General features: G+C 35.9%; 5 protein-coding genes and 2 long non-coding RNA genes across 8 annotated transcripts; 2 read left to right on the top strand and 5 right to left on the bottom strand.

Moving 5' to 3' along the window:
* Positions 1-16,526: 16,526 nt before the first annotated feature.
* LOC127872303 (rho GTPase-activating protein gacK-like) lies at positions 16,527-17,645 on the bottom strand. The gene is made up of 2 exons (XM_052415631.1): positions 17,627-17,645; positions 16,527-16,942 (listed from the first exon to the last, which is right to left on the bottom strand). The coding sequence occupies exons 1-2, from the start codon at positions 17,643-17,645 to the stop codon at positions 16,527-16,529; spliced, it is 435 nt and encodes a 144-aa protein (XP_052271591.1).
* Positions 17,646-18,934: 1,289 nt separating this feature from the next.
* Positions 18,935-25,108, bottom strand: LOC127874590 (uncharacterized). Its single transcript, XR_008047005.1, has 3 exons — positions 24,898-25,108; positions 21,144-21,255; positions 18,935-19,223 (listed from the first exon to the last, which is right to left on the bottom strand). It is a non-coding gene; the product is annotated as an uncharacterized LOC127874590 (long non-coding RNA).
* A 164-nt stretch (positions 25,109-25,272) lies between these two features.
* Positions 25,273-31,666, top strand: LOC127874582 (39S ribosomal protein L11, mitochondrial-like). 2 transcript variants are annotated; one of them, XM_052418977.1, is made up of 4 exons: positions 25,273-25,465; positions 28,104-28,199; positions 29,188-29,278; positions 31,346-31,666. In XM_052418977.1, exons 1-4 carry the CDS (start codon positions 25,328-25,330, stop codon positions 31,606-31,608), a joined length of 588 nt encoding a protein of 195 aa, XP_052274937.1. In that variant the 5' UTR covers positions 25,273-25,327; the 3' UTR covers positions 31,609-31,666. The 2 variants fall into 2 exon arrangements, with proteins under 2 accessions (XP_052274937.1, XP_052274938.1); XM_052418978.1 differs by lacking the exon at positions 25,273-25,465 and adding an exon at positions 26,503-26,603.
* Positions 31,667-63,278: 31,612 nt separating this feature from the next.
* Positions 63,279-68,232, top strand: LOC127872300 (uncharacterized). The gene is made up of 3 exons (XM_052415629.1): positions 63,279-63,512; positions 65,890-67,678; positions 68,193-68,232. The coding sequence occupies exons 1-3, from the start codon at positions 63,284-63,286 to the stop codon at positions 68,230-68,232; spliced, it is 2,058 nt and encodes a 685-aa protein (XP_052271589.1). The 5' UTR covers positions 63,279-63,283.
* Positions 68,233-77,249: 9,017 nt separating this feature from the next.
* Positions 77,250-78,923, bottom strand: LOC127874585 (uncharacterized). Its single transcript, XR_008047000.1, has 3 exons — positions 78,862-78,923; positions 77,595-77,762; positions 77,250-77,386 (listed from the first exon to the last, which is right to left on the bottom strand). It is a non-coding gene; the product is annotated as an uncharacterized LOC127874585 (long non-coding RNA).
* Positions 78,924-81,715: 2,792 nt separating this feature from the next.
* Positions 81,716-87,062, bottom strand: LOC127874584 (uncharacterized). The gene is made up of 4 exons (XM_052418980.1): positions 86,870-87,062; positions 86,331-86,375; positions 85,558-85,727; positions 81,716-81,970 (listed from the first exon to the last, which is right to left on the bottom strand). The coding sequence occupies exons 1-4, from the start codon at positions 87,045-87,047 to the stop codon at positions 81,965-81,967; spliced, it is 399 nt and encodes a 132-aa protein (XP_052274940.1). The 5' UTR covers positions 87,048-87,062; the 3' UTR covers positions 81,716-81,964.
* Positions 87,063-91,632: 4,570 nt separating this feature from the next.
* LOC127872299 (uncharacterized) lies at positions 91,633-98,057 on the bottom strand. Its single transcript, XM_052415628.1, has 3 exons — positions 98,030-98,057; positions 95,751-96,094; positions 91,633-95,058 (listed from the first exon to the last, which is right to left on the bottom strand). The coding sequence occupies exons 1-3, from the start codon at positions 98,055-98,057 to the stop codon at positions 91,633-91,635; spliced, it is 3,798 nt and encodes a 1,265-aa protein (XP_052271588.1).
* Between the last annotated feature and the right edge of the window lie 18,821 nt (positions 98,058-116,878).

Genomic DNA, 116,878 nt, shown 5'->3' with positions numbered 1-116,878 from the left:
TTGTGACGGACGCACGACATCAAAGGTTGTAACCGTAACTATTTATCCTCTTCTAGTTTCTATATTTATCTTTTAGTTACCGATAATATGGAAAACTATGCATGCCTCTAAACAAATTTTTTAAATATATAAGATGCAATTATGGGTTCGATATTTATTATTATTATACTGCAGTGGTTTTGATATACTGGTGAGTAGAGCTGTAACGATTCACCCATCATTCGATTCGATTCGATTCGATACCAAATGGTTCGATTCGTTTATTTTCGATTCGATTAAAATTACACTATTTGCTGCTTATTTTTCAAACTGTTTCATGTTTGGTTTGTCCAAGGCATGAATCCGGGGCATGAATTCATATGTTTGGTATTAGTTATTAACTTATTATGCTGTATATTTAAAGTGTTTAATTTTTGAAATACAATTAAAAACGCAACATTGTTTATAAGTAACAAAATTATTGAACAAAACTTCCTAGTAACATAAAATGCAAAATGTTTCACATGTGTTTAAAAGAAAAAAATACATGAAAGTATATTAACAACTTCCAGTTGACTTCTAAACAGAATGCACACATTAAGTAAACAAACCATATATATTGAAAAAATGGGATCAAAACATCACATGGGTATAATTTAGTAACAGTACCTTTCTGTTAACAAAATGTAGGAGATACAAATCACATCTGAAATATCAACCGAGTTTTTTCTCTTTAAATGTTGCCTCAAATTTGTAGTGCTTCCAGATTCAGGGTAACTTACGTCAACAAAACACGTTTTGCAAGTTGCCTTTGCATCAGAACCTTCGCGAAATCTGAAATGTTCCCATACTTTTGATTTTAATTTTGACAGTTCGTCTTTCAGCGTGGTTGAAGAAGCAATTTTACCGCTGATGTACTGCTCAGCATGTTATTCATTCATTCATGGATGCCAAAGTGGCTATTGACCAATCACAAGACGTATTACAATGTCAAGAAAGTTTAGACGACGGATTTGGAAAGTAAGGTTGAAAATGCGGATCAATCGGGTTTGGCATTTATCGAATCGAAATGGCCGTATGGTATCGAATCGAGATCGGCGGCGTTGAACCGGTTTTTCGATGCATCGAACCGAAACGTTACAGATCTACTGGTGAGGTCATTTATTACTATAAAAGCACCTATATCAAAGGACATCGGTTGACTTGTAATTCCAATTTCCTAAGTGGTTTACTATATTTAATTTAACGAACGGTCTAGTTATACATGTGGCTGCATATGTACATACACAGTGAATAATTAAGAGTTTCAAAGAGAGTTTTTTATTTTACTGTTTTATATAAGAGTAAAAGCGTTACTTAGGTTTTAATGATATTCCAGAGCAAAAATCTACGCTTTATACTGTGAGTGGCTGGGATTTGAAAACATTTAATTTCTTTGAAATCACTGATTCTTTCAAGAATAAAAGCATTAACCATGTCAGGTTAGGAATGAGAAAAGTTAAAAACGTAACAAAATCAAGCTACCGCAAACTTGAATCTAAATTACATCACCATATGCTGTATACTTAAAGGTATTTTGGATTAGTGCAGTTTTTCAAGTTTATTAGTAAAAAAAAATAGTTTCTGTTTTTAGTACCCTTCAGTCTCTAACTTCCGCTATTTCCTCCAAGCAAGGACAATCTGGGGTCATGTTGCCATTTGCCGCCAAACAGGTTGGAAACACTGTTCAAAATACTATGCAGAAGTATAACTTGAATACAGGCAAGTTGGTCGATAATTTTATACTATAGTATTTACCATGTACCGTTTTTCTGTTAAAGTTGTAAAAACGTTTTACAAAAGTCCTAATCAGACATGTACACATGTGAAACAAGGAAACAGTATAAATTCCGTCATACATTTCCGTCATGTATGACACCAACATTATCAAGAAAAAACTATTTCTAGCGACGATTGTTGTTGATTTGCTTTTCAAAATTTACATAATGCAACATATTGTTGTAAGATTATTTTTAAGGTGGGGGGGGGATTTGTGAGTTTGGCCATTTACTACAATAAAATGTTACCACGCGTGACTACAATACATACGATCGCGGATAAAATTGTAAAGATTAACTTCTCGTTGAATATGGTTCAAAATGTATTAGTATAAAACACTTATTTCTTATATTTACCTTTTATTAGGAAACGTGCTTTAAATAACATAAAAGTGTTTATTAAACATGAATAAAATATACAACTCTTACATTGTTGGGCACAATGTTTTGCTGTATAAGGTAGTTGTAATTATGTGTGCCAGTCAATTAAAGGTATTAGCGCATAGAGTAACGAGAGCCTCATTCTTTGTTATTAAGGTCATGTACTCGTAACTTGAGAGTTATACAAAATCTACATGCATAAAAGACCATTGCTACAAAAAATTTATATGACATTGATATAATCCGTGAAAGTATTTGTGTATTTTTCTTATTGATCTTCAGACAATATTTTGTAACAGTACCTAATGTTTTGTGCGCTTTCTTGTTTAAAAAAATGTGACCAATTTTAAAAGATTTGAGATACATATATATCCCTGAGTAAGATACAAGCAAGTTTTATCTTTAAAAATATTATATTGTAAAGTTAAAACGGAGGATCGTTCGACCCTTTTTAGCTCACCTGAGCACAATGTGCTCAAGGTGAGTTTTTGTGATCGCTTTTTGTCCGTCGTCCGTCGTGCGGCGTCAACATTTGCCTTGTTAACACTCTAGAGGCCGCATTTATTGTCCAATCTTCATGAAATTTTGTCATAAGATTGGTCTCTATTATATCTTGCATAAGTTTGAAAATGGTTACGTTTGCTTGACAAATATGGCTGCCAAGGGGCGGAGCATTTTTCCTTATATGGCAATATATGGCTATAGTAAATCATTGTTAACACTCTTAAGGCCACATTTATTGTCCGATCTTCATGAATCTTGGTCAGAAGATTTATCCCAATAATATCTTGGACGAGTTCGAAAATGATGCCAGTTGGTGGAACAACATGGCCCCAGGGGGCGGGGCAATTTTCCTTGTATGGCTTTAGTAAAACCTTGTTAACACTCTAGAGGCCACATTTATTTTCCGATCATCACGAAAATTCATCAGAAGATTTGTCCCAATGATATGAAGAAAAAGTTCGAAAATGGTTTCGGTTGCTTTAAAAACATGGCCACCAGGGGGCGGTGCATTTTTCCTTATATGGCTATATATGGCTTTAGTAAAACATTGTTAACACTCTAGAGGCCACATTTATTGTCCGATCTTCATGAAACTTAATCAGAAGATTTGTCCCGATAATATTTTGGATGAGTTCGAAAATGGTTCCGGTTGGTTGAAAAACATGGCCGCCAAGGGGGCGGGGCATTTTTCCTTAAACCGGTATAGTAAAATCTTGTTAACACTCTAGAAGCCACATTTATTGTTCAATCTTCATGAAATTTTGTCAAAGGATTTGTCTTAATGATATCTTGGATGAGTTAGAAAATGGTTACGTTTGCTTAAAAAACATGGCTGCCACGGGGAATTGCATTTTTCCTTATATGGCTATATGATTATGGCTATAGTAAAATCTTGTGAACACTCTAGATACCACATTTATTGTCCGATCTTCATGAAACTTGGCCATAAGATTTGTCCAAATGATATCTTGGAGAAGTTCGAAAATGGTCCCGGTTGCTTTAAAAATATGGCCACCAGGGGCGGGGCATTTTTTTTATAATGCTATATAATTTATGGCTTAAGTAAAACTCTAGGGGCCACATGAAACTTGGTGACAAGAATCGTCCCAATTATATATTGAATGAGTTGAAAAATTGTTTCAGTTGGTTAAAACACATGGCCACCAGGGGGTGGTGCATTTTTCCTTATATGGCTGTTGTAAAAACTTGTTAACACACTTTAAGTCAAATTTTGTGTCCAATCTTCATTAAACTTGGTCAGAATATTTGTTTTAATGATTTTTGGATGGGTACGAAAATGTATCCAGTCTGATGAAAAACGTTGCCGCCATGGTGTTCACAATACATGCGAGTTGGTTAGAACATTTGTTCTAATGACATCTTGGGCTGCGCAGAACAGGTCAGTTCCTTTGAGTATCAGGTGAGCGACTTTGGGCCTTTAATGCACTCGTCTTTTTCATGTCCCAGTGGATATATACAAACATGTGATGGTCACTTTAAAAAAGAAAGTAGATCAATTATATACATACCTAGCATGTAATGTCTTTAAGAGAATCTAAAGAGGACAATGACTAATCATGATTATATATATCATTTCATGTAGGTATGCGTCAGGACTACCAGTTACAGGAATGTACAGGTTCAGAGTTCAAGCAAACTTTTCCCGATGTCGATTACGCTCTGCTAGGCTACACCATAATGAAAGGATTCCCACATGCCACCGGTCACGATCCTGGTTTCACATTCCCTATATTTCACCACGATTATCCTTCTGGAGGAATGACCGCTGATTGCCGATACAGTGTACCATGTGGCCTTGTTATTGTACCGGATGTCTCGTGTGTAACCTCGTTTTCATCAACGACAGTTCAAACAAAATACGAGTTTTCAAAGTCGTTGTCAGTTTCCGCTAGTGTAGATTCAGGTGGGTGGGGAGTGAGTTTTCCTGAAAGTGCAGGATATAAGAAATCGTCATCGGAAATGTCTACTGGAGAATTTGTCTTCATCATATCGTCAGCCAAATGTAACTACTATTTCAGTAAGCTGATAACTGAAGAGGCACCGGATTTTGACCCTGTCTTTGTTAAAAAGGTCCATACGCTGAATGCAACAGGCCAGAATCCTGAACTATACCATGAATTTTTCGAAACATATGGGACCCACTTTCCAACAGAGGTAACATTTGGTGCGAGATTCATCTACGAGCATAAAATGTCTTCAACTAAGTACGAGAGTGAGACGAAGAGTGGTGTTAATGTGGCTGTCCAAGCAAGCTATTCAGGAATGTTTAGTGCAGGCGGTGGTTTTAATATGGATTCCGACCAAAGGCAGTCCGCATCTGACTTCTCCAAATCAGTTGAAACCAAGACAATAACCGTTGGCGCACCCCCTCTATCAGATGGCGATGCTATGACATGGGCGTCACATGTTAAAACGAGTCCTGTTCCGACCACGCATAAATTACCATCTATTGAGCTTCTGTTTACAGAGAGATATAGGGGGAAAATGAATGTGGACCATGACAGAATTCGTAAAAATATCGACACTTACAAACAAGAATATTGTTCATACCTTCGAGAAAATGGCAAGTTGATTCATGTGATAGTTTGGATGCTGGAATTTAGTTGAAGAAAACCTCATTGGATGGCTACAATAAGACAACACAGGTTGGCTTGAGTTCTGAATGTGTAGAGAAATGCCTGGAAGATGTAGAATGCGTTGCTGCAACGATATGCACCGGATGCAACAGTACTGTTATTTCTTACAATACTTGTTACATGTTTAGTGAGAACGGGAACAACGGCAGCACGATCAGAGCTAGCTCACCAAATTGCAAAGTAACATATTTCCACAGAGGTTAAACTCTAAAATTAAATACATCGATACTAGAATAAATGGTGTCGCGCGCGGCTTTGAAAATGATCATGACAGAAAGGCGAACCTGACAACATGTCGTAAACTTTGCATCCGAGATGCCCACTGTGTGGCCTATACGCACTGTGACTGTCCGGATAAAGTAGCACAGTGTACTAAGTACAGTAAGGAGTCAATTTCAGGCCTGGAAAAAGAAAATGGGACCACAACCTTTTTCATTTCGAGCCGTCATAACATCACCAACACCGACTAGAAAGTCATCGCTTAACTAGCCTGTTGACATAACTTGACCAAATCCGGTATATCTGGAAATAGAAATATCCAGATATTATGAACTAACGCCAAGTAGGCGCACACTTATATATATATATTATTTTTATATGTGACATGTTGCATTCTGATGCTTTATGATTTTTATTCGATTTGTTGTTTTTCGCATATTCGTTTTGTATCTCTGAATTACAATGCTGGATGCATAGCTAGATTTTATTATTGTTAAGTGATTTATAATTAGTATACGAGTAGTTTTGTATTAACTGTTATATAAAGATATATTGCATATATATTAAACGGTTCTTTTCATCAAGATAACATGTACAATGTAATATAGATTTTTTGTCATGCGCTCTGTGATTTATTGACGTCACATGTGCACTCAGCAGTTTGTAGTTTGTTAACCATGTTCTCACGCAGTGTATATTTTCAGTTTCCATGTTGAAATGTAGTTATAAACAGTTACATAAATCCAATTGTACTCGGTGTGAGCACTTGTGTTTTCACTTTGTTATAGGTTATGTGTACCTATTGTTATTACTCCTGCGTTAACTTGCGTTAATAAACGGGTCTGCTATTATATATTCTTGGATGCAGTTTGTGATTCCAAAGCAGCCACTTTTCCAGTTTATTTATTATAATTATACATGAGGATTTTTCTCAAAATAAGTTGCACACTAAGCATGAATTTGAAGCCTCGTACTTTTGCTTTCCGATCAGGTAGGCTCCGGATCAGAGGGCCAGATAAGATGCGTATTTGCGTAAAATACGCATGAAACCAATTGAAATACGCATGACTTAAAATTTTGTTGCGTAAAATAACTCCTGGCTAAATTCGGATTACGCATCGTGTGCAGTTTTAATGCGTATTAGCCGTTTATACATGCATATAAATTCATGTAAACATGACTGGTTCCCGTCATTGTGTCCACACAAGTTAAAACTTTGTGACATGACCATCTATGTATAGAATGTGGTTCCCGACATTATTCACTCCTCAATCAGAACGGTATTATTTCATGTTGACCCACGATAAAGGCCGATGTTGACACAACGGGCTCCCGCTGCATTGTTGAGAATCGATATACGCTTATGGTCAAAACATTTGACATCACATTCGATAAACCCCGAATCGCCCAAGTTCAAGCATTTAATTTTTGCTATCAGTTTATCTCTTGTGTGGCACTATGTACAAACCTTTTTCCTTCAAGCACTTTTTAAATGGCAGCCGAAATACACATATAATAAACAAGTTTTGTGGGCCAAGCTTAGAAGATTTTGATCGTGGCTGTGCAGTGTGTGCTAAACAGTGGCTTGCCAAATCAAGAAGGAAAAATAGATTAATGGCTGCTTATAAGCCATGGGCAAAACACAACAACAGAACAACTGTTAAATAAAACAAAAGTGGTTGCTTTATTGTGTACAAGACTGCTTGTTATAGCGAGTTAACACTACATGTACATTTTATTATTAATTCTGATCCTTTGGACATAAATACTCCTTTAAATTATTGGATTTTGATTTTTACTCATCTATAAAAATTTCATGAGTGAAATACCCCTCGGCTGAAAAAATTATCTGGAGCTCTGCTCCGGATATTGTAGATACATGTATATGCTTTGATACAATAACCTACCAATAACCTACCACCAACGTATATAAGTACATATTTGGCCTTCAAGTTAGAAAGATAATAATAAAGTGTTTTTGACCATCGGTCTTTTTCTCTGGTTTAAAAAAGACGTGTTTGAGACTTTGTGCTGTTCTTGATACATTATTCAATACATGCTGAAAATATGTTTGCTGATTTTATCAAGAGTAACCCTATCAGAAAAAAAAATCACTATAAAACTGGACTTGATGCATTGAATTACGACACAAGAGATGCTCATATAATCAAACAGCCCCTTTAATTTCAATAAAGTCGGTAATATGCGAAATGGCATTTTCATCATTTATGATATCAATATATCATAATATTACCATTTTGTATAATGCAGAATGTTTCCATTGGAATATATTGAATCTAAAGATGGTTTTGTTTCAAAGTTATTTAAAACTTGCAACCCTACCCTAATCAATGTATATGCTCTAACTAAGTAATTAAAGTGATAAGTACCGGTCATATTCGTTATTTCAAACAACATTGCATTATTTAAGGTCGCCGTGGCGTAGTGGATATGGTGTCCGTCTAGCGATCAGGAGGTTACGGGTTCGATCCCCACTGTGGGAGCGTTCTTTAGATCTCCCCAATAGACACCAAGGAGAGCGTTTCATATAAGCCTTAGGCTTGTTATGCACTCGAGCTTAAATAAATAGGTTTAAAAAAATAAAATTAATAACATTGCATCATGTTTATCGTATACATAATCAATGTGCGAACATCTATGCTGATGATATCTGTGGATGGTTATAAAGTTAAAAATGTATGAAAATTAGTACAGAAAAAATAAAGGTAGTCAAAGACTCGTTAAATCTGCGGTATTATTGGTCAAATTCGAAAATTTATAACCTGAATGGTAAGTTAAGATATCAAATAACGGCTACACATAAAATTAAGTTGCATTTTGTTCACATAGCTGTGCTATCAAACGCCGAAAATTGATCAAGTGTGCAATTAATTTTGAGAAAACTGGTATGTATAATAATAAGTTAACGCAGGAGTACTGCTTTCTGCTAAATAGCTGCTCAACGCTACTTGTTTTGACATCGGTATTTTACACTATCAAAAGATACTGGTAACGCCCGTTTCAGCTTATGTCTATTTCAGAGAATTTTCCGATCTAACATTCCGCAGGGGGTTCAAGTTGCTAACTATTTGATTATCTTAAATGTCTTCACACTTTTGGTTTGCTTTGATGCATTTTGTAAGACTGTAAAATTGTATGACAAAACATTGGCGCAAAATTTTGTTTGCTTGAAATAACTTGAAAGAAAAATCCTATGCGCCTAAAACGCTTTAATCCCTTGAAAATGGCGTGATCGCCGAAATATAATTTTATATTGTGTATAATAAGTAGAATATTAAATATAGTTCATGCATTTTTTTAATAGAAAACGTATTATAACCGTTTTTATCACATGCCATAGTCCACATATCCTGTTTCCCATGTAATATAACCATTACGAATATTTTTATCTTACACATGTGTAATATACTTTTAAGCGTTTGCATTGGCTTATTTTCGTTCGAATGACCAATCGCATTTTGTTATTTTGTTGAAATGACGTTGCAACGTCAAATGACGTCACGAAATGTAAACAACATTCGGGATTTATCATAATGTTTGCGTGAATATTTATTTAATTTGCTCATTTAAAAGCAAGTGATGAAAAAGATCTGACACTCGTTGTCATTTCATAACATAATTTATTAACTCGTTCAGGAAATTCGTTAGTAAGCTCGCCAAAGGTTAGCTTACTAACAAAATTCCTAAACTCATTTAATAAAATATGGTATGATATGACAACTCGTGCCAGATCCTATATATATTGATGCGCGGGAAACAAACATGCTTTAACAAAGTGACGTCATACGTTCGACGGCTGCTCGATTGATGTGCGTTTTAAGTAATTTGTCTGTACAGTACATGTATTGTACATGTACATGTATATCAGTATTTAAGTGACTACCAGTCAGGCACGTGTTTCACATTATAACGTCAGATAATTATTATATAGATACCCGACCTCTAAATACATGACATTAAGTAATAGATACGAGTAAACGTTCCAGTGAATGTTCTCTATCAGTTTTGTATTATGGCATACACCAAACTAAAAGTAGCTGTAACTGTACTCTTTTATATAAATCTATTTTATATAGAGTGTGTTTTCTATAGAGTACAGTTTTAAGCGCCATCCACAATACACTACTTGTTATGGCAGTCACCCATAATTCAATTGAGCCGCGTCACGAGAAAAGCGACCTGAAGGCGATTGCGGCCAGTAAGGATCCAGATCAAACTGCGCTTTTCAATATTCGATATTCAGTCATTAAATCAAAGATGATAAATCAAAGATGATAAGCGAACAGTTTGAATCCTGATCAGACTGCGCTTGAAAAGCGCAAGTTGATCTTGATCCAAACTGGTCGCAATCGCCTTAAAGTCCCCTTTTTCGTGACGCGGCTCAATTATGCTAGAAGGAAAACCTAGGGTCTTCCTCTGACAAGACAAGTTGGACAAATGTCGTCATATGACCGATAGATGTGTCGGTGTGGTTTAAACCACCAGACAACAAGACTATTGCCAAGCAATAATAAAGCAAAAAGTCCCTTACCGGAAGGGGTCTTTGTCACATTTAATGAAACCAAAATTGAAAGACTTTCTTGTCCGAGAAACAAAATAAAATACATGTAATGTGCATAATCTCCATATTACCGTCTATTCATATTTTAAAGGGACTGTCAACCAAGACGACGAAGAAAAGAAAAGTTATAAAATACCGTATTTATTACAATTATTAGTTTATATTGATTAAAATATCACGACTGGTATATAACATTACTTGTAAAAAGTTCATGTTTTCAGTACATTCGGTAATAAAATAGGGGACATAACGATATACACTATATATAAAATAACGCAAAATATTGCCATACGCGACCTGATTTTCATGTTCCTGATAAGTGAACAAAGCATTGAATTTTTCACACAAGTCTCAAAACTGATCGCGCAATTTATGTATGCCCGTAGTATTACATTGCCGTATGATGTTATGGTAACAAGTCATTTCTGCTTTATTAACTGGTGGTATATAGTGGAGAAAACATCCAGGAAAGGCACTTGAGGCATTTCCACTATCAATCAGGTCCATAAGCTGAGATAGGGAATTGTCAGCACTTGGGAGGAATGTAATTGTTGTAAGCAATGGCTCTATATCTGTTATATTGTTACATACCGGGCATACATAGTCATATGCATTTACGGCGGACAACACACTCAATAATTTATTATGGTGCAAATATAAACATATTTATGTTGTAAATGTATATAAAAACGCTTTAAACTACATTCTCATTATTGTTTATCTACTGTAAATATAAAACCATAAATTCATCCGTACTATCCAAATATTGACACACTAAGATTGAATTGAAAATAGCAATTCAACCACCTTAAAAGAATATGAAATTCCTACAGACAGGGCATTCACAACGGTAACTTTGGAAGATTCCAGAATTGTAACAACATTATTTACACGGCTGGCAAAATTTGTATCTATTTGTCAGAAGCACTAACGTAGAGTATGGACAAAAATCACGTCGTCTAAACAATGATAGCAGTAAGGAACAGTTAAAAGCTCCAATCGTAGGGCTGTGAATACTAGCATAATGTGTGGACTGCACTCGCAGACTTATGAATACAAGCATTATGTTTGGACTGCAATCGCAGAACTATGAATACAAGCATTATGTGTGGACTGCAATCGCAGACCTATGAATACAAGCATTATGCGTGGACTGCAATCGCAGAACTATGAATACTAGCATTATGTGTGGACTGCAATCGCAGACCTATGAATACAAGCATTATGTGTGGACTGCAATCGCAGACCTATGAATACAAGCATTATGTGTGGACTGCAATCGCAGAACTATGAATACTAGCATTATGTGTGGACTGCAATCGCAGACCTATGAATACAAGCATTATGTGTGGACTGCAATCGCAGAACTATGAATACGAGGCATTAATGTATGGAGCTTAGTACTACGAATACTTTGATTATTGTGCGGAGCCTGCGGACTGTTTTGGTTGATTATTAAATGAAATCATTTTACGCTAATATGTTGAAACTTGAGATACTGCTGACGATGGGCATATATAACAAGAGATTGCCAAGCAATATGGTCCCCTACCGGTGAAACTCCACTATTGTCAGTCAATTTTTTTTATATATTTGTTGCCATAGCAACCAGAATTTTTGACGTAGGAACAAAATGAAATGACGTGCATAATCTCCATAATGCCATCTATCCATGTTTCAAGTTTCATGAAAAAATATGAAGAACTTTTGAATTTATCGCAGGATCACGAAAAGTGTGAAGGACTGACAGACAGACTGACAGACAGACTGACAGACAGACAGAGTGAAAACCATAAGTCCCCTCCGGTTTCACCGGTTGAGAACAATAAGCATATATTTAACGACGTACTTTGACGTTTGATGAAATTTACTTTATTACGGTGTAAGGCAACCCATTTAAATACCGATCTCGATGTATCATTTTCGTTATTTCACCTTACCCTTTGAATCTATTGTAAAATATGCAATAATGTATGCAAAACGTTATTGATTATAGACCTTGTTTTACAAGTCTTTGATCCTTAATATCTTTTAAAGAGAGGTCATGTTGAATTAGCGCCAACAATACATTTAAACCATTTTAAATGTATTATTAAAGGCTGTGTCTAATTATTGGGATACCAAACCGGTTCATATTACAGGGCCAAGTTTAGTGCATGCTTACCATTAAAATATTTTTAGGGAAAATTAAATTATATTATTTTATGAAAGTCACCATGACTTACATTATCCATTTATTCGACGGACCGTACATAAATTAATCTCATTTTGTAACTTCATATATTCAATCGTTAAAGTAAAGTTCCCATTGACATTCTTTGTTGGACTTTAAACTTCATAGAAATGGAAAATTATTCTACCACGGTCTACAAAAAAATAAATGTTCATATTTAAAAATAACGATGTATCTACTGAAGATTTTTTGGAAAAAAAAGACATGTGGCCGGTCGTGCCACACAATGGTAATCTTATGCTACCTCTTTACAGACAAAAAGATTTTAATGCAGTCATAAATACACTGTTTATATAGGCTATGGGCGTGTTTTAATATATATATAGGATCTGGCACGAGTTGTCATATCCTACCATATTTTATTAAACGAGTTCAGGAATTGTGTTAGTAACTTAGTAAGCGAGCCTATTGGACGAGTTTAATAAAATATGGTATGATATGACAACGAGTGTCACATCTTTTTTATTCACATGCTTTTAAATGGGCAAATTAAATAAATATTCACGCAAACATAATGATAAATCCCGAATGTTGTTAACATTTCGTGACGTCATTTGACGTTGCAACGTCATTTCAGCAAAATAACAAAATGCGATTGGTCAATTTTAACAAAAACTTAGTCAATGAAAACGCTTAAAAATGTTGTATTTCACATGTGTAATATAAAACATATGTAATGGTTTTATAACATGGGAAACGGGGTATAGCATGTGATAAAATATTATATCATAATAAACGCTGCATCCTGAATAAAGGGATATCAATCTAGCTCGCATTCCGATGTTGAATTGAAATTTCGGATGCGTTGATCTGTACATATCATACGTTTTTAAAAGGTATTGTTAATTTTGCAACCGAACAAAGACTGTGAACAACTGGTGTTGCATTAAGATTATTATTGGGAAATAAAGCGCTAATCGACATTGATTGATTGAAAACACATTTATAATCGAATAAAGCCTCTTGCGATGTCTGCATGTATACGCTTGCGTGATACTAAACATGTTTACCCCCTTAAAGAATATTTGTTGGCCAATGCATTGTAAAGGCGGGCATATGAATTGATTTTGAAATGATAAATACATAAATTGATAATGATAAATTTATATTTACATCAGTCGTCATTATTTGGATAGCAAAATATTAATGGCATACATTTATCAGCGGTAATAACTGAGCTGGTTGCAAGATTTATTGTGTTCGCTCCTGATCATTGCCTTGTCCGTAATATGATTTTGGCAAAAGTTAATTAACCATTCATTTTATATAATTTGGAAAATAACCAGCTGGATATTGTTGAACATTCAACAGTTAATTTAGTATTGGTATCTATTCATCCCGCAAATCGACAAGGCATTAACTTCATAATTACACAATACCAATACATTTAACATGTTAACTAATCTTAATTCGTTATGAAATAACACTATTGTTTATGTAGATCTCATGTGCATGCGTTGTGGTAAGATCAGTTGTATCACTTAAGAAGTTTCATGATACATAGGAGTAGATCTCATGTGCATGCGTTGTGGTAAGATCAGTTGTATCACTTAAGAAGTTTCATGATACATAGGAGAAGATCTCATGTGCATGCGTTGTGGTAAGATCAGTTGTATCACTTAAGAAGTTGCGTGATACATAGGAGTAGATCCCATGTGCATGCGTTGTGGTTAGATCAGTTGTATCACTTAAGAAGTTTCATGATACATAGGAGTAGATCTAATGTGCATGCGTTGTGGTAAGATCAGTTGTATCACTTAAGAATTTTCATGATACATAGGAGTAGATCTCATGTGCATGCGTTGTGATAAGATCAGTTGTTTCACTTAAGAAGTTAATGATACATAGGAGTAGATCTCATGTGCATGCGTTGTGGTAAGATCAGTTGTATCACTTAAGAAGTTCATGATACATAGGAGTGGATCTCATGTGCATGCGTTGTGGAAAGATCAGTTGTATCACTTAAGAAGTTTCATGATACATAGGAGTAGATCTAATGTGCATGTGTTGTGGTAAGATCAGTTGTTTCACTTAAGAAGTATCATGATACATAGGAGTAGATCTCATGTGTATGCGTTGTGGTAAGATCAGTTGTATCACTTAAGAAGTTTCATTATACATAGGAGTAGATCTCATGTGCATGCATTGTGGTAAGATCAGTTGTATCATTTAAGAAGTTTCATGATACATAGAAGTAGATCTCATGTGCATGCGTTGTGGTAAGATCAGTTGTATCACTTAAGAAGTTTCATGATACATAGGAGTAGATCTCATGTGCATGCGTTGTGGTAAGATCAGTTGTATCACTTAAGACGTTTCATGATACATAAGAGTAGATCTAATGTGCATGCGTTGTGGTAAGATCAGTTGTATCACTGAAGAAGTTTCATGATACATCGGAGTAGATCTAATATGCATGCGTTGTGGTAAGATCAGTTGTATCACTTAAGAAGTTTCATGATACATAGGAGTAGATCTCATGTGCATGCGTTGTGGTAAGATCAGTTGTATCACTGAAGAAGTTTCATGATACATAGGAGTAGATCTCATGTGCATGCGTTGTGGTAAGATCAGTTGTATCACTGAAGAAGTTTCATGATACATCGGAGTAGATCTAATATGCATGCGTTGTGGTAAGATCAGTTGTATCACTTAAGAAGTTTCATGATACATAGGAGTAGATCGCATGTGCATGCGTTGTGGTAAGATCAGTTGTATCACTTAAGAAGTTGCGTGATACATAGGAGTAGATCCCATGTGCATGCGTTGTGGTTAGATCAGTTGTATCACTTAAGAAGTTTCATGATACATAGGAGTAGATCTAATGTGCATGCGTTGTGGTAAGATCAGTTGTATCACTTAAGAATTTTCATGATACATAGGAGTAGATCTCATGTGCATGCGTTGTGATAAGATCAGTTGTTTCACTTAAGAAGTTTCATGATACATAGGAGTAGATCTCATGTGTATGCGTTGTGGTAAGATCAGTTGTATCACTTAAGAAGTTTCATTATACATAGGAGTAGATCTCATGTGCATGCATTGTGGTAAGATCAGTTGTATCATTTAAGAAGTTTCATGATACATAGAAGTAGATCTCATGTGCATGCGTTGTGGTAAGATCAGCTGTATCACTTAAGAAGTTTCATGATACATAGGAGTAGATCTCATGTGCATGCGTTGTGGTAAGATCAGTTGTATCACTTAAGACGTTTCATGATACATAAGAGTAGATCTCATGTGCATGCGTTGTGGTAAGATCAGTTGTATCACTGAAGAAGTTTCATGATACATCGGAGTAGATCTAATATGCATGCGTTGTGGTAAGATCAGTTGTATCACTTAAGAAGTTTCATGATACATAGGAGTAGATCTCATGTGCATGCGTTGTGGTAAGATCAGTTGTATCACTGAAGAAGTTTCATGATACATAGGAGTAGATCGCATGTGCATGCGTTGTGGTAAGATCAGTTGTATCACTGAAGAAGTTTCATGATACATAGGAGTAGATCGCATGTGCATGCGTTGTGGTAAGATCAGTTGTATCACTAAAGAAGTTTCATGATACATAGGACAATTTGAGCGAAAAGCAAAATAGATAAATTTCAATGTGCGATAATTTAGTAATATTTATTAATTTTCAAAAGAGACACTTTTTATACTGATAGGTAAAATATATGATAAATACCGTTTGTCTTATTGTTTTTTTAACACTTTATACCTTTTTATTATGGCTTTTACAATTGTGGGCAATCTTTCGGTGTAATAGTACAAAGAACAACGCACATACTTATAAATAGTATTTTACTATTCAATGTTCGCGATTTGGGTTATTTTTTAATTCAATATCAATACAAAACATACAGTTCTTTCATGACTAGAGTAAATATTAGTTCACAAAATTGCAGCCTAGACATTGACATAACCTTTAAAATCGTATTTAGGGCGAATATATTTTTCCATTTTATAACGCACGTTTTAAGAAGCAGTGAATGAACGAGGTGTAACTTCTAAGTTCTTTCTAATCATAATATGCATCTTCTTTGGATTTTTTACAGTAGGTGGTGGTGATGGTTGTGATGGTGGTGGTTAAAGTTTTTACGGTGGCGTAATGGTGGTGGTGAATGTGGCGTTGGTGATGGTGTTGATGGTGGTTATGTTAGTGATAATGGTGGTGATGGTGAAGGTGATGGTTGTGGTGTGATAGTGGTGATGGATATGATGGTGTTTGTGATGACGGTGGTGAAGATGAGGGCGGTAATGGTGATGGTGGTGGTAATTGTGAAGGTGGTGATGGTGGGGAAGATGGTGATAATGGTGGTTATGGTTGTGGTGGTGATGATGATGGTGTTGGTTATGGTGATGGTAACGGTGGTGGTGATGGTAGTGATGGTTAAAGTGATTGTAGTCGTGATAATAATGGTAATGGTGGTGATGGTGGTGTAGGGAGCGATGGTGGTTGTGATGGTTGTGGTGGTGATGGAAGAGGTGAGGAGTGATAGTGGTGGGGATGGCGGTAATGGTGGTGTTGGTGGTGGTGCTTGTGATGGTGATGGTGGAAATGGTAATGCTGGTGGAGGTTATTTGTCATGTTGTTGCTGATTGTTGGGGTGGCTCTGGTGGTGGTGATGGTGTTGTTGGTGGTGGTGATGGTGATGGACGTTTCAAGGGTGATGGTGGTTGTGGTTGTGATGGTGGTGATGGTGATTGAAATGCCGGTGATGATGGTGGTGGTGTGGGCGATGACGACGATGATGAAAATGATGATTGTTATGGTGGTAATTGTGATGGTGGTGTTTACGGTGATGGTGATGGAAATGGTTGTGATAGTGGTGTTGATGCTGATGGTGGTGGGGATGGTGATGAAAGTGATGGCGGTGTTGGTGATGCAACTGACTCATTTGTAATCTTATTTTAAACGAGTTATACGTGTCGTATTTGAAATTAATGTGACTTAGTTTCGTGTATGTTACAATCTTCTCTTTAGGAACCATGACAAACAAAAGTATAAAACAATCCAAAAACGAAAATCCACTTAGTTCAGATACTAATATCGATGCTAAAAAGAATGTACATGATCTCAAAAGAAAGAATTAAAAAAAAACTTCTGATAAAATTAGGTAATGAAGGCGAAAGTCATATTTCCGTATACAGTAACCATATGCCTCAAAACCCACGAATTATACTGATGTAATTTATTTACTTTAAAGAATGGGAAGAAAACTGCGGGGCTTATACGCAGTCATTCGTCTACATCTATGATTGAAGGCCATGTTATTATAACTCAATGTGTAACCAAATATAACATAATTGAATGGTGTAAGAACTTAAATAGTATATGAAATATCATTATTTGGTTGGGCGATAGGTTTTAATGTGTATGTATGTCAATTTCGACCACTATTCAACCGTTTCTCCATATGTCAGTCAGAAAAGCAAACTGAAATTACGCGTAAAGATACGATAACTCTACTTGATATACATATTTTAGTGATGAAATCATACATAGATTCTTAGCAGGCGAAAACGGTAACTATTGCAGATTGGTTGCAAACACTTGACTCTTGTTTAAAACACAAGTCCGAAGTGTTGCTAAATTATCAATTCTTTTCCTCGCCTGCCGCTGTAAAAATCAATCACTTAAACATGTTAAAGAAGCCATCATTAAAGTTTCAGACCGATTGTCGATTAAAACTAAGTCAATTAAGTTGGCTATGCGATCTTACTTTGAAATTCATCTCTGAAACTTGTAGCTGAAGAACGGTTCTGATATCGTCAGGAGATGGAAGTGCGACCAAGTGTCATTGGAAGTTAAAGTCGTCAAGAAACGCAGTAACTGTTACAGACACAAGACTGAAAGACAAAGGTCTGAAAAGGTTTCATCGGTTTCATTGATTGCGGTATTAGCTTATTTAAACACACATGATTTTATTTACAGTCGAAACCCGATGGCTCGAACTTGCTTGGCTCGAAAAACCGTTAGCTCTTAGTCTCCTCAAAGCACCATTTTTGAGGGTTAATATTAATATAAACTTCTGTCAATTGGCTCAAAACCGCGAGGGTCGACTTTTCGGGTTGCTAGAATGATTTTTCAGTCCCGGTCACAATTGTGCACACCTTCTTTTGTTTGTTCTGTTTGATTCGCAAAAAGCTGTTAATCGATTACAGGCGCTTGATTAGTGCCATGCTATAATTTCACGGCTATTGCATTCTTGTGATCGACTCACTTGTTAATTGATTTGAGTAAAATATATTATCAATCGTTAATAAAATTGAGTAAAATATGACACTTTGTATAAAAACTAGCCTCCGTGGGATTACGCAGAAATTAAAAGAAAAGTGCGGAGACCCACAACATCTTCATTGGCAACTTGATGCAATTAGAAACTCATATCTTGACAACATTTCATCAACACCTCACAAACTGAGATCATTTTGTTCTTAAAAAAAAATAACGAACAAAGAAATATTGTTGAGCATGATATATTTCTTAGATTTTGTATCATGCCATCCGGAGATAGAAAAGCAACATATGTAACAAATTGTGATGTAAAAGCGGAACTCTTCAGGGTATGGCAGCGCAACTGAGTGTGATGGAAATCGGAAGTCGTCAGGAGTTGGAAGAGCGATCGTGTGTGATAGAAACCCGAAGTCGTCAGGAGTTGGAAGTGCGATAGTGTGTGATGGAAACCCGAAGTCGTCAGGAGTAGGAAGTGCGATCGTGTGTGATGGAAACCCGAAGTCGTCAGGAGTTGGAAGTTCGATCGTATATGATGAAAACCCGAAGTCGTCAGGAGTTGGAAGTGCGATAGTGTGTTATGGAAACCGGAAGTCGTCAGGAGATAGAAGTGCTACAGAAGGTGATAAAAAGGTGAAGTCGGTGAGAAACTTCACAACAAAAGCGAACGACAATTTTGAAAACGAAAGTCTGTTGATAAAATGCCATCGGTTTCATTGATTTTTAAAAAAATAAAATATTGCCCGTGTATTTATTTCATATATAAATGATTTTGCCAATAAATTTTCTGAAAAGCTAAATCTGTTAATCTTTGGTAAACGTTCAACATGACAACTGGTTATCACTTAAGTGTCTAATAGTAATATTTTAGAGTCCCTCATTGTGACCAAAGTTATTAAGTATAGCTTTATCGATGTCTCTTAGACGTACCGTCGTTCCAACAGAGATTTAATCTTATCTACTGACAGTAGTTTTCTCTAAGACACAACATGACACGGGACACTAGTTATACCTGAATTAGAAATCATTAAATTTCATGACTTTGTTTTAACGAAGATTTGACAAACCAAAAGATTCATGATGTACTACCGCCGCAATGCGGAAAACAGTGGTCCGCTCAAATTAATACAAGATGTAATATAAAGATGACAGAGGGAAAATAAAATATATCTTTGATTCGAAAGTTATATATAATTATGTGAAGTCGTTATAATGTTCGAAACGATGTGTACCTGCTATATGATTGATAAACGGCTCAATTTAAACATAAAAAATAAGAAAAATAAAATGAGTAAAAGAAGGGTCAATAAAAACTAGCTTCTTCGTCACAAACCCCTCTTTGAAAATTCGGGAACAAATTGAGAGTTTGAACAAGACCCTATCAACGAGACAAAGATTTATGGCAGCATTGCAGACGAATAATGGAGTCCGGTATTCTGGAAACACGAACAAACGAATTGATTTAAATTGGTAAGAACAAATACGATTTATATGTTATAATCAAATCAAAAGTTAAATATAGTAACACCTTAAATGATAGCTTTGAATGCATGCTAAGGTCAGGCAAGGTGAGTGTTTGTCGCCATTTTTATTTTCCATGTATCTAAACGACATAGAACAGGAATTTCACATGAATGGGTTAAATGGAATAGATATTAACTGTTTTAAAATGTTTCTACTGCTTTACGCGGATGATATAATTATTTTTGCTAATAATGCAGATGAACTCCAAAGGGGTCTAGATTTATTACATGAGTATTGCAACACATGGAAGCTAGTAGTAAATACAGATAAGTCTAAAATAATGATATTTCGCAAAGGCGGTCGCAATTCAAACATTTCTTTTCGTTATAACAACAAAACTATAGATATCGTCAACCGTTTTAATTATCTCGGTGTTGTTTTTAAGTCTGGCGGGTCATTTTACGACGCCACAAACACACTAGCTGGACAAGCACTTAAAGCAGTTTTTAAACTGAAAAAGTATTTATACAAATTTACGGAAATTCTAGTAGGTAACAAGCTTGAGCTTTTCGATAAACTTATAACCCCAATATTGAATTACGGTAGCGAGGTATGCGGCTTTTTTAAGGCTTTACCAATAGAAAGGGTTCATATGCAATTTTGCAAACAATTATTGGGTGTAAAAAAATGCACACAAAATGATTTTGTATATGGTGAGGTTGGACGTATTAATTATCAATCCAGAAGATATTTAAATATTATTAAATACTGGGTAAAACTTTTAAGAACTCCAGACAACAAATTTATTAAGAAAATATATTTAACTCTTTTAAATGATAGCATCGTCTATCCTTCAAAGAAAAATTGGTGTACACTATTAAAGGATTTGTTAAGTAATTTGGGATTTTATGACGCTTGGTTCCAAGATGTTGGTAATGTGAACATTTTTATATCTGCCTTAAGACAACGGCTGAGCGACACATTTATCCAAAACTGGAATAATAGGCTTGAAAACTCCAACAGAGCTAACTTATATAAACACATTGCAATATTTCGTATTCAACCGTACCTAAATTATTGTCAAATAAGTAAATTCCGAATAAGTTTTTTCTAAATTACGGCTGGCATCACATAGGCTGCACATTGAAAGCGGCAGATGGGCACGACCCACTCCTATTCCACTGGAACAAAGAAAATGTACCGTATGTAATAAAATTGAAGATGAGTTTCATTTTGTACTTAAGTGCATTTTATACTCAGAACTAAGAAAACAATACATTCCATCATATTTTCGTCACAGACCAAATATGCATAAATTTGTAGCACTTATTACTTCAGAAAATAAATTGGTAATTAAAAAATTGTGCATTTACATTTTTAACGCTTTTCAATTTCGTACAAACAACACATATGTAATGTCAAACTAGTTCATTATAAGATTACAAATATTGTGTTTTATTTTATGAAAGTGTCAATTAAGCAACCAATATTCATGTGTACTTTCCCCTATGTTTTTAATATTTATAATTATGTAAAATTCATATAACTTTTTGCTACGATTTATCATTTTCAAAATATTATCGGTTATGATCCATTTGTGTTAAGTGCGATATCACACTCATACGCAATGTATATCAAACTCTCACAATAAACTGTTTATACAATTTTATTTTTCTTTGACGCTCATAATTGTTTGATTTCAAGGCAGCTGCCCTTTGTATTAGAAAGGAATATTTAATGTTCTTTTCGATCATTATTATAATTTTGTTATCATTATTTAAACATTTTCAAGCCTTATGGCTATCTATTTTTCGATCTCGAATAGGTAGCCAAGACAAGGCGTAAGAAAAAATGTATAGTTTCAGTTATGCCAATATGAAAGTTATATTCATTATTGTTTAGGTTTCATAACTACTTATTGTTTCCCTTTTTCGAATAAGTAGTCGAGTCTATGCTAGTATTTAAAAGTAACTTTTTGTACACTCTTTAATATAGCTTTTGTAACAATAGATAGGTATAATACATAAAATGATATATCATGCTTGTATTACTCTAATGTGTAATTAGAAAGAATCATAGTTATTTGTATTTTGTTTTCACAAATAACATTGCATTATTATCATTTTTATAATTATAACACGTTTGCTTTTTGCAGTTTGAGGTATGTTGTAATCAACAATTTTGAGTTGCATGTTATGTAAATTTACATGATATACCATGCACCATTTTAGTAGAAAATATGTGTTATTATTATTAATTTTTTATTATTATTATTATTATTATTATCATTACTATTATTATTGTTATTATTATTGTTATTATTATCATTACTATTATTATTAGTATTAGTATTGGTATTATTAATATTATTATTACTATTATTATTATTATTATTATTATTATTAATGTTTTTAGTATTATTAGTATTAGTATAACTCGTAGTAGTATTTATGTTTGAACTGTCATACATTTATTTCCTTATATATTGCACATTTGTAAACACTGTACGCATAATCATTGTCCACTTGGGCTGTTACTGGCCTTCTGGATCCGATACGAAATAAACAAACATATAATCAAGGGTCAGTAATAACATAATAATAATAATAATAATAATAATAATAATAATAATAATAATAATAATCATCATAATAAATATAATAATAATAAATATAATAAATATGATAATAATAATAATAATAATAATAATAATAATAATAATAATAATAATAATAATAATAATAATAATAATAATAATAATAATAATAATAATACTTATTACTTAATACTTATACCATAACCAATCGCAAATATTTGTAATGCACGCTGCTCGACCATCGTGAAAGACGCCATTTAAAAGGTTCAAATTTGCTGAAATCCTCTTAAAATATAGATTGATAGATGACATTATATGTATTATAATTATTTATTATTATTATTATATGTAGTAGTAGTATAATTATTATAAGTATTATTATTATTATTAGTAGTAGTAGTAGTATTATAGGGCAATAAAACTAACATATATAATAACAATAATAAATTGTATAATTATAATGATAACACCAGAACAATTGGCTAAAGTTAGAACATGCCTTCGAGTAAGAAATGTCGATTTATTTAGATAGTACATTATTTACCATGAATATTTGAATAATATGTTGGACCCAGAAAAATATGAAAATTCAAAAAGTTTCTGGAAATACATTAAAAGTAGGAAACAGGATGCAGCTGGGATAAGCACACTGAAACATTAAGGCACCATAGGTGATACATCCCAGAAAAAAGCTGAAATGTAAATAAACAGTTAACCTCGGTTTTTACAAAAGAAAATCTTGACTATATTCCAAACAAATGACCATCTCCTCACAGACCCATGGAGCGAATACAAATTACCCTCCAATGAGTCATAAACAGTGTTTAACGTTTAAATGAGAAAAAAGCAACTGGACCGGACACAATTCCCATTATAATTCTGAAACGAAACTGTGAAATTGTGGTTGAAATCTTGATGTGCGTTTTTCAACGTTTTCTTGACACGGGAGTCGTACCATCTGACTGGAAAACTGCTAATGTCGTTCCTATTTTTAAAAATGGGGATCGATCGTTCTAAACCTGCAAATTATAGGCCTGCGTCCTTGACCTCAGTCCTATCAAAAATGCTTGAACACATTGTCGTCTCCAGCATCAAGAAACATTTAGACTCTAATAACATCCTGTGTGAAAATCAACATGGATTAAGACAGAAGCGTTCTTGTGAGTCACAGTTGCTCTTAACCACAGATGATATCGCTTAACACATGAATGTCAGTGAACAGATAGATATGGCCATTTTGTATCTTTCGAAGGCCGTCGATAAGGTCTCTCGCCAACGTTTGTCATCAAAGTTGGAATTTTATGGAATACGCAATGACACCAGGCGATGAATTAACTGTTTCTTAGCAGATCGGACCCAGAAAGTTGTTGTACAGGACGCAACATCAGAAACATTCAGTGTAACATCAGGAGTACCCCAAGGAACCGTCCTCGCTCCCTGCTTGTTTTTACTGTACATTTATGGTATTGCTGATGACATTTCCTCTGTAGTACGTCTATTCGCAGATGACTGTGTAATTTATCGTGTAATTAAATCTCCAGCCGATCACCAGAAACTTCAGCAAGATCTTGATAACTAGTAGAATGGAGTAAGTCATGGCAGATGGAATTCAATGTGAAAAATGTGCAATAATGAATATCTCCAACACATCCAACAAAGAACGTTATGATTATAGAATGAGTGGTGAAACTTTAGAAACTGTAGACCATCATGCATATAAAAGCGTTGAATTGAACAACAACTTGAAATTTGACACACATCGAAAAACATATAACTGGAAATACTTCACAAACTTTGGGATTTATTAAACGAAACCTTAACAAATGCCCCAAACTAGTTAAAGAAAGAGCTCATCAATCATTAGTTAGACCAAAGTTGGAATATTCTTCACCCATCTGGAATCCTACTCGGAAACAAACAACTCAACTGAAACAAATCGAACAAGTACAACGCAATGCTTCCAGATTCGTAGCGAACAAGCCTTTCAACCCATACCAGCCGAATAGTGTAACATCAATCATCAATGAACTCAAATGCTTTGACTTGGTGCTATTCTACAGTGTTGTTTATGGTCTTGTTGTCGTACCAGCTTCATATGTACCAGACCGTTCCATAGTCAGATCAACCAGACAATGCAATTCTCAAAACTTTATCCCTTCACAAACCATACGTAACGCATATCAACGCTCGTTTTTCCCAAGGAAAGTATCTATCTGGAACTCCTTACCACCGCAGTAGTGACAGCCCCGAGCCTGGACGCATTCAAGTCTGCCGTCCGGCCGCTGCCAGTGTTCCGTGCCTAGAGTTGTAGGCCAGTTGTACAGTGTATTATACGTTGGCGAACGCTATTTTATTCGTATTTTAAGAAGCACTCAGCACTCGACATTTGCACACTTCTTAGTCCTCTCCGGTAGATGTCCTCGAGGTGTTGAAGAGTATATCCATTCTCCTAGCAGAGTTGTCGTTCGTGCCTCAACATACGTGAATGTACAATCGTGATACATCGGCTATCTCGGATTCCTCCGTATGAAATAAATCGTCTGCTGATCCAGAGTGGTGAATGTAATGAACCGCAGTGTAAGAGAGTGGAGTTTAAGTTAGTATAATGTAACCATTATAAGGTATCCTTGCAAGAGCGACCACTCTTGGCTACCACAATGTCACAGGGAACGAAAAAGATGACAAAAGCGTTAAAGCAGGTTAAAAAGAAAATACCACCGCCACCATTTCTTAGAACACACATAAAAGCAGGCGAGGCAGTTGCAGCACCACCCCTAGGACCGAGTCTTGGAGCGGTATTGCTATTTGATATATGTTTATTGATGCATGTTCCGCATTCGTACCAATGTCTATTCGTACTAAGGATAATCTTCTGCATGTTTATCACCTTAAATGAGTGTGTTATTGTGTGGCAGATGTTGAATTTAAATCATTTGATATTTTCAATCTATGCTTAAAAATTGAGTAGTTTGGGAAAGATACTGAGTGTAATAGCTGTTTGCCCCAGCTTATCCAAAGCTTATGTTGTATGTAGCTGAAATAATTCGTGTTCAGAATAAATCTGAACGCTGAAACTCCAGTCTGTAAAAACCATAACGAATAAAATAAATACAATACTATTGTGGGAATTACAGTATTTACAAGTGTGTATATCTAAAATCTACCCGTTGTTTGACAAATATGAACTAAGATCACAAAAATTACCTGAATTTCATTCGAAATCATAGACATTGAACGATCATTTTCTCAAAGGCAACCATTTTGGCGTTGTTGTTGTTGTTCCTATTTCTTACCAAAGCTATTTCGTAACTTTTACTTTTGGGGTATTTCGTTACCGTCGATTCAAATATTTTGAGTTATAATAGTTATAATTATTCTTTTGCTTCTTCTTCTTCTTATGATTATTATTTCCAATTTCATTTCTTACTGTTTTGTGCATATTGCACACTTTTTTGTTCGAACTCAGTTACAAACATAGTTGAATTTAACCTCCACCAAGTGAGATAACATGAACCTTTACTATACAAGGATTTATATTGGATGAAACAAACTCGAAATATAGTTTATTAACAGGTAAATTTCGATATATTTAGCTCAATATATACTATTTAGGCAACGTTCTTTCATAATAGTCACAAATATGTGTGTATTTAAATTTAGGAGTGATGCGACGGAAATTTGTGTCGGAACTCTCGCTATTAAAAAGATAGAGTGGACTATTGATGCCAAGAGTCTGCCAAAGCAAAAATCATCAAAAGACTAAGGCGGCAATTTATATTGACTAATGTTGTATGATGTTTGTTTCTCGTATGACAATACATAAATATTGATTTGAGCCTGCACTCTCCTCTTTTTTAGTTCGTCCCTCCTATCCCTATCATGGCCTATGGCTGGTCAACACAGACATGATAAAATCTGATGAATTTAATCAAGGTTTGCAATATTATGGTGGACGATCCAGTTATCCAACACCTAAGAAATTACGTTAAATTTCCTTAAAATTGAAACACTTAAAAGGACAAAAACATTTTGTTTTAACTAATGACTAACAGTTCAATCATTGAATGATTTATCTGTCAAGTTTTCCAGCAAACTACCTTCAAAAATTTATAACAATTATTCCCTGGTTATTGTCACCTCTAGCAGACAAAACAAAATGGCGGCAAATGTAAACATGACCTATTACTCGACACTTCATAAATACTACTCCAGTATATACAAAGTCACATGACTATCACGTGACCCGGACTCGGCGAAAAAATCTGGGTCTGCTGCAATCAAAATTGCAAACGGAAATATGCTTTTTGGTGTGTAAATGCACGTTTTGATAAATGCATTCAAAAAGTAATAGCAAAAACACATAAAACGGTGTAAATAACAATTAATGCATCCTTTTAACCTGTTTTTGGCGCATTTGTTTCAAGCTAAGTAGGCAAGTAGGTCATGGACTTCATGTGCGACCATTGTTTATCAATGTGACGTCATGCACACTTTTGCGCATGTTCATACAGAACCCAAACAAAACGTCCGATAATAGGTGCTGTTCGATAACAGGTACTTACATGATTATGACAACTGACAGGGCATTGTTTTCAAACCTTATTTACGAATGTTGGTCTAGTAATTACAATATTAGATAAGGTTAGGTTTGGTATGCCTATTTTTAGCAACACCCTTAACCTGTTGTAACCTTTCCCTGTTTGGGAAATTTCTGTTTCAAATCCGCTGAAGGTATTTACTAAGGAATATTTTAGATCACCAGCTCTCTGTAATAAGACTGCAAACTAGAATTCCGTAGTATGTTCAATCATCCACGTGTACATTGTTATAAAATACACAGCGTAAAATTGCTGAGTTCAACGCCTTCAGACGAATACTGATTTCCAAAAAAAAGTTGGGAGTCCCAGTTTTTATGCCTGTGACTTTACAAATTTTAGGCTTGTTATGCAAAAGGAATACAAAAGAGGCATCAAGAGTATTTTAGACTGGTCACTTTTTTTTTTAAATGGACCGCACATGCTGAACATGGATAGTGAGTGCAAAATATAACCCTATAACGTCACTGCCAAAATTACATACAGCTGAAGGGCAATGTGCTGTAGTGCTTTGTTGTATTTCAATCATGATGCTAATAATAGTTTTTTACAGAAAAAATATTATCAACTATTACTTAACTATTAAATTATACATATTTCAAAATATGAATATGTTCTTGTTAAGCACTAGCTTTGAGGTGTTATAAAAATTTATAAATTTGTGAGCATGTGTTTAAAGTTATGGATTATACACTAATTCATAATACACTTTGGAAGTGCCTGGTCATATTTTTGTCATAGTTTTGTTAGTGGTCTCTTCAATGATAATATTTTCTGTATAATAAATAGTTCAACTGTTTAACTCATTCATTTTAAAGATAAACTTTCTGCTTTTCAGAGAAATATACAGATTGGCCCTTTCTGCAAACAGTTCAATGAACACACAAAGGACTACAAACCTGGAATTCCCTTGCCTACGGTTATAACCTTAAATGTAAGATATTTATCATGGTCTGTATATATTGAGACTCGTTATAATCTTAAGTGTGGACAATTCTAGCCTAAAAGTAACTGAACAGAACATTAATTTTGGTATGTTAAATGGCTTTTTTTTTTTAATTGGGTACAGACCCTAGCTGTCATTTTGGGGGAAAATAAGGGTGTGAAGACTGGGAAGAAATTAGGTGTTAAATGTTAAAATTGGTAAAGGCAGTGTATTAAGAAAGAATAAATTTATTTGGCTTAATGCATGTATATATTCTTTAATTATGTTTTAAGTTTTGAAAGTATTCATTTATCAAAAAAGGTTATAATATTTTGTTGTTTTGACGAATTGCAGCAATCTGTCAGCATGCTAAATAAGTATATTTAAAATAGTTGCCATCATTTTTACCATCATGCTCATTACCTACTACATACTTAACCTTTCTATCCTTTCAAAAGATTTCTGTACATGTCCACAAAAAAACTCTTAAACACATCTTTAGTGGTTGTATCATATTGACAAAAAAATTAACATTAAGTTCCACTCCAAACTATGCATAAAATATATATTGAGTACATACTGTATTCTTCTTTCACTTCATGCACTTTTTGTCTCCTACCGGAGGGGACTTATGATTTGCGCTCTTTCCATCTGTCTGTCTGTCAGTCTGTCTGTCACACTTTTCTGGATCCTGCGATAACTTAAAAAGTTCTTCATATTATTTCATGAAAATTAAAACAGTGATAGATGGCAATATGGAGATTATGCACATCATTTCATTTTGTTCCTACGTCAATAATTATGGTTGCTATGGCAACAAATAAAAAAAAATTGACAATGGTGGAGTTTCACTGGTAGGGGACCATATTGCTTGGCAATCTCTTGTTCAATATGTAATGGAATGATTCAGTAACAAAACAGTGTATTTGTTTACTAACATATTTTCATTTATTTACCTGTATGATTGTGATGTGCTGTTTTGTAAACTGAATTTCAGCCTGACCGAAGTGTCACAATACAGACAAACAAGCCTCCAGTCTCCTACTATCTCCGGCAGGCAGCAGGCTGTCGCAAAGGAGCAATAGAATGTAACAGTCTAAGATTATTATTGAAATCATTTAAATGAGCACAGTAGAATTATTATTGCAATCATTGAAATTAGCACAGTAGAATTATTATTGCAATCATTGAAATTAGCACAGTAGAATTATTATTGCAATCATTGAAAGTAGCCAAGAAAGCAAGTGCCTTAGAGCAAGGAATGTGACAAGGATGCTTTTTATGCCCCCAGATCACAACATCGGGGGTATATTGTTTTGGCCTGTCTGTCTGTCATTGTATGTGTGTGTCCCAAAACGTTAAACTTAAAGTTTGATAACTTTTGCATTATTGAAGATAGCAACTTAATATTTGGCATGCATGTTTATCTCACGGAGCTGCACATTTTGAGTGGTGAAAAGTCAAGGTCATCCATCAAGGTCGAAGGTCAAATATCATTGTATTTTTCTTTCCTAAAACTTTAACCTTCGTTAAAGTTTGGTCATAACTTTTTTAATATTGAAGATAGCAACTTGATATTTGGCATGCATGTGTATCTCATGGAGCTGCACGTTTTGAGTGGTGAAAGGTCAAGGTCATCCTTCACGGTCAAAGGTCAAATTTATGGCATCAAAGCGGCGCAATAGGGGGCATTGTGTTTCTGACAAACACATCTCTTGTTTCAATATGAAAGTCAGAGCAAGCCCAGAGTAAAAACTTACCAGTGCTTGGTTAACGGGAAAGCATTCATGTCTTACAAAAAGTCCTTTTCACAGGCTGGGAGTTTTTCCAATTTTTGTTGCATATCACAGAAATAAAATAGTATAAAAAACATATCTGAACAAAATAAAACTAGGATCATCAGGGCTCGAAATTAACACTTGCAAAATGCGAGTAAAAAATACCGATTGCGAGTTAACTTTTAAGCCACTAGTATTTTTTTGCAAGTAAAGAAATAGTGAAAAAAAACACAAGTAATATTGCTAAATGCGCTCCACGTCATGAACAATGAACCGTAGGTCAATTTATAGAATGTCCAAATACCCGTATGCGGAAGCACACACCTTGTATGTAGACTGATATACTTATATTACAGATACGCGGATGGTATTGGTACAAAGAAAGTGAAACAGTCTACTATTCACAAGCGTTCATTTAACTTAAACAGACTAGTTGCGAAAAAATAACTAGTTTCTTTTTGCCCACAGACGGAAATAACAATATGAAAGATTAAGCAAAGTTAACCGTTGAGTTAGGAAAAAAAACAAGAATTAAATCCTTCTATAAAAACAGTAAAATTGGGGAAAATAACTTAATATAAAACTAAAATTTGAAAGAATGTTTTTGATTTTGCAATTTGTTATTAAAGCTGCTCGCAATGTTTTGCAAGTAGTAAAAAAAGTTAAATTCAAGCCGTGGATCATAGAAAAGTGTTTAAAATATTGTAGTCACATTTGAAATTGATCTTATTATTTTGAAGTGGCAATTTAAGAAATTGGGTCACATAGTCAAATGATATGAAACACTATAACAGTATCTTATCTGATTTTTCAAATTGTCTTTTTCCTACACAATTTTGAGCTTAGGACATCACCTTGTCATTCATAAGCTTGCTTCCAAGTATAACTTTTAGATGGTAGTTTTATTAGTTCAAACCTATTTACTTTAGCTTGATTAGATCCACAGGCTTTGCCTTATAGAGACATTCGTGTCTCCAGTCCTGAGAAAGGCACAAACTTGGTGTTCTTGGAAAGATCTTGAACATAAATGACTTATGGATCGAACCTGTAATCAGTGGTTGCAAGGGAGACTCTACATCTACTTCACCATGCAGGCCTCAGATGTGGATGGAATGCTTCTTAACTCTGTACCCCTCTTATATGCACTTAAGGCATTGGCAGTCCATTCCAAAATCAAATGCAGTTGCAGACCTTTTTTTACTAGATTCAAATAAACAGACTTCATTTCCAAGCCTAAGATACTGATAGGCAGCAAAAAACAGACTGCGACACATTTGCAGGCTGTTCTTGTTTCAATGCTGGTCGCATATAGCTAAGCCATTTTCACTTTGCTTCTGTGCAGGAAAGGGTAAATGTTGTGATTGTTTTTCATTTCAGCCCATGAAGTGGCTGGTATAGTAACATTAAAGCATGTGTACGAGATAGCCAAGATTAAATCAGCGGATTCGTGTAACAGAGGGAAGACTTTAGAAGAAGTGTGTCAGTCTGTAATAGGAACAGCCCATTCAATTGGAATCAAAGTAGAACGCAGTCTGGACCCAAAGGAATATCAGGAATTCCTGAGAAATCGTGAAGTTAAATTGGCTGAACATGAGCAAAAGCTGGAAGAAATAAGACAATCCAAGATGCTAAGATTGTGATGTATGATTTCCTGGTTATTAATTTGCATGTCACATGGAATAAAAAAATTGTATTGGATATTTGTAATTTTATCAGTTGAAACTAGATTGATGAAGAGGGCCATGACCTTTGGCAGGTTTATAAAAGGAAGATGATGAATTGCAGATATCTTTACATTTATCATATCAAACTCTTGCATTTCTAGGTTTAATATTGGTTGAGCTTAAGCCATGTTTGTGTGTTTATGTGGTAATATAATCTTGTCTTTTAATAATAAAGCACCAAGAGTGCCAACTTGTCTCAAAACATTCCGTTTTCAGGTCTGAAAAAAATCATCTGTAGGGATTTATTTAAAATGGCGCATTAAATAATGTAGAAAACTGGGAACATGGCAATGCAATGAAATCACATCTTCAACATTTCTATTTTTATGTCCCCCACTATAATAGTGGGGGACATATTGTTTTTGCCCTGTCTGTCTGTTGGTCCGTTGGTCTGTTGGTCTGTTTGCGCAAACTTTAACATTTTGCAATAACTTTTGCTATATTGAAGATAGCAACTTCATATTTGGCATGCATGTGTATCTCATGAAGCTGCACATTTTGAGTGGTGAAAGGTCAAGGTCATCATTCAAGGTCAGAGGTCAAATATATGTGGCCAAAATCGCTCATTTTATGAATACTTTTGCAATATTGAAGATAGCAACTTGATATTTGGCATGCATGTGTATCTCATGGAGCTGCACATTTTGAGTGGTGAAAGGTCAAGGTCATCCTTCAAGGTCAGAGGTCAAATATATGTGGCCCAAATCGCTTATTTTATAAATACTTTTTAATATTGAAGATAGCGACTTGATATTTGGCATGCATGTGCATCTCATGGAGCTGCACATTTTGAGTGGTGAAAGGTCAAGGTCAACCTTCAGGGTCAGAGGTCAAATATATGTGGCCCAAATCGCTTATTTTATGAATACATTTGCAATATTGAAGATAGCAACTTGATATTTGCATGCATGTGTATCTCATGGAGCTGCACATTTTGAGTGGTGAAAGGTCAAGGTCATCCTTCACAAGGTCAAGGTCATCCTTCAAGGTCAAATATCATATAGGGGGACATTGTGTTTCACAAACACATCTTGTTATGGTATTTAATTAAAGTTATTGCGCAATCTCGAGTCAGGCATGCTGGTAAGCGAACTACAAACAAAATGTCAGTTCAATATTTCCATCTAAACTCAAGCAATTTACCAGAAACTGTTTACGCATTTTAGTAACAGTTACCTTAACCTTACCCGTACTTTCAAATATAAATCTGTATATTAGGCCTGTAGGATACCTACACACAATGTCCTAATATAACCTTGTTCCAAACTATCTTGAGTTGGGACCGTGAAGATCTCACCTGAACACAAAGTGATCACCATACGCCAGGCTTCCACTGTCTTATTTTTATGCCCCCGAAGGAGGGCATATAGTGATCACACTGTCCGTTTGTCTGTCTGTCCGTCACACTTTGCGTTTAGGTTTTGAAAAGTGCTCATAACTTCTATGTCGCTTCAGATGTAACCTTCATATTTGGTATGCATGTGTATTTGGACAAGGCCTTTCCATACGCTCACAAATTTTGACACCCTTGACCTTGAACTTAGGGTCCGCGTTTAGGTTGCAGAGTCTTTGTTTATGTTTCAAAAAAGCGTTTTCCGGGGGCATATGTCTTCCGATGGAGACATCTCTTGTTCATCCAATCTTCATGAAACGTAGTCAGAATGTTTATCGGACAATATCTTGGTAGACCTATTTGGGTTATATGCCTTTAAAAACTAGGCCTTTAGGGGGTGGCACGATTTACCCAAATACACCCCCATTAATACACGATTTACCCAAATACTACTCATAATTTTGACTTATTATGGCATGTTTGTCCATATTTTTGGACTTTTTTTAATCAATTGAAGCAATATTTAAAAAAAAACGTGGTATCTTAAGAATTAAAAACCTAACCCTTATGATTTCTAATCAGCACAAAATCATTATTTTTAATTCACTTGATTTAAAATAGTCCAAAAATATGGACAAACATGCCATAATGAGTCAAAATTATGAGTATTTGGGTAAATCATGCTGCCCGCCTTTTAGGTTTAACTCTTAGAAAAAAATTGTTACTTTTGGAGTGGCCATATGAATGTGTCAACCTTGATGTATCTTGCTCCGAATGTTTATTTGGACATTATCAAGTCTGAGTTCTAATCTTGTATCGCGTGGGACAAAAACCAGGGCAAACCAAAAGGAATCATTGTTACTACTCTAAAGGCGATTACATATAAGATTGACTTAGTTACTCCCCTTTGACTGCAATGTTTTTTTCATGCTTGCAATGTTTTTATGATATTACAGTTTACTGGTTTGTTATGTGTGGTATTATTATTTGAGGCTCCAGTTTTATTTGTATGACCCATATCAAAGGCGGCGGCATAAAAGTCGCAATTATGTCCATGCGAAAATTCCTGTCTCAACGGTAAGTTCTTCGCCGTGTATTGATGAATGTTTAAATAACTTTGCACAAATGTCCACTATAATAATTGTTGCAACCGCCTCCCTACCTGATAGGTTAAGGTCACAGTTTAGTTTAAGGTCAAATGTGGTCATGAAACAGCTTTAAAATTCCTGCCTCAGCAAGAACGTTGCCATAGTGTGAGGGATTTTAAAATAACTTAGAACAATACAAACCATCATAGGGCAGAATGTCGCGTGCAACAACTGTCTTATTTTCTCTGAGGTCAAGGTTACACGTTGATGTCAAGTCTCAATTTGCCTAATAACAGCTTGAAAATTCCTACATCCGCCGTAACAAGTAGAGGTCCATAAACAGCTCATTTTATTACATACGCGGAGTAAGCTACATGGGGAGGGTGACTTCCATGGTATAAGGATACGTTTCTTGTTCATTTAGGTGTATCCTTTTGTTTATCAATAACTTATTAATACTAAGTTCGCACCTTTTTTCAGGTCAAGTTTTCCACAGTTGGTATCCGCGAGCTCATGTGAGCACTTAATGGCCATCATTACCCTCTTTTTCTATTTTATGAATAGTGGCATTGGCCTTGAAACGACAAGCCCCAACTTTAATCACATACAAGGACTAATAAAAGTTGCCTACACCCAACTTCTGAATGCAATACCTACACCCAAACCAAATTGTCGAGCAGAATATTTCTATTTTTAGTAAAAATGACCATGACTTTACACGCCAAAATGCAATCTCACGCAATGTCTCTTCAATTCAAGCGTCCTTTATCTAATGTTACAGCAAGATTATTTAATGCGAAGTTATTACCGGAAACCTCCTTATAGAGAGAATGGCAATTTTAATATGGCACATTTGAATGATTCAATGGGGTTTAATTCAAAAGTGCTTCATGAGGTGTGGCTGGTTATCAATAGTACGTCTACAAACATACTACAAAAGTTTCATGACGATCAGATTTAAACTGAGTTTGCTTGCCGAAAAAAAAAAAAAATACAATTCAAAGGCCAGAAGTCCTTCAAGTGATCAGGTTGGTTATCAAACATGACCGAGATATGCCCACAATCGTTGTTACCAAGTTTCATGATGATGTCCGATTTTAACTGTTTGAGTTAATCAGCGGACATCGTTCACATTGACGCCGCCCGCCATGGGTATTCCATTAACTCTTTCAGTGCTGGAACCGAATTTTGATGGCCTTTGCAGACAGTTTGGATACAGATGAGACGCCACAGAACGTGGCGTCTCATCAGGATCCAAACTGTTTGCTATTCTGATAGTTTTCTTTGAAAAAAAATCGAAGAAAATGCTTATTTTAGAAATTCAGCAGACGACATTTTAGCAGACGACAAATTTTCCAGCATGCAAAGGGTTAAAACACCCCGATTTTAAACCTACGCATAAACTTTTTATTAATCTGTTCTGAAGAAAGAGGGCACATTTACGGTATTTTGAAAAAAAGACAACTGTTTCATTTTTTGCTTCGAATGTACGCAGGCTTCACACCTGGTAGAGCGCACGACTTTCAGTCCGAGGTTAGTGAGTTCAGTCCGCAGCCTGACTGGAACACAGTGCTTTACGGCAAATTTATATCGAAAAGAAACAAAAAACAGCAACAAAGGATTTATAGTATGCAGTTACTTTATTTGCACTGGATTAACATTTTCTAAAAAATATTAAACTGTTTCGGTGGTTTACTAAATTTAACTAAGCAAAGTTCAGTTTACGCATTTCAATATGGAGCGAATTGTTAGTTCCATTGTTTACAATTAACTTTTAATAGTAACACGATTTGTATACATTACATTACTTTGGTTATAAGTTGTGTACATACATTTTATATAATTTTAATTTTGTTGTTAAAGGAGCTTGTTAACAGATTTTCGTTTTTTATATAAAAAATGTCATTCAATTTATTCACAAAAAGCACATTAGATTTTGAATAGTATTAAATAATTAAAATCACAAGTAAAACGTCCTGGGGTTCGAACTCTGGACCTCTGACAGCAAAAGATCCCGCACTACCTTTGGCTTTTGAATTTGAATTGGTTATTTAAATGAGTCGCGTTGTGAGAAAACTGGGTTTAATGCATGTGCGTAAAGTGTCGTCCCAGATTAGCCTTTGCAGTCCGCACAAGCTAATCAGGGACGACACTTTCCGTTTAAATTTGATTTTTGCTTAGAAGAGACTTCAATTAAACGAAAAATGTCATACACGCGGAAAGTGTCGTCCCTGATTAGCCTGTGCGGACTTCGCAGGCTAATCTGGGACGACACTTTACGCACATGCTTTAAGCACAGTTTTCTCAGAACGCGACTCAAATGCTTAAATATCACTTAAAATAACGCGTATGTGCTTTTTCTAATATATGACTTTTAATTTGTCATTTTTCCAAAATGCGAACGAGTCTCTTTTACTAAACACACAAATTGAATAATCATGTCCACACATGTATAGCATAATACACAAAAAGAAACATCCTCACACTTCATAGATAATAATATTCTTCTATCAATTAACAATGTGTCGGTGCTTGAAGCTAGTAACCATCATAAGACATTACAACATGGGTTATTCCAATTATGCAAGATGGTGACTCACAGCAGGAAAGAAAATATTTTTAATAAACAATAACCATCATCATAATTGTTTATGAGATTACAAAAATAACTGTTGTTGTAAAATAAAAATGTTGTTGGTCGATATAAAATATTACACACATCAGGCCACTTAAATACAACATAATTTAACACTTGATATCGAAATACGATAAACTCGATCCGTCTATTAGAAATGTTTTATTTCAATCTTCTTTTTTTGGCATTCAAAATTAATCTTTAGAACACCATAAAGGGCATAGCATACAGATAAATGTATTGGTCAAGTGCTATGAATGACTGCAACTACATTGGGTGTTGCACTCTATATACAAGTCTTCCGTATGATCTCTTGTCATACTCTGTTTTCTAAATTAAGAATGATAGCAGTTAATGTAGGCGATCATCTCTCGCTCACGCAATGGTGGTAATGCAAGTTCAAAACCACAAACTAAGATTCGATAGTTCACAGTTTAAATTTCTTAAAACCGTAGGTCGCAGATCAGGAACGCACTCAGAGATCCAACAAAGACGAGAATAACATTGTTATAGCCCAGAAACGCATTTGACTTCGGTGGTACGGCAGTGGAGATCTCGACCGTTCGCTTTCTGAACCACATAGGATTCTGCATTGAGAACATCTCACCGGCGTACAAAACGCTGTAGTTCCATGCAAAACTGGCTTCGTTAAGCTGCCCTAGCTCTAATGTCGTATGTACAGACGTGCGGTTGGTTTCCATACACTTCGAGGCAAGTCGCCCGAGTGCACTGTGCTGAATGTCAGTGTTGGCACGCACAAGTTCCTCTAATGCCTGACGTTTTACAGACCATGAGACATCGTGGCAGTTGACCTCCATATCCGACCAGATACGACAGCTCAAAGTGACGTTGGCTTCGCCGACTTTATGCTCTGGTCGCACGGGCTCGCATGTGATGTTCGGCATCACGATGTTCAAACGCAAGATGGCGTTCAAAGTCGGGTACACTTCTCCGAGAGACGCCGCGCTACAAACCAAACTATGTGCTGTCTCCGATACGCCAACAGAGAAACGACCTTCCACGTAGGAGGTATACATCGGAGTTGCCATGCCGATTGCTTCATAGAGATTCCGTGTTGAATTCTCGATAATTGTTATGTGCCGACTTGTCGTATTGAGCGACATCACAGCGGCCGGGTAGCTCCCGTGGGCATAGCATGAGAAGTTGTGAGTGCCGGGTGCGATTTTATAATCGGGCGCGGTTGCGTTATTGTATGTTTGACGTTTTGAATTAATCAAATTAAACGTAACCTTTGTTAACGGGAACACCACCTGCAACTCTAGGGCTTTGCTAGCGTTGTCATTCGTTGGTTCGCCAATCGAACACATGTACATGCCTCTATCGGAAAAGGTAAGATTTTTTATGGTCAAATCAGATACCCATGTGTCCGAACTTTTTGATGCGTTTATTCCGTATTTAGAACTCGGCGCGGAGCTAACCAACGACGACCCTTCTGTTAGTCGTGTTAGTCGTGTTATGGTATCATTGGAAAAATGGGTCCACGAAATATTTCCCGACACGGTCCCCTTTGCAGAACAGTTCAGCGTGATGTCCGTGAATGAACGCGACGTCGTGTCTTTGCTGATTTCAAAAGAAACCTGACTTTGAACGTTTGCGATAAAGCTTCCTAAAAGTACCAATGTTAGCAATCGGTGATCCATGATGATCAAGTTTGTGAAGCAATGCGCCTTTCACGAATAAAGTTGTTTTAATATCCTGTCGTAAATGCGCCTAACTCGACTGAAACTCTGACGAACAATACTGTAAAATGTTGAATTGTTATATGCGAAGTATTTTTACCGGATTTTGTATGGAACGCTATCTCCTCCTTAGCATGAGAAAATATCATTATCCATATGTGTTATCCGTTTCATGACGTTTATTGTTCATTTTGTGATGCTCCTTTTCCATCATATGATGCTCATTTTCCATTTAATGATGCTTATCGTCCATTTTATGATGCTTTATGTAAAGTATATAATGGTAGTGAGACATTATACAATGATTATCAGAAAAATCTGACTGACAATCACTAAATTCAATAGTAGTAACTTGTATGGTACAACAGAAAATTCTCCATAATAACTATCATATTCCATTTTCATTTATTTTTCTTACAAAAGTTGCGAGAAATATCACATCCAAAGCCGTATTATGCCGGTTTGTTATTGCGCGCGAATGAAGACGGGTCCAACCTACGTCACTATCAGTTTGAATAGAAATGGCGAGTAGAAAGGAATGTGTGAAAATTCGCGACTCTGTCATATTCGTTCGCGCTATTAACACCATCATTGAATCGAGGCGAGGTGCACTAAATTCGATAAATAAAGGGTTTTTAAGTGTTTTAAAAAAGCATGGCATTTCACCTTTAATTTACCGCGATGTTCAATGCCCATACTTTGGGTCTAGTATGACTAAAATAATTCTTATCTGTCATTTTATGATGCTTTCTTATCATTTGCAAGTTTGATATTACATGTGTATGATGCTTATTTATTGTTTGCTAGTTTGAAAATTATTTGATGCTTAATGATTATTTGCCTTTTTTTATTATATATGCTTATTTATCATTTGCTAATTTGGCATTATATATGCTTATTTATCATTTGCTAGTTTGACATTATGTGAGAAATACCATGTTATTTAAATTAAGCAGCTTATGATGTAATCCTAGCAGCTATCATTTAATGAAAAATGAGCATCACATTACGATCCTTATTAAAAACACACGCGTCTCAAATGTGCTAAAGTGGTCAACTAACAAATATATAGCGCCTCGTATAGATGAAAACTGACATCCCATTGTGAAAAATTGGCATCATGTACTGATCTACAAATAGGCAGTAACGCGCATTAAGTCAAACTTACATCGTATAATCATAATATATTGGATAATGAACATCCTATAATAAACAAATATGACTATGCTTTTTTAAATAGGCAGGGTATTATGTCAACGTAACATCATATTATGGACAATCGGCATTATGTTTAGACAGCAGCGTATAATTTAAATATAATCTCGTATAATAGAAAATCCCCTCATCATAAAAAATAAGTAGCATATAAAAGTTTTTCTCATGTTTAGCCGTAATAGCGTTCCATAGGAATCATTATTTTGCAAGTAAAATAGAGACCCCGGCGTATCCGCATTGTGACAATATTCGAAATCCGCGTCTGAAGTGTTTTGTTTATCGAGCTGAGGTCCTGTTTACGTGGTGCGTTGTCGAGACGTCGTGGTCAACTTCTCGGAAACACTACACAAATGATTCAAAGTACCGACGAAAGTGCACTTAAATTATAAAAAAGATACACCCACTTGCTTCTTGTATAAGATGTTATTTATTGATCAGATACACATATTGACGGAGATCATTCCCTGAACAAAGCCTTATTGCGCCCTTCCATAGCTATCGGTGTGATAAATACGCTAACATGTGTATAGGTCAAGTTGACGGACCTTCCATAGATAAAGTTCTGAACCTAGAACAGAAGTTGTTGAACCTGTGTTTGAAAAATTGAGATATGTTTGAGCTTTGCTCGTTTTTATACCCCCCCCCCCCTCCATCCACCTCTACGCCGCAATGTTGGCCGAAGGATATTAGTAGTTACCCTGTATGTTGATGTGTGTGTGTGTGTTTGTCAAGTCAACCTCATTATTTCGTTGTATTTTATGGGATTTCAAAATACATAAATTACCAAGACCATCACATCAAGAAAACAAGACTAAGTGTTGCGTGCTACAGCCTTGGCGTCAGCTTAACCCTTTGCATGCTGGGAAATTTGTCGTCTGCTAAAATGTCATCAGCTGAATTTCTAAAATTAGCATTTTCTTCGATTTTCTTCAAAGAAGACTATCAGAATAGCAAACAGTTTGGATCCTGATGAGACACCACGTTCTGTGGCGTCTCATCTGGATCCAAACTGTTTGCAAAGGCCTTTAAAATTCGGTTCCAACACTGAAAAGTTCACAGTTGGCACGTACAATTTGTGCATATTCCTCATATTTGTATGCTTGTAGTTCTGAACGTGGATGCTCTTGTAAGACACATACCCTTATTATGTATGATGGGATTTTAACTAATAAAATTACATAAATGCTCATGTCCTATATGTATTATTCATGATGGGAATTCGAAATAAATCGGCACAAACAGCATCATATTTAGACGTCGTCTCGCGCGAAACACTGCGTAAGGTCAAAGTAAGCACTTGATAGTTATTAGAGGATATTTGTTGGATTCGGTGGATATCGATTTTAATTCAAGAGCCACGAGTGAAACAAGAAACCGTCGGAGACGGGTGATGCTCCCCAAAGGTGTTTTTGTCACAATATTGCACTATATATTCAGATAAAAGGAAGCGTTTTGAGGCGCATAACTTTGGACAAAATAATACGATGGATGGTTTAGCAACATAAAAAATCAAAGGGCCATAACTCTCTAAATAAATCATCTAACCAGCACCCACAAATAACATGCGCGTCTCCTCACGGTAGTGAAGCTTCCCATAAAGCTTAATTGAATTCCGTCATTAGTTGCTGAGAAATAGCCCGGACAAGAATTGCACTATATGTACAGTTAATGGAAAATTTCAAAGGGCAATAACTCTGTGAAAAATCATCCGACCAGAACCGGCTGATAATATGCACATCTCCTCTTGGTAGTGAAGCTTCCCATAAAGTTTAATTGAATTCCGGTCATTAATTGCTGAGAAATAGCCCGGACAAAAATTGTGCACGGACAGACGGACACACGCACGGACAGACGAAGCGGAGACTATATGCTACCCCCGAAATTTGGGGGAGCATAAAAAACTATTTTCTATGATCACGAGTGAATTAAAATCGGTATTCGACAGAATCCAACAAATTATCTTTTTATTGTATGCTTTTTTTCATAGTTTATATACATTGTTTAAGAGTTTAACTAAAGAATTTCGCTGGGATCATGACGTAATTTCGTAAAAAAATAACGTCATTTAAGAAATAATATTTTTCTATCATGGTTTGTTGTCGAATAACCCACAGTAAGGAGTATAGATGCGTAGGAATTAATTTGATAACACGCATCTATACAACTTACTGTGGGTTATTCGACAACAAACCATCATAGAAAAATATTATTTCGATTCTAATACGATTCTGATTGATTTGGTTCAAGCTTTAGGACATGAACTATATATTTTTCAATACGCCGCCCTTCTTAGTACAAAGTTCACTATTTAGTGTCGTCATTGAATTGTACAAACATATGACGTCGTTTTCATTCATAAATATTTTGCAAATGACGTCACTTTCATTGAAAACAACAATCGTAGAAACTTAATGACGTCACGTTTATAGATGCTACTGAAAAGCTAAATGTTTTCTGAATTACGCTTCCTAACCAATAACATTCTTTGTAGGTGTGGTTATGCCACTTATCACCAAATATACAATTTGTTGTTTCATTACATTTATTTACATGCTACATTTATTACATTTCTTTTAGGGCGGGTTTTAGCACGTGCATTTTACTGCAATATTTTCTTTATTTATTCGGAACTATTTTCGAAACATTAAGCTCCGCCCATAAGTTATTGCAGAATAACCCACACTTGATTTCCTTCTTTGTCTATAGAAAACAAGTCGCGTGCCGTGTTAGAATTCACAGTACACAATGAAAATTATCGATAATTTTCATTGTTAATTTTCACTGTTTGAAACAGTGAAATTATCCGTTTTAATTGACTGATATTTCTCTATAAACCACCGGAAAGCATAAAATAAGCATTTATATTACATAGTTTGATAATAATCGCATTATGTATGTTCGTTTGTTAAAGGCATTACGTACAATTACAATAATAATATATATAGTCTTCTATATTTTCTGTATCAACTTCTCCGTATATGTTATAAAATTATGCGATATATTAATTTTCGTTGGTTTGGTCGTAAGACCGATCCACGATTTTAAGATCCTAAAGAAACAATTATCCTCAATGTATCAAATCTTAAAATCTGCGCGAAAGGCATTCATATACTCCATACTTCACAAACCAAATATGTTAAATTGATATTTCTTTGCAAACACGCGTCCTGTTTTTGTTCCGCAATCCAGATAAATTCAGATCTAAACAAAAGAGAGTACAAAACACTGTACTAAGCCGAAAGTTCCTGTTTTCAGCACCATACAAGTGGCATTTCTTATAAATAATAACAACAATACCAACACCATTGTTGTACGTGATAAATCTTTACTTCAATGGGCAGAGATGTACGATGGAAAGTGCTTGATGCTTTATTGAAAACTAAGTAAAATAGTTTGCTTACATTAATTATAAAAATGTGGTTATTCAGCTTTGAAAACTGTGTTTAGAATCACTTCATGGCAATGGACCATTCAATCTGCATGTAACGGTATATACATCAGTCATAGCTTGGTTTGTACACGTACTCTAGATCAATATACCGGTACGCTCCGAGGTTTGTACTGGTCATACTATTTGAGCCCAAAATGGTTGTCTGCACAGCTGTCAAAACCGGTTTGCCAATTCTAAGGTAAATATTTTGAGTTAGCACACATAGAATTTAATGACATGCATTTTTTCAAAAGATTATGCATTTATCTTTCCAATGATGTATGATGATATATAGTGGGTATGCGCTTGATCATGGTAAAAATTGATATCGAACTTCAACTATTTTATATGTAATATAGAATGAAATTAATTGCGCATGCGTAACCTAAAGCCGGAGCTCATTGTGTCCACATGGTCCATGACTTCGGTACTGATAAGCTCAGTGTTTTAACTCCACTTAGAGCTTATTGTCTCTTAAAACCACAAAAGCTCACCATGAGCACGTTGTGGTCAGGTGAGCTAAAAACAGTGGTGACCAGTTGAATGTTATTGTTTACATTCGGGATTTTCCGCGCATGCGCACTCACTGGTTGGCAAAAACACTGGTTACGGTAACGTAAAACGTGTATAAAGGGCAGTTATTTAGTCAGTAAATCGACAATAAATCCGAAATAAACAATAAAAGTCTTAAATAATTGTTTAAAATATCATATTTAGTAACAATAAATGTATATTCACAAAAATAATTTCCTCTTCATAAAATTACTAAGTAGTTATAAGCAGCAGAGTAAACGTGGTCGGAAGACTAAATACTGACAATTCCACAAAACGAAACAATAAATTAGCCGTATTCTTTCTGATAGTAAGACTTTAATAAATGAATGTTTGTTTCGTTTACATTGAACGACAATATTAACAAATTTGAGCATACCAACGAGAAAAAACTCTGCATATTATGCATATTGAACTGTCTTCGTTACGTATGTATATTTAAATCTCTTCACTAGTGATAAGGAGTGATACAAATCTAGCATTTTATGATAAATACATCTAAATATTTAATTTATTTAATGCAAGTATGTTTTACCCTATTGTGATTGCTTGTTTTCATGATGGGGTTTCGTACGATGCAGTAACGTACAATATTTACACGTTATTGCGGAGTTTACATTTGCCGGTACCCGTAAAATACGTTAAAGGTCAATTTCAAAGAAAATCCAAAGTCAATATTTAACGCTATTTACAATGAAATATGATTACATTATCGGAAAAATAACGTTTGCGTGTTGTGTTAAACATGAAAAAAGATGATTTTGTTGACTTTTATGATCGTAACTCGCAAAGCGTTGATTCGCTTATCTCCCCTGTTCTACCCTGTTTTGTGAGGTCAAAGCTGAACAAGCATTTTCGCGTCCGCTTAGAAGATTAGCGATAGTTCAGAATTTTGGTTTTATTTTTCTGTTTTAATTGATATTTTCGTGAAATTGTTTTCACAGTAATAGGGTAAATGGTTATCTGTGCGGCCTTTGGCTGTAAATCACGTTCTGAAAAAGATAATGTGATAAAAAAAATCCAGTTTCCGAATTACAAAAAAACAGGGACCTATACAAATAATGTTTGTATAGGTCCCTGTAAAAACTGAAGAATATTTGGTGCACTAAAATCGGTCGTGCTAGCCATGTTTCCAAACACAAACTGTTTTTTTACAAATAAAAACAGCCGCGTCTGTTTCTGCCTCGGCATCGATCCACAGAATCACGCCGCGTCTTTACACACAGCGATTACCCGAGTAAAAATATTTACAAATAGTTATTGTATACTACTATACTATATTTCGTCAGCTTCTCTGCATACTTCATACAATTACCATCGGATGCCATCTGTCAAAACAATGATAATTCCGTATATGTCGGATTTCCATTTTAACATAAAATTCTGGTAAATATTGACGAAACAGTGCTAAAATTCATAAACACAAACATTCTCCATTTTTTCTCGCGAGGTATCTCGCGAATTATTTGCCATTGACAATTCCTTCGAATAAAATAAAAATTTAACACGCTGCATCGTTATCGTTACACTCTTTTATTTCGTTCATTATTGAACAATTTCTGCATTTGTATTGTTCTGTATACTGATTGCACAAAAAAAATCATCGTGTACAATTCATATTATTTTGCAACGACAAATAAACAAATTAATTTATATTAGATATCATAACATGTACAGGTTTTTTTCTGTATTTAAACATTTGTTTGTATTTAAATTGTCATTTTTTTATAATTTGTGTCGTCTGTGTATGGTGTATGTTGGATGGTTCTCATTTGTTTTTAGAAATTATGTTGACAATAAATATCGTTATTTTAAATGTTTGAAGTAATTCTTGTTTCCGAGATCATATACGGGAATTCACTGGGTGAGCAACTTCGATATGCTTACTGATCTATAAAAAAACATTCTTTTGACATACGACACGTGCTTATCTAAAGTTTGTGTGTCGTAATATACATGATATTGGATGTTCAGGGCTTAATTGGGCAATAAAACAAAGACGCGGTCTGCGGTTTTCGGTAGAACGTTTGAACGGAGATTATGATCTGAGAACTGCACGGAGTCTGAAATGAAACAAAATGCCGACAAATCAAAATGATCGCAGCCTAATGTTTCAATATAAAATTCGACATGTAGACATATATGATGCAATTATTAAAATCAATTATGGGTTCGTCGTGGCTAATGAACTGAGAAAAGCATAAGCAACACGAAATTATCATTAATCCAGGTGCGGGAGCCAACAACTAGGTGCGAGCACGGTTTCCTTTTATCATCGGTGTCTAAAAAGACAACAACACTGCCATGTGCATGGGTGTGAAATACATGTTGAAATTTGGAAAAGAAGACATATTCCGGTGAAATTTGCTTACAATCCCAACTGTGTATTTGAAGCTAGAATTTGTAAACGGCGCGCTAACATAAAACAAAAGTGTGTTTCGGATTACAAATTGGTATTCTTAATGGGGGAATTCAACAAAACATTTATATTTGTAATATATTTGTAATGAATTAAATATAACTTTGTTAAAAAGCTTTCCGTGTCGAAAAAACATTTTGATAATATAATGCACGAAAAGCACGATTTCCAGGAGGATTACACCTGGTTGCTATCATCAGTAACTGACCACGATTTTATCGTGGAGGAGTACACAAAGATAAGTGTGGTAGGTATTTAACAAAGCCATAACACTGCAATAAACCAATTAACTGATTGATTGATTATGACATGGGTGTTATTCAGAGGCAATCAAATAACCGCTAATGATTATCACACGCGCATTTTTTTTGCATATTAAGTTTTTCATTGTCGTCAGTAAATAAGACGCTTCGGAAAAAAGTCACTTCTTTTACCCCCAAAAAATGCGGTAGCGTGTTTTTTGTCTTCTGAAATTTTATTGAACTTTACATTTGCACTAACTATGCATACGTCGAAAGATTACAAACTAGACCAAACATGCGCGATGAATAGTTAGAGCATCGATGTAATTACATCGATGGGTGCAACTGATCAGAATTATTGTTATTAGTTAAATTATGTGTTACAATAATACGCTTTCTTTCACTTTCATTTATTAACAAAGAAATAATACAACTATTCAAATAGATGATGAAAAATCTAATAACGAACATTTTGGGGCTTTTTCCAGCCAGGAAAAGGAGTCGTCTAATTGGATTTTTAAATCGATTCAATGGCGTGTACTGTACATATGCGGTCTAATGTCATGCAGTTCATCTTCATAATGATCAGATTCGTCAGAAAAGTCCATTATTTAACATAAAAGTATAGATATAATAGCAATGCAGTTGATCGTCTCGGCTGAAATAACGCTGTTAATATTGCGGATTTACAGCTCTGACGTCACAGCAAGGGAGGTAAGTCAGTCAAACTTTTGGCATAAGGCGTAACGCTAAATTATTGCAAATATGTTTATTCCGCATTTTAAACATTTATCTTTGATATTATAAAGTTTTCAAAAGTGTTTAAATTGACCCTTTAATTGTGTAGCAGTAAAATTGCACAGTATTTTTTATTTATTGTTATTAAACACTGTATTGTTATGATTAAACTGGCTTATATATATATACACTAGTTCCTGTTAATCCATTTTCGACACATGTCTTCATTTCTTTAATGTCAAAATATTTTATTGAAGCAACTGTTTAGTGTTTTGACTTTTTTTTTTTGCTTAAATGACTGCTCAATATGCTAAGAGATGACATGGAGGTATCATAAATTGTGTTTAATGACCAGATACTCGTCTGCTACATGTGGTTTATGCAGGGACCCAAGTATCTGTGCTTGGTCCGTTACTTTTTCTTCTTTATATAAATGACTTACCTAAATCTATTACTTCTCAAGTTCGCTTTTTTGAAGATGACACTGCCGTTTATCTAACAATCAATAATATGCATGACTGCCATACTCTACAAGAAGATCAAGATAAACTAATGAAATGGGAACATCTTTGGGACATGGAGTTCAACCCAAGTAAAAGCCAAGTTTTAAACATAAACAGAAATAAATCAAAATTCTCTTTTAATTACAGACTCCATGGACAAATGCTAGAAACTGTTGACAATGCAGAATACTTAGGTGTGGACATCTCAAAAGACCTTTCCTGGAACACCCATATAAATAGAATTACAAATAACGCTAATAAATCTCTTGGTTTTCTACGCAGGAACATACAGACAAGAAATTCCAACATTCGCCAGCTGGCATACAAGACAATAGTTAGACCACAGGTTGAATATGCTTCTTCCGTATGGAGTCCTCACACTTTACAAAATATACAAAAAATTGAAAATGAACAGCGTCGAGCAGTCCGCTGGGTCAAGCATAATTATTCTCCATATGACAGTGTCACCTCCATGCAACAGGAACTTGGTTGGCAGACCCTACAAGACAGACGAAATGACACTAAATTAATAATCTTTTTCAAAATTGTTCAAGGTTTAGTAGCCGTGACGCTACCATCATATATCGAGCGACCCACCAGATTCACTCGTCACATGCACCCCCTCTCTTTCAGACAGATCCATAACACTGCAAATTATTATAAGTTTCATTTTTCCAAAGTGCTATTGTGATGTGGAACAACCTCCCTGCCACTACAGTGTTACATCCTGATCTTGAAGGGTTTAAGCGGTCCCTGCTTTCCCCTTCTGCCCCTTGAACTCGGAGAGACATGCTTTTATCAGCTTTAACTTTAAATCACTTCACCATGCATGATTAATCGAACATACTTTTATCTTTCGCACTAATTCACTTTTAACACTTTTATCTTGCACTGACTACGCACCTGTCAATAATACCCGCAAGGGGAGTTCGACAGTATAGATAGATAGATAGATATATGTCACCATGTTTTCTTTGTAATTGTCTAGACAGTATCCGATCATAACGAGATAATCGGTTTGTGATGAACAAAGGTGCAATTAAAGACCGGGATAAAAATGCTGAAACAAAGAGTGTCAAAGCTGGTGTGAACACTTAAATAAAACAATTACATTACTCGAGAGAATTTATTTAATAGTTTATTAGTTTATTAACGTCTCTTCAATACACAAGTTTTACATCTATATACATGTGTACATATACGAGTCATTCATTATATTACAAGTGTATTGCCACTCAGTACAGAGTTATAAGAGAAAAACACAGGCAGTTAATACTTTACACAACTAGACTAGAATTAAGCGCAGGGGTATTAGCGGCGTACAAAAACATTACTGTAAAAATTGATCGAGGTCTACTGATTATGCCTACGAACGCGATCGGCTCTATTGTAAGAAAACACATTTTCATTTTTTGCGAGACACGGTATACCTTAATAAATTATAAATCCACTAGATATATCGCGTTTTGTGTCCTAATCAATCTAACAAATAAACCGAAAACCCTGCGAATACATTATTAAATAAAACAATCCTACATAACGTCTCAGTGATGCGAGAACAATACGATGAGCGTAATAGTAGCATAGTACACAGCGTGTGTGTGTATTAGAATTTATTTACAGGTCCTACTGGCCTCTTCAAGAGGTCTTTGTAGCCCGACCTGCCCCTGTGACCTTTCAGGGGAGAAAGTTTAATTCAAAGCCAAAGTAGGTCAAATTTACCCCGGCTTCCCGGGTATTCGCCAATGATAGAATTTTAGATAAAAAATAGACCAGTGCACGGTAGCCAATGAGACCTTAATGTGCACTAGTAGATAGACAATCTCAATACAATTCATGTCTGAACGCAGCACCGCCAAGGGTCTGCAGCACACAGCCCCACTTTTATGGCCCCACTTGTCGTCACCGGCCGTCGTCTTTATCCCCGAGACAGTTTGTTCTAGTGACCACTCCGAATGCATAAGTGGCCCCAAGGTCCGCCCCGTATTTCCACAACACTGGTGATCTCGCTGTCCCACTATCCCTCTACAGACGGGTCCTCCGGCAGGTCCGGTTCAGCGAACTCCCGACTATATACAGCGGTTGACGAGACCGCTGCATCTTGACGGACTCAGCTGGATTGGCACAAGGGTGTAGTTCTTCTGCGGGTGACTCTCGCCTCGGTCGCGACGTGCACGCTTTAGCTGCTGACTGAGCATAATAGTCAGCCCTTCACTTCTAAGTTATTATATGAACATCATATATCCGGACCAATAACTATATTGACTAGATACTACTAATAATTTATTTTTAAATCATTATTAGCTTGACATTGAACAGAAATACATACATACAAGACCAATTTGGAGACTTCAATCATTATATAATTACCTCCCCTGCAATAGAAAAAACATATAAGGAAACTCGCATTCTACGAACGATTGAAATTCAATATATCTTTCTCCAACATTTTTTTCATGTGGAATTCATTTTAAATTTAGCTGTATATCCACATGAAATTAATGAAATAAGAGTTATAAAAAGGCATCGTAAAAAATCTCGAGTTTTGCTTAAGTGAATTACCTCCCTTAAGCCGATCGGAATATCAAAAAAACGTATATAAACAAAACGCGTTCCGTGCATAAGTGGTAATAAAGCGCGTGCCCGTGCCACTCGACCTCCAAATACTTACTAAATATAGGTGAACGTAACAATAATTGCGAATAACTTAAACCCCTGTAAATAAGCAACCAGGACAAATATACATTTAGGTAATTAAGGTAAAAAGCATTCATATAATAATATAACATGTTCTCTGTCTGCCGAACCCGATCCATGGACTGAAGCCGTGAGGGGTTCCCGAGCAGGTCACGGATGACGGGTCCCGCCCGGCGAACGCCATGGGGCCACTCGTCCGGGCCCGGCTCGGACTGCACTTAGCCATCTTATCCCGGCCTATGCAATGCGTTGATATGCAATCGGACTATAGTTACCCCCCTCACAGGGCATATCCGACGGGCCAATCCGACGAATGCCGTGGGGCCCCTTTGAGCTGTGCCCTTTGAGGACACCATGGACGGGGACGGGTAGCTATGCTGCACAATAAAACATAGTAGAACAACAACAACCACAACAATCTTTGACACAATGACGGAAGGGTACGCTTTCTCAAATATAACGGTCATCTGTGTGTGTAACAATATGGACGAATTTTAATCCCCCCTTGTGAAAACCAATAATAAATCGGGTCAACAGTATCCGGGTTCCGCGAGACCCCCCCCCCCCCCCCCCCTCTTGTGCTGGTCCTCTTATTATTTTTTTTTTCCGCTGCATCCAGCACGCAGCAACCGACGACAAAGTATGTGGGGGAGAGCACACAGACACCTCACCTCCACGGAGGCCACAGTAAGTGCGCACGTAGGTAACCCAATTGAGATACCTACAATGCAATCCCTATAGATGTGAATATTGTAACATTCATGTATTTTCCCATATGCATAATACAAAAATATATTGGTTGGAGCGTGTCGGCTGCGATGATAGGGCGTGCCAACCATCCCCACCCCAAGCAATATGTCTCTGCCGACGCGACCCACCCAAAATTACCAAAAAAAGAAAGGAAACGGTAATTATTTTAAATGTGTTTCTCGTTGTATTGCAGCGATGAAAATAATTGATTGCATGTCATGTGTCTACTTACCACTGCATCTACCTATTTAGCCGGATTGAGCCAATAGAAAGCCAAGCACCAGCTCAGGCCACGATACCAAACGGCCATAATACAATAACACATAGGACTGCTGCCTTTGTAACCACATATATGATAACCAGAAGCAGTAACGTACGCGTCTTCCCTAATACCATATACACTAATACCTCAAACTCAGCCCCTTTCATTTTCATCAAGTAAATGATAAAAACTATTCTGGCCCTTACAACACCACAGAGTCACAGACACCCAACTCTGCAAGAAGAAAGAATGGATCTCGAAATTGTCTATGTCCCCAATTAAATAGTCATCTCGGCCCAATCACACACACACAGTCCCCTTCTACTATCGTTAAATAAATGATCTTTCAAAAAAGCTAGTCTGACCCTCACAACACAATACAAACAATATTCATAAAAGCAACAGGGAGAGCGCACTTCGCTATACACAGGCAGCACAATTATATTTGAACCCAAACTAACACCATGTACTAATATGTCCTCCGCGAGGGACGTTAAAGAGGGGTTCAGTGTATCGGTGCTATACACCGGGCACTTAAAAGAACCAGGGACGCCTCTAGAATCGGGGCGTTTCCTGTATCCTGCTCGAACCCCCACTAACACCTCTCTCGGGGCGGAGAGCACAACAACCACACATAAAATATAGGAAACTAATAACGAAAGCCTTAAACCATCTTACCAGGAATTTCACAACACAATGACAATTATAAGTAAAAGCATAAAACATTTGCTATATCAATGCTATTATTTCATCATTCACTATTATTTTATCTAGGTGTAGTAGCAATCACAAAGTAAATATAAAATTAATACAGCCCAGCGTGATACAAAGACTGGATGTTTGGCGGCGGTGGGAAAGAACGATGGTGGTTCCGTGTGTGGCTTTGGGAAACTCCTTGGTCGGTTCTTGGCTGATCTGTTGTCGCGCGCAGCAAGAGGGTGAAGGAGGGTGCTTGTCTCGGGAGGCTCCAGCGGTTGGGGGCTCGAGGCGGGGCCGTATGCGGGCGGGAGGGGGGTCTCGGGGCGGGGCCGTATGCGGGCGTTCGGGGGGGGGAGGCTCGGGCTCGCTCGTTGTGGTTGCGCTTGTACGTGGGCGGCGTGCTCTGTTCTCTGGGGACTGAAATGAAATACAGCCTTCTACGACCGACCGACAGACGCAAGCAACAGACAAACTCCTCCTCTTCCGCTCCAAACAAATGCACAACAATCACATACCACAGACTATGCATAACCATCTACAGAACACCACCAAGGGACCCGGAACACATACGTGTGACTCTCGAACACACATCACTCATGTGAGTGGTGTGTGTGTAGGTGTTGTATGTGTGTGTCCTGGTCGTACTTTCCGGGTGATGATGGGATGTGAGTCGTGTTGAGTGTCTTGTTTATAAGTAGTGTGCCAGACGCTCTGCGCGATCCGCACCACATCATCACCACACGGTACAGAGCACATTAAGACCTCATTGGCCAGCGTGCACTGAACTCTCTTCAAAATAAAAATCATTTGGCGAATACCCGGGTAGCCGGGGTAAATTTGACCTACTTTGGCACAAAATTAATCTTTTCCCCCCTGAAAGGTCACAGGGGCAGGTCCATCCTTTATGACTCCGTGAAGGGAATTGAATGGACCTATAAATAAACTCTGAACAACACACACAGTAAGAAATTAAAATGTCAACTAAAACTTAAACTTGCATATCAATGAATACCCACACACACATACTCACGCACACACACACACACACACACACACACATATATATATATATATATATATATATATATATATATATAGATATATATATATATATATATATATATATATATATATATATATATATATATATATATTATATTTATATTTATATTTATATTTATATTTATATTTATATATATATATAAACACACATACATTGACACACAATAAACACACATACATTTACACACATACATTTACACACATACATTCACACACACACACACACACACACACACACACACCACACACACACACACACACACACACACACACACACACACACACACACACACACACACACACACACACACACACACACACACACACACACACACCACACACACACACACACCACACACACACCACACACACACACACACACACACACACACACACACACACACACACACACACACACACACACGCACGCACGCACGCACGCACGCACGCACGCACGCACGCACGCACGCACGCACGCACGCACGCACGCACGCACGCACGCACGCACGCACGCACGCACGCACGCACGCACGCACGCACACACACACACACACACACACACACACACACACACACACACACACACACACACACACACACACACACACTCACGCACACACGCACACACACAGATATATATAGTTATTGAGTTATCCATTGCTTACATTTATATCAATTCTATTAATCACTTTTCCATCCATTTGTTGAGTTTAAACGAATTTAAATTTCAAAATTTATTAATTATAAAATAACTGTTTTTGAGATGAACATTGACATCTAGTGTCTATTCGAACATGATAACAACGGCACCTTTTGTAGAATTATGGATGACTCAGAAAAATACTCAACTACATATGCGTTTAATTGCATATGGCCAATTTGTCGATTTGTCAACTTGCGTGATTCTGAGTGATCATTGAAACTGAAAGTTCTAAAGTACCGTCACCAGAAGGTATGAATACTTCAAGATACCCCATGTCATTCCCAAAAATTAGTTGATGCCATTTAGAAAACAGTATTAACTTTCAGAACCAAGGGTAAACTATTTGTTACAAAGTCTCAGATCATGTCGAACAAAACCCATCATTAACAATTACTAAGATAAAAATGTCCGTCTCTTGGGCAATATCGACTCAAGGACGAGTTACCCTAATTAAAGCTAGAAATGGCGCGGCAGATGCCGACGCGTATCCCGACGCCGCATGTTTGACCCAGGGTTGGACATGGGGCCATGCATAGTTGGGATTGACTGTATTGTCATAAGAGATGCTCAGTATCAATTTGAAGTAAATCGGTGTAAAAATGAAGAAGTTAATGTAAAATAACATAAAAAATGAGTGACAATCTCTGACCCGGCCCCACCCTAACCCCCATAACTGTTGACCCAGAAATCAGATCAAAATTCTAAATAGTGCGCTGTCGCACATATGCTCATAGCTATAATGTGTGTGAGTTTCAAGGTTCTAGTGCTAATAGTGTAGAAGGAGATATTGGCCAGGACGGACGGACGGAAAAACGACGGAGATAACCTCATAATGGTTTTCAAAATCTTAAAGCGGACCCTAAGTTCAAGGTCAAGGTCACAGGGGTCAAAATTTTATGCGCATGGAATGGTCTTGTCCAGATACACATGCTTATCAAATACATTTGTATGAAAGCAATATCTGAAGGGACACAGACGTTATGAGCTTTTTTGAATCGTGGTCGCAGATTTCGAAACCTGAACGCGGACCCCAAGTTCAAGTTTCATGCCCGGAGAGAGGTGTTGTCCAGATACACATGCGTACCAAATATGGAAGCAAATATTTGAAGGGAAACACTATGTATGAGCCTTTTTCGAATCACTGTCGAAGATTTCGAAACCAGAACGCAGACCTCAAGTTCAAGGTCAAGGTCACAGGGGTCAAAAAAAGTATGCGCATGGAAAGGTGTTGTCCAGATGCACATGCATACCAAATATGAAAGCAATATCTGAAGGGACACAGTAGTTTTGAGTTTTTTTCGAATCGCGGTTGCATATTTCGAAACCTGAACGCTGACCTCAAGTTCAAGATCAAGGTCACAGGGGTAAAATATTTTCTGCGCATGGAAAGGTGTTGTCTAGATACACGTGCATACCAAATATGAAAGCAATACTAGTATCTGAAGGGACTCAGTAGTTATGAGCCTTTTTCGAATCGCGGTCGCAGGAAAATCTCTGACCCGGCCCCACCCCAAGCCCCATAACTTTAGACCCAGGGGTCAGATCAAAATTCGAAATAGTACACCGTCGCACATATGCTCATAGCTACCATTTGTGTAAGTTTCAAGGTTCTAGTGCTTAAAGTGTAGGAGGAGATAGTAGCCATGGCGGACAGACGGACGGACAGCGGAGATAACCACATAATCCCCTCTTTTTCTCCGAAAAGCGTGGGGATAATCATGTCATGTGGGTGGTCTGATACAGAATTTTTACCTATGCATACATCATAAGACCACGTATTGTTTATATACGGATTTGGACTATTTAGGCCTGTTAGTAGTAAACACGAATATTAAAATCAATACTGATTCTGTCCCTCTTGCGCACTATAGTGGTAGACACACTTCAGTTGGTAGGCGGACGACAATGGAAGGCAAACTTCAGTTGAAAATTTGTGCGTTATAACAGTTATCGGCAAGTAAGTTCTAGTTACTTTTTTGTTTTCAAACGGGAATGAAAAGTTACAATTTATGTTATTGAAATTAACATGCTTCACATTTGTATCATTACGACTCAATTGTTTCTTACTTAAGACAACTATGAATATATAAGATCTGTTTTCGTGACTGTAACAGTAACGCAATTGTGAGCATTTCTGTCTAAAACTTAAGTAAATACAACTTCAAATGTGGTTATGTGGAAAAGCCTATACGTTCTATTTTGTTAATGGAATTTAAAAGACCCGTTTTAAATGGTAGATAAAAGCACCAAAATAAGGCATAAATGGCGTTTATTGTCACTAATAGTCATTTACCAAAATGTGTTTTGATTGAAGACAGACACAAAGAAGCTCGTTAATTTTGATTGTTGTCTAATGCACAGAGACGGATTTGCAAAATGTGATTGTAAAGAGATAAATATTAAACAATTAATATTCTGGTCTACTGCTTGAAGGTAATTTAATTAGATGTAAAATCCATTTCGAAATTGCTCACTGAATTCGATTAATGTAATTGCAATTTGAATCGAATTCAATAATGGGTCTATTGTTCATGAATGATTTGAGTGTTAATCATGTTAGGAGAGCCATAAAACGGGTTTCAATTCAAAATTGCCTGACACGACTATTGTACACAGAGAATAGGTATAATCCGATCCACCAATTCTAAAATATCATATTGATAGTTTTTACAACTTGAGTGCAGATACTGAATATACCGTAGCATGTGGTTATTTGATCGATACCATTTGAATTAAAGGATTTCAATCAAGTAAACCAAGTTGAACAATGGTATTCGCTCAATAAATTGAATTGTAATTTATGTATTGCAATTATATTTTGTTCTTATGTAGCTTAGATGAAGTAAAAGAATGGAGTTGCACTTATGCCTTTAAATATTTAGAGGAAGTCAGGTAAAGGATAAAATAACTGTTTATAAAAACAAAATTCATTAGAAGTTCAAGTTAGTATGGATATGTTATGATGACATGCTGTTTTTTAGTAACATATTAATAAATTTGTTTGAAACTAAGCATTTATATTAAAACGTTATTTACAGGAAATTGATATATGTGTATTGTGAACAAACGAATACAGGTCATGTTGCAAGAATGAACTAGTATTTTGCTTACAATTCTTGAAAGCTTTGTTTTATTTTTTTTTAAAGGCCGTTTCATCAGTTTCTGTTTATTTGTGTCTCGTGACAATACAGCTATTCGAAGGATTTTTTAAATAAACTTACAAGTGCTTCAAATAATATTGTACCTTAGCAGTTTTGTACTCAAAGATCCGTAATGACAATGTTCCAGCTGGCAATATTTATTTTATTGCAATTCTGTCGTGATCATTTCAACGCTCATATAAATATGTAATATGATGACTTTCATATCTCACATGACATTCTTTAAACTAATATATAAAGTATATATTTTGAGGTTATACAGTTTCACATGATGTTTTGAAATTTAAGAGCATACTTTTCACTGTAACTAAGTTTATGCCTTCTATCAGGTCAAGCCTTCAACAATTTGTGTCCGTGAACTCAGGTCAGCTGTTTTAGCCTTCATGGTCCTTTTGTTTTCATTATTCATTAATATTGGTAAGAACATTTGAAATGATATATTTGCTGAGTTCAATCATTGTGTTTGTTATTAATATTAATCAATATTTCATGAACACAAAGACAAAAACAATCACAGTGTTTGGCCATTCAGCACGAAACCTTATACGAACTTAATTTTGTTCTACTAACATCTTATCAAAGATTGTTAACGAATCATGGGTAAACGAAAAGTCAGAAGCCATAAAAAGCTTCTCAAAACGTTAAGCTCCTACAGCTCCTTATCGTCTCATGTTAAGCTTTTGCCCTGTTGTTAAAAATATAATTATTCTGTCACCTCATAGTTTTGATACAAACAATAACTTAATCAATAACACATTTATAGTGCAAATAGGAGTGATATACATGTATCTTCTTCACCAAAGATAGACGAACAAAACTAACTCTACTACAGATTCGATAAAGTCACACAAAAGTTTGGCTTGAATAAGTGAAGAAACAAACATTACACATTCATAAATCTTTTGCAATATGGGATGTTAATCAACAACTGCAAAGTTATACAACCGCAACTTTAAAAGTAACGTCATCTTTCAGACTGAAGTTATTGAAACTCTGATTACCTAGCTTGTTAAATTATTTTATTTCAAGTTGTGGAATGTTTAATGACAAAACAGTTTTTAAACCAGTATATGTTTACATCTGTTCAATATGGCCAAGCAAATTATTTACACAATTCTTGGGATATGTTTTATACACAATTTCATTTTGCCATTGATGTAATAAAACGTTCTCAAGTAATATATGTTTTACAGGTGCCAATCAAGCTAACACGTGGATTTATTAACAGACTGTATTGCATTCTTGGGCGTGGCTGCTGAAATACTATGGCGAGTCTATCGTCCGTGTTCACTGAGAATGAAAGGACGAACTGGCTAAAAGCATGGCTAGCAGTTGACATTGCAAAGTCTGGTTTAGAACAGTTTGTGGAGAACGAGGCTAAAACTGTTCACACCAATATTTACAACAATGTCTGGTCAAGTATTCAGTCGCAAGCCACGTGTACAGGCTGTTATACTGCAAATTTGCTGAAATGCCCAACACAAGGCGTATGCAATAAACGAGGAGCACACAGCACATGCACATCTATGCATGATAACGCGGCAAAACAACCACGACCATGTCCTGCTAATGTATGTGATAAAGTCCGTGACGAAATTATTAAGCTGCACAAATTTAACAAACAGTCATGGATGAATACAATTGCGCAACAATGGGCAACAAATCCATGGCAAATTGCGAAGGCTTATTTACCTCCAGACGGATATGCTGGAAAGTGTTCAGTTCAAGATACAGACTTCAACGGAATCATCAGTTTTATGATGAACTGCAAACACTTTGACAATAAGTTTTCATTTCTAATTGCTTCCGGAAAACTCAATCCTCCGTGTTTACTAACTAAAGTAAGTGGATATATATGATTTTCAATTTATTTCATTATTTTTCATGCGATGTATATTTTGATTGAATCACCCATCCATCCAGGTAATGTATCATTTATGCTGATTTATATCACCGATATTTGTTGGAAAATTACTTATTCAATGCTACAATCGTTTTATCCACACCTAAAAAATGGAAAGCATTTAAACTATAACTTTGTTCTTGGCTGACACCTTGAATTAAATGAATACATTTAATACTTATTTTACACTCAACGTTTGCAATCACAAAAAGTGACAACCGAAAGTGCCGTTTTTATTTAGACATATCCTTGCTAAGGTCAGCGAAACTAAGTGAACCGTAATGATATCTCAGACAAAGTTAAAAAATGTGACCGGTCCGTTGAAAAATACGGCCACCAGGGGAGAGGCCGTAACCCTTATATGGCTATAATTAAACGTTGTTAACATTCAGAAAATGTTAGTCATACCATCCTAACTAGACAGAGTTCAAAATGGTTCCGGTCAGTTGGAAAACATGGCCGAAAAGGGGCGAGGAAAGTTTCCTAATATTGCTACCGTGAAACCTTGTTATCATTCTAGAAGTCACATCAGTAGCTACATGTAACATGAGCACAGCCTGCTCATGGTGAGCTTTATGATCGTCTTTTGCTGATTGTTGGTTCTGCATTGTCCTCCATCAACATTTGAATGGTTAGCACACTAGAGACCCCATTTATTTCCAATCTTTATCAAACTTGGTCGGAACATTTGTTCTAATGATATCTCAGCTGAATTTTAAACTGGTTCACGTGATGTCAAACACTAGGTTGCAAGGTCAAATTGAAAAAAAATCCTGTATTTTCCGTATATAGTTAGCATCTTATCTTATGAGCACATGTTTATTCCAATCTTAGTGCAACTTGCTCATGCCGGTTATGTAAATGGTTAATGTATTAAGTTTGAAAATGGTTCCGGTACGCCAAAAAACCTGGCCGACTGAGGCATGCTGTTTTTTGAGATGGCAATTGTGAAACCACATCAACCTTTTGATTACTGTTTTGTTTTTTGATTTGCCATTAAAATTTGCATAGAAGCTTTGTTCTGCCATTAAGACATTTTTGTGTTGATATAACAAACATAACAGCTAAGAAAATATTAATATTCCATCTAAATGCAATTAATTCATATTGTGGCATTCATAGTATTGCAATTATCGGATTATTTAGCATGCCAAGAAACATTGCCAAAACATCGTTCTTAGTGAATATAATTATGGTGGTGATGATGATGATAATGAGTTCAGGTACATTTTTATAACATCAATTTTTGCAAGAAACACTTAGTTAGGAAATGTATGTGTATAACTTAAATTGTGTTTAACCTACAATTCCGAATGCATGGCTTGTCAGGAATCCGATCTTCACTTTCCCATTGACACTTGCTTAAGGCTTTTCGGCAACCTGCTTAGCAGCAAAGAATGAATAAATATGTCTGAGTCAAAATTATTTAACTTTTTTAGATCAGCAATCTACATGCAACTTGGTCAGAATATTATATTTTGCCGAGTTCTAAAATGATTTTAACTTATTGAAACAAATCACAAGGGCATGGGGCAGTTTTCCTAGCATGCAACCAGTGAAGCTTTGTTCAAACTTCAAAGTCGCACTATTTGCGCAATCAGCATGTGACTTGATCAGACGATGTCTTTTAATGAAATCTTATCTAGCTTCAAAAATGGTGTCGGGTACGGGTAACAAATCTAGGTAAAAATTCACATTTTTACACATCACAAAAGTTTCTCAAAACAGTTAAATCCATTGAGATCTCAGGTGTGCGACCTGGGGCCTGTATCCCTCCTCTTAGTACTGCATATTCCTTTCCTACATCATCAAATAAATTAATTAAACACAAATGTTTAAGTGAATACATGTATTTAAAGTGCATAAGAGCAACAATCACTGCAGTAAAATATTTCACGTGGACTGGAGCTTTGGCACATATTAACTAATTTACTTTGGCATTCATCATGCAATATTTAAATTACTTACCACAAAAAAACGATGAGGAAACTAAGTATCTGCCTAACCGCCTCGACAGTCAAGGTCACAACTATCGGGTCAAAAGCCAAATTTGGCCACAAACAGCTTGTTTTTTTTAAGTAATCGTAGCTTTCAAACAAAAGCGAAATGTGGTAACCTCCGAGCCATGTGAGCACGTTTTGTTAATATAGAATTTCTAAATAAGGTTTTTTTACGGTGAGAAATAAATTAAAACATACAGCGTCACTAGTGTGGTACACACTTGTTCACCCTGATATCCAATAAATAGGATAAGCGACATTTTGTCGATTCACAAGTCAGTACATTCATGTGGCATCAAAAACAAAAAATAAACTGAAAACAACTTCAGCAACTCCATGGAAGGCTCAATATATTGAATTCGTTGTTTAAAACCACGCCACAATTTAAACTTTCTTATCTGGCACTGAACCACAAGATGTGTCTACCTTGCATGTAAACGTTTATGACGGTCATTTATACACCGTTCAAATGATCAACATTGGGACAGAACAGGGAACGCCTTGGATATCAATTTGTTTTTATTTGAATTGCTTTAGCCGAACCAACTAAGAACTCTTCGTTCAAATTTAACCCCTCTAGGGTTCATTATGTTTTACAGGGACAATATGAATAACATTAATAGAACACTGACTCATTACTCTATATCTTAAAAAAACAAGTCTTTGCCAGCTGGTTTTACATTCAATGCGGTGTTTTTGATGTTGGGCTAAAGTCATACATATAAGATCACAATATACTTATTCCAATCCCTTTGTAAATTAATGCAAAAGCAACAAGTTTAACGAATGACAAAAGCAACATTTTGCCATGAGACCCCCCCCCCCCCATAAACATACCTTTCCTTAAAGGGCATTCTAAGTTCAATCGCTGAAAGCAATACAACGATATGAAATGTGGTTTGCAAAAAACAAAATCGACTGTGTTTGCATATTTTTGTATGACCGATTTCTAGTGAAATTAAACCACTTCTGGCAATATGTAGCTATAGTCTTTAATTTTGTCATATTACAGTCATATAGTATTGAACACCTTGTTTACTCTATCAATATCTGCAAAAGATTAAGCCAAAACAACTGTCTTAACTGTAGAACAAGCTTCTTAGATTTAATTAATTTAAATTATTACCAAAGTGCAAAGATTGTTCCACCAATGCACTAAGTTGAAATAGATGAACGTGAATAATGATCATGTACATCGTCAGCTATAAAGCTTACGTTTCATCCACATTCGAACTCCTTTGCATAAAAGTAAAACAAATTGCTCAGTGCAAATGTGCGTGTTGATAATGTATAATACTTTGTAGAAAATGACAACAAACGTCACTCGCTTAGAACCAAATGATTTATTTCTAAACGATTTCGATTAAGATACTTTTTCTCAGATTAGAGTATTGGTAAACGCTTGAATTATGACCGTAATATTACCGGTTTACTTTCTTGCAAATAAAACATTATAATTAAGGGCTGATTTATTGGACAGTATACAACCTTACATTTCTTTACCGAAAAGAGAAATGAAAGCCTATGCCAATGACTATACGCGTATAGGTCAGTTTGCAGATTTTTAAATGAGTTCATACAACAGTGTATACATACATGTTTTGCATTAAGACGTTGTCACATCCACATCAGGCAATACATACGTAACGTACACACTACTTATTTTAATAGGCGCGAGAAATTGGCAGAACGGTCCGTCATTCGTCTCAGTGTAAAGTGATAGACCCAGATCTTCATGACATCTTCGCAACACTGACTAGCCTGCTTAGCGACCAAACAAGTTTAACGCATGATGTCAGAGCACGAGAGGCTGTGAAGAAACTAGCAGAGGTATAAATTAGTGTTCATTGACGAACCCTTTGTTGTGCACGTTGGTATTCGCCACATAGAGACTATTGGAGTCGAACTTAGTGTTAAATCAGCAATCATATATTAAAGCCCAAATACTAGTAGTTTGCACGAACTACACGAGCACTGTTTATTTTTGATATTGCGTTTAAATTTATTATGAGTATTAGGGAAGGCTTACATGGTATAATGTTTTATTTGATAGAATGACTTTCTTTCCTGTTGATCTAAACGAGGTTTTCTCACTTTTTAAAGTAAACATCTCGATTGACTTGTCTAGAAAAAATTGTCCACTGTGAGTTGTATTGTACCAGATCGCTGATCTTACATACATGACCTTCGCTCATATATGTATAAATATACATTGTTTAAAATGCCTTATATGTTAATTTTAGTTAAGCGAATGTCATTAATGTTAGATCAACGATCTGGTACAATAAATATCACCATGAACAATTACTATGTAAAGGAAAGCAAAAATAAATAACACTAGTTACATTTACAATTATTTTTATACATGTACATTTGTACATACTGGTTTAATGTAACAGTTGCTGAGTGGTAAAAATCTGTTGTTATTTTTTTGCATGGCAAACACATGTTTATCCATTTTAGTTGCAAAAAGAAGCATTGAAGATAACCACGGAGGAAATGATTTATTCACTAAAGGCTGCTCAAGATACACTTAAGAAAGTTCAAAATGTAGCTGATACATCTCTGGATGAGATGCAGATGTATCTTGAACAGTGTAAAAAGGATCTCAATGCACACATGGATAAATGTAAACTTGAACTTGATGACCACGCTGCAAAATGTACAAAAGTCATAGGTGAACATGTAAGAAAGACTGTGGAATCGACCTATGAGCAATCTTGTAAAGGTATGCGTGATTTCTTTTTGCATTGTAAGTTTTCTATAAATAACTCCACATTTATTTTCGTATAATACAACATTTATGTGAAACTGGATACTCATTCTCCCTATGCATAGTTAGTTAAAAACATTGTCAACAACTTTAAACATGGTTTCTCATAACTTGAAGATTGAAAACAAATTGCGACAATACAAGCTAGTATTCTTAAGCATTGTTTTCTGTTCATATAGCAAGTTTAAGTTAAACTTGGACAACGCACAACTCAAGTTCTGGTCTAAATATGCGTCGTGTATTCTAATGTGGACGTTCCAATTAATTAAATAAAAAGTTATCAATTGTCTTACTTTGACCACACTGACACATTTTGTTTAACTGGTTCAGTATTGCAACATTTTTCGTGTGTTCTTGTTAATCGTTGTAAGAGCTGAAAGTGTTAACAATATATTAATACCGTTAGAGTGAAGTTAATATTGCACCACGTGGATGGTGGTGTCTTCATAATTTAACTCAATAAGATATATGATTACGTTACTGCAATGTACAAAAGTAAAGCATTATTTTCAGCACCAATATCATTGAGCATTTGTTTAAATTATATGACGTCGTATTAACAGCTTTAAAGTACACATAATCTGTCGACGAATAAGCCAAACTTGCCAGTAAAACGTATTTCGACACCAGCTATACATGCTAATATGCTGACAGACATGGCTTTAACTTGCAAACGTATATGTATTAGTGTTGCAATAATTTTGAATACCCTTTTTGAAACATGACCCACTTTTTGAGTATTCTTTTTTCAAATGTGAGCTAATTGTTTATTCGTCAGTCTTGTACAATCTCAAGAAGCTTAATTATATAAAGATCAAAGGTCTTAAACAATGGTACTTATTTAAATAATACAATAAAAATTTAATTAACAATTGGAGCTAAATTCAGACCAAATCAAACTCTATGTACCCGTAGGTATATATTTATACGTACAGGCTCGAATGTACCTGTAGGTGTATGTAAAAATGTTTATCTGCATCGATAGAATGTATCACTGTTGATTAACAAAAATGTGTCATTGAACATATTTCTCCACTATTATATACTCATTCAACCGAAGAGGTACGCCATACAAACAAAAATCAGACATACGCATATATGTTTTAACCAGTGAGTCATTTTAGATGATGCTATATGTACTGATTGCGTCTATACATTTGTCCACCAAATTGCGGTTAATCTCACCTGAGCACAAATGTCTCATGGTGAGCTTTTGTGACCGTTTGTCAGTTTTTCGTCGTGCGAGCGTCGTCACCATTTGAATTGTGAAAACTCTTAAGGAGGCCCAATTTATTGTCCAATCTTAATAATTATCTCAATGTTATCTCGGCCGAATTCGGAACTGGGTCACTGGGAGTCAAAAACACGACCACCATGTAAAATTGAAGAAATAGCTTGTGAACACTTTTGAAGTCATATGGTTGGCTTAATCGTCCTGAAACTTCCTCAGATCATTAGTTCTTAGGATATCTCGATCGAGGTCAAAATCATTATATTTGATATCACATAAGAGATGTATTGCCAATATTTCACAAACGTGTAATAACGCAATGCCTTCAGCGGATTGACTTATTAAACTTTGCTAGATTTGGTTTAAATAAAAATTATATTGCAGGTTCATTTTGACGCAAAACGTATTACATTATACTTGTAAAATGTGATGCTATCAAAGTTAGTGTTCATGGGCACCTAGTTCTGAGTACAAAAGTGAATATGGGATTGTGTACAATAACACTTCATTTGTTAGAAAATAAATATTTGAAGTAATGAACGAAATAAACGACGAGCTATATCAAACATGAGCAATAAGCAGTCACCCGCTTAAAATTGCTAAGTTATATGGAATACACACCTACATTTTAATTATCTGGAGGGGTTCATATTTCTTTGATGAAGATACTGCCAAATGTCGAGTCAGATACATGTTTTCATTTATCAACTTCAAGATTATATAGTTGGATATTCCAAGGTGTTATACATAGCTTTCAAAATATATGAAATGTACATATGCATTTTTGGCAAATATATGTTCTCATATGTTTATGTAAACATTATGAATGAAACCTCATTTCCTGGTGGAATGATGTCGTATTACAATTTGATTAAATAATCGTATTATTATTGTTAGTATTATTAGTAGTAGAAGTGGTAGTAGTAGTAGTAGTTGAAGTAGTAGTACTAATCGTAGTAGTGGTAGTAGTAGTTGTGCGAGGAGGAGTAGCAGTAGTAGGAGAAGTATTATGGTTATCTTTACTACAATTATTTTGATTGGTGTTGTTGTTCTGTTTATGTTCTTATTGTTGTTTAACGAGAGTTACATGTATCTTTTCAGATTTTCGCGGACATTTAATAGGGTTTTATACGACAAAGATGAATACCGTGGCTGTTTTGCCGCTATGGTTGGGTCTTGACAAACCAATCCTTGATATATTTGTGCAACCGAAATTGAGTCTTTATAAAATTGAGAAAGATGGATCTCGAAACAAAACAAACAAAGCGATTCACCAATACAAGGACTTCTTTTGCAGTGATAACAAGCTCAAATGTGTGTTTATTCAAGGAGACCCGGGGATTGGAAAATCTACATTCCTTACTAAACTTGCGCTTGACTGGTGCGACGCGGTATCTTTGCACAATCCTGATCACAAGGCTACCTTTAGTGATGTTGGTACGTTGCAGGACTTCCAATTTCTGTTCCACATTTCTCTACGAGATGCAATAGGTCAGCGTGAGGTGATAGAAATGATCAAAACACAAATAATCGACAACATTTACATGGGATATAAACGCACACAGGCATTTGATCTTTTACAACAAATTTTTGAACGAGAGTCTTGCCTCGTTTCTATGGATGGACTTAACGAGTGGGATGATCATTTGAAACAATACGCTGTACCTATGATACCATACAGTCATACAAAATGCGTGTCGTTAATAACAACACGACCCTGGAAAATGGCGGACGAGCGGATCAAAGTTTCTGTAATTGACAGACTGCTAGAAATTGAAGGGGTAACAGATTCAGAACAGCTAACAAAGAACATAATACTCAGTCTTCAGACTGGTAATGAAAGGACACACGCTGAGTTCATCAAGTTCGTTGATGAACGTAACTTTGTGCATTATCTTACTTCGCCCTGGCTGCAGGGGTTGTTAGTCAATGTGTGGATAAGCAAATCAGATGTTAAGGGTTCACTGTGTGAAATAAATTGTATTCTTCTAGACGTACTTTTTAAAAGAGCAAATGGGAAAGACGGATCTTTTAAAACAGGGTGCTCGATACAATGTTTATCAAGAACGAGATATATTAAGAAACAGATCAAAATATTTGATGCGCTTGCAAATGCTGCGTTTCAATTCACATTTTCATCGCAAAAATCCGTAACGTTCAGTGAACAGGAATTAGGAAAATATTTATCTAAAAAACAGTTGCACTTTTGCCTCAATGCTGGTGTTTTAACGACAAGTTGCAACAACCTCCAAGGTGCACAGGGTCCATATTTTTCATTTACACACGAGACAGTTCAGGAGTTTTTGGCAGCATTTCATATCGCGAATAAAAAGGTAGACCTGATAGCATATTTCAAAACCGAAAATAAATATAATGTGTTAGAAATAAGCCAGACGTTTATTTATCTATGTGGACTTCACTGCGAGACAGCTAATATACTGATTAACCATTTGGTTGAAGGGGATTTCCTCAGCGACATAAGCCGTGGATTGAGTCTGTTCATGGAGAACTTTGAAGGAAACCTATCAGCATTTCAGAACGAAAATTTCACAACGGACACCGTTGTAAAATTAAAACAAAATAAGATGAATAACAATGCACGTTGTCTTGTACTATCAGTTTTGTTCCAGCGCATGATTATAGCTGGTTTCAGTGAAGCAAAAGTGAGCGGTCAGAAGGACATTTGTCTGCAGTGTATGGATTTCACATTTCATGACTATCTAAATGAATGCGATTCAAACGCATTAAAGGAGCTGCTAATTCTCAACAAGTCAAATGTTCGCTCACTTCTATTAGAAAATAATAGTTTAGAGGTAAGCGAAATACTGGCTGTCCTGCAGCAGTCCAAGCATAGTCTTGAACGACTGAAGACTACAGTAGAACCGGAATTGTATAAGGCGTTAAACAATTTAAACATACAGAAGCTCCATTGTATCGGACAAATTGACGAATCCTCAATGTCCGATGCACTAACGTCTTTGCCTATATTAACGTATCTATGCATAGAAGATTCGCTTCTAATGGAACAAATAGTTCTTCCTGGCACAATTCAAGAAATTATTTTGCTTAAATGTACTTGCAAGGCTGTGTTTCTTCGACGCTTACTAGTATACGTATCGTCTTTAAAACATGATGTTGTATTGTGTTTGGTATCTGTTATTGTTACGGATTCACATACGCCGATATTTCAGTCAGAAATATTGTTAAGCGACATGACACATATCGATCTTTATATTAAACAGGGCAATGACGGCTTATATGACATACTGCCTTGTATAGCTATCGGAAAGCTGAGCCTGTTATCGGCCGTTGATGTCTCATTAGCATCAAAGATTGTGTACACACTAACGAAATTAAAAGTGCTGAATTTATCGGGGACCTATAGTGATATATGTACTTTACAGATTCCTGCTACGTTGGATCGCATATCATTACATGAAGTAGAGTGTTCATCTGAATGGCTGTACAGCTTGTTGATCGCGGTCTCTTCATTAGATCATCATGTCGAGTGTCAGCTGTATAATGTTGTTTTGCAGCCCTGTGAAGACGCCGGTGGAGACCCTTCCCAAATACATGTATCTGACTTGCGATCTGAAAAACTGTCTCGCGACTTTTCCAAAATCACTTTATTTGTAGAACATGGAAGCATGGAATTGTTTAAAATATTGCGTGATACACGCATAGAGATCCTCGGGCTGGGAACGGCTGATTGTGCCTCAAAAGCATCAGATACACTACCCACAATGAGTGCGTTAAAAACGCTTCATTTATGGGGCACTTATAAGGATCGCTGCAATCTCAGCCTACCTGCTACTTTGCGATCCATATCATTGCAGAAAGTAGAGTGTTCATCTGAATGGCTGTACAGCTTGTTGATCGCGCTCTCTTCATTAGATCAGTATGTCGATTGTGGGCTGTATAAGGTGGTTTTGCAGCCTTGTACAGACGCCGGTGGAGACCATTCCCAAATACATGTATCTGACTTGCGATCTGAAATACTGTCTCGTGACTTTTCCAAAATCACTATATGGATCGAACATGGAAGTATGGAATTGTTTAAAATATTTCGTGATACAAGCATAGGGATCCTCGGCCTGGGAACGGCTGATTGTGCCTCAGAAGCATCAGATATTCTACCCACAATGAGAGCGTTAAAAACGCTTTATTTACGGGGAACTTATATGGGTCGCTGTAAACTCCGCCTACCAGCTACATTACGATTCATATCATTACAGATGGTTAAATATTCATATGAATGGCTATGCAGCTTGTTTATCACGCTATCTGCATTAGATCAGTATGTAATATGTGAGCTGTTCAATATTGTATTGCAGCCATGTACATACGCTAGCGAAGACGATTTCCAAAGATATGTATCTGACTTTCGATCTGAAATACTCTCACGCGACATGTCAAAAATCAGTATATTGTTGGAAAATGGCAGCGCTGAATTGTTTGAACTATTTCTTGATACAGGCATAGGGATTATTAGGTGCTGATTGTGCCTCATATGCATGGCAACCATTATCAGTATCGCGGTAGCCATTTGTGTAGCAGCTCAAAGCCATGATCAGCAATGTATGGTCCTATAGTCAGCAGCTCACACCATGGTATTAAACTCGGGTTACATAGTGAGCAGCGCAACTCGGATACTATCGACAGCAGCGCACACCATAATCAGAATCGCAGCGAAAATCATGGCATGCATCGCCTGTCCCATAATAGCCAAAAGCGCAAACGATGGTCAGCATTGCGGGTCATATTGTCAGCAGTTCAAATTAGACTATCATCGTTATGTAAACATGGGTTATTGTCGCTGGCTTTAAAGTTTGCAACACCAATCGTGGGTATCGTACTGGGTCATCTAGCTAGCAGCTAAACCCATGTACATGAACCCATTTTAATAATGATGCCTGTGCACATGTAACCGAAGAGCCAGAAAATCAAAAACCCACATTTGCCCGAGATAGAGGATGTATTGCTACACCCTAGATTAGGACAAACGCAAGTCTCAAAATAGTGTGTTGGTGTCGTATCCTAATCGATGAAGACGAAGCTCTTCAACCGGTCGGGATCTGATGACTTATGTAGACTCAATTATACTTTCCATTTAAAACGCTGAAATAGTGCCATACAGACTAAGTGATGCCTTCATTTCATACTGTTTGTTTTCTTGTGTTCTGTTAATTGTGGCTATTTTTATCCTGGGACTACTAGTTGAGGCGAACTGCTTGTGTACTATAAAACGTTTATATAGGTAGACATTGATATTTTTCATTTTTTCAGTGTATAGTTTTTTTTTTTGTTGTTTTGGTCATGTACAAAGATGTATTGATCTAAATCGTTGGAAAATTAGCAAAACAATAGTTGTGAATAACGATTCTGTCAGTAAACATGTAAATAATATTCATAGTTAGCATATTCATTAATAATTGTTTTATTTTGACATATTGCATAGTTCATTCAACATTTAGCCTACAATCAAATTCGTGTTTACCTACACAAGGCTTATTGTAAATAAATTGAAAATTCTTATTTGGTTTGAACTTATAAGTGTATTGCATTCAAATTATGATATTTGTCTTATAGAACGTATTTCCCAGCAGATTTTGAAGTTGTTGAATTTCAATTGTATATGTTTAGTCTTTGCATAATGATAAAGATCTATTAGGGCAAAGTTTTGTACAAAGCAGTTTTGTTCACATCGCTTTTATATTTTGTTTGATCGGGTTTAAATGTGGTCATTTACATGTATATGAATTATGTATGTCACTGGCGAGAAAGTGTTTTGTTTTACAATGTAAATGTATTGTAAATATTGTGTATATAATGAACATATGGCACAAACGCCTATAGTATTTCTAAAACATATTGTTCATAAATATTAGTATTATTATTTGTATGCATTCCATGCTTTACGCACTGAATTCTAACTTGCCTAATGAAGGTCGAATAATGTTAACAGTAACATTTATCCCAATGGTTAAAAAAGGTTCAAAATGCGGAAGAACATATTTTTACTTAGCAAGCATTTTCAGTCAGATTAATTTATAAGAACATACTGCGTTATTTTTGATATTTTAAACGCGACGACAGTGTACAGGTAGTTCTGGTGTGTTTGTATAATAGTATTGTTTAAGCATTGCTAAACATTTTGTTAAGAGTCTATTATGTATTAAATTTGAATTGGTTACGCATTTTAAAATGTTTAATGGTGTACGTACATGTTTGGTAAATTTATTTGTAATACACATGAAATGCTCTGTTTGCTATCATTAATTTCATACACATGATAAATGGTATCCAAATGTGATTTAATTGTTTTTTATTGTAACTTGCTTACCTTTTTACTGTTATAGTTAAAATATGATTTTCTGACGTGACTAATTCTTAGCTTGTATTTCAAGAACATCTTATAAAATTAATAAATTGTCAATCAACATAACCAACAAGTATAACGGGCGTATTATCCATTGATCCTTATTTTCCGTTTCAAATATCGGTGTAGTGAATGATCTTATAGATGGCTTATTTATCATTTGCATTTACTGAAGTGTTAATTGCACGTTCATTGACGTATATTTTTTTTTAATTATGTCACTTCAAACGTGCATTTAGTTGTTCGTTTCGTTCAATGTGTAAATATTCAACAGTTTGTTAGAAATGGCATTTATTGGTGTACGGTTTATCTGTTATATAATTATTAATTGCAATTTAGATATGCTATGCTTTGGATAGCAAGCATATATGTTTGTTAACACTAAATAAGTTTCCAATATATGAAATTACAAAAATATTAATCATACAATGAAGACAAGTATTTACTTGTCAAATTAGTAATTACATAACGTCATACATAATATCATATTTTATCATGTCGGATACACATCGATATTAAACTGCTAGCATAAACTAGTAATTACATAAGGTCATACATTATATCATATTTTATCCTGTCGGATACACATCGATATTAAACGGCTAGCATAAACTAACGACATTGAATATGGCATGAACAAATATAGAAGGGAATTTAAGTCAATATTTAAATGTAAATGACCATGTATTGCGTATCAATAACTTTGTGTACATGAAAACTGAGTGCTACTCGTAAAATCTTGATTATTGGTAAATGATGTAAAAATATGTGTTAATTTTAATTGTTTTACTTCGTTACTTGCATACGTTTCCATGCTATAGAATGTTTATCAGTTAAAATACGATTTGCTAACGTGATCCATAAAAAAACAAAGAATGTTTAAAATACAAAATTACTTTGTTAACTTGCCAATCAACAACATATACAAATAGTACCTTTAAAATATAGTTGGCATTGTTATAGAAGCAACTGTTTTAGTTAATCATATAATCCTGCGTATTTCGTATTGATAATGATTAGAAATTTCGAATATCCATGCACCAAATGAGGTTATATATATATATATATGGCCTAATTTATCATTTGTATTGATTGAAATGTTCGTTGGTCTTTTACGCATATTAAGCTTAAATAACTATTAACATTACGTCTCTGCAAACATTTATGTATTGCAATGTTTCATTATGTGAATATGACATTGAGCTACTATGGGTCATGTACTGTGTACACACGTATTTACGTGTATATATTACATAAGGTCATAGACAATTCCGTATTGCATAGTATGGATTATGAATTGTCATCTAACGGCTAGCAAACCTGGCACCATGACATTCATTTAATGTGGCATTAACACATATGAAAGGGAATTTAAGGAAGTATACGATTAATTAAATCGACTCTTTAATGCGTATAATGGACTCATTCTTCCGTTTGGGTTACATTTGTATTCCAAGTTACAAATCCATTTCATTGACTTGACACTTATTTGGTTTCATGTCTTTACTATATCATTAGAGATTTCAACGTCTATTTGCACACAGTATGTGGAAATGAAAGGTTAAGGTCATACATATAGTTCAAGGTTAGCCTTAAAGCAGCCTAAACATTTCTGTCGCAGCCAAATACTTTGCCAATATTTTTGAATTTGAAAGAAAATTGATATAGATCATCATAAGGCAGCGTTTATCGCGAACCGCAAAGGTAAAACTAATTCTCAGAGGTCAAAGGTCACATTTGGCAATAACATACTTGTTCAAGGCTTCATCTTTGTTTATTATTAAATTTTGAAAGCTTTTCGGTTTTTGTTATATATTTAAGGGATGGTTTTTCGTTATAGTTTCACTTTTTATGCTACAACGGTATATATTACTGGCAACTAGTCTAAAATACACATACAATAACTATGTGTTATTACATCACGTTCATGTTAGCAAAATACGCGTATAGAATAGACTGACTATAGCCCAAAATAACACAACATTCATTTGTTTCACTAGAATAACATTCTAAGGTCATTCAAATAAATTGTTTATATCAAACACACATACATGTAAAAAAAACTCGGTTTATTATGGCCGGTATATTTCAAAGAGAGTAAATCCTAAAATGCAAAAATATATCAAGCTTAACTAATGCTTGCCATGAACATTATCGGTACGACATTGATTCGTCTACAAATAGTGAAGAAATGTCGTATATTTCTGGATTTGTTAAACCATAAACACGGTAGTAAAATAAATGGTCTGAATGAAAACATATTTTAATCGTGTTCATCTGAATTATAGTTTGACCGGCTAAATCAGTTTGTAGGGAGTTGAACCTCATATCCGAAGATCGCGGTTTGTTTTTCGACCAAGCCGCATAACTTGAGCGAGGATTATGATGAAAATATTTTAACGCTCAATCTCCGCCTATCGCTGCTTAAAGTAAAGCACATGTTAGTCACTGCAGCCAGTATGCGTTTTTACTCGTAAACCAGCTTACACATGAAATATGTGAGATTTTATTTGACCGTCTGATCATTTTTAACAATAAACAAACACCAATTATCGTATACCATGGATCTCTCTCTCTCTCTCTCTCTCATTCCCTCCCCCCTCCCCCATCCCCATATCCCCTCTCTCTCTCTCTCTCTTCACAGAGTTGTATTCTGCAGATAACTTAAATTTCAAAGCTGTCACAACAGTGTGTTTCATATTCTGAATATGCGCATCTTCGCATTCAAATCGAAAAAGACAAGGTACATGATTTTATGACTAAATCAGTTAACTTTGCTACCAATAAACACCATTGAAAAAATATTTGTAAACTGCACTTACGTACATGGTGAAATGAAACATCAAATTATTAAATAACAAACAAATAAACCAAATAGATCTTTCCTTTCTGAAGATCGATACTACCGGTTTATCTTATTTTGCTCATGATACGAGATGTTGAAAATATATCTCAATTACATGCTTTACTTTATTGTTAAGTTGTCAGATATTCATTTAACCTGTGAAGTGAATTAATGCCACCCAAAATAACCGACACAGCTGGTTTTTCCCAACGCTGGCTTACCGTGGCTTTTAGCTGTAAATACGTTGAACTTAACCTAATATGGATTTCATAATGCGAGTTTATTTTATTTGCCACAAATCGTTTATTTTTCCAACAAAGGGTCACTAAAAATCCTGTTTGGGCATCCAACCGCCCCCGCCCGTATTTATTGGTTGCGTTGCTTTTGGTCGCGTAGTGGAGGAAAGAAGAGCAGACGGAACCCGAAAAGACGTTTTGGGCAATCAAGGCACTTGTATCAATTTGTGATGACCAGCCTGTTTAAAGTACTTTCAAGATAAATCAGTGTGATTTATATGGTAAATTGAGTAAATGATATTTATGCACAAAACAATAGAAAACTGCAATGTTTCTAAAATTATAGCGTTAAAGGTAGAGAGCAAAGTAGGATTTGGCGATAGTAACCAAGAAAAATCATATTTAAATTTCTCGTTAAAGCGGGTATATACGATCTTGTCAAATATTTATTGATTAATATAAAATGTGTAAAAAACTTATTATACATATATTTCAATATAAACTAAAATAAAAGTTAAGAAGAACATGTGTCGAAAAATGCTAAATAAGCCAGATATTTAATTCTGAAATCGAAAAAGGCTGTACAGCCGAATTCACCAGCATGTATATCATGAATGTACGATGTGAATCTAAATTTAGTTTAACGGTTCATTTGAAATTCCCGCAGCGATATCGATTCATACGACACATGAACACTTACTAAAAAGACGAATGCATCGGTTATTGTAGGAAAATAATTACGAATTATCTTCGTCACAATCGGCTCGGGGCGCTAATTTGTATTTGCTGTATTTTATAAAATTCGTCTTAAATGTATCATTTTTCTTGCATATTGTGTGTTATTATAACATATTTGTATCAATATTTTACAAATCAGTACATATAAAAATCGTATATACCCGCTTTAAGTCAGCTGAAAGAAAAAAAAGCACAACAGCTTCAAACGGTGATATTTTGTTGTAAGCATGTAACGAATAAATTGTAATAAATAAACACATAAAGCGAAACTTAATTAAAATACATACCTATTAAAAGTCTCATGTGCATAATTTTGTATAGATAATAAGTGACTGTGTTAACATGTAGTTGTTTTTTTTCGTCGATACAGTCTATATCACAAAATATGTAGGTACAACATTTTTTATGACAAAGGTGCCCCAAGGAGATAAGTCCTTATATTAAGGGTTATATAGAAGACAGTCATCAAGTCTCTTAACATCTTTTGAAGAAAATGAAAAAATAAACAATATGTGTGTATATATATATATATATATATATATATATATATATATATATATATATATTATTAGTTTTTTTTTATATCAAAGTCCAATTTATTAAATAAAATTAAACAAAATATGCAAAAAGCTTAAACATAATATATTTGTTTATAAAGACTTCATCACAACATATGCGGTAATCAATGTCATAAATGAGTATACCATAAGATAAAAAGTGACAATTCTGATATAGCTATTATTGTTTCCAAATTGACAACTTTCCCCGTTCAACCCAAAATGTTGACGTTTTTAGATGTGAGCATTCCTAAAAGCAGGAGCTCACAAATGGACAGTGCAAATGTATTTCTAATAAAATATCTGTTTTGAATTCTGGCGGTATCATTAGCACTGTGGAAGTAAGAACCGGAATTTTTAAGGTAACTAAATTATCACAAACTGTTATAATATATGTAATTGACAATGAACAGTAAATACATCCAAATGCAAATAATTTGTAAATAAATCTTCAAACAAAGGCTAGTGTACAATGCTTTCCCAAAATATTGTCAACAACACGAGCAATGTAAATATGTGAAAGTTTGTATTTCAAGCAGTTTTCAACTTCACTGTGTTGATTTTGCTAGGTAAGCAGGGGTTGGTATTAACCTACAATATGAAGTAAGTTCGAATTCGTAAATAAAATTTTGATCGATTTACTTAGAATTGCGAGCAAAACTTATGTATCTGATATTGAAATTTAAGATGGTTTAACCAACGTGCCCATGTTAGACACCAATACATTGCTCTAAATAAAAACAACATACAGCTTTGTGTCCTGTTTCGCTTGGATACTTTCACTATTCAGGATCGTGTTTTAAATTCCTACAATTTCTTAATTAGACACACAATCCTGTAACTAACAGTTTTTCTGATATATTAATAAAAAAAACGAATGCATTGATTATTTTTTAAAGCTATAAGTAAATAAAATTGCGAACATTCTGCGATTAAAAACGTCTGTGTAGGGATGATATTAGTGTCTGAAGGTTGGTAAAACGTGCCCAAAGAAGCCAATACCACCCATAATCTTCCTTATTTCACATCTGTCCATTTTCACCCCTGTTCTTAATTATCTTTTTGAAATCCTCCGTTCCAAGTGCTTCAACAACGAAAGGTACTTTCATCCACTGTTTGCATGTCGTCTGGCGGCCCTTCACATGAACGACCAAACAATTCTCAATTTTCAGAACCCGAAATTCCAAGCTTTTGTAAATACAACTCACACCGAGATTTCCGCCGCATTCTTTGCAGGAGATTTTCCCGCACAACTGCACATCATCGTCTTTGAAATCCCTCGTGTCCTTATCGCTGCAGATCACTCGTTCTTTTAAGGGTTCGTCGACAACAACATGGTGGACATCTTTGATTTTCTTCACGCTATCGGACATGCAGACAAACGCTCCGCATCGAAAGCATTTCAGATCGAACTGTCCAGCTCTCATCGTAGTACGCTTTCTTCCGAGACGGCTCAGTTTCTGGTCCAGAGTGGCCTCCTCTTGAAGCTTTAATAATTCCTCTAGAAATTTGTCCGGATTGCTTCCAATGTATGCATGTAAAAGACAAAGCATAACCACAATATTAATCTTGAAATTTGTCAGGATAAATTTAAATATAGGTCAAAAATCACAAAACAACTGCAAACATAGAACTTAGGACATAGGATTTGTGAGGACCAAAAATGACATCTCGGCACATCAACAATTGAAACTACTTGACAGAAATGACTTGCCCACCTGCAGTTGAATGATGGCATGCCGCATCGTGACCTCTCGGATCATGTTCAATTCCTCCTTCTCTGACATTGATGTATTTTCCTCCGCTATCACCACATATTAGCTGTCTGCGGCCCTACCTCGACCTGCCAAAAATTTGGTGTATTACACATAATTCTATGACATGTATCTCTTATTCTTAAGTCAGACTGGATGTGTTAAAAAAAATATATTAACCTTACACACAGCATTTGATACTTGGTTAGAACACATAATATGTCGTTTTATATCATTAAAATCAGTATGTGCTTCATTAACAGAAATAGACACTAAAAACCAGTCGGTGAAGATTACCTCTCGACTGAACTTTAGAGATTTCGTTGGTCACATGGTCGTAACGGATGACCAGGTTACATTTAGTTATGTCTAACCCTTCCTCTGCGACGGACGTTGCGACTATCAGTTTATGTTTGCCTTCACGGAAATATTTCAGCGCATCATTTTGTTCAACCTGTGTCATCCCTGAAATTTACCGAATTCAGACTATAACGTACATTTGTATCCAATTAAATGCCTGAATAGCAAATATTTGGTTTCCCAACGTCATTTGATTGAAGCATGTCATTTTATTTGTTATTTAAAGGAATTGTAATTCAAGAAAAATAGTCGGCTAATTGTGTGGTATGTTTTTTACCTAAATAATTGCCTAAAATTAAAACTGGTGTCAATTTAAGTGCCAAAAACATTGTATTAACAGACACTTATGATACTGACGTTAAATGTTGAGCTCACTTGTTTTTTTCTCTTTATTAATTGAAAACAAGAAATCTCAATGTCCTATATTGCTATATGAATATTCCTTTTAATTCGACAACATGCTTTACACAAGTAAAATTTACAAAGGGCAATAACTTAATTAATACATAATTCAAAGACAGAGTTATGGTTCTTGTGCTATGAGGTTCCTCTTAAAGTCTCGTGTATTGTTAAAATTGTTATTCAATATCCATTAATACTTTTTGTGTTATGATATGGACTTTATAGTAGCACAATGTAATTGGGCTCTCCACGATAAAAATATCAAGGACACTAACTCCAAAAACACTGACAGAGGAGTTATAATTCTTGGAGTCTGCACTTTATATTTATATAGAGCTTTGAGTATCCATCTTAATATCTTCAATAGCAATATTATTATGGAGTTCACATGACAACAAACACAGAGCAAAAACTCTATATATAAATTGTAAAAATAGTCCTGGTTCTATTACTCGCACTTCGTCTTACAGCCCGTAATCAAAATATGAAGTTTCATTTGACTACTTTTAAAGTTATGTTTCACAAGAAAACTACAGTCTGTAATCATATTCTACACAAACAAGCAAAGAACAATAACCCACTACACATTTTGGTGGCTTAAATGTAGTGGGCCCTTGCTAGATGTTAAAAGTGACTCACCAAGGTGAAGTGAAACCCATGCAGGACATGATTCCATCCTGCAGAACACTATCACATAGCTCTACCAACTGACCTCAGCAGGCTTCTGTTCCTTACCTATGAGAACTACAGTGATATTTCTATCGTTGAACACGGACTGGAAATGTGTTGAAATATGACATACCGCCTTTATAAGCGCTCATGTTCTGTCCCACGAAATGGGTCGGATTCCACTCCCGGAGTCCCAACTTATGATTGCATGCGCCAACTCCCGTGTTTTCACGAAAACAATTACGCGAGAATTTTCTATATCACTTCGGCTGTATGAAGACATAATCATCTCTCGTAACATCTCAAGTTTAGGATTTTCACTCGATGTATCCAGGGGAACTTTCTTCAATTCGGAAGTTTTAAACAACAAACATGCACATGTTTAACGGTAAGAAAATGCTGAACAGAAACAAATACACCATTCTCTTTTTTTATTATATTCCTGTGTAAACAATCACTTTTTCTATAGTTTTAAAAGATGAAAAAATAAGTCCTGAGTAATATATGGACATGTTGTTGTATCACTCACAACTTAACTTGTACTTCAATTTGCTCTGCCTTTTCTTATGTATTATCCATAGTCCCGTCTTATCAAAGACCAAACAACTTTAGTTTACAACTGACTTTGGGAATTCAGTATAAATGTGTATATAAATTCATGTTTTTTAAATAATTAATTAAAAGTTATGAGTAATGAATGATGAGTAAAAGAAACAAAATAAAACAATACAATTACTTCACTTATGTCATCCAAGATGTTTGTTCAAATAATGTATGCATCTGTGAAAATTTCTCATTTCTTGGATGATGATATAAAAAACTATATTACGAAATTATCATTCATTGACAGTCAAACGATGTCCACATAATAATACAAAGTGGAATGTAGCACTGCCTTTATGAGACAAGTTTTAATCTAACTTGAATTACTATTGTATGTGTTATCAAAAATATAATTTGACCTTCTTTGGTATGTGTACATTCTTACATGACCGCCTTTTGATTAAATTTAATATGAGTGACTTGTTCGTATGTTTCACATTTAAATTATGCAATTCTTGTCTGACTCCAATTAAACTCAGCATACCTTTACACACCACATAAATCAAATTTGACCATCTTTTATGTGCTTCAGAAAAAACACGATTAAACCGATTGAGTATACCATAGAGCCAAATCTAACTTGACCTTTTATGTACATCATATTCACACATTTAAATTGACCATTTGTGTATGTCATATAGACAAATCTAACAGCTGTGAAATTCAATTTTAATGAGATATATCAAAAACAATTTAGATTTTTACCGAATATGCAGCGATTAAAAGATCTTTTGTATTAATTTTCCCAGCCATCTTCCCCATGTTGTCAATGGCTTAGGCCAAAATGTCATGTATTAATCAAACTCTTTCCTTACTAGGCTGGACTTTTCCTTATATGACATACTAGCGTCTAGTGTTAAATGGGTATATAAACTGCCGCTTTTTGCATTAATGAGGAGTACCACACGCACCCAGGCAGATTGTAGTTGCACGATTTCTGGTTGTATTGCGCGAGGCCACGTTTATGGGTTCGCTTGTATCTTGTGGATTGAATTTTTGATTTGGATATGGACTTTGGAAAGTTTATGAATAAAAATGTATAGAGTAAAATAAAATGGAAACTTTATATGTGTGTTAGTGTCATTGTTCAGATCGAATAACGCTACACAATAAGGTCAAGGTAATATAGTCATATTCTAAATGGAAGAGGACAATAAATGAAACATATTGATCACTTATGTTTTAAAGAAGCGGTACATTATAATCGATTCTGAGTTCATGTATCTTTTCCACAATCTATTGAACATTTGCTAAGACATAAAACAAACTAATTAGTTTATATTTCATGTTTGATAGCAATAGCTTGGGTGGGATGGACGGTCTTTCAAAAATAAAATAATATAAATAAATATTTGTGTTTTTTAACCATGTTTAAAAAAAGTGTGTGGGGATGGGGGTGGAGAGGGAATAATGTGGGGGTGTGGTCATTAATTAGATATTTAAAAATTAAGAAGAAAACAAGAGCTCTGTTCGTGAAACACGCTGCCCCCTACTGCGCAGCTTTTAAGCCATATATTTGAACTTTGACTTTGAAGGATGACCTTGTCCTTTCACCACTCAAAATGTGCAGCTCCATGAGATACGCATGCATGCCAAATATCGAGTTGATATCTTCAATTTTGCAAAATTTGACCTTGACGTTTGACCTTGAAGAATGACCTTGACCTTTCACCACTCAAAATGTGCAGCTCCATGAGATAAGCATGCATGCAAAATATCGAGTTGCTATCTTCAATATTGCAAAATTTGACCTTTGACCTATACCGTTGACCTATACCTTTGACCTTAACCTTTCAGCACTACAAATAAGCAGCTCCATGAGATACGCATGCATGGCAAATATCGAGTTGCTATATTCAATATTGCAATATTTAACCTTTGACCTTGACGTTTGACCTTGAAGGATGACCTTGACCTTTCATCACTCAAAATTTGCAGCTCCATGAGATAAACATGCATGCCAAATATCAAGTTGCTACCTTCAGTATTGCAAAAGTAATGACCAATGTTGAAGTTTTCGGGCGGACGGACAGACGCCATATATTGACCTTTGACTTTAAAGGACGACCTCGACCTTTCACCACTCAAAATGTGCAGCTCCATGAGATATAAATGCATGCCAAATATCAAGTTGCTATTTTCAATCTTGCAAAAGTTATGACCAATGTTAAAGTTTTCGGACGGACGGACGCACAGACTGACTGTTAAGGAAAAAAAAAATTCGGGGGGGGGGTCTGGGGTGGAGCGTGGGGGATGGTTTGGGTGATGGTTTGGGTGGAGTCTATTGTCGTATGTCAGGTAAGTGTTGTTTTGTCAAAGTATGAATCAAATCTGATCCTAAATAAAGAAGTTATGATAATGTAAGCAAAAATTTATTTGACCATAAGAATCAATGTCATGCAAAAGTCAAGGTCAAATTAAACTTGCCATGTACACATCCTCATGATAGTAAGAAAGTATTCGAAGTTTTAAAGCAATAGCCTTGATACTTTAGAAGTAAAGTGCATGTAAACACAAAATAAAATAAAATATTCAAAGTTACTAAGTCAAAAAGGGCCATAATTCCGTCGAAATGCCAACCAGATTTATGCATCTTGTCCTGTACATTTCCCTTCTGATAGTTAGTGAGCGTTCTAAGTCTGAAAGCAATAGAAATGATACTTTAGGAGTAAAATGGACCAAAACACAAAACTTAACAAAATTTTCAATTTTCTAAGTATAAAAGGGGCCATAATTCTGTCAAAATGCCAGTCAGATTTACATAACTTTGCCTGCAGAATCCTTTATGATAGTAAGTGTTGCAAGTATGAAACCAATAGCTTTGATAATTTAGGAATAAAGTGGACCTAAACACAAAACTTAACAAAATTTTCAATTTTCTAAGTATAACAAGAGATGTGTTCGTCAGAAACACAATGCCCCCTATTGCACCGCTTTGAAGGTTTGTTTTTTTGACCTTGACCTTGAAGGATGACATCGACCTTGAAGTTCCACCACTCAAAATGTGCAGCTTCATGAGAACGCCGCTTTGAATTTTTTTCTTTTGACCTTTGACTTTGAAGGATGACCTTGACCTTCAAGGATGACCTTGACCTTGAACTTCCACCACTCAAAATGTGCAGCTTCATGAGAACGCCACTTTGAATTTTGTTTTACCTTTGACCTTGAAGGATGACCTTGACCTTGAACTTCCACCACTCAAAATGTGCAGCTTCATGAGATACACATGCGTGCCAAATATCAAGTTGCTATCTTCAATATTGAAAAAGTTATGGCCAATGTTAAAGTTTTCGGACGGACAGACGCCATATATTTGACATTTGACCTTGAAGGATGACATTGACCTTCACTTTTCACCACTCAAAATGTTCAGCTCCATGAGATACACATGCATGCCAAATATCAAGTTGCTATCTTCAATAGTGAAAAAGTTATGGCCAATGTTAAAGTTTTTTTTTCGGACGGACGGACAGACTGACATACACACATACTGACATACGGACTGACGGACAGTTCAACTGCTATATGCCACCCTACCGGGGGGCATAAAAAGGGGCATAACTCTAAAAAAAAAATAATGCTGACAGAGTTATGCACCTTGACCAACACAATTATCTTGTTGTCACAAAGTATTTCAAGTTTGAGTTAATTATCTTTGATAGTGTTAAAGTTATTGGACTTTATAAAAAAAACTTTAACCAACGCCGACGGCGACGCCGGGCGAGTAGTATAGCTCTCATTTTTCTTCGAAAAGTCGAGCTAAAAACAATACTAGTCAATACTTAAAATGTTAAGTTCTCTCTCGTCTTTGAGTTAGGAACGTTTTATAATTAATTAAAAATACCCACGCTATCTATAAGGAATTATGACGTTTTAGTTGTCAGCAATATTTTTGCTCGCTTTCTAGCAGAACAAACGCATACTATAAATATTTGCTTTAATTATAATAGTGTGTTAATATCATAGATAAATTTAACTTGAAATACTTCATTATTGTATATGATGAGGGCATTGTTGTAGTACTAGAATTGAATCAGTCTACTGCTTTAAATAGTATTGATAAATCACAAACGTGTTTCTAAGGTATATTTAGCAGAATAGTTCGATGCTTTAAATGTTTCACAATCACTGATGCCCCCACAACACAGGTTCGGACGCAGACAGATCCACTAAATAATTAAGAGGACAAAACGACAAAGGGACATAATCCAGTAAACCTTGTTGCAGCAAAAATTCCGCGCTTTACAATCATCTAGACTAAGCTAATTAAAGACCGGAAAATTATCGTGATTCACTCAGTCGTTTATGATGAGTTTTTAAAGACAAACGTTTGGGACAAAATGTATTATAAAGTGACGTAACAGACAAATGGCCATAATTCTCGTTGCAGCCAAAATGCCTTTCTTTACTATCCAGTAAAGCTTATTAAACTTTGTAAGTTCAGCATGACCCATCCATTAGTTAAGAGAATTGAAAACACAATCATAAAAAAACGAACAAGAGCACCGAATAACGGGTGCCACGCTCGGCTGCGAAAGGTTGTCAGAATATTTTTTTAGAGGTCACAGTGACCTTGACCTTTGACCTAGTGACCCAAAATGGGTGTGGCGTGTAGAACTCATCAAAGTGCATCTACATATGAAGTTTCAAAGTTGTAGGTGGACGCACTTTGATTTTAGAGCGAATGTAGAGGTTTATGTTAAAGTTCTATATTAGAGGTCACATTGACCTTAACCTTTGACCTAGTGACCCAAAAATGGGTGTGGCATGAAGAAATCATCAAGGTGCATCTACATATGAAGTTTCAAAGTTGTAAGTGAAAGCACTTTGATTTTAGAGCCTATGTAAAGTTTTATATTAGAGGTCACAGTGACCTTGACCTTTCATCTAGTGACCCAAAAATAGGTGTGGCGTGTAGAACTCATCAAGGTGCATGTACATATGAAGTTTCAAAGTTGTAGGTAAAAAGCACTTTGAATTTAGAGCCTATGTTAAAGTTTTATTTTAGAGGTCACAGTGACCTTGACCTTTGACCTAGTGACCCAAAAATGGGTGTGGCGTGAATAAATCATCAAGGTGCATCTATATATGAAGTTTCAAAGTTGTAGGTGGAAGCACTTTGATTTTAAAGCCTATGTTAAAGTTTATTATTAGAGGTCACAGTGACCTTGACCTTTGACCGAGTGACCCAAAAATGGGTGTGGCGTAAAGTACTCATCAAGGTACATCTAGATTTGAAGTTTCAAAGTTGTAGGTGGAAGCACTTTGATTTTAGAGCCTATGTTAAAGTTTTATATTAGAGGTCACAGTGACCTTAACCTTTGACCTAGTGACCCAAAAATGGGTGTGGCGTGAAGAACTCATTATGGTACATCTACCTATGAAGTTTCAAAGTTGTAGGCGGAAACACTTTGATTTTAGAGCCTATGTTAAAGTTTGATATTAGAGGTCACAGTGACCTTGACCTTTGACCTAGTGACCCAAAAATGGGTGTGGCGTGTAGAACTCATCAAGACGCATCTTCATATGAAGTTTCAAAGTTGTAGGTGGAAGCACTTTGATTTTAGAGCCAATGTTAAGGTTTTAGAACGACGCCTAGGCGGACGTCGGACGGCGGACGACGAGCTGGCTATGACAATACCTCGGGTTTTCTCCGAAACAGCCAAGCTAAAAACAGACAAGAGGGTCGTACTGCAAACAATTCAGCCATACATCTTTTTTTTACAATAAGCTACATATTATGTTACTTCAGCTGTGAACGTTCAAGCACGTTCAACCCAATAGTTTAAGAGGATTTGAAAACACAAGTTTCTGGGCTTACAACGTACGTTCAGACAGACAGATGAGTGCCTAATGACTTCCCTAAACAGCAGGATGTTTTGGGTTTCTCTTGTTGTGCTCCCCCCCCCCCCTGCTCAATACTGCTACCTCTCTGGACTGATCAACACATACATAACACGTGAGTATCTTTTTAATTATTTATGTTATTATTTAATGACAATGAAAAGTTATATATTTAATAACCTTCATTACAAACACAATATTACTGCTCATTAGAATACCACAGAAGAAAACAATTTGGATACCTAGCATCCCTACGCACAGCGGTATTCTCTTGGTCAATCATGGCCAAAACTTGTCTCAGTATGGCCCCAGTCAAGGCAATTATTTTATAAAAAATAACAAATCGGTGTAAAGGAGAAAAGGATCATCACACTTTACAAACCTGTAGATGAGTCCGGAATGACTGCAGGAACTTCCTGGCCTTGTCATCTTTCAGTTTCGCAGTCTCATTCCTGAGCTTGCTTACCCACTGTGTATAGGCTGCGTTTCCTTTCTCAGCAAGTGCTTTTAACTCTTTTTCGAACTTAACAAACTCTGCCATTTCTTTCACGACTTCAAACGACAGATCGGTCAATCAAACACAGGTGAAAACGCAATAATAAGTGCATAATTCTTTGATCAAGCATCTACAAAGTTGAGTCGGGGCAAAGACTTGTTAAACATAAAGGACTGGTGCTGAGTAATCTAAAACTCAGGTCGTCCAATTTAGAGAGTATTTCAGATATCATATTCACCCGAATCAAAATTTAGTCGCCAATTCGAGTGGTGAGTACAATTTTGCACCAACGGGAAAATGTGCAGGTCATATAAGTTTAATAACATCTGATGAACAGCAGCACTAAACTAAATAACTCTGCAGGTATGCTCAATAAAGTTATTTAGTAAATAATATGAGTATTACTCACTAACAAAGGATATGGCAAAGAGCAATATATAGAAGAAAACAGATCAATGAGAAAGTAAATCAAAATGTTTACCTTAGAAAAATGTATTCTTATTTTTCAAACCATGTTTTGGCTAGGTTATTTATTTTTTCAAATGGGTATTTGTTATTAATTTTAAAAATATAAGCACTCCTCAAAGGTTACTGGAAATTGGAATATAAAATGAGGAGAAAACGAAAAATGAAATACAGCCTATAACGCCTGGTAATACCTTCTGCCAATACATCATCAAATGATTCTGACATTCCGTGAACGTCTGAAAAAAAACAAAATAACAAAAAAAATATTAAAACAACATTAAATACAATTGAACTGTGAAAACATTAATGGTACTGATGGAGCACTTGTCCCGCAATAAATATTATGTAAGAATTATCAACATGTAGAGCATTTCATTTCAGTGACCAATATGCTGAAGTTAACGAAAGAACATAATTTCAACAATTGTTATTGCAGAATAATAACAATTATATTGTTCCACTTCATATCATAAGAAACAATTCATAAGTTGTATAATGATGTAAGTTGAAAAGTGTACGAGAACTCCTCTGTAACGCAAGCTTGCGACTGACAGACGTGCATATTAGATTCAGTACAGTCATACCTTCTTCTACTTTGTTAAGACGGACGGAGATTTATTAATAAAAACTAATGAATGACTCAAAGATTCAAAAAGCATCAAGAAAATTATTTGCCTTTATTTATATATTCAACAACATAAATTTTACCAAACAAAGCAATAAAACAAACCTGTAATTTTTAAACCCTCAGGACTTTCTCTATCATAGTTCATAACATCTTTAGTTTTCTCGCGGGCTTCCTTCAACGTAGAGCTGCTCGAAGAATCTCGCAGCTTTGTGAGCTGCCCGCACTTGTCCATCTGCTCAAACTCGGTGACACAGTGTTTCACAGCTTTTCTAGTCAGCATCTGGTATTTCGACAGATCCGTCTAAAATGTGAAAAACTGTTTAAGCAAGGTGTAAATTGAATGTCCTTAGAACCTCGACTGCAATTCTATACCTTTTTAAAACAATAGTATTCAACAAGAATGTAAATGAATATGTATATCTTAACAAGTAATTTGGATAATTGTAATGATAATTTTCATCGAATAATATTTATTATGGTTAAAGCCATGTTTAAAATAACACCAACAAAAATATTTCATTCAGATAATTTGAATTTCTGTTTTGACATATGCCCACAATTGAAAGTATCATATTTCCCCAGGGGCCAAGTTTTGATTGCCTGCAAACAACATATAAGACCAAGTTGCTTAAAATTATTCCAAGGAGCATAAGGTTTTGCACACTTTTAAATTATTATCTCACATAATAAAAAAATCAATAATATCTTATCCTAGTGACACTCATTGACAATAAACACAATCTGTGAATAGATATACATAACAATTCTTCAATACATTTTTAATTTAATTATGTTATTATTGGTTTCGTGTTGTTCCTTTTTTGTACAAAAAATTGCTATTAATTATGTATTTAAGTCAAAATATACAACCAGGTAGACATTATAGACACATTCAGATCTAAATGGTTTAAAACTTAGCACTTAATTATGTATTTAAGTCAAATAATACAACCATATAGACATTATAGGAGTCAATAGTATTTTTTTCAACATTTTGGCTGTCACATTTGTCAGAATATTAATTAGCTTTTTCAAGTCAGTTAGACAAATGGTCAGCCATATTTGTGTCTTCTCTGTTTGAAATATAATTAGATGACCCTTAATTGTTATTATTTTTAGCATGAAATCTTCTTGAAAATGGGGAGTGTTTTTTTTAATTCCTTGATGTAACACTTTTTATTCTAATACTGCAATTTAATAATAAGTCAAAATAAAATGATATTTGTTCTGAAACAAATTTTATTTTTGAAAACGATATCGAGTTCCTTCATGTATGTGTTGTACTCATTGCGCACAATGAAATTGTTCAAAGTAGTGGTCTGTTCCTTTTCTGTGAAACATTTAAATGTACTGAAGTCGTGCTCACTTATTCTGTATCATTATTTGATATTAATTACCGTAAGTAAAATCAACATCATGTGTGTGATAAAACTCTTTAATTCCGGAACTAAAACGAAGGTTAAAGAAATGTTTTCATTCTTTAAAAAGCACACTTATTATTTTTAGTCCGACAGCAATTGACATATACCCGACATTGGGGTGTATAGTAAAGTGTTTTTTGTTAGGGGACATGTCACTGATGAAGAATCCGTTTGATGCCGTGCTGGTATCTTTGGGGGTTTGAAGAAATCCAAGATGGCGTCCAAGATGGCCGCCTTTTTCAGCATTTTAACGTATGTGTTTATATAATCATGACTTTATCTATTATTTTGGTTCTTTTCAGCCTAAAATAGAAAAAAAATTATGATCGTTAATGTTTTGGAAGTGAATCAATCGAAATAAAATTCCAGATTATACGCAAAATGACTGCCAATATAGACGCTAATGCAAATAATTGCATTTAAAATTCCATTCCACCACATTTAATCGAAATTGCTATAAAAACTGAACAAACTGTAAATCTGAAAGGCATTTTGTAAAGACCATTCAATATTATTCACTACAATCCCTCAAATGTATTATTTTACATATACATGAAAGGATTACAGACATGGAAACTAAGAAACCATAATTAACATATACATGTACGGCATAATACACCATAATACACTAGATGCGCACATCAAGTACATATATTCGTTAAGCGCAAATGATTTACACCCGCTTGATTTACATCGGGTAAGATAGGACTAAACAATACATTATTTATCATTTTTAGTTATGGTCCTTATATAATAAATAATAGTTTACCAAAGTTACTTCCCGTTGATAAGTGAAGCGGGTTTAAAATTAGTTACTTCCCTTGTTGTTGATTTCACCATTATTTTTTCAGTTGAAATATGTTTCAGCCGAAAAAACATATGGATGAATGTTTCTTCGGGTTATTCAGCAAATGTTGTGTCAAAGGTAAGTAGGAATTGAGCGATTTCAAGGACCGGAAAAAGCACAGATGTCAGTAGAAATGGCACAAAACCAGGTTTAGCCACTGAAACTTCTGGCCAAAATGATTGTGTTTGCGAATCATTTAACGCAAACTTGATTTCTTCGACACTATTTAGCATATTTTAGTTTTAACTATAAAGTGATAAAATGAGTATTCTGGTGTTGACTATGATTTATGCGCGAGTGAAAGAGATTATTTCCATTCTAACGGAATGCTCTGTACGAGTAAGGAAAAATTTTAAATAAACTTTATGTTAATATCATTTAATGATTGGGGTTTTTCATATAAACAAAACCAAATATTTCTAAAATCGTAAAAATGATCTTCAGATTGTATACCTCAATTTTGCCATTCTTTACAATGTAACATGTGAATGTTAAGTGTATATGCACATTGTTCAATATGAGTTTTGAATTTTTTTCTATTTTAACGTTATATATTGTTTAAGACCAGACTTCTAGAATTACCAGAAAGATTTACAAATGGTTTAGTATATTAACATCTGTTCGTTTGATGTTGCATTTGAAAAACAGTGTTTCCTCCGTGCAGTGTAAACATTGAACTATATATTTTAGTTGTCAATAATTTTTTGTTGAATGAACAGCCTTACCTAATCAGCTTTTAATGCATCTAAAAATAATATTATATTGAGATTTTTAATTCGCCAGCAAGATTTGTATAAAGCGGTATACCGGTAGATGTCAGATATTTTGGCTTAAAGCCACACACCTTGAACTGAAATACATGTTTATCAATACATATAGATGCAATTTGAATGTGTACAAAATTGTTAGTAAATCTATAGCCTAGTTAGCAAGTCCTTTATTATGTTTTTAAATTTTAAAACCGAAAGTAGGATTTCTATATGTAAACGTCCATTTTGACAAACGCGATATTTTTTTAGTTATAAAGCGCAAAAAGATATATTTCTATCTTTTAACCACCATATATATTCTAACTGGCATAGATACAATTAAATCTATAGCCTAGTTAGTAAGTAATTTATTATTTTTCAAACGGTACCGCTTTTAAAACCGAAAGTAGGATTTTTAGACGTATACATCCATTTCAGCCAACGCGATTATTTTTAGGTTTTGAAGCGCAAAAAAGACGGATTTCTACATTGTAACCACCGGATATATTCCAATTGGCATTGATAAAATATGTTTCTTATTTATACTTAAATTTACTTTCATTTCAAGGTGTGTGGCTTTAACTTAGGATTGTTACCTTCTGAATAAGTCTTAAACCAAAAGTATGTAAATATTAAGGTCAGAATGAGGGCATGTAATGTGCGTGTCGTAAAAGTGATCAAAGACATCATCCATTCAAGTATCAAAGCTTTGTAGCATGCGGTTTTGATAATAGACGAAAAGCGTTCTTTTTTCTTAAACCATAATTTAACCTGTTGAATTAGTCTAAGCGCAAAAGAAGGGTTATTTTAATGTTAAAATGAGGTTAGATTATGTGGGTGTTTTCAGAGTGTTCATAGATAACATCCATGCAAGTATTACAGCCTTGTAGTTAGCGATATTAGTGTTGAACGAAATGCGTCATTTAGGCAAAACCAATAATTTGGACCTTCCGAATTAGTCATAACGTAGGTCATTGTCAAAACCAAAATAAGGTCATGGGATATTTATGTGTAGATAGTTATCAAAGACAGCCATCCAAGTATCAAATATTGTTCGGAAATATTATTGATACTTTACGAAACGTATCTTTGTCGGTAAAACTCGTAGACGAAAAAACACGAACGAACAGGCCAAACGCTATATGCCTTCCGGCATCTGTAGATGCTGGTATCATAAAAAAGTAAGCCTGCTATATTCAACAGAAACCTTTGAACATGGTTATGAAATGTAATGCTTATTTTATATTTCGTAGATATAACATGCCCATGTGTACTTAAATGTAATATACTCAACAGAGAGGACAGTTTTAACCATCAACCAATCAATTAGAGACTATACAATGGAAAACATTCAAAAAGTTGACCACATGCCGTCACTGCGCCAGTAAGGAATAACTGCCAGATAGTCAATGATGAACTGGTTTATTTAACTCTCAAGTGGATACAACAATTTGGTGAAAAACGCAGTTTCAACGGCAAACTTCCAACAAAGGGGAGTAACTCATGGGAATATACCATGATAACATAACAGTGGTGTAAGGGAGAGAACTCGTACTAATTATGTACTGGCGGAACCTCTTTTCCTTCAAATGAACACAACTCATACTTCATATAATAACACATACAAAATCAGTACAGGATTAGAAAATTAAACCCAATAGATTAAAAATGTCTAATGATAGAAACACAATATTTAACTTCTACAACTATTAAGTACATAACATGTATCTTGCATATTTAGAATTTGCATCATAAAACCAAGGATAAGAAATCATTGAACAAGTCAGTCATATATACTAAGAGAACCAAACACTATTGAACATGACAAACAAACTTGCACCACTCTTATCATTCTAATACATAATCATCAAGATATTTTGGAGGCTGTCGTGAGCGTTGAGGTCTTTGCGCTGGCTCAGTGTAACCGGGCGAGGTCATACTCATAGAACTTGTTTCTGGAGACACGTGTACTTGGGGGGGTTCACAAAATGATGACGTCATATCCGGCTCATACACAATAATTGGAACTGGTTCTACACTTTCTGGCGTAGTCAATGTTGCAGGAATGCTTGAAGGTGCTGGGGGACCACTATCAGTTGGTGAATGAACACATTCGTCATCAGACTCATGGTCTGGGTCGGAGTACACTAAAGGCCTTTCGCAACACATTTTATCATACGGAACACGGTAACACTCGCTTCGTTTAACTTTATAGGATGAAGCCCGTAACTGATTTCCCGAGAACTTTTTAACAAAGCACCACTCTTCATCGCACGACACAACTAGATACCTATTGCGAGCTTTCAATTTGCTTTTATCTGAGATAAGATACACTAAATCACCGACACTTACATCACCAACACGTACCGGAACACTAGCCTTGGACTTAGATTTTTCACTGTGGGGGTGATTTTTCATACGTGAATCATGCCGCTGGAGGATCACATCACGGTCAGACACAGGGAGTTGAACATGAGTGAACTGAGAGCGTTGGGTCCACAATTCACGGGAAGACAGGCCCGTATGGCGTAGACGTGAATTCAACCTTGCGACTACAATAGCAAGGCCCATGCAAGTGACGGGGCCTCCACCTGGTTCATACCGCAACAACTCATTTTCTAGCTCTTGTATAGCCTTTTCAGCCACAGGATTCTTGTTTATGTTCTTAACACGGCCGATCTCCAACACGATGTTGAGACGTTTCAAGGCTTCGTCGCTTTGCAAAGATGCAAAACCCGGGGCGGGATCTACACGAATAACTGCAGGGGGACCGTCTAATGGATGGAGCTCAGTACACAAACACACTAAAGCATCTCTTAAAGTGTCCCTTTTTTCGTCAGGAATAAGACAGGCTTTAGTATAAGAGGTAACACTCTCACGCACGACTAGAATAGTTTGTTGATTACGTTTCAGTACATCTGCGGCGAACGACATGCCAACAACTTCTGGAGGGTCTTCGCTTGTATGCTTTATAGCGGATTCTGGTAATGACTGTAATGAAGCACACAAGTGGCACTGCCGAGTTACAGTTTCAATAGAGCTACTCAAGTCCAACGCGTAAAAGTGACGCTTCATCACAAGTTCAAGCTGGTGCTTAGATGGATGGTCTAACTTAATGTGTAGAGCGCTGACCAATCCGTCTAAAACGGCACGAGGAACAACTATCAACTCAGATGGTGGCAATAAAGGGTCACTGCGTTTTACCACCAGTAAATTATCTCTGGCGATTGATGCGACTTGAAGGTAACGTTTAACATCTTTGATCTTTGTTAGTTTTTTAGAGGGACGAGTACCTTGTTTGAGATGCGCGTGTGTACGTCGCAGATCTGGACACTCGGATTGAATTTGAAGCCACGAGGATCTGGTAGCAAACGGCAAACGCGATGTTCCATTCACAATACTGTCAATGCAGACGTTACGAACCACAGAGTCTTCAGTATTACAGATAAATGTACAGATTTGACAGGTTGGCACAGAACACTCGGGGGCATTCCTACTTGCAAAGTCTGACGGCACATTGGCAGAGCCAGCAAGATGTCTGACGCTTATCTGGAAACGACTCACAGTTGACAAAAATGACGTCACTCTCGGACTAGCGGAAAACTCACCGCGACATAGCTTCTCTACAGCCTGTACGCATGGCTGACTGTCAGTAAGTACACAAGCCGACACAGTAGACTGTATTATGTAAGGGCCAAAGTGTTTAACAGCGGACGCGATGCTCAGAGCTTCGATTTCACACGGAAGCCAAGTGACTTGATGTTTCCGCAGCTTGGCACTGAAAAAGCCTGCCAAGTGCAACTTGTCATTTCTCATCACATACAGGGTTGCTCCTATACCACGCTGAGACACGGAACCATCGGTAACTATCCACAAATGATCTGTGGGTCTCGGTATGACAATCGACTTATGATTATGCAGTGCTGCCTGTGCATCTTTGAATGATTTTAAAAAGGAGTCCGTCCAACCCACCTTGTCATGCGACTGTTTACCAGCGGCTAGGTCGTCTAGTGGGCTAACGTATCGTGAACAGTTTGGCAACACACGCCCGAGAACCTTGTACGCACCGATGAACGAACGCAACCCTTTCACAGTATCTGGAGGTGTACACAAAGACAACGGGGCAATACGGTGAGGACTTGCAGATAACTGGCCAGCAGACCAAATCCATCCAAGAATTGTAGTGGACTTCGGACAGATTACAGTCTTGGATGGTGCTAGACGCAACCCACATCGAGACAAGGCGTCTAAAACACGCTCCCACTTGATCAATAGATCATCGACAGAGTTAGCGCCACAATAAAGGTCATCGGCAAGTTTTGCGACAAACCCTTCTTGAACGAAATCTCCGAGTACACGGCACATCAGTTCTTCAAGAGCTGTTTCTGATCCGGGCATTCCCATAGCACAACGAGTGTATTCTCTAACACCGCGAAATGGAGTTGCTACACCACAATATTTCATTGACTGCTTTGACAGTGGTATCTGATAAAACGCATTTGTTAAGTCCGACTGTATTATATACCTCCATTGTCCTATTGTGCGTAGAGTGGAATCAACATCGGGCATCAGACTAGGTTGAGGCTTGCTGTATCGTCCAACATCGGAAAACGCAGTGACTAGTCTGTATCCGCCCTGTGGTTTTTTCACTAAGAAGGACGGGTTTAGGTATTCAGCCGTCACACCTACATCTTCTGGGCGACTGAAAACTCCTTGACTCTCTAACTCATCAAATTTCTGTTGGAGTTCGACAAGCTTGTCCTTCGCGTATTGTGGCACCCGTCCTTTACGCTGGGGAGGTTGTACAGGGCCCATGTTGATAACGGCTTTAAAGTCACCAACGGCACCGTTGTACCCGGATATATCCGACGCAAACACATCGTCATACTTATCACCCAATGTCAAAAACTTCATGCGTTGTTCATCTGTCAACACTTTATCAGGGTCAGTTGAGATGCATGTTGTATTAAACATGTGTAATTTGGGAACTGATTGATGGCTAAGCTGTGTTCCTGTAATGGGTGTAAGAACCCCAACTTTCATTGTCTCTGTATTCCTTATGAAACCAACATGTTCATGCCTTAACACTCGCTGTGGTTCCTGTGTCTCGTTGGCGATTCTGATGCAACCGCCAACTGATTCGATAACCTGCGGTTTTATCCAGAAAATACCAGAGTCATGTTTGGGCTCAATCGCCACAGTGTCCTCAGGTCCAATATCAGACGGCACATTCAACTCAATGAAGGAACCTGGCCATACGACAGATGACGTAGACTGAGCTCGTAAGACAAAGGCTTGGGTGCGTCGTACATGTTACTTGGCGAGTCAGATTTGGAGGAGCCATAATTAACATGTTCAATGCCGCCGATCAGTATTTCATGTTTAGCAGGTCGAATTGAAATGTCATTGGTACACATAAATGGTATCCCCGCTAGAACATCGACATCTAAGTCATTCACTACTAGAGCCTCTAATTTCAGATCAGTGTCACCTCTCGAGACATAGAAATGTGTCTCCCCAATGATTTGTAATGGAGTGACACCATCAGCCTGGAGCGCGCTCTGGTTTGTTTTCATCACCGGAGCTCCAATGTACTGCACGACTGAGCTTTTTATCATGCTAACCTCAGCCCCACTGTCCAATGTCAACAATATGGGAAACTGTCTATAGAACGTTTTCAAGACTGGTGACTGTTTGGTGCTGACGCGTCGCGAACAGTGAGTTACAACTGGTTGCAAACTATGGGTTTCAGAGTCCAATGTATCATCATGACCAATATCCTCGTTTTCGTCAGAGTATGTAGTGAAGCGGATTTTTTCAGATGATTTCATGTACTTTCTATCTTCCTCTGGTAAGTATGTACACTTACTCAAAAAATGCTGGAAATTCGGTCTTTTTGCTTGCTTGCATATTGGGCAAGTTGGTCGCTTAGGTGGTAATTTCCGTTGGAAAGATGACCTGAGTACCTTCGCATCAGCAAGAGAATGAACTTCATCGAGTAGGCTAGAGATCGCCAACGATATTTCGGGTTTAAGGGATGCAAGCGTTCTAGATCTAAGATCTGTTGCGTACTTTTGTTTCACTAATGCCGGTAGATTTGGATGAATCAATCGTAACCATGTCAAGACTATCATATTCTCGACAGTAGGGGTCAGTTCCTCATCTTGATCTGGGACTTCGCCGTGGTGAGTTATCAATCCACCCCCTTTCATAAGGTTGTCGTCCACAAAGCTAGACAACCTCTGGTATAGATCCTCAGGACGTTCGTTGGGCTCTAAATGGATCTGATCTAGGTCTAAAAAATGTCCGCCTGTAGATTGGAAACCAAAATGTAATCGAATTGACTGCCATATGTTGTTAATGCTGACTGAATTTCGCACTATAGTGTTTCTTGCAATAATAGGGCAGTAATTGGCTATTTGACCCAACATAAGCTCAAGTTGCGCCACTTTTTGAGCAGCAGTACGACCTCCCTCTCCGCCATCATCTGTGAAACCGCGTAGGGGATTAGCTGCTGTTTTACGACCCCAAGTAGTTCCATCTACCAAGAATGTTGCAAAATTAGGATCTAGAGACAATGTGTATTGTAGATTTTGGCGCCATGCCTCAAAGGTAGTAATACTTTCAGTTCTTGTTAACTGCCACTGTTTAGGGGCACGGTTGGTATGGGCCATGGTGAAATGCGAAAACACAAACTGTCAGAGTTCACAATAGAGGGTGTTAAACTGTTCCAAGTTCACATTTGATGTACAGTGACTTTTACTGCTCTATCTGTTTATGATTTGCAATGTTCCTTTCCGATTAGATGTTTTGTAGATTACCGTAGGTTCGTATACAGTGCTGCCACCACGCCAGTAAGGAATAACTGCCAGATAGTCAATGATGAACTGGTTTATTTAACTCTCAAGTGGATACAACAATTTGGTGAAAAACGCAGTTTCAACGGCAAACTTCCAACAAAGGGGAGTAACTCATGGGAATATACCATGATAACATAACAGTGGTGTAAGGGAGAGAACTCGTACTAATTATGTACTGGCGCTGTTTGTATTGAACATGATATGGTATGAATAATCTCCTTCCATGTCCAAAGCACACACCATTTACTGTGTCGAGATATTACCCTTGTAATGAACATTGATCTGATACTGTAAAACCATTAAATTTCGTGTGGTACAAATTTTCGTGGATTTCGTTGGTCCGCTGAACCACGAATTCAAGAACCAACGATTATGTATACATTTGTAATTCAAAATCGGTCATTTCCGAATGTCATGTCGGGCAATCGTGCTATAGTAGTAGGACGTGTCTGAATTGTTCCCGTTTCCAACCATTCTGAAAGAGATTTGAATGAGCTATGCTAGTTAATACTATATGTTGTTTTCTTGATAAGTGTTTGGGTAATAATACTTTTTAAATCAGGCACGGTATTTAAAACGTACATTAACGATTGTTCTCTTTTACGTGACGTCGTTATATTAACAGTTTGCAGATTTATCACATATGTCAATTGGTGCAAATTAAAGTTAAAAGAGACATAACGGTTTTCGCACGTGTATTTTGGGGACCTTATTACTCAATTTTTACTACTAGGGGATCGATTGCGCTGAGAATTGCAAATATTGTCAAAACAACATTGATGGCAATTAGCGAGCGGGGACCCACAAGTGCGCCGCTTTGTCTCTCTTATTGCTCTTATCGACAATTATCGGCAACACTTTCATGCTTCAGTGCACATTAACCTCAAGTCTTGCTGTCAACACAGATTAGCAGATTATGCTTCGTTATTACTCTTGCTGTTTTAATAAAAGTGTAATTATTATGATGGTCAGTCTTCCCTAAAAAATGTGAAATCCATGAAATTACGTGTCAATTAATAAGTTTTTTTTTTTTTTGTTAAACCACGATATTTCATACAGACGAATTTTTATACGTTTACAGTATTTGCAGTTAACTTGGCAAAGCCTTTATTGCAGGCTATCAATAAATAACAATAACGATCATCTACAGGACTTGATCCTTTACCGTACAAGTGGTTGGATGCATGGTCAAATTATCTGTTCAGGTTTCTACATAATTATATTGATGGACCAAATTATTGATTTGTACAAACAACAGCTTTGTTGGAGTATTCGTTGCAACAAAAAAGATATATCAGAAGAAGGTATGGATGTGTGCTGCACACACAAGTTTCAAATGGACAATCGTAAGATAACTAAAATCCTTACCTTCGACAAATAATCACCTTCGCTATCATCAGACATCGGTGCCATAGAGAAACCAGTCGCACCATGTTCCAACAAACTATCGAACCTAACAGTCGACTCTTTATCATCATCAATATCATTATCTTCTACTTGCACTATGTCCGTTTGGTAAAAAAGCGGTACCGAAATATCGGAGTCAACTGTAGATAACTCAACTGTGCAAATATCGGTTAACCCATCTGAAAAAGGTAGACATACAATAACTCAATTGTATGGTTAACTTTTGTTTTAAATTATTTGTACAAATAAGCATAAGGTTCAGGTTTAAAAAAGCAATCTAATCTTACATCGCTAGTTCATTCGAAATCGATCGTGTTGTCAGTAACAAATTAATTACTTGATGTCTACCACAACACTAGTTTTCCTTAGACTAAGAAGGAAACTGTGTTCGAGATAACAACGACATATTTGGTCTTTATAGAATAAAATCAGAACAAACTTGCATATTCCAAATATGACTACCAAGGTTTCTTCAACCTTGCTTAAGTAGCTTTTGAGTAAGCACAGAACTATGATTTATTAGTTAACACAATTTGAATCTGACGGAAAAGAAATATCCGCTTACCGAGTTTCATCAACATTGATTAAGTACTTTTTGTGTTTTCGAAGGATCCAGAGTTTGGTTTCTGATTATTTCTGTAAAAATAAAACCACATTTTTTTTCCGACGAAAAACAAAACCATGAAATAACATGCATATTCTCTGTATGGCCGCCTGTCAACATACCGGGTTCAACAAAGCTTAAGCACTTTTTAAGTGGTCTAATGATCCAGAATTTAGAGTCCAATTAATTCTTTAAATAGCAACCAACATATTTGGCGGACGAAACAACTGCAATAATATTCGACATACAGGCCTATATTCACCTACCGTGTTTATTCGATCAAGCTTACTTTAAGAGTTACCGTTAATACAGAAATACATTTTTTAAATTATGATGTGACCATAACAACCACAATTCTGTCAGACACATTTAAATACATTACTTTCATATTTTAGCCCTCTATCCACAATTAACGTTTTAACAACCTAGCTTATGCATTTTGAGTTATCGCAGGATACAGATTCGGAGAGACCGAGAGATCGGCAAACAAGGGGTAAACATGTAGACCCCGCCGTTTAAACGCGTAGGGGACTCGATAGAATAGGAGAGGTCTTAGAAAGCTCACCGGATTAACAAAATAAGTTTTATGTTGATTTTGCTAAAATATTGTCTCAAGAGTGAAGAGTGTAAGAAGTTCACACACACGCACGCACGCGCGCGCGCACGCACGCACGCACGCACGCACGCACGCACTCACACACACACACACACAGACATACATACATACAGATACATACATACATACATACATACATACATACATACATACATACATACATACATACATACATACATACATACATACATACATACATACATACATACATACATACATACATACATACATACATACATACATACATACATACATACATACATACATACATACATACATACATACATACATACATACATACATACATACATACATACATAATACAAAGAAAATTTGTAATGGAGCTCATCATCAGGCAGATTTACATGTGAGCACCACTAAAATCTGACAAAACATAAGTCGTGCTAAAAATTAAGAAAATGCTTACAGATTTACATGTGAGCAGCACTAAATCTGATAAAACATAAGTCTTGCTCAAAGTTAAGATAATGCTAACAGATTAACATGTGAGCATCAATAAAATCTGATAAAAAAATTAGTATTGCTAAAAGTTTAGATACGGCTTAAAATGCTATTTATACAAAAGATGTGTTCGTGTATTTAAAGGGGCCTTTTCACTGATTTTGGCATTTTTTAACTTATTCATTAAATGCTTTATATCGATAAATGTAAACATTGGATCGTAAAAGCTCCAGTAAAAAATCAAGAATATAATTAAAAAAAGGAAAAGAACATTGCCCGGACCAGGTTTCGAACCAGTGACCCCTGGAGTCCTGCCAGAGTCCTGAAGTAAAAACGCTTTAGCCTACTGAGCTATTCCGCCGAGAACACATATGTGACGTATTTTATACCTTATATAAGCAATATTCGTAGTTTCACAAAATTTAGCGACAAAAACAGAACTCTCCAAATTATTCAATCGTTTCGCGTTGCAACGCTTTATAATTTTTAGGTTTTAAAATCGTCAAAAGATGCATATACTGGCTATATTAGACCATGGTAAATGTTCAGTATTACTGTTTCCTCACAAATATCATAACTAAAACGAAAATTTGCGAATCTGAAACAACTTTTTTCAATTTTGTCAATTTACCAAAGCGTGAAAAGATCCCTTTAAGATCATATGGCAGGTCTTGGCGCTGACTTTAACCATGTCTTCATTCGATAGTACAATCACTAGTCTATCATTATCACAAAGTGAGTTAAAAGATCTGTTTATCTCAATAGCTTTAGAGATAAGGTCAATCCTAACAGAGTTGTAGGCATCACAGTGAAACAAAACATGGGATTCGTTTTCAATATCTAGCATACATAAGGGACAGATACGCAGATTTTCTGGAATACTCTCATACCTTCCAGTCTCTAATCTAAGTGGAGCAGTTCAACATCTAAACTTAGCAAGAGCAGATCTATGTCGTAAGGGTAGTGTAGATGTAACATACGTTTCTACAGAAAACTGTCTATAAGTTCTACGTTTATTACGCCCCCTACCAGATGGCTTGACTTCAGCATTAACATCATTTTTCCATATGCTAACATATTTATGCATGGTGTGGGACAACACTTGTTCACACAAATCTCTCAGGTTTCTGTCACTAAAGTCATTCAATGGATGTAACAAACAGATATCGTTAAAATTAGTTTTAAAATAAAATTGCCGATTCTTACAAATTCTGCTACTTTAAACCAAACAGAACAAAAATACTTTTTATTCATTCTACCACTGTCCATATAAACAAGTCTATACCAATGGTGTGCAATATATTTCCACTGTTTAACATGTGGTGATTGCCAGGCAGTGTCGCCATACAAAGCATTTATAGGTGTGTATCGGCCTGTACCAAGGAAAAATCGAATAGCTCGACTTTCTACTGCATTAATACACGAAAATGATTTAGTACCCCAAATGGCCGCATCATATGAAAGTATAGGCCAGACGGTAGTATCATATAGTTTGGTAAATACTTTATATGGCAATCCGCCCGCCGATTTACATTTAGCAATTAGAAGACCAAGCCTTCTACCAGCACTTTGTGCCACACATTTAGCAGTGGCACCATAATCTAAATGCTCATCTTATAGGAGACCAAGGTACATGTACTTGTTCACAACTTGCAGATTGTAGTCACCTCATGTTAATGAGATTGTTGTTCTATTTTTACAATTAGGTCTAAAATGCACTATTTGGCTTTTAACAGGATTCACAACCATACAATTAAAGGAACACCATGTATTTAAAACATTTAACATAAAGTGTAGATCCTGCTCATTATCGGAGATAAGAACAATGTCGTCTGCATAAAGTAATATACAAAGTCTTTCATTATCACTAATTGGTATTCCTTTGTCCAGGGCTTTAATTGCAACAGCTAGATCGTTAATAAACAGATTAAAAAGTAAGGTTGACAGGCCACAGCCCTGTCGAAGGCCACATTGAACCTCAAACTCTTCAGTATAGAGGCCATTAACTCGTACACATGATGTTACATTATTATATAATGATTTGATAGCTACGACAATTTTACCATTAACTACTATCACTGTAGTCAACTTATTCCACAGAATGCCTCTTTCTACGAGATCGTACGCCTTTTTAAAATCAATAAAGGCACAGAAAGTAGACTGCCTTAAACGCTTTCTTGTTTCAATAATATTAGTTAGAGTCGATAAATGATCAATTGTACTCCTATTTTTCCGAAAGCCATTTTGCTCATCAACAATGACATCATTATCCTCAGACCATTTTATATTCTGTCATTTAAAATGGAGCTATACAATTTATCCATGGAACAGGATAATTCAATGCCTCTGTAGGTAAAGGTGTCTCGTAGATCAGTTGTACTTGACTTAGGAAAGGGACTTATAATTATTTACCCCACTCAGATGGTACTTTGCAAGAGTAAAAACAAACATTAAAACGAATATGTAAAAAAGAAACACAGACATCATTTTTTAACACGTCTACAGGTATTGAGTCTTTACCACATGCTTTACCACGCTTTGCTTTAATAATGGCCTTCCATACTTCAGATAAAGTTATATTTTCATTTAAACTTTCACAATTTAGTATGTTCCCAGCATTGTTATTTCCTAACCATGATTAATATAAAATATAATTGTTTCTGTTGCAAAACAGACTGCTAAAATCTTTCTTCCATTTTGACAAAACGGTGTCAATATTATCTGATATAGAGCCATCATCACAGACAACTTCTAGAGGGATAGCTTTATTTCTAGACTGAGCAACACCAATTTTTCCAATGGATTTCCAAAACTCCAACTGATTCTCTTCACATTGAGAGGCAAGATTAGTTTGAAATGAGACCCAGTATGCACGTTTACTTTTCTGAACTTCACGGTCAAAAGCACGTCTTGCCCTTACAAACAAGTATTTAATATGTAACAAGGTAAGTTTTTTCGGACATATAAAGGTTCAAATCAGTTACTATATGTTGCGTACATAAAATCGATCTATTTGTTGTTTGATTACATCCTTAATTGTTCTTGTTCATTAAATTTAATTTATTCTGACAGAATTTCAATTTCTGAGATTTGTTTAACTAAAAATTGTCGCGAAGAAGTGACAAGTAGAGAGATTTTTGTGGTCACCACACACCGAGCTTTTAGATTGTGTTCCAATCCAGAGTTCGTTTTTAGTAAAAACAAATACTAAATTAACAACAATATAATCGTTCCAAAAATGCATTTCCATGCATGCTTATGTTTTATTCAGACATAATTAGTAAAATTATGTTTGATATTGTGCATGAATATCAATAAAAACGATGATTTTGTCGACCTTCTCTATATGTGCTATATGAATTCCATCTCTTTTTGCCAGTGTGTGTGAATGTCCGAGATTATTTACAGGTCATCGTTGCGTCTTCACGACTACCTTATGTGCTAACCTGACCCTGTGACCTTTCAGGGGAAAATATTTTAATTTTGAGCCAAAGTAGGTCAAATTTACCCCAACTGCCTGAGTTTTCGCCGAAGATTAATTATTATTATAATATTATTATTGTTTTTAATACTTATAAAAAAAGGAAAACAAGAGCTTGTCACAGTAGTGCCAAATCATCGCCGAAATGTGTTTGCTTGTATTACAACATTTGTTTTAGAGTAGAATATTTGTAAAAACAAATAAAGGGAGATAATTCATTATGCTCCGGACAAAAATTTACTTTGAAATTAAATAAAGGAAGATAATTCAAACACTAAGGTAGTAAGAGTTATGGTTCTTAGTCACTGCACTTCTCCTACTTGCCATCTGTTTATATTTCAAGTTTCAAGTAAATCCCTTCAGCAGATTTAGAGTTATGCTCCGGACAAAAATTTACTTTAAAATTATATAAAAGGGGAGATAATTCAAAAACTAAGGTAGATAGAGTTATGGTTCTTGGTCACTGCACTTCTCTTAGTTGCCATCTGTTTATATTTCAAGTTTGAAGTAAATCCCTTTAGTAGATTTAGAGTTATGCTCCGTATAAAAATTAACTTTAAAGTTTTATAAAAGGGGAGATAATTCAAAAACTAAGGTAGATAGAGTTATGGTTCTTAATCATTACACTTTTCCTACTTGCCATCTGTTTATATTTCAAGTTTCAAGTAAATCCCTTCAGTAGATTTAGAGTTATGCTCCGGACAAAAATTTACTTAAAAATTATATAAAAGGGGAGATAATTCAAAGACTAAGGTAGACAGAGTTGTGGTTCTTGGTCCCTACACTTCTCCTAGTTCCCATCTATTTAAATTTCAAGTTTCAAGTAAATCCCTTTAGTATATTTAGAGTTATGCTCCGGACAAAACTTAAGTTTAAAGTTATATACAAGGGACAAAATTGTCACAAAACCAGGTATTCATTGTGAAAAAAAAATCTGATAAAGGGAGAAAACTCAAACTGAACTTTTGAAATGAACAAACAAAATTAACCCCCTTTGTAAGTTTGTTTTTTTTAAATCTATTTTTAGTCGTGGCGACCTTGACATTGGAGATATTGACGTGATTCTTTCGTGCGACACACCGTCCCATGATGGTGAACAAATGTGCCAAATGATTTTAAAATCTCACAATGAATGACATAGTTATGGCCAGGACAAGCTCATTTATGGCCATTTTTGACCTTTGAACTCAAAGTAAGACCTTGACCTTGGAGATATCGACGTAATTATTTCGCGCGACACACCGTCCAATGATGGTGAACAAATGTGCCAAATGATTTTAAAATCTGACAATGAACGACATAGTTATGGCCCGGACAAGCTTGTTCCGCCCGCCCGCCAGCCAGCCCGCCCGCCAGCCAGCCAGCCAGCCCGCCCGCATTCGCCAATCTAATAACCAGTTTTTTCCTTCGGAAAACCTGGTTAAAAAGGGGAGATATTTGAAAAACTAAGGTAGATAGAGTTATGGTTCTTAGTCACTGCACTTTTTCTACTTGCCATCTGTTTATATTTCAAGTTTCAAGTAAATCCCTTCAGAAGATATGCTCCGGACAAAAATGTACTTAATCATCACTAAGATTAACATAACGTTCATTATCATCATTACCAGTATTATCACCACTGTTATTATTATCGTTATTATAATTATTACAATTAATGATTTTTTTTTGCATAGTTGTGCTTACTGAATTGAGTGCTTTTATTGTCTTTTTGCCAACCAGTTGACGGAGTCTAAACTTTGCAGGTGCGCGTGACTTCACTCATCAACTGGTCTATAAGTGTTTATTGTGTCTTAAATCTCAGCCAGAGATTATTGTGTTTTAAACCTCAGCATGAACTTGTGTCTAAAACCCAGAGCCTATTGCGTTTTAAAACTCAGGCAGAGCTCTGCTTGTCTTAAACAGAGCAAACACTTTTTGTGTCTTAAAACACAGCCCGAACCTGTGTCTTAGAACACATCAAGAATGTATTGGTTCCTTAACCTCAGACATAACTAATTGTGTCAACTACTAAAACTCTACAGACTGATTAAGCTTTACATGTAAATAAATTACATTCCATAAGCCAACTATTTATCAAACATAGGGAAATAAGCTAAGCACATCATAGGGTGCAGATTCAACTGGGTTTTCAAAGGTTTACACGTGGGCTCAAGACAGAATGTAAACACACCATTTAAAACTTTATTTTTGGAAATATTTCAAGTTATTGAAATACTTTTGCAAAAATCTTTAGTGCGTAAAAGACAGTTTTTCAGTTTGGTATATCTTAAGGTATAAGAATGATCCTTTAATACGTCTGAAATCGGTGACAAAATTTCACGTTCCGTGAAGCATAACAGTGCAGTATACATAATTTTTTTAACAAGAACAGCCTTTTTAAATAAATTAATTTTGATATATTTCACATTTCCATAAGCAGCATAAAAATCTGTCTTTAATGCACTAGTTGAAACTCTTACGAAAAATTGTTTTGAACAATTATTTGAAAAAAGCACCACTCACGATTGTGTTTACACCAATTAACGTTTAATTGTGAACCCCACAAAGTCACATGATCCTGCACCCAGATCATTTGTTTTTGGCCGTTTAAACTCTGCATAAATAACTTCACCTGGCAGTAAACTGTTGTGAACACCATGATCTATGCCTAAAAACTTACTCCCATTCCAACTGATAAAACCAAACCTTAAAGGGTCCTTTCCACAGTTTGTTTGCATGTTTTGAAGTTACAATAAGTTATCGTGTATAAGGCGTATTTTTTTACCTCCAAATTTGAAATTAAAGTTTGCGCGCGTTATACATTGTATTCATTAAATGCTTTAAATTGATAAATGTAAACATTGGAACTTAATAGTAAAAAAACAAGAATACAATTTTGTATTCAGAAAGAAAAAAAGTAATCCTCAAATGGCCTCGAACCACACTCGCCTATCCAAGCTCATACATAGTGTCATGCATTTTATACTTTATATAAGCAATCCTTGATGTGTCACAAAATATAACGATAATAAAAGAAACAAATTCTCCAAATTATTCCATTGTTTCACTTTATTAACGCTTTATAATGTTCAGGTTTTTAAATCGTCAAAAGATGCATATAATAGATATTTTAGAGCATGGTATATGTTCAGTATTACTGTTTCCTCACAAATATCATAACTACAAGAATTTGCGAATCTTAAACAAATTTTTGCAATTGTGTCAATATACCAAAACTTTAAAATGTCCCTTAAATTACACAAGAGGGCCAAGATGGCCCTAGTTCGCTCACCTGTGAGGAGTCGGTTCATTCAATCTTTACCTTATGTCAAACTTGACATAGATATTGACCAGACAAACATCCTGGTCAAGTTTCATCATTATTGAACCAAAACTCTGGCGTAGGGAGTGTTTTTGTTTTTGTAAGATTTGAAATGGTGACCTATATTTTGAGTTGACCCCCCTTACCAAACATCAAACTTTGCTTACAAGGATTTTGTATAATATAATGCAAATTTTGACAATCTAAGGGCAATAATTATGGCATTAATTACGTGATTTTGCTCATCATCAAACTTGACTGAAATCTTTCAGAAACTTTGATAAAGAATGCTTGAGAAATGTGAATGCTAGAGTGTTTACAAACCAAATGTGGACGGACGGACAGCGGACAAAGACCAATTCTAAAACCTCACCTGAGCAATCAGGTGAGCTAAAAAGAGTGTTTCACCGATCTGAGCCATTTTCCAACTTGTCCAAGAAATCAACAAGAGGACCATGCTGGCCCTGTATCGCTCCACTGTTTTTATGCGAAACAAGGGCTGTTTGTAAAACATGCATGCCCCCCTATATGGGCTATAAGTTGTAGTAGCAGCCATTGTGTGAATACGTTTTTTGTCACTGTGAGTGGTGGTGGTGGTGGTTGTGGTGGTGATGGTGGTGGTAGCAGCAGAAGAAATAATAGTAGTAGTAGTAGTAGTAGTAGTAGTAGTAGTGGTGGTAGTAGTAGTAGAAGTAGTAGAAGTAGTAGTAGTAGGAGAAGTAGTAGTAGTAGTAGTAGTAGAAGTAGTAGTAGTAGTAGTAGTAGTAGTAGTAGTAGTAGTAGTAGTAGTAGTAGTAGTAGTAGTAGTAGTAGTAGTAGTAGTAGTTATAGTAGTAGTAGTAGTAGAATAGTAGTAGTAGTAGTAGTAGTAATAGAATTAGTAGTAGTAGTAGTAGTAGTAAAAGAAGTAGAAGTAGGAGCAGCAGCAGCAGCAGCAGCAGCAGCTGCAGCAACAGCAGTAGTAGTAGTAGTAGTATGCATTACAAAAATGCAGTTAGCCTTACATTTGGTAAAATTTAAATATATTACAAGGGAGGCAAATGCTGTAACAATAAATTTAAGTGCTGGTGGTGGTGGTGGTGGTAGCAGCAGAAGAAATAATAGTAGTAGTAGTAGTAGTAGTAGTACTAGTAGTAGTAGTAGTAGTAGTAGTAGTAGTAGTAGTAGTAGAAGTAGTAGTAGTAGTAGTAGTAGTAGTAGTAGTAGTAGTAGTAGTAGTAGTAGTAGTAGTAGTAGTAGAAGTAGTAGTAGTAATACTAGTAGTAGTAGTAGTAGTAGTAGTAGTAATAGTAGTAGTAGTCTCAGGGTTGTCATAATTAACCGATTGCCGATCAAATTCATCGGTTAAAATCGCCAGAAAATCGGTTGTTTTTCCCGAATCTTTAAAATTGCGATCGGAAGTTTTGATCACACAAACCAATAATTGACGTGGAATAACCGTAGTATAGTAGAGCGACGCCCGGTCATTCAGTCAGTCCATTAACTCCGCCTAAGAGCTACTGTTTTCAATGAAGTTTTAGTATACCTGACAAGTTATATCACGATCCGGAATGAAAAGTACTCGGTAAAATGTAAAGAAAGACGCGTTTTTATTCTCAGAAATTCACTTTCACTTTCTCAAACTTTTCTGAAAGGAGTTACATGTAACAGTTTAGATTGAGTTGTTGATTTTTCGTAATTACTAAATATAAACGGTTCTCAATGCTCTCAAATCGCGTTACGTGATTCACGCATGTTCAATGGGAATTCCCAAATCCCACAATTCAATTTATATATGCACTTGCGTTAAATGGCGGACGACATTCATCGTCAATATTGGCCATAATTTGGTTTTGAAAAAAAGAAATCGTAATAATACTGGATTATCGGGTAATGGATAGAATTGGAACATGCAATGATCTATCAATGTAACATGTTTTAACATTGTACAGTATACTAAAAATGTGAAAATCTTAAAATTGTCTATTCTTTCTAGACCTCATTTTAACTTTTTATGCTCTAAGAATAGCAGTATTTTGTCCCCAAAATGTCTAGAATTTGTTTGCGGTCGGGGGCTTCGCCCCCTGACCCCCCATACCAGGGCCTTGCCCTGGACCTTGAACCCCGGCCGAATCGGTTACTATTCCAAAATAATCCTTTGTTTACAATCATAATGACAACCCTGTCAGTAGTAGTAGTAGTAGTAGTAGTAGTAGTAGTCGAAGTAGAAGTAGTAGTAGTAGTAGCAGCAGCAGCAGCAGTAGTAGTAGTAGTAGTAGTAGTAGTAGTAGTAGTAGTAGTATGCATTACAAAAAAGCAGTTAGCCTTACATTTGGTAAAATTTAAATATATTACAAGGGAGGCAAATGCTGTAACAATAAATTTAAACTTATTACATTTGTATCCCCTGTATATAGGTAGATATAATAGTGTATTACCTCCCCTGTCCTGCTTATATTTATATTAATCAACAAAATTAAACATTAACACAATATTTAATATACAAAATATACAAAAAATCTCATATTCTGATAATATTTTTACTGATCCACTGTATTTTACTAAAAGGATGATGTTTCATTGGACTGATAATTATAGATTTAGGATTACAGACCAGTTGCTTCAGTAATATTGTTCAGAGTGTGCCCTGTTGGCTGCGTATGCATTCTTGAGTTATCATTCAAAAAACATTTTACTATATCGAGTCACCTTGACCTTTGACCTAGTGACCTCAAAATCAATAGGGGTCATCTGCGAGTCATGATCAATGTACCTATGAAGTTTCATGATCCTAGGCCCAAGCGTTCTTGAGTTATCGTATGACAACAACCTGGTGGACGGACGGACCGACCGACCGACATGAGCAAAGCAATAAACCCCCTCTTCTTCGAAGGGGGGCATAAAAAAGCGTGCAATGTGCTTTGGTTGAAATGTACTCAAGCATGTGACTTTCTCTTTCTATCCCTCGTCCCACTGGGCACTTAAAGTTGGAAGGGTGAGCATTTTTATATATAAATTTGGACCCAGGGGAATAATTTGAACAAACTTGGTAGAGAACTATAAGATGTCACTACATACCAAATTTGGTAGCCCTAGGCCCATTGGTTATGGACAGGAAGATTTTTAAAGTTTGCAAAAAAGAGGCTTTATATAAGCATATGTTCAGTTTTGTGACCCCTGAGGCAGAGTCAAATTTGAGCCCAGGGGAATAATTTGAACAAATTTGGTAGAGGCCTATTAGATGTCACTACATACCAAATTTAGTAGCCCTAGGCTCTATAATTATGAACGAGAAGATTTTTCAAGTTTGCACAAAAAAGGCCTTATTTAAGCATATGTTCATCTTTGTGACCCCCGGGACAGGGTCAAATTTGACCCCAGGGGCATAATTTGAAAAACCTTGGTAGAGAACTTTAAGATTTTAATACATACCAAATTTGGTAGAAATAGGCTCAATGGTTATGGACAGAAGATTTTTAAAGTTTGCACAAAATAGGCCCAATATAAGCATAGGTTCTTTTTTGTGACCCCTGGGGAACGGTCAAATTTGATCCCAGGGGCTTAATTTGAACAAACTTGGTAGAGGACTATTAGATGTCACTACATACCAAATTTGGTAGCCCTATGCCATACGGTTATGGACGAGTTGATTTTTAAAGTTTGCACAAAATAGGCCTTATTTAAGCGTATGTTCATTTTTGTGACCCCCAGGGCAGGGTCAAATTTGACCCCAGGGGAATAGTTTGAACAAACTAAGTACAGAACTATTAGATGACACTACATACCAAATTTGGTATCCCTAGGCCCTACGTTTATGGACAAGAAGCTTTTTAAAGTTTGCACAAAATAGGCTTTATATAAGCATATGTTCATTTTTGTGACCCCCGGGGCATAATTTGAACAAACTCTAAGTAGAGAACTATTAGATGTCATTACATACCGAATTTGGTAGCCCTAAGCCCAACGGTTATGGACAAAAAGATTTTCAAAGTTTGCACAAAATAGGCTTTATATAAGCATATGTTCATTTTTGTGACCCCCGGGGCAGGGTCAAATTTGACCTCAGGGGCTTAATTTGAACAAATTTGTTAGAGAACTATTAAATGTCACTACATACCAAATTTGGTAGCCCTATGCCATACGGTTATGGACAAGTAGATTTTTAAAGTTTGCACAAAATAGGCCTTATTTAACGTATGTTCATTTTTGTGACCCCTGGGGCAGTTTCTAATTTGACCCCAGGGGCATAATTTGAACAAACTAAGAAGAGAACTATTACAAGTCACTATATACCAAATTTGGTAGCCCTATGCCATACAGTTATGGACAGAAAGATTTTTAAAGTTTTCACAAAATAGGCCTTATATAAGCATATGTTCAATTTTGTGACCCTCGGGGCAGGGTCAAATGTGACCCCAGGGGCATAATTTAAAGAAATTTGGTAGACGACTATTAGATGTCTCTACATACCAAATTCGATAGCCCTAGGCACAAAGGTTATGGACGAAATATTTTGAAAGTTTTCACAAAATAGGCCTTATATAAGCATATGTTCAATTTTGTGACCCCCGGGGGCACGGTCAAATTTGACCCCAGGGGCGTAGTTTGAAAAAATTTGGTAGAGGACTATTAGATGTCTCTACATACCAAATTTGATAGCCCTAGGCCCAATGGTTATGGAAGAGAAGATTTTGAAAGTTTTCACAAAATAGGCCTTATATAAGCAAATTTTCATTTTTTGTGACCCCCGGGGCAGGGTCAAATTTGACTCCAGGGGCATAATTTGAACAAATTTGAAAGAGGTTCACCCCAGGAACATTCCTGAGAAATTTCATCAGAATTGGACCAGTAGTTTGGAGAAGATGTTTTAAGGAAAAGTTAACACACGCACGCACGGATGTATGCACGACGGACACAGGACCATGACATAAGCCCCGCTGGCCTTAGGCCAGTGGAGCTAATAAAACCAATGTATTGACTAAGTTTCACGATGATTAGGCAAAATATGTGAGTTCTATAGTGTTCGATCACAAGGTTTCTCTCTATATAGTCACATAAGGAAAACTTTCCCACCCCCCTGGCAGCCATGTTTATTGACCCATCGGGACCATTTGCAAACTCATCTGAGATATACATAAAACCAATCTTTTCACCAAGTTTCATGATGATTGGGCAAAAAAAGTGACTTCAAGAGTGTTCACAAGCTTTTTTTTACTATATAAATATAAGAAAACTGCCCCCCCCCCCCCGGCAGCCATGTTATTCAACTGACCGGAACCATTTTCCAACTCAACTCTCGTATCAAGGAAACAAATGTTCTGACCAAATTTCATGAAAATTGGGCAAAAAATGTGAGTTCTAGAGTGTTCACATGTTTTCACTATATACATGTACATATAGAGAAAAATTCCCAGCCCACTTGTGTCCATGTTTTTTCACCGATCTGGCCCATTTTCAGACTTGTCTGACATATCAATAAAACCAATGTTTTGATTAACTTTCATGATGATTGGGCAAAAATAGTGACTTCTAGAGTGTTTACAAGGTCTCTCTATAGCCATATAAGGAAAACTGCCCCGAGCACTGGCGGCCATGTTTTTCAAGTGAATGGAACCAGTTTTGAAATCAACCAACATATTATAAAGACAAACATTTTGACAAAGTTACATGAAGATTGGGCATGAAATGTGACTTCTACAGTGTTTACAAGTTTTTTCTTTTTTTTTGACCTAGTGACCTAGATATGACCCGGCACAACCCAGTTTCGAACTCAAACGAGATTTCATTGGGACGAAGCTTCTGACCAAGTTTCATGATGATCGGACAATAAATGTGGCCTCTATAGTGTTTACGAACAAATGTTAACGGACAGACGGACGTACGACGGACAAAGACCGGTCACAAAAGCTCACCTGATCAATCAGGTGAGCTAAAAAAGCATTTGTCAAAACTGTAAGTTAAATCTTAGCACTAGACATGAAGAACTTTTGTAGTTATGCCTGGACGATATTCATTCTCAAATAATGAGTAATGTCTTTGAAGTAAACCGTTTTCTTATTTTATTATTTACTTTTTATTTAATGCAAATGAGATACATGACACGATCAGGTTCACATAAATGTTAAGTGAATGTTTAATGCAAAAACATGAACAATTTTGCATAAATTGTTTCTTTGAATAATCAAATAAACCAAAGAACAAGAGGGCCATGATGGCCCTGTATCGCTCCACTGTTTTTTATGCGAAAAAATCGTGCAATGCGCATGGGTTGAAATGTACTCAAGCATGTGACTTTCCCTTTCTATCCCTCGTCCCACTGGGCGCTTAAAGTTGGAAGAGTGAGCATTTTTATATTTGGAAAAAGTTACTACCTTGTTAACTTAACAGACTTAAAAGCCTGGGAATTGTGGCACAGGTCCTTTGCTTATAACGTACGTACATTTATCTCTCCAAAAGATAGTGTCGTTCTTTCTATTTCACATATTTTTGGATGCTGAAGATCAAATCTACGCATTTGATTTGAAACAGATTCACAAGACCCATATGAATCAAAATGCCTTAACCCTTTACCAAACGACACATTTTGGACATTCCCAATTTGAAACAGGTTGCAGACGACAATTAAATTATAATGGAATCTGAAGGAAATGATCAGGTAGGGAAGAAATAATTGTGATAAAAGGAGAAATTGCTCATCTTGAGCAATTTCTCCTTTTATCGCAATTATTTATAAAGTCGTCAGCTACAAACCTGTAAAATCCTGTTAGTGTTTGGTAAAGGGTTAATAATCTCTGCTTCCTTCTTAAGAGCCTTTCACACATTTAAAACAAATACAATAGTAGCATCTTTCTTTGTAAAGAATCATCTCAAAATATAACAAGCGCTGTTTGTAAAACATGCATGCCCCCCATATGGGCTGTCAGTTGTAGTGGCAGCCTTTGTGTGAATACATTATGTGGCACTGTGACCTTGACCTTTGACCAAGTGACCTAAAAATCAATAGGGGTCATCTGCGAGTCATGATCAATGTACCTATGAAGTTTCATGATCCTAGGCGTATTAGCTTTCTTGAGTTATCATACGGAAACCATTTTACTGTGTAAAGTCACCGTGACCTTGACCTTTGACCTAGTCACCTGAATGTCAATAGGGGTCATCTGCGAGTCATGATCAATGTAACTATTTAGTTTCATGATTCTAGGTGTAAGCCTTCTTGAGTTATCATCCTGAAACCATTTTTCTAAGTTGAGATACCGTGACCTTGACCTTTGACCTTGTGACGTGAAAATCAATAGGGGCCATCTGCGAGTCATAATCAATATACCTATGAAGTTTCATGATCCTAGGCATAAGCATTCTTGAGTTAAACTCCAGAACCCATTTTACTATTTACGGTCACAGTGACCTTGATCTTTTACTTAATGACCTAAAAATCAATAGGGGTCATCTGCGAGTCATGATCAATGTACCTATGAAGTTTCATGATCCTAGGCATAAGCGTTCTTGAGTTAACATCCGGAAACCATTTTACAATTTGGGTCACCGTGACCTTGACCTTTGACCTAGTGACCTGAAAATCAATAGGGGTCATCTGCGAGTCATGATCAATGTACCTATGAAGTTTCATGATCAAGCGTTTTTGAGTTATCATCCAGAAACCATTTTACCTTTTTGGGTCACCGTGACCTTGACCTTTGACCTAGTGACCTGAAAATCAATAGGGGTCATCTGCGAGTCATGAACAATTTTGGTAGAGGACTATTAGATATCACTACATACCAAATGTAGTAGCCCTAGGCTCTATAATTATGAACAAGAAGATTTTAAAAGTTTGCACAAAATAGGCCTTAGTTAAGATATGTTCATTTTTGTGACCCCCGGGGCAGGGTCAAATATGTCCCCAGGGGCATAATTTGAAAAAAACTTAGAAGAGACCTATTATATGTCACTACATACCGAATTTGGTATAAATACGCCCAATAGTTATGGACAAGAAGATTTTTAAAGTTTGCACAAAATGGGCCTAATATAAGCATATGTTCAATTTTAGGGAACGGTCAAATTTGATCCCAGGGGCTTAATTTGAACAAACTTGGTAGAGGACTATTAGATGTCATTACATACCAAATTTGGTAGCCCTATGCCATACGGTTATGGAAAAGAAGATTTTTAAAGTATGCACAAAACAGGCCTTATATACCGGTAAGCAAATTTTCTATTTTTTGACCCCCCGGGGCAGGGTTAAATTTGACCCGAAACGCAAAATTTGAAGAAACTTGGTCGAGGACTATAAGATGTCACTACATACTAAATTTGGTAGCCCTAGGCCCAATGGTTATGGACGAGAAGATTTTTAATGCTTTCACAAAATAGGCCATATATATGCAAATTTTCAACTTTTTGACCCCCCAGGGCAGGGTCAAATTTGATCCCAGGGACATAATTTGAAGAAACTTGGTAGAGGACTATTAGATGTCACTACATACCAAATTTGGTAGCCCTAGGCCCTATGGTTATGGACAAGAAGATTTCTAAAGTTTTCACAAAATAGGCCTTATATAAGCAAATTTTCAATTTTTTTACCCCCCGGGGCAGGGTCAAATTTGACCCCAGGGGCATAATTTAAAGAAACTTGGTAGAGGACTATAAGATGTCACTACAAACCAAATTTGGTAGCCCTAGGCTCAATAGTTATGGACAATAATTTTTTTTAAGTTTTCACAAAATAGGCCTTATTTAAGCAAATTTTCATTTTTTTGACCCCCCGGGGCAGGGTTAAAGTAACAATCACGCTCAAAAAGATCGAATATTTCGTTAAATAAAGCTAACCCATAAAAAAATCAATGTTCCTTCTAGCTAAATGCAAAATTTCAACAATATATGTTGTCTGGTAGAATTGATTTAACGAGATACAAAATGCTCGTTTTTATTTTTGTGTGGCCACAAATGATTATATCTCCCGTGAAATATCCGAACATTAATGGGCGAACACGAGATTGGATACGGTAAGCGTCTGAAGCATGACGTAGCTCTCATGAATAATCATTCTGTGAAATCAAAATGATTTCTGGGTAACTGGAACTTAGCGAATGAGAAAATGGCTTGTATAAATTATGCAAATGAACGCAACCCGAATGAATCCGATCCTGACTCGAAAGCGAAAGTAGATTACATCGTGGAACGATATTTAGATGCTTAAAACTTGCCAAATGCTTGTAATGTAACGTTTTTACATCAATGTCACTTGTTTTTAGGGTCTTCCTATTGTAATTAACCATCATATGGTACTACTTGTTGTCGAATGTTTTTATATAGCATAATACAGTAGCCGTATGTATTGGTGAGCGTGATAGTGACTTTAAATTTGACCCCAGGGGCATAATTTGAAGAAACTTAGAGGACTATAAGATGTCACTACATACCAAATTTGGTAGCCCTAGGCCCAATGGTAATGGACGAGAAGATTTTTTAAAGTTTTCACAAAATAGGCCTTATATAAGCAAATTTTCAATTTTTGACCCCCCAGGGCAGGGTCAAATTTGACCCCAGGGGCATAATTTGAACAAATTGGGAAGAGGTTCACCCCAGGAACATTCCTGAGAAATTTCATCAGAATTGGACCAGTAGTTTAGGAGAAGATGTTTAAAGAAAAAGTTAATGCACGCACGACGGACACACTACCATGACATAAGCCCTCTGGCCAGTGGAGCTAAAAATGATTTCCAAAATGGTAAATCAATTGGAATTAGGTACCTCCTAACAGGTGCATCAGGGATACACAGTACATTCAGCACATTGATTTGTGTATGTACTTCAAACTCACTGGAACAAGAAATGTTTGTAAAACATGTTGAGGATTGAAAATGAACAATTGCATCTTATGTAGAAACAAGAGGCAGATACAACATTTTTACGCTAAACCCTTGATGTATGCCCATGGCTTGCAGTTTAGTTGTCAGTGGGTACATATTTCACGTTAAAAGACCCATTGACCTTCGCTTTCATAAATCAATAGGCATCTCTCCCTAATCCCAAATAACCAGACTACCAGCTTAGAAGACGGTATGTCTAATGGCACTTAAGATATGGTGCAGAAACACATTTTGTGTTCCAAGATATTGTTATCTTGACCTGTTGATCTAAAACTCTAGAGGCGTCTTCCATGTCTACCATGTTAACATCATACAAATTTATATATTAATTGTAAGTGTTCTCAGAAATTGGTTCAGAAACCGATTACTAGTAGATGTTCAGAGCTCCTTTGACCTTGAACTTTCACCTAAATATCCATTTGCCTCTTCCTTACCTCTCAAGTTACCACCTAAACCACTTCCATAATTTCAAGCAAAAGCGTTCTCAAAATTTTGTGCTAAATCCTGTTTAA

The sequence above is a fragment of the Dreissena polymorpha genome, chromosome 3 (assembly GCF_020536995.1).
Source record: "Dreissena polymorpha isolate Duluth1 chromosome 3, UMN_Dpol_1.0, whole genome shotgun sequence".
NCBI lineage: Eukaryota > Metazoa > Mollusca > Bivalvia > Myida > Dreissenidae > Dreissena > Dreissena polymorpha.
The sequence above is the reverse complement of the archived record's forward strand: the minus strand, read 5'-3'. Positions and strand labels throughout refer to the sequence as shown.

What these genes read in the sequence shown, in the direction of transcription:
- LOC127874582 (XM_052418977.1), top strand. Translation starts at nt 25,328, where the DNA reads ATGTCACAGGGAACGAAAAAGATGACAAAAGCGTTAAAGCAGGTTAAA. An exon ending in TAGGACCGAGTCTTGGAGCG is followed by an intron (nt 25,466 to 28,103) that starts GTATTGCTATTT and finishes TCTGCTTTTCAG; the next exon opens with AGAAATATACAGATTGGCCC. An exon ending in CTACGGTTATAACCTTAAAT is followed by an intron (nt 28,200 to 29,187) that starts GTAAGATATTTA and finishes ACTGAATTTCAG; the next exon opens with CCTGACCGAAGTGTCACAAT.
- LOC127872300 (XM_052415629.1), top strand. Translation starts at nt 63,284, where the DNA reads ATGATTTATTCACTAAAGGCTGCTCAAGATACACTTAAGAAAGTTCAA. An exon ending in CTATGAGCAATCTTGTAAAG is followed by an intron (nt 63,513 to 65,889) that starts GTATGCGTGATT and finishes GTATCTTTTCAG; the next exon opens with ATTTTCGCGGACATTTAATA. An exon ending in ACTACAGTAGAACCGGAATT is followed by an intron (nt 67,679 to 68,192) that starts GTATAAGGCGTT and finishes TGTACTTTACAG; the next exon opens with ATTCCTGCTACGTTGGATCG.
- LOC127874584 (XM_052418980.1), bottom strand. Translation starts at nt 87,047, where the DNA reads ATGCTGACTAGAAAAGCTGTGAAACACTGTGTCACCGAGTTTGAGCAG. An exon ending in TGAGGGTTTAAAAATTACAG is followed by an intron (nt 86,376 to 86,869) that starts GTTTGTTTTATT and finishes GTTTTTTTTCAG; the next exon opens with ACGTTCACGGAATGTCAGAA. An exon ending in TGATGATGTATTGGCAGAAG is followed by an intron (nt 85,728 to 86,330) that starts GTATTACCAGGC and finishes TGTCGTTTGAAG; the next exon opens with TCGTGAAAGAAATGGCAGAG.
- LOC127872299 (XM_052415628.1), bottom strand. Translation starts at nt 98,057, where the DNA reads ATGGCACCGATGTCTGATGATAGCGAAG. An exon ending in GATGTCTGATGATAGCGAAG is followed by an intron (nt 96,095 to 98,029) that starts GTGATTATTTGT and finishes TCCAATCTACAG; the next exon opens with GCGGACATTTTTTAGACCTA. An exon ending in ATTCTCTTGCTGATGCGAAG is followed by an intron (nt 95,059 to 95,750) that starts GTACTCAGGTCA and finishes TTACGAGCTCAG; the next exon opens with TCTACGTCATCTGTCGTATG.